Source organism: Bombina bombina, chromosome 10 (assembly GCF_027579735.1).
Source record: "Bombina bombina isolate aBomBom1 chromosome 10, aBomBom1.pri, whole genome shotgun sequence".
Lineage (NCBI taxonomy): Eukaryota > Metazoa > Chordata > Amphibia > Anura > Bombinatoridae > Bombina > Bombina bombina.
Window position 1 is genome coordinate 96,819,283 of NC_069508.1, and position 132,772 is coordinate 96,952,054.

The following is a 132,772-nucleotide window of genomic DNA, read 5'->3' on the forward strand; positions in this document are numbered from 1 at the left end:
TTATTACTACTTGAAAGTAAAAGTTTTGTGCACGAGTGATTTGAATTAAGTAGAAAGGAGAAAGATAAATATTTACATAGAGAAGTGAAAATAAAAACGTCAAAAAATTTGAAGCAGATGAGTGTAAAAATACAATATATAAAAAAATCATAGGGCTAGATTACAAGTGGCGTGCTATTTAGCACTCCTGCTCGAGCATCAGCACCGCTAAACATAATATTGTTATGCGCATGGGTAAGCATACTTATTACTACTTGAAAGTAAAAGTTTTGTGCACGAGTGAAACCCGCCACTTCAGCACATCAGATATCACCACTAGACTTTTTCATCCCATAGATTTTAATGGAGAGCGCTAAAGAAGAAAAAACTAACACTTATCACTCACATGCTCATCCGACAGGAGTTAATCATATTTCACATTACAATATTTTTAACATACAAGAAAATTTTATTTTTATTTTAAATACAGAATTATATATATATTTATATATGAGGAGTGAGGGTCCCAGATTGCAGCGCTCATAGAAGGGAGGGAACATAAACAGAAAATAATTTATGGTGCAGTATGAATATACTAGTATACAGTGCTACACTGTATACTAGTATATTCATACTGCACCATAAATTGTTTTCTGTAAAATAAAAGCAAAATAAACATTTGCAATCTTATCACTCCTTCCTTTATTTATATATATATATATATATATATATATATATATATATATATATATATATATATATATTAAGGTCTTAACCCCCTATTACGTCCTACGTAGTGTAGCATAAACCTGAATAAATAAGACAACACACCATGTTGGGAGAGAAAGACCGGTCACGGTCACGTTTATTAAAATAAACAGATAACTAGTGCCTAAGGTGTTATCCAATTATCTTAGGCACTTTAACTCTTAATAATGGCGGCATCTTTCCCTAACCTAGCCGCTTAAAGCAGATGGTCAAGGCCCCTTTCGGTGTTTGCAGCGTGACACCCGGCTGTTCACGCCCAATGGCACTGAGAGAGAGTTGTGATGGTTTAGAGGTATTCGGTCTTATTCGCAAGGGAGAGGACCCCCAGGCTGGCGCCTGGCGGGCGTAACCCCTCCCCAATTTTAGACCGTCACTCTTCCCTTCCGCTCCCCAGGGCCCTGACCACCCGCCACAAGAGCCAAGCGTTCTCTTGCCGCCACACACAAAACCGACAGGCACCTATACATAGCATAACATGTCAAAACTGTACAATTAACTTCAATAACAATTAACAATTAAACTTTTTTTTTTTTTTTTTTAAACTAAATTACTCTTAACAAAGCGCTCCTAATGTCTTTTAGGAATATGTCCAACCCAACATCCGTCAGGTGTACCCCATCGGGTCAAAACAGGTCCTTTTTGTCAGCCGTTATTCCATTGTGACGAATCACAAAGCCCCCCAGGGCTGTGACCGCTCTCCCCAACTCTCTATTGACCTTCTTACACACGTTATAAGCTGCTTTCTGGGTCACAATGTGCCTCCAATGCAGCCGAGCAACCACATTGGACCACACTATTTTGACCTCCTTCAACCACGTGTGGACCCACTTAATATCGGCTGTCATCCTTTTAATAAGGTCCAAAGCCGGCAATGACCCTAAGTCATTTCCTCCCAAGTGCAGCACTATCACGTTAGGCTGCCCCCACCTTTTATGTGCCTCCTGCAACAATGCTGGCAAATCGTCCCAAACAAGGCCCCTGCGTCCTAACCACCGGAAGTTGGCCCTGGACGTTTGGAATCCAAGCTGTTGCCCTTCTGGTGTCCGCAGCTCCCTGATGGATGCCCAATGGATAAAGGAGTGGCCTATTATCCATACTCGAACCGTGGGTGAACTTCCTAATGTACCTGGTGAAACAGATGACACCCTATTAGCCGGTCAAAGCTCTCACCCATAACACCACCCCACCGTTCAATCCCTTGCCAGCTACCGCCCCCACCCACACCAACCTGCCACCCTTGGGGTACCCCTTCGGGACCCCGCATATAACCACTAATGGTCCTGATCCACATCCGCCTTAGGAATGCGTTCCTGGTGTGGGCCTAATATACACTTTATACTGTGCTGACCTCCACCTCCCCAGTCGCTTTATCTCCGCTGAGGAGTCCCCCTTCTCTGCCGCACTAGTCGCTGCCCCAATCCTGAACGAATGGGCAGCGATTCTTTTGGGATCCAAGCCCGCCATCTCCGCTGTTTTTGCGAGCACCCTATGAAACTGAAATACCTACAATGCTGACCCATCCTCGTGTATGAGAAACTGGTCACACTGCCCGGGACGGAGTTTTGAAAACTCCTCTACACAGCGCACTGGACAGCATAACGCTTCCTCCTGGCTGGCCAGGGGTAGCCAAGTCCCGCTACCCTCTTGATCCGTCTTGGACCTTGGGACAAATAATAGCACCCTTCCTTGTGCCAACCGCACGTGCTTCGCCAGGACCCCCCCTGTACCCTTCCTTTTGGATGATGAAACTAACTCACTCACCCGAAGGGCCCCGGCAAATGCTATTGCAAAAGCCGTTTGAAAGAGCAATCTCTCATAATCAGACTTACACACCTCTTGTAAACCGAGCGCCAACTGCCTCAGTCTACTGGCTGTAATAGGTTCCCTGGGGTCCTTAACCCTGGGAACCATTCTCCCCCAGCCCTTCAGAACTTTCTGCTCCAGAAAAATCCTAGAGTGGTCCCCGAAACCGAGTGCCCTGTTAAAGAATGCAACTGCTGACAGCCTACCCGCAGCTCCAGCCTTGCTAACTCCATCCCTTCTCAGCCCTGCCAGCCATTCCAACACATGCACCCTAGTGGCCCCTTGTACCTGTACGCCTTTCTGATGACAGAAAGCCTCCCATCTCTTCCAGTGGCCCAGGTAAGTGGCCCAGGTCTTCAGAGCCAAGGACGCCTTAACTAAACCGAGGATGCCTTCCCAGCCTTCATCAGCTGCCAAAGATAAGATGGGCACGTTAGACCCTCCTTCGCCGCCCTGGGTGCTGCTTTCCTAAACTGCCCCCAATTGAATCGAGAGAGAGCATCAGCGATCACGTTCTGCACTCCCGGGACGTGTTTGGCGGTGAAACAGATGTTGAGCTGCAAGCAGCGCAACACCAGGTGCCTCAGATAGCATACAACATTAGGTGAAGCAGCAGACAACCTATTAATGGCGTACACCACACTCAGGTTATCTGTCCAGAATACCACAGACCTGTTCGCTAACTTATCCCCCCATATTTCCACCGCTACAATTATCGGAAACAGCTCCAATAGCGTCAAGTTCCTGACACACCCAGCCTCTATCCACTCGCTGGGCCACGGAGCCGCACCCCATTCCCCCTCCAGGTATGCTCCATAACCAGAGCTCCCTGCCGCATCCGTGAAGAGGTGCAGGATTTGATTGGAAACTGGTGGGTGCCTCCAAAGGCAAACCCCGTTGAAGTTTACCAGGAAGCTTTCCCAAACCCCCAAATCCTCCTTTATCTCCGCTGTTACGCGTGCCCATTTCGCTCGCCCAGAAGGACCTTTCAATTGGCCTTCCAAGCGGCAATTGAAAACCCTACCCATGGGGATCACCCACCCCGCAAAGTTCAGGAGGCCCAGCAATGACTGGACCTCCCTAATGGGAACCTTCTCGCTCCCCCTGACTGACCTGACCGTCTGCAACTTGTCCTCAGGCAATCTGCAGACCGCCTGCACTGTGTCAATTTCAATCCCCAGAAATGTTATACACGTACAGGGACCCTGCGTCTTATCGTCCGCCAGTGGTACCCCAAAACATGCCATCATGTCTACCATGACTTTCATGAGTTGTTCGCACTCAGCGCCACCAGCTCCCCCCCACCAAAAGGAAGTCGTCGAGGTAATGGGCAACCGCCCCACCCCTAGACGCCGTCTCGACTACCCAGTGCAGAAATGTACTGAAACACTCGAATAGCGAGCAGGACAAGGAACACCCCATTGGGAGGCACCTGTCCACGTAGTAATAACTCTCAAACTTCATCCCCATAAGCCTGAATGCTGAAGGATGAAGCGGCAACAGCCTAAATGCGGACTCAATGTCCAGCTTTGCCATCATCGCCCCAGGGCCACATGCCCTGACCACCTCTAGAGCATTATCAAAAGATTAATAATGCACCGAGCTGAGTTCGGGGTCGATTGCGTCATTGACCGATCCCCCTTTTGGGAAAGACAGGTGATGAATCAGTCTGAACTTCCCCGGCTCCTTTTTTGGCACCACCCCCAGAGGAGAGACCACCAGGTCTTCAATCGGGGGCTCAGCGAACGGGCCGGACACCCTTCCCATTGCCACCTCCTTCTCCAATTTCTCTCTCACCACGTGAGGGAATTCGTAAGCCGTTTTTAAATTCTTGTGCCCTTTTGTCCCCAGGACATCTCTTGTAACTGGTATCTCAAAACCCCATTCCAGACCAGCCTGAAGCAGCTCTGCCACTCCCCGGTCTGGGTAATTAGCTAGCCATGCTAGCATTGGTGACAGCTTAAGCGGGGTTGGGGCCCTTGACCGCAACTCCTGGTTTCTGAGCTGGTTTAAGCTGCCCTTGCTCCTTGCGTTTAACGCAATCAGTCCCTGAGTGGGGGCCCCCGCAGTATCTACAGATGTGCCAAAAGGAACAACCGCTCCCCCTGTCGCACAATTTGTCCTGGAATTTACAGCACTCGCGCCCCCGCCTACTCACCCTTGCGCCCGGCCGGGGCAACCCCTGCCGTGCCTGGGCGGGTGGCGTGGTACCCCCTTCCAGCCCTAATTTCGACCACAAGTGCATGTCCTGTGTGCCGAAATGCAGTAAGGCATTCCCCACCATTTTCCTCCTGAAGGCCATGTCATACTCTCTCCATGCCCCCTCTTTAAATCTAGCGTGGATATCCTCAATAGTATCCTGGTACTTAAAGAGGTTGTGGCCCTGCAGCGGCCACCTATCCACGTAACAGGCCGCCAGCACCCTGAAACATTTAAGCCATTCTTCATATGTTTCCGGCCTGCGCACCCTTTTAGGCCCAGACCCATCCAGGGCTCTCTCTTTCACCCGAAATGCATCCAGGGAGAGGTCGAAATATTCACATATCGACCCTCCTGTATCTTTTTTACTACTTTTGTCTTTAGATGCCCGTACAATGAATGGACTAGGCATGGGTATGTGTGCCCTTGCGCGGCCACTTTACGCAGCACAGCGACCCCGGGCATGCTGCCCCCAGGCCCGCTAGGCCCGTGCTCCTCCTCCGCAGGCCCCGGTCCCTTAGCCCTATCCTTCGCATGCCCCGCCGAAATTTTCTTGATCCATCTAAACATCCTACGCTGCCCTTCCCCAACCAGCCCCAGGTCCTCCCCACTCTCTGAACCTGACCCACTAGTTGAAGACCCTGTGTCAGCGTGTAATGTTTGATGTGCATAGTACTCACGATTCCCAGGGCGGTCTGCGTCGACGGGTGCCTGTGCCGATGTTCCTGGATGAACCGACTGTTCCCTGCTTGGAGCCGCCACAACCAGTGCACTGGAAGCCTCCGATGCCATCGTCGACGTAGTTCTATTGTGCACCTGGGGAGACAAAATAACTTGGGGAGTACTCTGGCAGACAGGTGGTGTGTCAAAGGAACTATCCCTCCCTTCCGCCCTCTGCTCCACCCCAGTATTCATCCCCAGAGCTGTCAAAACAGCTCGCCTTATTATGGCCTCTTGACAAGGCCCCTCCAGGGCGTGGGCACTCAACCCTTGGGGGGCCTGTTGCCTAGCCACCTCACGCAGCGCAGCCTCAACTGCCTTCTTTATAATTTCCTCCTGCACCAAACCACTGTGCCCTTGGGCATCATTCGCAACACACATGGGCAAAACCTGCCTCCTATCACACTGCTCCCTGTTCGCATATACCAAACATCTGTGCCCCCCATGTAATGCATCAACACTCCTGTCACACTGTGCCCTATCCTCACTAGCATGCGTTATCCCCGCATGCGGCCACCCTCTGCCCATAGTGGCATGACCCACAATCGTCCCCCTATTAGCATCCACAACTCCCCCCCTGTGCACTCACAGCAGACCCAGCCATACCAATGAGGCCACTAGCGCCACCATGCAAGCCTGCCTGCGCCCCAGACTGAGGTCCCACCACTCTTGAGCCAGCCTCCCGACTCACACTTGGCCCATCTCTACCAGCCAAACCTGTTCAACTCCGTAGGCCGCAAGCGCCAATACCCATGCGCACATGCGCAGTAGTGCAAGGACCTCTGATCGCCACGCGTGCATGCTAGTACTGGGCCCTTCTCCTCCACTGCCTCTCGGTGTCTCCGCCTCACCAGCAGCCCTGGCCGCCCCCGGTAAGTGCGCCCGCTGCCCTCCTAAGCCACCCGTTGGCCCACCACCCGCAACCGGAAGCCTCCCCAAGTTACCTGGGCCACTCCGGTCGCGCGTGGTGTCTCCTCTTCTACTGGCCCTCCCTCCAAGATGGCGGCCGAGATCCTCCTCCTCAGATGAACTGGAGGAGTACAACTCGCGCGATCTGCCATCTGAGAGGGCGGGTCCCGCTGCGCACTCTGCAATTCCTTGTGCATGAGGCCCCAAACACCCGGCCTCAGCACCTGCCCCACCACCGGCAGCCTGGGCTGCGATCCGGCTCTGCCCATGCCCAGGGGGGGACATAGCCGCAGATAAAGATTGGGCTAAGGCCAAGACCGCCGCCATGGCTGCCGGTGCGAGTGCAGATAATTGCCCTGCCACCTCGCCCTCTACCAGTGCCCCCAGGCCACTGATAGGAGTCCCTGACACCAAAGGCCCTCCCTGAACCCCACTAGGCCTGGGCATAGCTTCACCCCGGCCTACTCCAGACCGAGATTGGCCCTCCCCAGCAGGGGCTATACTAGCTACTCTAGCATTGGGCCCTGAGCCCCCTCTCCCACCCTTGGCAGGCCCCTTTCCTTTGTTAAAACTCCTCTGAGGCCTATCTTTCTGGGGGGTGGGGGGTACCAACTCATCAGACTCATGCTCCTCCATCTGTCTTGCAGGTTCTTTCTTTCTAAACGCCATTTCCACGACCTCCCTGTATCTCTTAGGTGGCAGAGATTTCCTCCTGGATCTATCCATTTCCAACTATTCCTTCAGGGACACAGCAGAAAACTTTCTCCTTGAAGTCTGGAACCGAAAAGAGGCCGGACACCCTGCTGCAGGAACCTATAAAGGTAAGCACAAACACCTCCTACTTTCCTGCAACATTGTAACAAACACACTCTACCATCCTCCAGACTTCAAGTTGGTAATCCCTTAACGTTGTTACAGGCCCACTAGAGGGCCCTCCACTCTCAATATATATATATATATATATATATATATATATACAGGGAGTGCAGAATTATTAGGCAAATGAGTATTTTGACCACATCATCCTCTTTATGCATGTTGTCTTACTCCAAGCTGTATAGGCTCGAAAGCCTACTACCAATTAAGCATATTAGGTGATGTGCATCTCTGTAATGAGAAGGTGTGTGGTCTAATGACATCAACGCCCTATATCAGGTGTGCATAATTATTAGGCAACTTCCTTTCCTTTGGCAAAATCGGTCAAAAGAAGGACTTGACAGGCTCAGAAAAGTCAAAAATAGTGAGATATCTTGCAGAGGGATGCAGCACTCTTAAAATTGCAAAGCTTCTGAAGCGTGATCATCGAACAATCAAGCGTTTCATTCAAAATAGTCAACAGGGTCGCAAGAAGCGTGTGGAAAAACCAAGGCGCAAAATCACTGCCCATGAACTGAGAAAAGTCAAGCGTGCAGCTGCCAAGATGCCACTTGCCACCAGTTTGGCCATATTTTAGAGCTGCAACATCACTGGAGTGCCCAAAAGCACAAGGTGTGCAATACTCAGAGACATGGCCAAGGTAAGAAAGGCTGAAAGACGACCACCACTGAACAAGACACACAAGCTGAAACATCAAGACTGGGCCAAGAAATATCTCAAGACTGATTTTTCTAAGGTTTTATGGACTGATGAAATGAGAGCGAGTCTTGATGGGCCAGATGGATGGGCCCGTGGCTGGATTGGTAAAGGGAAGAGAGCTCCAGTCCGACTCAGACGCCAGCAAGGTGGAGGTGGAGTACTGGTTTGGGCTGGTATCATCAAAGATGAGCTTGTGGGGCCTTTTCGGGTTGAGGATGGAGTCAAGCTCAACTCCCAGTCCTACTGCCAGTTTCTGGAAGACACCTTCTTCAAGCAGTGGTACAGGAAGAAGTCTGCATCCTTCAAGAAAAACATGATTTTCATGCAGGACAATGCTCCATCACACGCGTCCAAGTACTCCACAGCGTGGCTGGCAAGAAAGGGTACAAAAGAAGAAAATCTAATGACATGGCCTCCTTGTTCACCTGATCTGAACCCCATTGAGAACCTGTGGTCCATCATCAAATGTGAGATTTACAAGGAGGGAAAACAGTACACCTCTCTGAACAGTGTCTGGGAGGCTGTGGTTGCTGCTGCATGCAATGTTGATGGTGAACAGATCAAAACACTGACAGAATCCATGGATGACAGGCTTTTGAGTGTCCTTGCAAAGAAAGGTGGCTATATTGGTCACTGATTTGTTTTTGTTTTGTTTTTGAATGTCAGAAATGTATATTTGTGAATGTTGAGATGTTATATTGGTTTCACTGGTAAAAATAAATAATTGAAATGGGTATATATTTGTTTTTTGTTTAGTTGCCTAATAATTATGCACAGTAATAGTCACCTGCACACACAGATATCCCCCTAAAATAGCTAAAACTAAAAACAAACTAAAAACTACTTCCAAAAATATTCAGCTTTGATATTAATGAGTTTTTTGGGTTCATTGAGAACATGGTTGTTGTTCAATAATAAAATTAATCCTCAAAAATAAAGGATGTCAGGGACAAGATTGTAGACCTACACACGACTGGAATGGGCTACAAGACCATCGCCAAGCAGCTTGGTGAGAAGGTGACAGTTGGTGCGATCATTCACAAATGGAAGAAACACAAATTAAGTGTCAATCTCCCTGGGTCAGGTGCTCCATGCAAGATCTCACCTTGTGGAGTTTCAATGATCATGAGAATGGTGAGGAATCAACCCAGGATCTTGTCAATGATCTCAAGGCAGCTGAGACCATAGTCACCAAGAAAATAATTGGTAACACACTACACCATGAAGGACTGAAATCCTGGAGTGCCCACAAAGTCCTTCTGCTCAAGAAAGCAGATGTACAGGCCTATCTGAAGTTTACCAGTGAACATCTGAATGATTCAGAGGAGAACTTGGTGAAAGTATTGTGTTAAGATGAGACTCAACTCAGTCATGTTTTGCAAAGGGGTCAAATACTTATTTCACTCATTAAAATGCAAATCAATTTATAACTTTTTTGAAATGTGTTTTTCTAGATTTTTTTGTTACTATTCTGTCTCTCACTGTTCAAATAAACCTACCATTAAAATTAAAATTATCATTTCATTTCTTTGTCAGTGGGCAAACGTACAAAATCAGCAGGGGATCAAATATTTTATTCCCTCACTATATGAATAATATTTATTAGAGTGTTTATATGAGTGTAACAGTATTTTTATTTATTTATGTTGTGTGTAGTGCAGATTTTATGTTATCCTTAACCCCTTACTCAAGGTCTTCAGTCACGCTAACCAAAAGCGCATTAAATTTGATTGCGCACAAGGAAACGTGTTTTTTATATTCTTATATAGATTGCACGCAAACATTAGTACGCCACTTGAAATCCAGCCCATAGACTTTTAACTATTTTTTGACTGCAGACTTTTAGCTATCTTTCACCTAGATTACAAGTTTTTGCATTATGATGCAGTACGGCTATACCGCTTAAAAATTGGCCATTGCGTGTGGAATGGCAAGTCTCTCGTTTTACAAGTCGCGGCGATATAGCTATACCGCAAGCATTTTAGCATGTAACGCACAATCCACTCCCCACTCAAAAAGTGCGGGATTTTCCATTGTGGCATATTACAGGTTGTGCGTTCTGGCTAAAATGCTTGCATTATAGCCTATACCAAAACGATTCTTTCCGCAATCTGAGACCAGTAGTTATGAATTTTGCAAAACAAAAATGTGTCACAAAATTCATAACTAAACTGTTACAAAGTACACTAACACCCATAATCTACCGATTAACCTCTAAACCGCCACCCTCCCAGATTGCAAATACTATATTAAATTTATTAACCCCTAATCCACCCCCCACCCACATTGTGACTATTAAATATAAATATTAGCCTATTAACCCCTAATCCGCCACCCACCCACATCGCCAATACTATATAAGCCTATTAACCCCTAAACCTCCGGCCCCCCACATCGCCAATACTATAAAAAAAGTATTAACCCCTAAACCACCAGCCCCCGCATCGCAACTAATAAAATAAACCAATTAACCCCTAGACCTTCAGCCCCCCATATCGCAACAAATAAACTAAACCTATTATCCCCTAAACTGCCATCCCCCCTCCACATTGCGAAACACTAAAATAAACTATTAACCCCTAAACCTAACACCCCCTAACTTTAAATTAAACTTACAATATAACTATCTTTAAATAAATAAAAACTTACCTGTGAAATAAAAAAAACTAAGATTAAACTATAAATTAACCTAACAACTATTCTAAAAAAATAAAATAAACTACAAATTAAAAATCCTATATTACATGATTAAAAAAAAATAAATAAATAAAAAACGAAATTATCCAAAATAATAAAAATTACACCTAATCTAATAGCCCTAAAAAAAGAAAAAAACACCACAAAATAAAAAAATACCCCCTAACCTAACAATAAATTACCTTAAAAGGTGCTTTTGTAGGGCATTGCTATAGGTTAAACAGCTCATTTATCTAAAAAATTATTGTCTTCCTAACAGTAAACCCCCTTCCCAACCAACCCCACAAAATAAAAAAACCTAAGTTTAGAGAAAAAAACTAAGCTACCTATTGCCCCTAAAGGGGCATTTGTATGAGCATTGCCCTTAACACTAACACTTAACACTAACCCCAGAAAATCTACTCACAGTTCCTGAAGTCCAGACATCCATCTTCATCTAGGCGGCCAGAAGTCTTCACCCAGGCGGCGACATCAACATCCATCGCAGGGGCATCTTCTTTCTTCATCCCGGGGGCACGAAGTGGTGGAGGTACGGCGCTGTGGAGGCGTGGAGCATCTTTGCCGGCGGCGCAGATATCCAGCGTGGAGGATCCTCTTCATACGATTACCGCCGTTCACTGAAGCTTGAATGCAAGGCACCCATTTAAATATGGGGTACCTTGCATTCCTATTTGTTGACATTTTCAAATCAGCCAATAGGATGAAAGCTACTGAAATCCTATTGGCTGATTTGAACATGGATGTCCGGAACTGTGAGTAGATATCCTGGGGTTAGTGTTAGGTTTTTGTTTATTTTTTGGGTGGGTTTTATTTTTAAATTTAGGTTTTTGGGCAGTAAAAGACCTTATAAGGTCAATGCCCATTAAATGGATAACTTAGGGTTTTTTTAGACTTAGGTTGCTTTATTTTGGGGGATTGGTTTGGTGGGGGGATTTACTGTTAGGGGGACTTAATAATTTTTTTAGGTAAAAGAGCTGTTTAACTTAGGGCAATGCCATACAAAAGGCCCTTTTAAGGGCTATTGGTAGTTTATTGTTAGGTTATGGGGTATTTTTATTTTGGGGTGGCATTCTGTTTTTATAGGGTTATTAGATTTGGTTTAATTTTAATTATTTTGGATAATTTCTTTGTTGTTAGATTTTTTTAATTTTTTCGTAGTTAGGTTTATTTAAATTTGTAATTTAGGATTTTTAATTCGTAGTTTATTTTATTTTATTAGAATAGTTATGTTAGTTTAATTTATAGTTTAATCTTAGTTTTTTTTATATCACAGGTAAGTGTTTATTTATTTTAAAATATTTATATTGTACTTTTAATTTAGCGAGGGGTGTTAGGTTTAGGGGTTAATAGTTTAATTTAGTTTTTTTGTGATGTGGGAGGTTGGCGTTTTATGGGGTTAATAGGTTTAGTTTATTCGTTGCGATGTGGGGGGCCGGCGGTTTAGAGTTAATAGGTTTAGTTTATTTGTTGTGATGTGAGGGACTGGCGGTTTAAGGGTTAAAAGGTTTATATAGTGTTGATGGTGTGGGGGATTGCGGTTTAGAGGTTATTAGTTTTATTTATTGTCGCAATGTCGGAGGGTGGTGGATTAGGGGTTAATAACTTTATTTAGTGTTGGCAATGTTGGGGGGCAGTGGACTAGGGGTATTTAGACTAGGGGTTTATGTTAGGGTGTTAGGTTTAAACGTAACTATTTTCCCCATAGGCATCAATGAGGATTGCGTTACGGCGATCGCCATTCCGCAAATCGCAGGTGTTAGTTTTTTTTCTAACACTTTCTCCCCATTGATGTCTATGGGGAAAAGCGTGCACAAGCACTTAAACTCAACCCTTGGCTTTTGTGTGGTAAGGAGCTTAACGCACCATAATGCACAGCACAAGGAGGTTTTTCAGCAACTTGTAATGGCAGCGTTATGGAAAGTGCAATACCGCAAAACTCGTAATCTTGGTGTTTGTTATTGAGTGGACTAGTAACTTTAACTCTCATGTATAGTAACAGTTTTCCAGATTAATAAACATTAACAACAGTCTCCAGTTCTGCGTATGTATAATTATTTTCAACCATTAAAGGACCAGTCAACACATTATATTTGCATAATCAACAAATGCAAGATAACAAGACAATGCAATAGCACTTAGTCTGAACTTCAAATGAGTAGTAGATTTTTTTTATAACAAATTTCAAAGTTATGTATATTTCCACTCCCCTTGTACCATGTGATAGCAATCAGCCAATCACAAATGCATATACGTGTAGTCTGTGAATTCTTGCACATGCTCAGTAGGATCTGGTGACTCAAAAAGTGTAAATATAAAAGACTGTGCACATTTTTTTTAATGGAAGTAAATTGGAAAGTTGTTTAAAATGACATGCTGTATCTGAATCATGAAAATTTAATTTAACCTGAGTGTCCCTTTAAATGACTAAAAAAATTGGAAATGCAATACTAATGACAGTACAGATAGCAATATCCCTTTATGAGGACTTTTTGTAATCTCCAATTACTGATTAAGGTTAGATTACAAGTGGGGAGCTAAATTATCAGTGACAGCAATGAATGATCTCCTCTGCAGGACATGGCATGATGAGAGTAAGCTAATGGAAGTAAAAATGTTTTGTACACTACTGAGCTGGAGTCTGTAGAAATCAAAGTGGATGTAGATGACTTTCTTGCTTACAGCACAATGGTTTTTAACCTGCTAACCCCCAAGAGTAAGATCTGTTCACTCTAGTCAGCAGATCCCTAAAAGGAGATGAATAGATAATTAAGGAGCAGTTCAAAGACAACTATAAATATGACCACCTCACCTGTAGTTTGCTGCAACAGCAGATACATTCAGTGTGCTCTAGACATGTGTTCCGTTTCTTTCCAAATCGAAATTCGGACGAATTTGCCAAATTCGGAGATTCGAAACGATTCAAATTTCCGAATTATCCTAGCAATGAAAATAAACTAATCCGAATGCATTTGTAACGAATAAATCCAAATTAGTTCGGATTTATTTGTTACATTCGAATGGCCATGAACTAATCATAATTCAGTATAAAAATTAAATTTAGTGAGATTTAGGGGCATATTTATCAATGTGCGAGCGGACATGATACGAAGTAGCGTATCATGTCCGCTGCACATCGATAAATGTAGATAGCATACGCTGTCAGCATTTATCATTGCACCAGCAATTCTTGTGAACTGCTAATGCAATGCCGCCCCCTGCAGATTTGCAGCCAATTGGCTGCTATCAGGGGGTGTCAATCAACACGATCGTATTCGTTTTCAGATCAGGTGGACAAGTTATGGAGCAGTGGTTTTTAGACCACTGCTTCATAACTTCTGTTTCTGGCAAGCCTGATAAATATGCCCCTTAGTGAGATAGAACAGTGAAATAAATCAGTTTGTGTAACTTGGAACCATCTGAATCAACATAACACATACCAAACTTCCGAATTTATTAATCGAATCTGAAACGAATACATCCGAAATTATTCAAATCCAAATGAATCTGAAACGAATACATTTGAATGTATCTGAATTTGAATCAATACAAAACGAAATTTGAAAAATCTGAATCGGTCCAAAACAAACCGAAACTAATTTCTCCGCTGGGCACATGTCTAATGTGCTCTCTATAAATGAAGAAATGACGAGAGACTGGCACACAGCTGCACAAGTAAGGGGACTTGAAAAAGGACAATGTATATAATAGAAGAAAAGGAAAGAAGCATTATGAGGCACACGTATATTGAATAGAGAGGTGGTAACAGGCAATCATATAGCAGGAATAGGGCGTTAAAATAAAACTTAACATTTAATAAAGAATATTAAAAATATTAGTATAAAGTATATTAAAATAGCATATATACAAGCCTGCCCCCCTGCATATACCGACCATGTCACACTAATAGAGGGTGGAGACCGCCTACTATACACACTAATTTTTCATGTGCACTAACCCAACACACTCAAAATGTTACGCATACTTTACATTCCTAGATTCTTCACATAGAATTTTTTTTTATTTATTATTATTAAATATATATGTTTAATGTGAAATATTTACAGTAAAAACACAGTTAAACACATTATTAAATATTATTTTAGAAATATTATTTAGACACGTATACACTCACCAGCCACTTTATTAGGTACACCTTGCTAGTACAGGGTTGGACCCCCTTTTACCATCAGAACTGCATTAATTTTTTTGTGGTCCTAACACAATGTCTTCAGTTATGCTAACCCAATGCGTATTAAATTTGATTGCGCATGAGCAAACGTGTTTCTTATATTCTTATATAGCTTGCACACAAACAATAGTACGCCACTTGAAATCCAGCCCATAGACTTTTAACTATTTTTTGAGTGCATACTTTTAGCCATCTTTGTTATTGAGTGGACTAACAACTTTAACTCTCCTGTATAGTAACCACTGCCACTATGATTTCCCCACCAACCAGGAAGAAAGTTTTCCCACTGAACTAGCTGAAAATACACATTCACATGTGCTGCAGCGGGGAAATTAATGTGTATTGCCAGCAACATTGGTGTGCAGAATAGAACACTGCTTGTGAGTATTGATTATCAGCACTATTGTTAGAAGTGCTTATAACTGACACCCAGAGGCTGGAGTTTTTTTAATTTTATATTCCATCTTAAGTTTTTCTGTAGTGTACTGGTCCCCCACCTCCCCCTCTCAGCGATCATTACATAGGGCACCCCTACCCCCTATTCCACCCCTTTTCTGTAGTGCAGCGCCCCTCTCCCTTCAATTTCTTTTTCTGCAGTGTAAAGCCCATCCCCCTCCCTCCATGGCCCACCCACCTCAGACTTTCCCTTCCACACCTCCTGTCTGCAACAGCAGATAATCATTATAGATGGTGACAAACACAGTGTCACTGTCTGTAACAATCTGGTCTCTTCTTGTATGGTACCGGAGCAACAATCATACTCCATTACCATATGAAGACAGATGCCTGCAGTTCAGGAATAGCAGCTCTCGGATTTCCCAATGTATATCTACGTTACCTGGCTTTAAACCGAAAGGCATAGATCTACATCATATTGGCTTCAGGAGTTTAAAAAAAAACATTACACAAAACCTTGTACTAGAACTAATGTAGCCTAAGAAATAAATTGGCTGATTTTTCAATTCAAATTCAAGTCAGACAATAGAATGAAAGCTTTTTTCTATTGGCTGATTTGAATTTGAATTAAAAAATCATTCAATATAAATGCAAGGAAACCCCTATAAAAGGGAGAAACCTGCATTCAAACTTCAGTAGTCTCTGGGGACAGCATAAAGATGGGTCAGTTGGAAAAAAAAGAAGAATACTGCAGGAGAGGAATAACCCAGAGGACCATTATGAACCTCTGCCACCATGGAAGAAGAGGACCACTGCTCACTGCTGCCATAGAAGAAGAGGACTGCCACAGCCATGAACCACCTGGTGCTGTGGACCTGCCACTGCCCCCCCCCCCCTAAGGAGCAGGATTCAAGAGGGTTAAAACTTGGGGTTATAGGTCTTGAGGGATTAGCTGTTAGGAAGTTCATAAGGTAGGGGTTAATTACAATATGGATTGTTGTGGTTTAGGGATTATTAGAGTAGGGAATTAATTGCAATGGTGGTTGTGGTGATTTAGAGGTTAAGTAGTATAGAGGGTTAATTGTGATGTGGGATGTGGCAGTTTAGGGGTTAATAGAGTATGGGGTTAATTGCAATGGGGTTGTGGCAGTTTATAGGGTTAAGTGTGTGTCAGGGTTTTTTCCCTGTTGTTTGCTATGTGCTGCTGGCAGCCATTTTACTCACCTCTCTTCCTGACTATGGTGCATTGTGGGGGATGCTGCTCATTTCCTACACTTCTTTTTATGGCCAGACTGGTGTGCATCATCCATGTGAGACAGGATGCAGTCTCAGAATTGTGATGTCATCACTTATTATTTAAAGGGCCTCTGTTCAGTATGCTTTGCCTTTGCGTTGTCTCAGACCTGTTTGTGAGAGTTCCTGTGTTTTACCTGGCTGCCTGACGTTCTTCCTTGTTCCTGATCCCTGGCTTGTTCCTGACTCTGCTGTTTTCCTTGTTCCTGATTCCGGCTCATCTGACTATTCGCTTTGGCTCCTGACTCGGCTCGTCTGACTACCAGCTCTGGTTTTGACTCCTGGCTTGTTATTTGACTTGTGGACTTTTTATTATTTTTTGCTATGAATAAAGGTGTGATTATTTTTGCACTTCTGTCCCAGTCTGATTCCTGGCACCCTGACATTAGGCAAAGGCCATGAATCCTGATGGTGCTAATAATCCACCTTTACCTGCTATCATTTCCAGGATGGATGAAAAGGATCACCGCTTGGATCAATTTGCACTAGCCCTGCAAACCCTGCTGACTCGCACTGCTCATTTGGACCAAAGTGTCCCGCAAGTTATGGCTGCTCCTGTTTCCGCTGCTGCGCCTATTCCTACCAGGAGCATGTCCAGTTCTGCACCTCTACCTCAGCGATATGGAGGCGATCCTATTCAGTGCAGAGGGTTTTTGAACCAGGTGGGCATTTACTTTGAGATGTTACCTCAGGCGTTTCCCTCTGACAGAGCTAAGGTGGGATTTCTCATCTTGTTACTCTCTGACACAGCTCTTGCTGGGCTAATCCTTTGTGGGAGACTAATAAACCTGTGATTTCAAATTACCCTGAATTTGTGGCCTCCTTTTCAAGGGTATTTGATGTTCCGGCTCGCTCCTCCTCTGCTGCTAAACAACTCATGTCCATTCAGCAAGGTACAAGATATGTTGCTCAGTATGCTATTGAGTTCTGTATGCTTGCTGCAGAGGAAGGTTGGAACAATGAATCCCTTGTTGCCGCCTTCTTTCATGGGCTCTCTGATGCGAAAAGACAAAGTTGCTGTCAGAGATTTACCAGAAGATCTCGAGGCATTGGTGTCTTTTTTGATCCTAATTGACATCAGACTCAGAGAGAGGCCCTCTTTCAAGGAGCGCTTGCGGAAGCCTCCTATTCCGTTGTCTCCTACGTGTTCGTTCCCACCCATGCCTCCCTCTCCTCCCATGCCTCCTGGTCCCAAGTCACCAGGTACTGCTGAGCCAATGCAGTTGGGATTCACGCGTCTCTCCACAGCAGAGAGGGTCTTTAGGAGGAGGGAGGGGCTCTGCCTCTATTGTGGGTTACAGGGCCACCTTTGGAAGTCTTGTCCTACATGGCCGGGAAACGCTCACACCTAAGGTCCTGTCGGGGGCAGACCTTGGGTGGTTTATCCTTGTCCCCAGAACCGCTTAAGGAGAAACCTTTGGTCATGGTTGTCCTTTCCTGGGTAAACTCCTCCATAGTCACCCAGGCTCTTGTTGACTCCGGTGCTGCTGGCTATTTCATTGACAGTGCTTTTGTATCAAGCACTCCATTCCTGTTTTGCCTCGGTCCGTTCCGTTTGCTATTGAGGCCATTGATGGCAGGCCCCTTCAGCCTGCACTCATTACTCACAAAACTGCTCCATTGTCCATGACTGTTGGGGCTCTCCATTTTGAAACCCTCCAGTTCCAGGTGATAAACTCTCTGCATTTTCCGGTTGTTCTGGGTTATCCCTGGCTCCAAAAGTACAATCCCAGTCTCGACTGGCGCAGGTCCGAAATTTTGTAGTGGTCCCCGCAATGTATTTCCACTTGTCTTCGAAAACCAGTTAAAGTCTTGTGAACTTCTTCGGTATCTCAATTGCCAGAGGAGTACCGAGAGTTCCAAAATGTGTATGACAAGGTGTGTGCCGGTACGTTGCCATAGACCTGCAACCCGGAGCCATTCCTCCTCGGGGCTGGATGTACCCTCTATCTGTTGCAGAGAATTGTGCTATGGAGGAGTATGTTGCTGATGCTCTGTCGCGGGGAATCATCCGCAAATCCTGCTCTCCTGCAGGGGCTGGCTTCTTCTTTGTGAAGAAAAAGGGTGGCGAGTTAAGACCATGTATCGATTATAGGGGTCTTAATCGGCTTACCATTAATAATGCTTACGCTATTCCACTCATTACGGAACTCTTTGACCGCCTCAAGGGAGCTACGGTCTTTACTAAACTTGATTTGAGAGGAGCGTACAATCTCGTTAGGATTAAGGAGGTTCACAAATGGAAAACAGCATTTAACACCAGGAGCGGGCATTATGAGTATCTTGTAATGCCCTTTGGCCTATGTAATGCTCCTGCTGTTTTTCAGGAATTTATTAATGATGTCCTACGAGATATGTTGCAACAGTGTGTTGTGGTGTTCTTAGACGACATCCTCATACACTCACCCACTCTTGAGGCTCATCGTTCTGATGTTACACAGGTTCTTCAGAGACTTCGTGAGAACGGCCTGTTTTGTAAACTCGAGAAATGTGAGTTCTATCAGACTCAAGTAACCTTCCTAGGTTATGTTATCTCCGTTGCAGGGTTCTCCGTGGATCCTGACAAGTGACAAGTTATCTGCAGTTCTGCAGTGGCCTCGCCCAGTTGGTCTTCGGTCTATTCAACGTTTTTTGGGGTTCGCCAATTACTATAGAAAGTTTATTAAAAACTTTTCTTCCTTGGTCAAACCTATCACAGATATGACCCATACGCCTGACGGTTCCTTGCATCCGTGTGGTTTCTTCTCTAAGAAATTGTCTCCAGCGGAGTGCAATTATGAAATTGGCGAAAGGGAATTACTAGTCATAATTTTGCACTCAAGGAATGGAGGCATGTTCTCGAGGGTACTAGCGTGCCAGTGCTCATTCTTACTGACCACAAGAATTTAACTTATCTATCTGAAGCAAAACGTTTGTCGCCCCGACAGGCCAGATGGGCGCTATTTTTGTCTCGGTTTAATTATGTGGTCTCCTACCTGCCTGGTAGTAAGAATGTTAGGGCTGATGCCCTCTCTCGACAATTTTCACCTCTGTCCAAGGAGGAGTCTGTACCTACTCCTGTTATACCTCCTGACCATATTTTGGCTACCATACATACTAATTTGACTTCTCCCTTGGGGGAGGAGATCCTGGCTGCACAAACCAATGCACCTCCTGAGAAACCTAGTGGTAAGTGTTTTGTTCCTGAGAATCTTCAAACTAAACTTTTGCACACTTACCACTATCCTAAAGCCACAGGTCACCCAGGCAAGAACCAAATGATTTGGTCTGTCACTCGACAATTCTGGTGGCCAGGTCTTCGTTCTGATATTGCTGCGTATGTTGCCTCCTGCTCAGTTTGTGCAAAGAATAAGACTCCTCGACGTTTTCCTGTGGGTCTTCTTCAACCTATTGCTAATGGTGAGCGTCCATGGACACATCTTTCCATGGACTTTGTTGTCGAGCTCCATGTTTCCAATGGCAATACTGTTATCCTTATGGTGGTTGACCATTTTTCTAAAATGTCACATTGCATTCCCTTGATGAAGCTCCCTACCGCTCAGGAGCTTGCTTCGATTTTTGCCCGGGAGGTCTTCCGTTTACATGGGTTACCCAAGGAGATAGTGTCGGACCGGGGTAGCCAGTTTGTCTCCAGATTTTGGTGTTCCTTTTGTGCTCAAATGGGGATCCAGCTTTCCTTCTCCTCGGCATATCACCCTCAATCCAATGGGGCTGCGTAATGGTCTAATCAAGCTCTGGAACAGTTCCTCCGTTGCTATGTCTCAGATGACCACAATAATTGGTCTGAACTGTTACCTTGGGCAGAGTTTGCTCGTAATAGTGCTATTAATGCTTCCTCCAAGTTATCCCCGTTCATGGCGAATAATGGGTTTCAACCATCCTTGTTGCCCGATTAATGTCTCAGGGTATTCTGGCTTTGGAGGAGCATCTCCAACAACTCCGTTTCACGTGGGTGCAGATTCAGGATTGCCTTCATGGTTCTATGCAGTGCCTAAAGTTCCAGGCTGATCATAAGCGTCTGCCCGCAACTTCCTACCAGGTTAGTGAGAGAGTTTGGCTGTCCTCCCGCAACTTGAAGCTTCGTGTGCCTTCTAATAAATTGGCTCCCTGTTATGTTGGTCCTTTTCGAATACTCCAACTGGTTAATCCTGTGGCCTACGCTCTTGACCTTCCTCCTGCTATGCGCATCTCCAATGTTTTTCATGTCTCCCTCTTGAAACCATTGGTTTGTAATCGGTTTACCACTGTGTTGCCTCGTCCCCATCCTATATTTGTTGACAACCATGAGGAGTATGAGGTCAGCAGCATTATTGACTCTTGTATGTCCAGGGGCTGTGTACAGTATTTGGTTCACTGGAGGGGCTATGGTCCAGAGGAGCGTTCTTGGGTTCCCTCCTCTGATGTTCATGCTCCCGCCCTCCTCCGTGCCTTCCATGCCCATTTCCCCAATAAGCCTTTTGTCCTCCCGTGGGGGAGGGTTCGTTGAGGGGAGGGTACTGTCAGGGTTTTTTCCCTGTTGTTTACCATGTGCTGCTGGCAGCCATTTTACTCACCTTTCTTCCTGACTATGGTGCATTGTGGGGGATGCTGCTCATTTCCTACACTTCCTTTTATGGCCAGACTGGTGTGCATCATCCATGTGAGACAGGATGCAGTCTCACAATTGTGATGTCATCACTTATTATTTAAAGGGCCTCTGTTCAGTATTGCTTTGCCTTTGCGTTGTCTCAGACCTGTTTGTGAGAGTTCCTGTGTTTTACCTGGCTGCCTGACGTCCTTCCTGATTCCTGATCCCTGGCTTGTTCCTGACTCTGCTGTTTTCCTTGTTCCTGATTCTGGCTCGTCTGACTATTCGCTTTGGCTCCTGACTCGGCTTGTCTAACTACCAGCTCTGGTTTTGACTCCTGGCTTGTTATTTGACTTGTGGACTTTTTATTATTTTTTGCTATGAATAAAGGTGTGATTATTTTTGCACTTCTCATCTCAGTCTGATTCCTGGCACCCTGACAGTAGGGAAGCGGGTTAGTTTCAATGGGTGGTTGTGGCAGTGTAGGGTTCAGAAGTGTAGCAGGGGTTTTGCAATGAGGCCACGGCAGTTTATGGGGTTAATAGAGTAGGGGTCTATTTTGATGGGGGGTTAGTGCGCAAGTGTAGGTGTTAGTTTTCTTCTTTCATTCGCAGCTCTATTGAAGTCTATAGGGCAAATGCCATATCGCAATATCTGAAGTCTAGTTTTTTGCATACGTCGGGTTTTGCAAGAACACAAAATTTTTACTTTCGACTTCTAAAAAGCCACACGTGCAAAGAGCTAACTTCTAGCTGTGTTTATGCTTGAATTAATATTTAATACTTTAAAGTTAATAATGTATATACAATACGATAGTTTAACTCTCTGCTGTATGGTTAATTATCTCTACAGCTTCAAAGACATTCCAATAATACACAGTAGCCATTTAAAAATGTAATGAATGCTAATAAAAAATAGAGCATTCCATTAAGAAATAATTAGAAAATGAGCATAAATGGCCACAAAATAAACTGGATTAAACAATTGGAATAAACATTATAACATGATAAAAACTGCTGACTTTTTGATCTGTTATTTCTTTACTCAATCTTTTGGAATGACTGGTAAAAAGATAAAATTCTAAAGTATCCAGTCATCCTGACCTGAACAAAGTTACCATGACCTAATAGTTGGCCAACAATTGTTAATCCTGTTGTTGATTTCCAGTATAAAAAATATATATTAATTAATGTTTTAATATATTTACTATCATTAAGACAAATTGTATAATGTTAAATTACTTTTGTTTAATAATTAATTAATTTTTTTAAACTTATTGTAAATCGATCATTTAAAAAAAAAAAAACATTGGGTAATAATTGATTATTAACCAAACTTCAACTTTTCTTGGCATCACATGCTCCTGATTTCTCTAGTATAAATAGAGCATTTTGATCTTGGGTCTACATTCACCATCAAAATGAGGGGAATCATCCTAGCTGTTCTGCTCACCTTAGCGGGTATGTGACCACCAGCCTGAAAATTAAAAAAAAAATATGAAATATAAATATATATATATATATTTGTTAATTGTTTTTCTAATAAATATATTTATTTTTTCCTTACAGTGAGCGAGAAGTCTAAAATTGGTAAGCATATTTTATTTTAAATATAATTAATTTAATAGAAAATATATATAAAAATATAAGACAAATGTAAATTTAGATTATCTTAATTATTCTAGTATTAACAAATATATTTGAAACAATTATTTATTCAATACCTATGTTTGTATGTATAAACAAAATACTGCATTTCAATAAATAATGAAAATAAATAGTTTATGGGATATTTTATAATACGTATATTTTGTATAATAAAAATACACACACCACATATATGTATGAGAAGCCATCTTCTTTTGTTGACTACAAAATAATTTGAAAGATAATTTACAGTGGTAGCAGAATATTGTAACTAATTCATATCTTACAATGAATTACAGAACCATACTTTAGTGAGAGCAAGACGTATGTGTACAATTATGAAGGAATTATTCTGACTGGATTCCCAGAGAATGGTTTGGCTAAGGCTGGTATTAAACTGAACTGTAAAGCTGAAATCAGAGGCTATGCACAGAGGTCCTACATTCTCAAGGTAATAAAAGCTAAATGTATATTTCAGATTGGTCTACAGCTAATTTTATTAACATAATTAAATATTTTCTGTATAACATTAATTTTCTTCAAAAATTGCTGTGACAGGTCACAAAAAATATATTTTGAATTTACAATAACTATTATTTTAAAAGATATTTTTTAATAAAAAAAAATGTAAATAACAAAGACTATAGATAAAAAGCTAATTTCTGTCTATGGAGTGTCTTTGCTTACTAAGCTTTCACTATGCAGTCTTCGACTAAAACTCACTTATAATTTAATTCTTTAATGAATGGATTCCAATGAATGATACTAAACTATTAATATTAGAATTGGAGTTCTAGTCTTAATGAATCTATGAGACATAATTTAGTTTGTCCAATGTGATATGTTTTTATATTTAATATTATCAAGTATCATTAAAAACAGACAGAAAGAAATTTGTATTAATAATAATAATCTTATATTAGCCCCCAACAGCTCTATTTCAGCCACATGACCTATAATGTACATCAGCAATAGCTCAAAAAGGAGTGGTTATAGACCTTAAAGATTATGGGTGCTAGCAACATTTGCTGTAAGGGTGAAAGATATTATACTTTTTTTCCTATATAAATCAACATTTCTCCAATTTTCCTCTCTATGTGCCCGGGAGAGAGAAAATAAAATGCACAAAACTAGATTATCTTGCAAAATTAAGGTTAGTGATACCTTTGAAATTTAGTGGTGTCCCAACAGTGTGGCATTACATAGCTCTCCCAACCACCCACTAGAACTGCTAATGAGAACAAATTTATACATTAAACTATTGTGTAATGTTTCTATTTCCACATTCTTTTTTTAGATCCAATCTCCAGAAATAAAGGAGTACAACGGAATATGGCCAAAAGATCCATTCACTCGATCCTCTAAGCTGACCCAGGTTCTGGCTGAACAACTAACAAAACCTGTGAGGTTTCAGTACTCCAATGGCCGTGTGGGAGAGATCTTTGCTCATGCTGATGTTTCAGAGACTGTGGTCAATATTCACAGGGGAATCCTAAACATGCTTCAAGTTACAATCAAGAAATCTCAAGATGTGTATGACCTGCAAGAGGTTTGTGTTATATTTAGCAAAATCCTAGATATAAAACCAAAATATAATTATTTATTTTTCAAACAGATGTAATACATTCATTTCTATGAATATTTTCTCATCTGTTTCTCAGAATGGTGTTACCGGAGTGTGTCACACAAAATATGTGATCCAGGAAGATAGAAGGCAAGAGAGATATATTGTAACTAAATCCACAGATCTCAACAACTGTGAAGACAAAGTAGTAAAGAACATCGGAATGGTCTACTTGGAAACCTGCAAAGCATGCCAACAGGTAACTGTGAAAACTATCATTTTTAATAATGGCTATGTATAATTTCAATATCCTCTGAATTCATTATATTCTATTTCTCTATACAGAAATCAAAGCACTTACGAGGATCAGCTACCTACACATACAAACTAAAGGAGAAGGAACAGGGTGCCCTCATTGTAGAAGCTACAGCCCAGCAAGTCTATCAGTTCTCTCCATTTTATGAACTTTATGGAGCTGCGGTAATGAAAGCAAGGTATAGTCTTATCAAATAACTTTTATGTATAGCCAAATAATAAATAATGTATACACTAGAGCAGGGCAACTCAGACTACAGTCAGCAGGCAGCATCTTGGCCTCCATCATTTTTTGGTTAGTTGGCACTAAACAGAAAACAGACGTTTGTAAATTTGTATTGAAGATGCAGTTAAGCTCATCTCATTAGGTAATTAAGCAAGTATATTTGTCTTAAAGTTTGCAAATTAGAGTAGTAAATACAATCAAATGATATTTATTAATAATAACTATTGTTCTATAATTTTTATAAACTATTTTCATTTGGAAGCATTACCTTTAGCATAAGTGTGAGCTGAATGTAATATGGTTCCTGGCCAATCATATCATTAATGAACAGCCCTCCATGTGAAAAAAAAGTTTAGGCATCGCTGAAGTTATTAAGTTTTTTCATACTGTATTTATAAAATACCATCTATTGAGCCTTCTATCTTCTGTTTGCCCTCAGATACCAGCACTCTTATTTCACTTTGTTCATTCATATATCATTGAGGGCTTTAAAATGTTTTGCATTTATGTATTTATACCTTTATTTATACTGTAAACTGGTGGTGGACCATATTTTCAATGGCTTTTTTTTTGTATTCCCTTTATCTTTATTTAAAGGAACATGAAACCCAATTTTTTTTCTTTCATGATTTAGATAGAGAATACAATTTTAAACAACTTTCTAATTTACTTCTATATATATATATGCAGCTACCAATCAACAGCTAGAACCTAGGTTCTCTGTTGCTCCTGAGCTTGCCTAGATAAACCTTCCAGCAAAGGATAACAAGAGAAGGAAGCAAATTAAACAATAGAAGTAAATTGGAAAGTTGTTTAAAATTGTATTCTCTATCTGAATCATGAAATAAACTTTTTGGGTTTCATGTCCCTTTAACTGCTCCCTATTTGTGTCACACTTTTATGTGTAAAGCAGTGGTAACAAAAATAAAAAATAACAAAAAGGAATTGCCTAGCAAATTCAGAACACTTTTGAGGTTGAGGCTGCTTTCCTCAGCATGATTACTAAATGAAACCAGTAATATAGATTAGGATAAACATGTTTGAGCAGTAATTGGGATACAAACATTACACGCTATTGCTGGATATAGTCATTTCATTTTCTTGAAAATGGCATATTAAAAGACAAGCATTGCAAGGATCCATTTCTTTGTGATCTCTTATGGCAATTAATTGGATTTTCTCTTTCAGACAAGTACTAACATGGGTGGAAACTAAAGCTAGCCGAAGCAGTGATGCACAGCTGCAGTTGGAAAATCGTGGTGGTCTTAACTACCAATTTGGTGCCGAAGTCCATCAGATGCCATTTCAGTTATTGAAGACCAAGAACCCAGAATCCCAGGTATGGCTTATCACAATAAAACTAGGGTTTCCCACATACTTAATAACATTATTTTAAACAGTATTAAATATTTCTATGTTACAAAAATATACATTTTAGCCCATTTTCATGAATATATTTAATAAAGCAGCAACCGCACACAGACAGTTAGTAAAATTATGCAAATAAATAAGACAGTCGTTAATCCATCTTGTGGTTTCTGCTACAAAGTGCAGGACAGGTTGATTACTAGAACATAGCTATATAACTGCAGGTTAAATGGGGATATATTTAATTGCTTATTTATATGTATGTTTTGTAATGTATCAGTAGTATGTGTTTATTTAATTTGCTATAAGACTTTATACATAACACACATACATTGATTAAACGTTTTGCTTTTAATATTTCCTTTGTTTTATTAGATTGTAGAAACACTTCAGAACTTGGTGCAGAATAACCAACAACAAGTTCAATCACAAGCTCCAGACAAATACCTGCAACTGATTCAGCTTCTGAGAGCAGCAAGTGCTGAAAGCCTTCAGACTATTTGGAAGCAGTATGCAGACCGACCTCAGTACAGGTAATGTCTATGTAAATATGCTTAAAGGGATACTGAACCCAAATTTTTTTTCTTTCGTGATTCAGATAGAGCATGCAATTTTAAACAACTTTCTAAGTTACTCCTATTATAACTTTTTCTTCATTCTCTTGCTATCTTTATTTTAAAAAATAAAGTTCAGAACCTTGAACAGCACTTCTTTATTGGTGGATAAATGTATCCACCAATCAGGAAGGACAACCCAGGTTGTTCATCAAAAATGGGCCGGCATCTAAACTTACATTCTTGCTTTTCAAATAAAAATACCAAGAGAATGAAGAACATTTGATAATAGGAGTAAATGAGAAAGTTGCTTAAAATTGCAACATCTATCTGAATCACAAAAGAAAAAATTTGGGTTCAGTGTCCTTTTAAAAAAGTATTTAAGTTTCATCATTTTTATATGACCGTTTCTTCAGTATAGTTATCCTTATAAAACATTCATTGTATGAAGAATTCTTCAACACGCAAAAGCAGTATTATAGATATTAGGCTTATTGTATAGAAAAAAACTAAATTTCATATAAAAGCAGCAATTATGAATATGATTAAATATATGTTTGCTTAAATTGACAATTAAGTCAACATTACATATTTTGTAATTCATATACAGCCAGAGATTTTAAACAACTTTCTAATTTACTTCTGTTTTAAAATTTTAAGCTCCGAGGCGTAAATGACTCTGGAACACTATATGGCAGCAGTTTTGCAAGAATGTTATCCATTTGATAGATAGATAGATAGATAGATAGATAGATAGATAGATAGATAGATAGATAGATAGATAGTTAAATGCACGTCGCTGGGAGATGGGAACCATGGCTAGGTTCCCAGAGGTGGTTGCGGCACCCGAGGCTCTGATTAGAACAGAGCACTCTAGAGCGTATCTGCCCTCGGCCGACGTCGGAACACAGTCTCTCGGACATATGTCTGTCGGACAAATGTACTTCGGCATTCTGTCCATCAGCATTTTGTCTGAGCACCGGTTAAAGCATGTCACTCTGACTATAATGGCCCTTTAACTTATTTTTACTCAAAAATATTTTATAACTGCTGCTTCTTCATAACATGATAGAAAAAAATTAAGAAAATGTTGTTTGACTCAAGAGATGCTTATCACAGAATTTAGTGATTATCTATAAAATCAGCTTTTACTTCTCTTTGAGGCTTCTTACTGAAAAAGTGATAACTTTTACCATACAGCAAATTTGCATATAAGAAACATGCATTAAAGGGACATGAAACTAATTTTTTTCTTTTGGATAGAACGCACAGTAAATTTGATAATAGAACAAAAATGGAAAGCTGTTTTTTTTTAAATAAATTGTACACTCTATTTTAATTATAAATGAAAAACAATTGGGTCCCATGTCCATTTAAGGTAATATTAATATCAAATTGGCTTCTCAGGAGAATTGCCTTATATTTATGCTATAGTGTACTGTATCTGTAACCATTATACATGTGTATTTATATAGGCACTGGTTGATACATGCTATCCCACTGATTGGATCTACTGATTCTCTGAAGTTCATCAAGCAGAATATAGATAACCAAAATCTGAACAAACAGGAAGCTGCCTTGTGCATCAGTATGGCTATGCTGCATTCACGTGCAAGTCAACGTACATTGCAAGAAGCTTCTGTAAGACCTATAATAAATTCCTATTATCTTATTGATTTCTATTCATTATTGAATGAAATTATGAACCCTTGTTAAAAAAATTAAATATGTATCTAAAAACAGAAATCCACTGAAAAATGTATTATGTTATGGCAAGACTAGCAATAAAATATACTACTATTAAGAGCAATACAACTGCTGACATTTTTTTCAATAGTCAGTTTCCTTTTAACAATATTGTTGTACTATTACTAATATTATTATTTATTAACCTGTATTTCATTATCTGGGTGAAAGTTTTCTATAATCTTTTTAACAATTAATATTTATTACTATTTAAAAATGGTGGTTTGCTTCAAGAATCTGTGCACTCCTAATGCCAGAAGAGAAGATTAAAAAATACATATTGTTAAAGTGAAAGACATATAAATGTTTTCCTAAGAAAGGAACAATACATAGTAAACCACCAAACTGCCATATGGCAAGAACACATTATAGCTGTAAATTTATCTGGTAGTAACAAATCATTATCAACTTCAAAGGAAGAAAACTTGATTTTTTTTATTATTTACTTCCAAAACTAAAAGTATTTTTGTAAATGAATGTATAATGTACATTTTGCTTGTTTACCAATATATTGATTTCATTTGTGGGATAAAGATAGATTATTCAGTTTTTTATAAGGACTTCCTGATTACTATTATTTGTGTTAAGCCCTTTAAAGGTCCTTTTTAGATCAAGTAATGGTTTAACATTGTCTATGAACAGTTACTTCTGTGGACTGTAAATAATGTTTACTTCTCTCAGATTGACACAGGCATAACTAACTGGTTTAAATGGTTTACAGGACTTGGTAATGGATTCTAAGATACAGAACAAGCCTTTCCTCTACAAGACTGCAATACTGGCCTATGGTTCCATGGTCTACAAATATTGTGCCACAACCTCATCTTGCCCAGAAGCGGCTCTCCAAGTACGTACTAATTATGTACAACTTATGTATCTCAGTAAGTTCAGAGACCTCACACTTTACTGATATTATGCTCCTATCTATCTTCTATAGCCTCTTCATGATTTAGCTGCTGAGGCTGCTAGCAAGGGCAGAGAAGAAGACATCTCTCTTGCATTAAAGGCAATGGGAAATGCGGGACAACCTCAAAGTATCAAACGTATTCAGAAATTCCTGCCAGGATTCTCCTCTGGTGCTTCCCAACTCCCTATCAGAATTCAGACTGATGCTGTGATGGCTCTAAGAAACATTGCCCAACAAGACCAACGAAAAGTAAATGAGTATACTGATAATATTCCAATTAGCAACACGTATTAGAACTTTGGTAAAAACATTTATACAATATACAAAATAAAGTAAGGTGATTGCTGTATTGAAGGATTGCAGCTCCAGAATTTGTGAAAATACAATTAGAATACCAGTAAATTAGATGAAAAAACATTACATAGTGTTCATGACATCAATTACGGTTCTTGACCTTGCTTATATTTTTATGATAATAAGAGTTTTCCTCAACAATAATTTACAGTCTATACATCTGTCACATTTGTATAGCTTTGTTTAAAAATGTTTTGAAAGTGTTATATTTATAATATTGTTTTGTTTTTAGGTTCAGGAAATTCTGCTCCAGATCTTTATGGACCGTAACGTCCATTCTGAGGTGCGCATGGTATCTTGTATTGCTCTGTTCGAGACCAAACCAGGAGTCGCCATAGTAACAACTGTAGCTCAAACAGTAATGAAGGAAAGCAAAGTTAACTTGCAGCTTGCAAGTTTCACATACTCTCATATGAAGGCATTGACCAAGAGCAGACTGCCAGAGCTTCATTCATTGTAAGTCATAATAAGCATCAATAACAAAATCATTTTCACAAAAGTACAAATGTCACACTTTATGTTAACATTCTCTATATTTACAGGGCTGCAGCTTGCAGTATTGCTTTAAAAATGCTAAATCCAGCTCTTGACAAGCTTGGCTTCCGTTACAGCAAAGCCCTTCATATAGATACCTTTAAATGTGAGTAACAAATACCTGGTACGTCATAAAACAATTATATGTGCAACCTACACATGAGACATTGTTAGATTGCAAATATTTGTAACTCATCAATGGCAATAGAGATAAGACTTGTCTTCAAGCACCACCAACAGACCATAACACAACTTCACATGCAGTTCATTTGTAAGTCATGTACAATTAGTCACCTATGTTCATGTCATATTGTAATGTCTTGGTCTGTTGGTTTTCCCTTATTCAAATTTTTGAACAACTGGAATCAATGACATATATAAAATGTTTCCATCAATTATCTAGGAAGCCCATCTGGTAGCCATGGGCCATATATGGTCCTCTGTACTAGTATTTTCAGCCCTTAGGAAAAGCAGAATTAAGAATATCTGCCACAGTTTTTGTGGCCCGAGGAAAAAGCAAAACTTAAAAATGTGTGCGTTCCAGATTTCTGTTGAGTGGGCAACTCTAAAGAATTCTCTGGAGGACAAAACAGCAGATAGAGGTTACCCTGGTTCATTACCTAAATCCGGCACTGTGCCACTGGCCTTTTTAGACCAGCAGGTCCTCAGCAGCTGTGCAGGTCCTCAGTAGTACTTCTATTGTGCGCTTAACCCTTTTTAGGGGGTTAAAGACACATTAGTGCAGGGTCGAAAGTCTTAAAATGACACGCAATAATGAATCAGAGCAGGTCATTTTTTTACCTATTATGGCCCTTTAATCTGTTAATTGGTAGTAATATTTCTTGCATTTTCTTTCTGTAGACAATGTGATGACTGGAGCTGCTGTAAATGTTTACATTATAAACAGCCCAAAAACAATGTTCCCAACCTTTATACTCATTAAACTCCGAGGAATTGCGGCTGGTGCTGAGACTGACCTTGTAGAGGTATTTTATTTCTTCAACAAATAAGTGACAATATGTATATATTATATGTCTATGTATAACTTATTTATTACCCCTTTGTTAAATATAATCTTATTTTACACTAAATTTCTTGTTAACTTTTTTATAGGTTGCTGTTCGGGCAGAAGGACTCCAGGACACTTTAAGAAAACAGAATATTCCATTTGCAGATTATCCCATGCGCAAAAAGATCATGCGTGTAGTGAAAACTGTAAGTGCTATAATAAATCTAATTCTTATTGTTGCTTTAAAACAATACACACATCTATTATATATAAGAGAACATTATGTATATATATATATATATAGTCTTATCAACAGAGGGGAAAAGTTACATTATGCTTTTGATTGGTTGAGACAACTAGCTTATTCTTGTGGCTTATTAAACATCATATGGAGCCTCAGTTGTAATATTTGGGATATGTTTTAAATGCATTACCTCAAAGTTAAAGGGACATAATCACCATGAGAGACCTTCTTTATTTTACCACCTTTTGCTATAATGACAGTGGCTAACCTTGTCTACACCAGTAACAAGCTCATTTTGGCTTGTTACTGGTATTAGGATGTTATCAGTTAAAGGCACTTAGTGTATGTAGCATCGTTAGCCTTGATAAGTCAGCAGTTTCTGAAAATTAGAAAATCCACAAATTTCCAAGCTATATTACATGAAAATTAAGCAAAATAAATAATTAAGTATGTTGCAAAGTTTTTTTTACTACACATAGCTAAATAGTTTATATTTAAATATGTTTACTCTTTAATTTATTGCAAAGCTACAGAAAAGTCTTGTAACTACAAGGTGTGTTTTTTTATTGTTTTAAAGTCATATTTTTACTTTAATTATTTTATGAAATATAATCATGAGTATAATTTTAAAAGCCTGTCTATATATCACTACACAATTTTCCTAAGGCGAGTGTGTTTCACAACTTTAATATATAAGCCATCATTCTTCTATATTTCAGTATGAATCTTGTTTTAATTGTAACAAAAGAATCTGTTAATATTTTACGATTAAATGCCTTTAAAATATTAATTTTAACCATCTTATTATTTGGTTTATTTCATAGCTTACTGGCTGGAAATCACTGCCTTCTGATGAGCCCCTTATCTCAGCTAACTTCAAGGTGCTTGGTCAAGAGATGCAATTCGCTCAAATCAGCAAAGAAACCATCCAAGAAATAATGCGGGTAACTTTTTTTATCCAATCCCCAGTTGTGCATAACCAACACAGTTATATTAATATAATTTTCACCTCTGTGATTACCTTGTATCTAAGGGGCATATCTATCACGCTCCATATAGCGCTTAAAGCCCTGTGTTTCTGGCGAGCCTTCAGACTCACCAGAAACACCAGTTATGAAGCAGCGGTCTAAAGACCCCTGCTCCATAACCTGTCCGACTGCTCTGAGGAGGAGGACAGAGATTGCCACAATTGAACCCGATCGAATGCGATAGGATTGATTGACACCCCCTGCTAGCAGCCGATTGGCCGCGAATCTGCAGGGGGCGGTGTTGCACCAGCAGTTCACAAGAGCTGCTGGTGCAATGCTGAATGCGGAGAGCGTATTGCTCTCTGCATTCAGCGAGATCTGTCAGACATGATCCGCAATGTTGGATCATGTCCAACAGGCCTTTCATAAATAGGGGCCTAAGCCTCTGCAGACTATCCCCTTATTTCAGTTCTTTTGACAGACTTGCATTTTAGCCAATCAGTGATGACTCCTAGGTAACTCCACGGAAGTGAGCATAATGGTATCTATATGGCACAAATTAACTAGTACAGTCTACCTGTAAAAAACTGTGAAAATGCCCTGATATAAGAGATGGCCTTCAAGGGATTCGAAATTAGCATACGAGTCTACCTAGGTTTAGCTTTCAACAAAGTATACCAAGAGAACAAATCAAATTTGAAGATAAAAGTAAATTGAAAAGTTGTTTAAAATTGCATGAATCATGAAAGTTTAATTTGACTAAACTGTCCCTTTAAATACAAACTTTTTAAAGGATGGCTTTTACAATCATCTAAAAAAACAAAGCTTATAAGGAAAGACCCCAGATGAACAGAAAAAAAAAATTATGGATAGATCCAAATATATCAGGGGATTTGACAAATATAAGATCAAATATCTTAAAGGGTTTCATTAAACCCTTTTTTTCATAAAGATGGAAAACTAATAATGGGTTATGATCTGAAGTCAGAATATAGAAAGCTTAGGGTTATTTTACAGGAGTGGTGGGGTCACAACCAGTAAGCGATTGTAAGAATAACTGGTATGTGCATAAGGCTATAGGGAAGATGAACTAAGCCTAAAATTTAAATAGAAATATGGAAAATCTAAAAGGGCCTTTTTGTTCTTATGTCTGTTTTCTGTATTTCTCTAGTCTCTTTATGAACCAGCAGACAGGCATTCCGCAATTAGAAATGTGTTGAATAAACTCCTTAATGGTGTCGCTGGCCAATGGGCTCATCCATTTTTGGCTGCAGAAGTTCGACACATTATTCCCACTTGTGTTGGTCTCCCAATGGAATTCAGTGTACACACAGCTGCTGTGATTAATGCTGCTGCTAATGGTAAGATGTGTAATAATGTCCCTTATTAAATGAGAATCCGTTGTACAGTTACATGCAAAAAATATTCAGAAATAAAATACAAATTATGACTGCATGTATATACAAAATACTGAATATGATTAGAATAGAGATGTTTATGTTAGTTTTGTATGTTTCAGGTCTAATTTATCATGCAAATTACTTTCTACGTTACTATATACAATATATTTTATATATATATATATATACACTTTGCTTTCAGATATATAAAGTAAGAATATTATTATTATTATTATTATGATACCTGAAAGAGCTTGGAAAGCAGACTACTTAATAGCTAGATCATGGATCATGGAAAGTATAATTAAAGTAACATTCATTTGCAAAAGTGTCTGCCATTTAATGGGTTCCCAATGATCAATGTACCTGCTAGAGTTTATTAAAGAGTTCCATTATTTTGGATTTGAAAAAAATGCTGCTTTTGTAAGATGAAACTACCATCTATAATGAAAATGTCAGCATTACAGGCCATAGAAAAGCTATGTATAAAAGAGGCAGTTATCAACCTCCCAGCAGGCGGGTGAAATTCAGAAAGAGAGCTCAGCCCATTTGAAAGGATGTTTCTTAAGCAAATTTAAATACAAATAATGCTTATCAGCTCTTTACTGGATATATTGTACTTTTAAGCAACTATATTTAAATATATATATTTTTAAAATTAACATTACCTTGTTTCTCTAGAATGTTACTAAATACACTATTTGTATTTTATAGTTAATATGAAAGTTTCACCATCACCAACTAAAGACTTAAGTGTAGCTCAGCTGCTGGAATCTAACATACAACTTCAAGCTGACATTGCTCCAAGGTGAGAAAATATATCTGATACTGGTACTAAGCAAAATACAATATTTGGTGTAAGAATCTGCACATAATTAGTAGATTTTTTTTCTACCTATTAATAATATCAATTTATAATATGCGCATTAAGAATTTTATATGATTTTTTGTCATTTAGTAAGTAACATGAAAAAAAGATATTCTAACAATTAATAACACATTAATGAACGTTCTAATAATGGTGTGAACACTCCTAATTTCATTTTAATTGTAGTGTGTCAGTTCATGCTGTGGCGACGATGGGAGTGAACACTCACCTTATACAGAGCGGTATTGAATTTCACGGTAAAGTACGGACATTTACCCCAGCTAAATTTACAGCAAAGATAGACACAAAGGACAGAAATTTCAAGATTGAGTCTGCTCCATGCCAACAAGAAGAGGAACTACTGCTGACAAGGTAGGTTTTTTTCTACAGCTGATTAAATACAGTAATAGACCCAAGACAGTGGCGCACACAGAAACTAGATCTACATTTGTTTAATGACAGTGATTCTTCCCAGAGCAACCTGGTACAACAATTACAACTAACTATAGCATAAAAAGGAGCAATTTTCATTATTTTTACAGATTTAAATTATTGTTTTCCCTAAAAGACTTGAATTAATAACAAATTGCAAATATCCATGTGGTTTCAACACAAAGACAAAAGCTTTAATAAGGTTTTCATATACATAGTGTTGAGTTTTCTAGTGCTGTATAAAGACGCCCATTACAGGTTGTGTTGATTGGCTGCATTTATTTCAAATGAGCAGTGTAATATGTGTATGTCTTGAACGGTGAGCACTCGCAGCAGATCTTTTGAATTTGTTGAAGTATTACTAAAGTCAAAATTAAACTTACTTGATTCTTACAGAGCATGATATTTTAAACAACTTTTCAATTTAGTTCCATTATTAAAATGTGCTCAGTCTTTTTATATTCACACTTTCTGAGGCACCAGCTGCTACTGAGCATGTACAAGAATTCACAGTATATATGTGTATGAATTTTGTCATTGGATGATGACTGTCACATGGCTAGGAAGTTTTAAAATATTGATTGCTCATTTGATATTCAGAGTAAGTGCTTTTGCATTCTTTTTTATTGAACATGTAATGGCCCTTTAATCTATTGATCATTGTTTTATTGTGAGAGAAGATCTGATCTACTGATTTACTTTCATCATGATGAGATAGCACTGACTAAGTGTATATTTTATTAACAAATAAGATCACAGTTTGACACTAAGGGGCCGCTTTATCATAGTCCGAATGCGGCCAAATACAGCTGTTCCCGAGCGAACATTCAGGCTCGCCGGAAACAAGAGTTAAGAAGCAGCAGTCTTAAGACCGCAGCTCCATAATCGTACGCCTCCTCTGAGGCGCCGGACAGCAATCCGCCCGATCGCAGACGATCGGGTTGATTGACAACCCTGCAAATCTGTAGGGGCGGCATTGCACAAGCAGTTCACCAGAACTGCTTGTGCAATGATAAATGCTGACAGCATATGCTGTTGGCATTTATCGATGTCTGGCGGACATGATCGCTACAGCGGATCATGTCCGCCAGACAAATGATAAATCAAACCCTTAGTATGCATCATAGAGACATTATTGTTTTCCAACATTAGGAAAGTAAGTAAAAAAATGAAAATATAGTCTTTAACAATGTCTGATTAATAACTAATTTTTCTTGGTAGATCTCAAGTGTTTGTTGTGTCAAGAAATGTGGAAGAGCTGGAAGCAACAAAGAAAACACCAATCTTACCCAGAGGAGCCGTACAACACATTCTTAAGAAACACTTTGAGACTACCGGAAGGAATTCTGAAGAAGCGGCCAGCATGATGGTAATTAGGATTCTGTATGATGATGTATTTATATATATGAATTGGTGTGTCTGATATTGCATACTTCATAATAGACTTGTGCAACTTAATACACACTGAGAGGTCAGTAGTTAATATTGTCTTCAATAAACTGGGCACTCCAATTTAGAAAGTGGACAGTATTTATTAGGTTTAATAAACATTAGAGTCCAAAAATATATTTATCATGCATATGAAAGAGCTGAAAAACATTTTTTGTATGAAAAAGGTAAAGTTGAAGCTAATTATTTTAATTCTGGACCTTGCATGTTTGATACCAACTAATGTATAATCTCCAGCTGCTTTTTGGCTGATAAAAAAAGTACCACACTCTAGTGGTAAAATGAGAAAAATCTGCTTCAGCACAAAAAGAAAAAACATTGGAACAAACTTATTTACAACAACAACAAAAAAGTAATTAAACCTGCAACAAATTTAAGAAAAGTGATTTTATACTTAAGGTAGGAAGAAGAGTAAGGTTATAGGTGTTTAGTCATTTTAAGGCAACCTTATTAAACTGATGGTTGGGCATGTAGGTGCCTTAAGACAGTCTATGGGGCATATTTATCAAAGTGCGAGCGGACATGATACAATGTAGCGTATAATCTCCACTGCACATCGATAAATGCCGACAACATTTATCATTGCACAAGCATTTTACGATTGGATTGATTTCTGTCCACGGCCACAGAGCAGATGGACAAATTAGGGAGCAGCGGTCTTTAGACCGCTGCTTCATAACTACTTTTTTCCGCGATCCTTCAGGCTCGCCGGAAACAAGGGGAATCAAGCTCCATTCGGAGCTTGATAATTCGTCCGCCTAGACTTGAAGGAAATTAAAATTGATGCACCTGTATATGCTTTGTTTTTCAAATCAGAAGTGTTTGTGGTGTTTAGCTGCTGAAAAGAAACGATAGTTATAGCCCTCAAAGCAAATGGTAATGGATGAGAGAGATAAACCATAACTTGTCAGCCAATGCTAAGTTTGAGAGATAAGGGAAATTGATCTAAAGATAAAGCTCACTAAACCTCTGCATGAAATAAAAAATAATTGCTAAATACTTTTGTTGTAGGATGTGTCTTCAGAAATGGTGAGCAAGAAATGGGCCTACTCTGCAGAAGTAACAGAACACCAATACTCATCATCTAGGAACACTGATGACTATCGGTACTGTGCTAAAGCCCCTAAATTTGGCTTCCAAGTCTGTCTTGAAACCAAATATCAAAATGCCGGATTCCTCAGACAGACCCCACTATATCGAGCAGTTGGAGAACAGGAAATCAGAGTCACAATAAAACCAGGTATAGCTCTATTTTTAAATGCCTTTTCTTAATATGTAAATATGATTGATACACAGTGTAACCTTTTTTTTACATTTATATTGCACAGCTCAAAGTGATGCACCAATTGAAAAACTTCAGTTGGAAATCACAGCTGGAACTAAAGCAGCTTCCAAGATCATTGCCATGGTAACTGATGAGGATAAACAAGGTGAACAGCTTGAAGAGTCCGAGGTTCATCTGAGACTCAAAAAGATTCTTGGAATAGAAGATATTGAATATAGAGTAAGTTGGAATGATATATATATTTATTTATTTTTAAATAAAAGTTTATTGCTTTGTCATTAAGTTAGAATATTTAGTAATATTAGCTTTCCTGTTCTTGGAATTTTTATAATTTATGTATATACAACATTTATATCATGTATGGTTTTTTTTTGTAAAATACTATTTTTATTACGTATAAATAATATGTCTTTCATTTAAAATATATTTAGATTTTTTTTTCTTTCATGACACATTGCAGGCCAGAAATGAAAGTTTACGTCAAAATAAAAAAGGCAACAAAAAGAGCAAAAACGCTAAAACCCCAGAGACAGACGTTGTTGAAGCCAGAAACAAAAAGCCACAATCCTCATCCTCTTCCAGTTCTTCCAGTTCATCTAAATCATCTAGTTCTTCAAGTTCATCTAATTCACCTAGTTCTTCTAGTTCATCTAGTTCTTCATCAAACTCTTCTCCTTCATCTTCATCAAGTTCATCTCAGCAATCTAGGCGCCAAAGGCAACATCATGGACAAAAGAATGAAAAAGATATTGTACCTTCAGACAATTATCGCCAGCAGTCACAGAGAGACAGACAAACAGCTAAAGGGCATCAGCAGCAGAGTAGTAGCAGCAGCAGCCGCAGCAAAAAAAGCAGCAGTTCCAGCAGCAGCAGTAAAAAGAGTAGCAGCAGTAGCAGCAGCAGTTCCAGCGGTCAAAACAGCAGAGCCCAAAATAAGCATCATCAAAACCATGGACAGCACACTCAGCGCAGTCATGAACAGCAGAACCGTCATAACAAACATCTGAGGGATTCTGACCTCCCTCAGGTATTGTAATAGAAAGCTGGGCTAGAATATGACGCACTGTGTTTACTGGGATCTGGGAATCTTAATTGTAAATGTTAGTACAGTTTTAATTTATTAACTAGATTGATTTAACTTAGCAACTCTTCATAAATGAAGCAGGAAAACTTATAAAGATGCATTTTTATGTAAAAAGTTTTTACTCTTGAACGTATACTATTTTTTTTCTACAAGAAAACGAATATTTTTCTAGTAACTATGTACATTTCCTTATTCATCTAGGTTCAGCGTGAACTCTATAAATTACGATTTAACCCAGTACGCAGACAAGTAAGTGTATATATAATTATACCTAAAGATATTTAATATTATTATTTATTATATTCTCTATATATTAAATATCTTTCACACACTGTAAAATTCTCACTTCTGTAGAAGTAAGGCTCTCAGATAATACAACAACTAATCCCAGAGGATATAATTATGTGTTATTAATAGTTAAAGGGACATGAAACCCACATTTTTTCTTTCGTGGTTTAGAAAGAGCATGTCATTTTAAACAACTTTCTAATTTACTTCTATTATCTCATTAGCTTCATTCTCTTGATATCACTTGCTGAAAAGCATATCTAGATATGCTCAGTAGCTGCTGATTGGTTGCTGCACATAGAGGCCTTGTGTGATTGGCTCACACATGTGCATTGCTATTTCTTTAACAAAGGATATCTAAAGAATTGAGCAAATTAGATAATAGAAGTAAATTGGAAAGTTGTTTAAAATTCCATGCCCTATCTGAATCATGAAAGTTTAATTTTGACTAGACTGTCCCTTTAAGCATGTGATAACAGTAATCTCAGGATTTAATGTTTCCTATATTTATTTCCCAGAGGACATCAGGGCAGGCACAGTCCTCACAATCCAGCTCATCAAGCAGTAGCTCATCAAGTAGTAGCTCATCAAGCAGACAAAGTGGTGGAAGACAATCACATCGCGTAAGTCACAAAGTATTCTGCATTTTCTATTCTACATAGGACAATTTTCTTTTAACTTCTGCTTAAGTAGTTAAAAAGAGACTTAAAGGCACATTGTACTATAAAATCGGTAGCTGCAGAGGATTGCAATATAGGGGAGAAATGCTCCTTTAAGTTTGTGTTTGTGTATGAAATAACTGTTTTTGCTCAATGAAGTCTCAATTCATTGTTCACAAGAACATGCCCATGAAAATGGGATAAGTCTGCATAAATAGCAGACCACCTGATTTTATATATTTCTCTATACTCAAAGGCCTCCTTAGCTTACACAATGGCCAATACTTAGAGAGGTAGCAATTGAAAAGGATCATTAAAATAAATATCTGTTCCACTCTACACTCAGAACTTGATCGATGCTTGCTTTATCTTGTTTACATAACTTTTCTAAACAGAATACCGCAGAATTCATATTTTTAGTATAGGCGATGCCTTCAGCTGGAAAAAACACCTATTTTAAATGACAAAATAAAGATAAAAACAAAAAAATGGCTTTTCTAATAAGATTAGATGATTTTGTGTTGTTATCATTAAAAATGTATTAACACTTGGCTGTATTTTTAGGGAAGATACCTGGGAGACAAAGCACCCCCTCAGGTTGTTATCACTGCTCAGGCCCTAAGAAATGACAACAAAAAACAAGGATACCAAGTCATTGTGTTTGCAGAGGAACACTCCTCTAAACCCAGGTTACAAGCCTATGTGGTGGACATCAGTAGAGAAAGCAGGTGGAAAATGTGTGCTGATGCATCCGTTCAGAGTCCTCATGAAGCTCAGGTATGTATGTGCATATGTCAAATTTCATCAGCAAAGTAGCTGAATACAAGATACATACAAAAACCTTAACCCTAAGTTAGAACACTAGATTGTTTTTTTATAACAGAATACTTCCTCCGAAATATTGTAGTGCCATTAGCTTTGCTTCATTTATGTATGTGTGTATATATATATATATATTTATATATATATTAACATGAACATTACAGCTTTAAGATCTATGATTATCACCCAGTATAGCATAAATAGGTTTGAGGATATAGCAGAAGGTTCTCTTTTGATGTGCCTCCGAGCACAGTAATGCAGTCAGAATTTACTGCCCTGCTCTGAATTTCTGATACACCCTCTGATAAATATATCTTGAAAAATGTAACTTGTGTTGTTAGATACTGAATACTGATGCAGATGTAGAATACAGGGCATCCTGTACGTGTACCTGTCTGGATCTGTAGCTATATCAGTGTCTAGAATGGCAGGTCGGTTTTGTCACATATACAAACCATCTATAAATGATAATCTGAAATGTGTTTTTATATAAACACATCACTATAAATTATTTATTTTTTATTTTTACATTAAGTTTACCCAGGAACTACACAGCTTTGTGGTTGCCAATTCACTTTAACAATATCTGTCCATATTTTATGCACAAATCCATTGTGCTGGTAACATTTATGGTATAAAAATGTTAATATTGTCAAAAAGGTGCAAAGAAAAACTGACATGAGCTGTGTTAATTAATGCAAAAAAAACAACATGTGAATTATATTTTAGGCTGAATTTAGATGGGGCCAGCGGTGTCAGCAATACAAGGTAGCCATCCAGGCACAGACCGGACGTTTAGGCAATCAGCCAGCATTCAGATTGAAAGTGGATTTACCTCGTATTCCATCTAAAGTGAAGAAAGTAGCAGAATTGTAAGTGATATATAATCATATAGATCTAGCACTGTACTATTCTAAAAATATACTCACTTATACAGAAAGATTTACTTTATTCAGTGTAGTAAAAAGAGAGATAAGCTATGAGAATTGATAAAACAAATAGTTTTTACTAGCAAGAAATTTGAGGTTATTTATTCAAATAAATTAATATATATTTGTATCTAATTACTATTTTTTCAGTGAAAACTCATCCTTAAAAGGACATGAAACATACATTTTTTCTTTCATGATGCAGATATGTGATTTTAAACAGCTTTCCAATTTTCTTTCTGTTATCTAATTTGTTCTGTTGTCTTGGTAACCGTTGTTGAAAAGAATACCTAGGTAGCCTCAGGGGCTGCTGATTGGTGGCTGCACATAAATGCCTCATGTTATTGGTTCACCTAGTGCTTAGCTCCCAGTAGTGATTTTTCAAGAATACCAAAAGAATGAGACAAATTAGGTAATAGAAGTAAACGTAAAAGTTGTATAAAATGTTATCCTCATCAAAATCAAGAAATAAACATTTTGAGTTTCATGTTTCTTTAATGATTTCAAAGGGCATTTAGCTTCCTCTAGATAGTGAAAATGTAAGTTAAATAATTAAATCTGTATTGTCCGATAAATAAAAGTTTATTTAATTTATATTTTACAGTGTTTTCAAAGGTCATTTTTTATAGTTTAACAAATAAATTAAAAATATATATTTATAAGGTCAGTATAAGGTAGATTAGAAAACAAATAATATCTCAAACTCATTTATTAAATAATATTTAAAAAAAGATGAAGAAAATTTACTTAATTGATTTTGGGGGGGGGGAATTAATTTCGAATGGTCAATATTTATTCTTACCAGACACTTGTGCTTTTTATCCCAGGGCCAAATCCCCAGTGTAAAATATTTGTTTATTAAAAATAAACTGAGGCCTGGTTTCCATAACTGTTGTAAAATGTATAAACTGTTGGTAACAACAGGAATTATCTCTGTCTATGGAGAAGGTTTATGTTACTAGTAGTTTATGACAGTAATGGGAACTACGGCCTATTGAAATATTTTTTATCAAAATTTTGTGACCAGTCAAACATTTTTAGTTTGTCCAAGATCTAATTTCATTTGAAAAATATAATTATAAAAAATTCCAAATTTCAAATTTCTCATTTAAAGATTCAGTAATTATCCTTTTTTTTTTTTTTTCATTTAATTGACTACTTGGCTTCATTGTTAATTTTATGATTGTATTTCAGTATGGCTGAGTACGTTCCAGGAGCAGCAATGATGTTAGGATTTTATGAAAAATTCCAGAGAAATCCCTCAAAACAGATTAAATTAGTCCTTGCTCTTAGCTCCCCAAGAGCTATGAATGTTGTCCTTCAAGTACCAAAGGTAAATGTAAATATTTTAATCATTTTTATTCACAACAAATTACACAAATATTTATAGACCGGAAGCTCTTCTGAACTGGTTTGTGTTTTGGTGGTGAAATAACATTTTATTAATGTTATTTTGAACATGACTTGTCCAACTAACATATCATCCTTGTGTTCCAGATGACCCTGGTTTATCAAGCATTACAACTTCCACTGGCTGTAACTGCAGGTTGGCACGTACAGCCTGCTGATATTCAGGTGCCTACATGGAATATCTTTGCTGATGCTCCACAGATGCTGATGAATAGACTTCAAGGTCAGCACATCATATTACATATCAAATACATAGGGGCCGATTTCTCGTGCCCCGTATGCACCTGTTTCCGCACGAGCCTTCAGGACCACTGCTCCTTAACTCGTCTGACACCTCTGAGGCGACGGACAGCATTCTGCCCGATTGGATACGATCGGGTTGATTGACACCCCCTGAATGTGCAGAGGCCGGCATTGCACAAGCATTTCACTAGAAATGCTTGTGCAACGATAAATGCAGAGAGCGTATGCTGTCGGCATTTATCGATGTGCGGCGGACATGATCTGCTACAGCGGATCATGTCCGCTCGCACTATGGTAAATCGGCCTCATACTCTTAGGTTTTTGAAAACTTATTCTATATCAATATTAAAAAAAAAAATATTTCTTAAAATAATATGAAACCCAAACTTTTTATTTTGGGATTCAGACAGAGCATACAATTAAAAAAGATCTAATTAACTTCTGTTATCAAATTTGCTTTGGTATCATGGTATTTTTTGTTGAAGAGATACCTAGGTCGGTATCTAAATTAGAAAATTATTTAAAATTGCATGCTCTAGTCTATGTGAATCATGAAATATTTTTTGTGTGTGTGTTGTATGTCCCTTTAATAATTTCATTATCTAAAATGTAATCTGTTCCCATTTTATTTTATAGGACAATGTGTAATGACCAGTAACAGTATAACAACCTTCAATGAAGTTAACTTTAACTACTCAATGCCTGGAAACTGCTTCCATATATTGGTTCAGGACGCCAGTTCTGATATGAAATTTTTGGTGATGATTAGGAATTCTCCACAATCTACAGAGTATAAAGATATCAATGTCAAACTTGGCAGCTTGTAAGTAACACAGTATAGTTTTGTATTGAACTTAAGAGAGTTCTCTTAAAAGCTGATATACGAAGTTAATGTCACACAGATTCTGAAAACTCAAAGACACTTTTGCTCATTATGGAAACAAACTGATCACATAGATATTCCATTTTTGTAAAAACTGTAGAGAAAATAGATTGAATTGAAGTTCCAGTCTCACTTATGTCTGCATAGACTAAAAGGATCAGTTAAGCCTTTGTTAAATATGCAGCAAATAAATGATCAGTTATACCCTGTATTGCAAAAGACCTGCATACAAGATCATTATTATAAAAACTTTATAATCTGTCATATTGACCTGAGCTGCATTGGTTTGCAGTCTATAGATGCTTCTTGTGTATGTTTATATTGATACCTTTTCTGCAGCCTATTAGGAAGGGAAGTTAATGAACTCCTACACTGCTTAAAGGAACGTGAAACCCATTTTTTTTTCTTTCCTGATTCAGACAGAGAATACCATTTAAAAAAAAGTTTTCAATTCACTTCTATTTAAAATTTGCTTTGTTCTCATATTATTCTTTGTTGAAGAGATATCTAGATAGGTAGCGTGCACATGTCTAGGGCACTACATGACAGGAAATAGTGCTGTCATCTAGTGCTGTTACCAGGGCTGGCTCAACCATGGGACCAAGTAGGTCCAATGGACCCAGGCAGCACTTGACAAGGGGCAGCACTTCAGTGACTGAGTCAGATCCAGACCAGTCCCGTGTCTTTGTGGGAAAATTCACAGGCTCCCAGCAGCATAAACTCTTCATGCACAAAGACACAAAACTGGTCAGGGTTTGACATTTAAGGTAAGACAAGTGCATCTCTTTCCTAACTTCCTTCCAACTTATTGCCCAATTGTGCATAAGCATTGGTTGCATGCAGGTAGGCAGGCTTAGTAAGGTTAGCAGCTAGGCTAGTAGGTTAATATAGTAATCAGTAATATTATTACTGGGGGTGGGGGGGGCATCGTTGCATTCTCGGACCCAGGCAGCACAATTTCTTGGGCCAGCCCTGGCTGTTGCTAATGTATAACATTGTTACAAAACTGCTGCCATCTAGTTCTGCAAACACGTGCACGCTCCTGAACTTACCTTCCTGCTTTTCAACAAAGGATAACAAGAAAACTAAGAAAATATGATAATAGAAGTTCATTAGAAAGTTGTTTGTTCAATCTGAATCACCATTTTGTTTTTGAGATTTGACGTCCCTTTAAGCAAACACTGGGAACATTATTTGGGTCAGGGTTCTCGATCATGTAGTACGTACATTAGTCTTCCTAGGGACTGTGAAAAGAACCCAACAACAATAAATAATGAAACACCAATAAAAAAGTTTTTTAGTTACTGCACATGAGTAAATATTTTTATGGTGAGTTACATTTCTGTCCCTTGAGTATGGTTATCTTATCTCCTTTGCTGTGGTTAATAAGAGACAGATGTAAATGAGGTCCTGAACCAGTATAGAATCCATTTAAAGAGATATCAAACCACATTTTTTTTCTTTTGTTATTCAGATGGAGCATGTGACTTTAAACAACTTTCCAATTTACTTCTATTATTTCATTTATTTATTTTCTCTTGATTTACTTTGGTGAAAAGGATACCTAGGTAGGCTCAGGAGCTGCTGATTGGTGGCTGCACATATGTGCCTCATGTGATTGGCTCAGCCAATGCTCTCAACTAGCTCCCAGCAGTGCATTGTTGCTCCTTCAACAAAGGATACCAAGAGAATGAAGGAAATTATATAATAAAAATAAGTTGAAGAATTTAAAATGGTATTCACTATCTGAATCATGAAAGAAAAAGTTTGGAATGTATGTCCCTTTAAGTGTTCAGTACATTACTATTTACAATAAAAAAACAACAACATATTTTTGGAAATACACAATGTAACTTGTATGTACTGTTTTCTTGTTCTAGTGATGTGGATATGTATTCCTTGTCTGGAGAACAGAAGCTTAAGGTTAATGGAATTGTGGTGCCAAAGCAGAGTTTGCCATACCAGCCTTCCTCTTGTAAGTGAAAACTAATGTTTATTTTACAGTATTGCAAAATCAAGCTGTATAGTTTACTTTTTATCCCATCAGGTACAAATACATTGATTGACTTTCATTTGCTCTTAAAGCAGTCTGGTAACTTTCCCAAAATTGCTTGACTGCTAGTGCTGAAAATCTGTTCCCTTAAAGGGACATTAAACACTAAATACATGCTAGATAGAATGATGCATTCAAAGAAAAGATTTAGTCCATAACATGTAGATGTATTTTTTAAAGTTTCATTAGTTGTTTAAAAAGTGACAAAATAAGTGTAAAGTTTTAGTGTCTATAAAACACTGGGAGCTGCCATGTTGTAACTTGTGTTACCTTCTCTACTGTGGCCAATTAGGGTCAGTTTTAAATAGGTCACTAGAGTGTGCAGCCAATGGTTGTGCTGGATTTAACAGTGTTCTGTACTTCCATTTCTAACAGGAACTGAAAAGCTCACAATTTCAGAATGGAATTACAGGCAAAGAGGACAAAATAAATAATGAAAGTATATTGCAGAGTTGTTTTATTATATACAATTTATAATTTTATATTACCATCTCAAAGTGTTTAATGTCCCTTTAATACACCTGCTGTCGGCATTTATCATTGCACCAGCAGTTCTTGTCAACTGTTGGTGCAATACCACTCTCTGCAGATTCGCGGCCAAACGGCCGCTAGCAGGGGGTGTCAATCAACCCGATCGTATCTGATCGGGTTGATTTCTGTCCGCCGCCTCAGAGCAGGAGGACAGGTTATGGAGCAGTGTTTCTGGCGAGTCTGAAGGCTCGCCAGAAACACAGGGCATCAAGCTCCGTTCGGAGCTTGATAAAAAGACCCCTAAGAGCCAGATTACAAGTGGAGCGCTAAATATCGATTTGAAGAATGCAATATTTGCCCTCCACTTTGTAATACCATCGCAGGCTAATGAGCTCACGTTCGCATTGTTGGGAAGCATTGCACTCACAAGAGCGCGCTTCCAAAGGCTCTAAAGAGAGCCTCGTTCTTATGTCATCAGAGACGGCAGTGCAGCAAAGGGGGTAAGAAGTGCAGCGATTGCAGCATTTGCAAATATATATGTAAATGCTGATATACATATGTACACATATTAACACATAAATATATATGTAAATGCTGATATACATATGTACACATATTAACACATAAATATATATGTAAATGCTGATATACATATGTACACATATTAACACATAAATATATATGTAAATGCTGATATACATATGTACACATATTAACACATAAATATATATGGAAATGCTGATATACATATGTACACATATTAACACATAAATATATATGGAAATGCTGATATACATATGTACACATATTAACACATAAATATATACAGTATGTATATAACCATATACATATATATTTACAGGGAACACACAGTTCACATAGACCGCAATATAAAGGCACTTTTCAGTGCCGTTTATTTTCACACCCCACTCCCACCAACTTTAGACCCCAAAGGGTAACTGTATATATCTACTTCTAGCAATGGAAACATATCCACTTGTTAAAATAGCAGTATTAAAGTAAAATTATAAATTGTATATATAAATATATATATCTATTAAAAAAACTCTGCAATATACTTTCATTTTATTTATTTTGTCCTCTTTTCCTGAGCTTTTCATTTTCTGCTAGAAATATAAGTGCAGAACACTGTTATATTCCACACAGCCATCAACACTGTTATATTCCACAAAGTTATAGGCTGCAAACTCTAGGGAGCTATATATAACTGTCTCTAATTGGCCACAGCTGAAAAGGTAACCTAAGTTACAACATGGCAGCTCCTATTGTTTTATAGACACTAAAACTTTACACTTATTTGGTCAATATTTAAACAGCTAATGACCCTTTAAAAATACATCTACCTGTTATTCTCAGGCTAATCTTTTCTTCGAATTGATCATTCTGTCTAGCATTTATTTAGTGTTTAATCTCCCTTTATGCATTTTCTTTTTCTTTCTCAGTTTGATGTAAAAAAAAAGTCATAAAAACAAAAAATTATAACTCTGTGTTTAATTTCATTTCAGCTCCATTGATAACCATACAGAATGAAGGTGAAGGCTTTTCACTTTCAGCTCCAGACTTCGGAATTGATAAACTTTATTACGATGGAAAATTAAGCAAGGTACAAGCTGATCACGCATTCTAAAATGACCATTATTCTTAACGGATATTGTTGTTTTAAGAATTTTTTTAAAAAATCTAATGTTATGTAATGCAAAAATGTGATATGTAGATATGAAGATAAGTCCAAAATGATGACTCCTGTGTACTTTGATACATATTAGTGTTGTCAGCATAGAAAATTGCACTAATTCCTCATATGTCTACAGGTTAGAACCACCTTATGGATGAAGGGAAGAACCTGTGGAATATGTGGTCATTCTGATAGTGAGAACTTACAGGAGTTCCAGATGCCAGATGGTAATGTTGCCAGAGATGAAGCAAGCTTTCTGCATTCTTGGATTCCAGCCGAAGAAGCTTGTTCTGGAGGTAATGGCAGAGAAGTCACCTACCTGAAAGCAACACTGGGGCCCATGGGCTGGTATTTCTGTACAGGGGCATGGTTGGGAGGTTGTGTGTAGGCATGGGTAGGTAGTTCATGGGAGGAGTCAGGAGGTTTCTGGGAGGGATCTAGATATCCCTAAAAAACAGGACATTGACAAAGGGGGCATTTAAAAAGAGCTCCCAAATGTAACCATCCTAAAAAAAATGCTGTATGCTTGGGGGCTATGTATATGCTGGACTATAAAGTAAATAACTAACAATGGTATTGATGTGTTTGTTTTTGTTTTTTTTTGCAGCCTGTAAACTGCAGCGCACAATGGTGAAACTTGAGAAATCAGTTGATATTGATGAATATGAATCTAAATGTTATTCAGTCCAACCAGTTCTGCGATGTATAAAAGGATGTTCACCAGTTAGTACGACTCCGGTATCAGTTGGCTTCCACTGTCTGCCTGCAGGTAAAGATCTAGTACAGAGAATAGTGAAAAATTAGTAAAGTGAACTCATTGGGAAGCATTGACTGACGGGCTAAATTAAAGGGTGTGATAGACACAGTAAAATGATGATTGGTTAGGAAGAAAAGCAAATATATAAAGGGACATTGTAGTAACATTTTCCCAAGGATCCATTTTACCCATGAATGCACCACTTATAATGGAACTTTCAATACTGGAGTATTGGCTATATAAAATATATGTAAACATAAGGTAGAACAGAAAACAACCTCCCAGTGGGATTGGGAGAGACAAAACAGCTCATTTGAAAAGTTGTTCTTGCAACAACTTTGAATACAATTAATCCTTCCAAGATGCTTACTGAAGAATATTTTGGCTGTTGCCAATAAAGCCTGTTGTAGGGAATCAGGATTGGTGAAGCCTGCACATTTGAGGGGTAATTTGATCACATAATGTTTCCTACTTGTATGGTCTTCAAAAATTATATCTATTTATTAATTTATTTATCAATCAATTAAACCTAGTTGTATAAAGGGGGTGCAAGACCCTTAGTACATCTCTGGCGTTCGGTGGGGAGAAATATATGAGACACAAAAAAGAGCAACATAATTGGGGTGGGGTTCATGGGCAGAATATTTCCTGGGGCCTAGGACAGGAAAAAAGCTAAATACACCACTGCTGAGTACACCATCCCTTTAAGCTTAATATAGTACATTTGTACTTATGACTTATTCAGATTGTGATAATTACTTGTAACATTATCATCAGATTAAAACAGTCTAGTTCTGATTATACAATTGACAAGATTGTAAAGAGGCTCGTGCAATTTTGCTCTCAAAAATATAATTTTTGAGACTTTGCAGAAGTTTATATTTATTACAAATTGTCCAGTTCTTGATCATTTGACAACAAACGTTGAAAACATCATAACTATTACCTACAGAAAATCTCATAAACAGAAAAAGAAAACTAATACCATTTTCCATAGATTATATTATTTAGTCTATTAATGTCTATCTAAAATGAAGGTTCACTTGCCCTATTCAGTACACTGAGGTTGTCCTCCTATACATTGCAATGTGTTATGAGAACTAATGCGTTCATCTGTATTCTAGCAGGAACCTTGAGTATACCCAATCCAAGACAACATTGCAGTTTGTCTTGTCCTCTCCAAATCATAGCTACATCAGATTGTGGTTGTTCAAGGGACATTAAAAAATTAATTAGGGGGAATTAATGTAAAATAAGTAGAATAGTCAGTAAATTAGAATGCACTTAGAGAAACAGCCTATAGATAACAGGCAATATACCTCCTGCTGTGTAATGAATATAATTTTCTTCTATGTGTTATCATATTAAAGTGATATTAGACTACTTTTGATATGTGTATATTAGTATGTTTCAGCAATAATGCACTGAAATGAAAAAGGGCTGAATTTAAAATAATAAATTGTTTGACACAAGTGAAACCCAGTTCCACCCATCGTAAACTCTTTTATTTTATTTACAGATGCTTCCACAGACTTTCTTGAAGGCCAAACAAAGATAGACAAGCCTGAAGATCTATTTGAGACAGTAGATGCTCATACAGAATGCTCCTGTGAATCTCTTAAGTGTAACTAATAATCTGCCCCATGAATAAGAGCACACAATGTTCATATAAATTAACAATGTCACCTAACTAATGAATGAGACTCACACCAGAAATTGTATAATACAATGTTGTAGATATGTTAATTTCCAATAAATATTTGCATCCATATAGTTTCTTTTGTTATTTATTTGCATTTTATTAATGTATGGTAATTTAAGCATGGACTTTTTATATGACTAGGCAAACCAAATTAGTTACAAAGTTTAGACTAGGTAGGCATGTAATGCAGGACAAATAGGGAAAACAAGAAGAGATAGATTTAACAACAGTCAAGCGGACATGATTCGCTGTAGCTAAATGTTCGACCTCGCTAAATGCTGACATCATACACTGTCGGCATTTAACATTGCACAAGCATTTCACCAGACTGTTGTTAAATCCCCTGCTTACTGGCAGCCAATCGTCCGCTAGCAGGGGCTGCTTCTTAACTTCCGTTTCAGGCAGACCTGAAATGATGGGACTCCGAAGCAGCATGCGCTGCTTCATAAATGGAGCCCAAAATATGTATGATGGAGAGGATTAGTGTCCAACTGATTTAAATGAAAGACCATGATTGATCATATTTCAGATCCAGTATGAGTGAAGAAACAAACTAAAAATTGGACTAGCTGAAACAAAAATATGCTTCAGTATAAACACATTTCAGGGAGAGTGAGAGGGGAAGTGAGAGAAAGTTAGATGTTAAATTGTGGGAAAGACAAACAAACTGGGGGTGGGCAGAGCTATGCCAGAAAAAGGCTGCATAATGGAATAAATGTTATGATGAGGAAAATTAACAATAGAAGAATGGAGGCAAGATAGGATAGTTGTAGCAGGTAAAGAGAATAAATAGAGTTAAGGAATGCAGACATAACCCTGTCTAGTATTTGAAATATGCTCAACCAATCAAGCACACAGCTGAGAGAGGGCAAATTCAAGCATGGATTTGCAGAGTATACATAAATGAAAGGGGTCTATGTAATAGGAAGATCTGACCTAAACCCTGTTTAAAATGAAAACATTATTAAACAATGCTTCAACATCACCTCAAAGTTGTTGTTTTAACATATCAAAAGCTTATTTTAAAGGAGTCATGAAGGGGAACCAGACTGACAATTTCCTCGCCTACCTTCACACCTCTTCACCATCAAATTAATTCACCAAAAAGAAACAGTGGATGTTTCATTCTGATTGGCTACCTTTAGGGCCCAGAATAGATTTAGGCAGCTCTTCTAATGTAAACACAATAAAAATTACTGATTAATAACAAAAGAAGGTGACATAAAATAGGTTTTTATTATCTATAATCTTAAAACAGAGACCTACATGGGGGGGGCAACCAAAAATTACAAATTTATACATGATATAATATGATATACTAGATGGGTTAAAAAAAAACATGAAATAAAAAATATTGCTAGACTTTTACAGACCATGAGCTGCCTTGTAAAGAACTAAATAGGGGAATAAAACACATTGACAATCCCCACCTCCGCACCTCTCAACCACCAAAACAATTCTCCTCCGTAGTCGTGTCGCTCTGCAAGGCTAATGCCATCTACTAATTTGACTTTTTTTTATACAAATGCTTATAATTAAACTTATTGTTTGATAAAAAAAATGTGGTTGACTAAAGGAAGATGAATACAATAGCTTATAATCCTAAATGATTTATTAACCCTTTGAGTGCTAATGACGGCTCTGAGCTGTCACAGAGTTTCTCACTCTGGTGCTCATGACGGCTCAGAGCCGTCATGAGCACTCTCCCACCTTGAGGGAGATCTGGGGGCTCCTAATGGCTCCTATCCCGGCGATCGTGCCTGTAGAGTGACAGGCATTGCCGGGTCTTCACGTGATGCGCGGTGATGTCACAGGCATCTAAGCAGCTACAGATGCCCAAGACCCACTGTTGGAGAGGTAATCACCTAACCATTCCAACAGTGTAAGTCTTGGGGGTCTGTAGGAAACATTAAGTTAAAAAAAAAAAAAAAAAAAAAAAAAACCTTAGAAAATATTAGCGCCCTGGTGGGAAAGAGCTTAGCACTCAAAGGGTTAAAAACCCATATACCAAAGATCCATACCAAGGAAAAGCAAATGTGTAACTCTGCTTTGTTACCATTAAGGCCTGTAAAACTTCAGGAAGTTCTCTTTATAAAACAAATTACCGAAACATACTAGGGGATAAGAAAAAAACATTTAAAAAAACAGGTAAATAAAACAGCTACTTGTCTCGTCCAGTTTGAGGACAGGAGGAACAATTCTATTTAAGCTTTTTTTTTTTATTGACTTTAAGAAAAAGGCAGTGTATCTAACCACAACATTTTAATGGAAAATGTCAAATAAACAAATCTAAGAAGATCTAACAAAACTAAACAGAGAGCTAACATGAAATAGAAAAATCTAAATAAAATAACACATATTAAGCTACCTCCATTTTAAATATCTGATTAAAATAAAAGGGTTAATTCAACTATGCTTTTATATTACCTATTAGACACAGTTTTAAAGGAACAGTCTACACCAGAATTTGTATTGCTTTAAAGATAGATAATCTCTTTATTACCCATTCCCTAGTTTTGCATAACCAACACAGTTACAGTAGTACACTTTTTACGTCTGTGATTATCTTTCATCTAAGCGTCTGCAAACTGCCCCCTTATTTCAGTTCCTTTGACACTTGCATTTTAGCCAATCAGTGCTGACTCCTAGGTAACTACACTTGTGTGAGCACAGTGTTATCTATATGACACACGTGAACTAACATCCTCTAGTGGTGAAAAACTGTCAAAATGCATTCAAAAAAGAGGCAGCCTTCAATGTGTAAGAAATTAGCATATAACCTCCTAGCTTTAGCTTTCAACTAAGAATACCAAGCGAACAAAGCACAATTGGTGATAAAAGAGAATTGGAAAGCTGTTTAAAATGACATGCCCTATCTGAATAATGAAAGTTTATTTTGGACTAGACTGTCCCTTTAACATATGACAAGCTGTCTTCTTATAAAACCTCAAAAGGGAAAAAAATAAGAGTGACAATCCCCTTCTCTTCATCTACCTCCTTATCTATACACCACCAATGGAGTTTCCCTCACAGGAGGAGACGATGTGTAGCTCTGCTTGATTACAATTAAGACCTTTAGATATCTAGGAAGTTCTCATAATATAGGCGCTTACAATTAAATATAAAAAATGATAAAAATGATTAGACAAAAAATAGGTAAATAATATAACTCACCCTTTTCTCAAATTTCAGGATATAATGAACAATTCTATTTAAAACGTTGTTAAAATTTGACTTAAAGTGATGGTAAACCTTAACTAATCAAATACCATATATTTAAACTTTCCCATTAAAAAAGTATATGTGTACCTAAGGGATTAAATGCCTTTCAGTTGTTACCAGCAGAGAGGCTTAACTTAATTTAACATTTTATTTATAACTTAACATAATAAATAAAAGACACAGAAACTGAGTGTGGGTAAAATTTTTGACCGTCAAGGGTCAAAATATTTATTTAACTGAAACATCAGAAAATACTGAACTGACAGGCAAGATGGCGGCAAGCACTTATCCCTAAAAACATAACCCAGCCCTGCTGGAGGTAAGCGGCCCAAAACAGAAACTGCAGCGGAGAGGCTCTCTGCTCAAGGAAACGCTACTGAGGGGTGTCGAGCTCTTCTGACCCACCCGCAAGGGGAAGGAGGGGCACCCCACGTGCACTTGGGGACGTCCGCCCCACCCACTTTTAGACTGGTCATCGCTCATGGCGAATTATGGGTTTCAACCATCCTTGTTGCCCGATTCATTCATGTCTCAGGGTATTCTGGCTTTGGAGGAGCATCTCCGGCAACTCCGTTTCACGCGGGTGCAGATCCAGGATTGCCTTCATCGTTCTATGCAGCGCCAAAAGTTCCAGGCTGATTGTAAGCGTCTGCCCGCACCTTCCTACCAGGTTGGTGAGAGAGTTTGGCTGTCCTCCCGCAACTTGAACCTTCATGTGCCTTCCAATAAATTGGCTCCCTGTGATGTTGGTCCTTTTCGAATACTGCAACGGGTTAATCCTGTGGCCTACGCTCTTGACCTTCCTCCTGCTATGCGCATCTCCAATGTTTTTCATGTCTCCCTCTTGAAACCATTGGTTTGTAATCAGTTTACCACTGTGTTGCCTCATCCCCATCCTATCTTTGTTGACAACAATGAGGAGTATGAGGTCAGCAGCATTATTGACTCTCGTATGTCCAGGAGCTGTGTACAGTATTTGGTTCACTGGAGGGGCTACGGTCCGGAGGGGCGTTCTTGGGTTCCCTCCTCTGATGTTCATGCTCCCTCCCTCCTCCGTGCCTTCCATTCCCGTTTCCCCAATTAGCCTTTTGTCCTCCCGTGGGGGAAGGGTCATTGAGGGGAGGGTACTGTCAGGGTTTTTTCTCTGTTGTTTGCCATGTGCTGCTGGCAGCCATTTTACTCACCTCTCTTCCTGACTATGGTGCATTGTGGGGGATGCTGCTCATTTCCTACACTTCCTTTCATGGCCAGACTGGTGTGCATCATCCATGTGAGACAGGATGCAGTCTCAGCATTGTGATGTCATCACTTATTATTTAAAGGGCCTCTGTTCAGTATGCTTTGCCTTTGCGTTGTCTCAGACCTGTTTGTGAGAGTTCCTGTGTTTTAAATAAGGAGAGAAGAGGTAAGGAAACCTCAGTTAAAGCAGGTGGTTTAAGCTAGCACTCATTCCTGTCAAACGTTAATTAAAAAGCAAAACTTTAATAAGTAATTTAAAATACCGGCCTAAATACCACAGTGTACCAATCTTTAAAACTAAGTCTCAATTGTCCCCCTGTTTCCTGGCCGATAGCAGCTCCCTCGGCTTCAGGTGACAGGGACAATGGACTACTAAGTTTAAAAACAACAATCACCAACATGCAACTAAGTGCAAAAAAAATGAGCAGCAAACTAGTTTCGACTGTGCTTATCAGCCTTTCTCAATGCTATGGACAAACCGAGGCCCGGGTGCCACCCCTTTAAATAGCACTAAGCTTAAACCTTAGACCAATCAGCGATTCATGTGAGAACACTCCTACTTCTAATCCAATCCCTGTCTATTGCGGGATTGTGACGTACACTCGCTAAACAATTATTCATATATATATATGTTTTGGTAGTTACTAGTGCAATCTCATGTACTGAGTGTTACTCGGTCTGTTCCTTCACCTCCCATATAGTCAGTCATTTATTAGAGGACACATATATACAGTATATGTGTATGTTTACATATAGTTGTAATCGGTTGTGATACTGAGAACGTAATATTGTTGGTAAAATGTAGATCTTATCCCTTACACAAGATACGATTATAATATGGGACATAAATGCCTTTTGTTTTCTAAATAATCAGTAGCGTTGGTGCAGTTAGGAGCGGCACGTAAATGAGCGATTTCTATTGGTCCCTTGAAACACACCCACATCTAGCGCAATCCAATCAGACATTCGTCTTTGTATTTGTAGACAACTTAGTGTCACATTGGAATATTATGAAATATTTAAGAATACCTCTTAAAGTCTGCTTCAAATCATTATGTTATAAAAATCATTAGTGTTGTAACTAATTATTACCCCTTCACCAAGAAAACTTATATTTGGGGTTGTATAAAGTTGTATCTCGATTTGACACATGATTAGGGATTACCATTGGTCCAATTTACACACACACCTTAGGTATTATCCATTCCAAGCGCCATGTATGCATATGGGGAATAGATTACCACAGTAATGTTCCTGTTCACATATTACTCTTTATAATCTTTTATTTTTATATTGTTTCCAGATTATAAGTAAACATAGAACGTTCTAAAAAGTGTGTGAATTTGGTGACAAAGTGTCACTGGAAACCGGGAATCACTTTCAGCAGTGAGATGTTCATATTAAAGTGACATGATCTAATCTTCTTGTGTGTTGTCTTCCTATGGTTAGGATTACTAGATTACTGCCTAAGGGTAATAGTTTATTAGGTTTCGAAAAAAATACTTTTTATTTCTCAATAAATAGTGCCCATCTCTACAGTATTAATCTACCTCATATTTGATTCAGTATTTCAACTATAGGAAGTATCTCAACTATAGGTAATGAATAAAGACTTGAATTCTAATATTAAATATGGCTAAACATATAAAATGCATAGTATTTCTAACATTACATTGCCTATAATTACATTCATTATACTTTCTTAGTGTGAAAACACATATTGGTATTATGTAGTACTAGGCTGATGTCGTTCTCATACTATACACTTTTCTGGTAATTATTCTCTATAATTAAGCCAAAAAATTATATATAACTTGCACATAGAGTTATTAGGATATGGGAAGAAATTGGTTAAATGTATGAGAAGTGCTATGGGCGGCCACTATACACCTTAAAAATTTGTTAGCGATTAAAATGAACTAATATGATATTCTGTGATTAATGTATACCTGTTGTCTGAGGGTCCCACTCTCTCTCTCATTTAAGGTTCCTGTTTCTAAAGGAATTCAGGTTAAACCTGTGAGTATCATTTGTACTAAAGAGGAGGTCGCTAGTCAGATCAATATTTGGTATAATTCAGTAATCATAATATATTAGTGTTCATTTATTATAATGGAAGAAAAAGTAATCGAATAAAATACAATAAAATAGATTGATGGATAATACCTGTCTCATGTATTAGAATGTGTGTGATTCATGATACTTATTAGTAGATATGTTAGAAAAACTATATATATATATATCTATATATATATATATCTATCTATCTATCTATCTATCTATCTATCTATATATATATATATATATATATATATATATATATAGTTAGTAATATGACAAAGTATGATGATAGTCATGTTTTTTCATATTATCAAAATTCAGTAAATATAGTTTTTAAAGAAATACCCAAAAGTTGTTAGCCTCATTCATCCCATTGGGTATAATTGTATTGAGTCTGAAAATCCAACTCGTTTCTTTTTGTAGCAGGATTTTTTCGCAGTTACCCCCTCTGATTCCAGGTTTGATTTGTACCAGACCCCAACATTTGAAAGAGGCAGTTTTGCCTGAGTGAGACTGTAGAAAATGTTTTGCCACGCTAGTTATTTGTTTGCCCTTTTCTAAGTCTTTCTGTGCATTGCGGATGTTACTAAGATGTTCTGTCATTCTAATGTTCAACTTGCGGGTAGTCATACCTGTGTAAAATATGTCACATGATCATGATAGACAGTAAATGACATTCTCGCTTTGACAATTGATGTGGCTTTTAATTTTCCAAGTTTTTTACCTGGCTGCCTGATGTCCTTCCTGGTTCCTGTTCCCTGGCTTGTTCCTGACTCTGCTGTTTTCCTTGTTCCTGATTCCGGCTCATCTGACTATTCGCTTTGGCTCCTGACTCGGCTCGTCTGACTACCAGCTCTGGTTTTGACTCCTGGCTTGTTATTTGACTTGTGGACTTTTTATTATTTTTTGCTATGAATAAAAGTGTGATTATTTTTGCACTTCTCGTCTCAGTCTGATTCCTGGCACCCTGACATTACGCAAAGGCCATGAATCCTGATGGTGCTAATAATCCACCTTTACCTGCCATCATTTCCAGGATGGATGAACAGGATCACCGCTTGGATCTATTTGCACTAGCCCTGCAAACCCTGCTGATTGTGGACTTTTTATCATTTTTTGCTATGAATAAAAGTGTGATTATTTTTGCACTTCTCATCTCAGTCTGATTCCTGGCACCCTGACAGTAGGGAAGCGAGTTAATTTCAATGGGCGTTTGTGGCAGTGTAGGGTTCAGAAGTGTACCAGGGGTTTTGCAATGAGGCCACGGCATTTTATGGGGTTAATAGAGTAGGGGGTCTATTTTGATGGGGGTTAGCACGCGAGTATAGGTGTTAGTTTTCTTCTTTCATTCGCAGATCTATTGAAGTCTATAGGGCGAATGCCATATCGTAATATCTGAAGTCTAGTTTTTTGCATACGTCGGGTTTTGCAAGAACACAAAGTTTTTACTTTCGACTTCTAAAACGCTACACGTGCAAAAAGCTAACTTCTAGCTGTGTTAATGCTTGAATTAATATTTAATACTTTAAAGTTAATAATGTATATACAATACAATAGTTTAAATCTTTGCTGTATGGTTACTTATCTCTACAGCATCAGAGACATTCCAATAATACACAGTAGCCATTTAAAAATGTAATGAATGCTAATAAAAAATAGAGCATTCCATTAAGAAATAATTAGAAAATGAGCATAAATGGCCAGAAAATAAACTGAATTAAACAATTGGAATAAACATTATAACATGATAAAAACTGCTGACTTTTTGATCTGTCATTTCTTTAGTCAATCTTTTGGAATGACTGGTAAAATAAAAAGGTACAATTCTGAGGTATCCAGTCATCCTGACCTGAACAAAGTTACCATGACCTAATAGTTGGCCAACAATTGTTAATCCTGTTGTTGATTTCCAGTATAAAACATATACATGAATTAATGTTTTAATATATTTACTATCATTAAGACAAATTGTATAATGTTAAATTACTTTTGTTTAATAATTAATTACATTTTTTAAACTTATTGTAAATTGATCATTTAAAAAAAAAAATCATTGGGTAATAATTGATTATTAACTAGGGATGCACCGATACCGATACTAGTATCGGTATTGGTACCGATACCAAGTATTTGCATGAGTACTTGTACTCGTGCAAATGCACCGATACTTAAACCGATACCTCCACTTCCTACCCATATGCTATCTTGTGGCGTTTTTTCAAACTGCATGTTCTCATTTCATTTTAAACTGGAGTGGAGACTAAACTAAAAATTGTTTACTACTGTTCTGCCAATACAAATTGCTGTTATTTGTATTATTGTAGGAGAGATCACTGTACCTCGTTCAGACAAACCCCTGAAGTACTGGGCAGTTAATAAACAGATTTCCAGGTCTGGCTAAAATGGCCCAAAAATATCTTTCTGCCCCATGCAGTAGTGTGGAAAGTGAAAGACTGTTCAACTTAGAGTCGAACCTCCATACAAATGTCAGATTGATGTTATATAACAGCCCTACAACCCAATTGCATCACCCCTTTAAATGTAATATTTTATTGTAATATTTTTTATTTATAAACATGTTTAGTGAACTTTTTTATTATTTCATAATGTCTTTTGAATTACAGTCCTTTATAATTATAAAGAAGGAATCTTAACTAATTAGTCTGTATTGTGCTTGGTAAACTGTCACATGACATAAAGAAAAAGTATCGGTAATTGGTATCGGCGAGTATTTGAAAACAAGTATCGGTACTTGTACTCAGTCATACAAAAATGGTATCGGTGCAACCCTATTATTAACCAAACTTCCCCTTTTGTTGGCATCACATGCTCCTGATTTCTCTTGTATAAATAGAGCATTTTGATCTTGGGTCTACATTCACCATCAAAATGAGGGGAATCATCCTAGCTCTTCTGCTCACCTTAGCGGGTATGTGACCACCAGCCTGAAAATTTAAAAAAAAACATGAAATATAAATATATATATATTTGTTAATTGTTTTTCTAATAAATATATTTCTTTTTTCCTTACAGTGAGCGAGAAGTCTAAAATTGGTAAGCATATTTTATTTTAAATATAATTAATTTAATAGAAAATATATATAAAAATGTAAGACAAATGTAAATTTAGATTATCTTAATTATTCTAGTATTAACAAATATTTTTGATACAATTATTTATTCAATACCTATTTTTGTATGCATAAACAAAATACTGCATTTCAATATATAATGAAAATAAATAGTTTATGGGATATTTTATAATACGTATATTTTGTATAATAAAAATACACACACCACATATATGTATGAGAAGCCTTCTTCTTTTGTTGACTACAAAATAATTTGAAAGATAATTTACAGTGGTAGCAGAATATTGTAACTAATTCATATCTTACAATGAATTACAGAACCATACTTTAGTGAGAGCAAGACGTATGTGTACAATTATGAAGGAATTATTCTGACTGGATTCCCAGAGAATGGTTTGGCTAAGGCTGGTATTAAACTGAACTGTAAAGCTGAAATCAGAGGCTATGCACAGAGGTCCTACATTCTCAAGGAATAAAAGCTAAATGTATATTTCACATTGGTCTACAGCTAATTTTATTAACATAATTGAATATTTTCTGTATAAAATTAATTTTCTTCAGAAATTGCTGTGACAGGTCACAAAAAATATATTTTGTATTTACAATAACTATTATTTTAAAAGATATTTTTTAATTAAAAAAATGTAAATAACAAAGACTATAGATAAAAAGCTAATTTCTGTCTATGGGGTGTTTTTGCTTACTAAGCTCTCACTATGCAGTCTTCGACTAAAACTCACTTATAATTTAATTCTTTAATGAATGGATTCCAATGAATAATACAAAACTATTAATATTAGAATGGGAGTTCTAGTCTTAATGAATCTAGGAGACATAATTTAGTTTGTCCAATGTGATATGCTTTTATATTTAATATTATCAAGTATCATTAAAAACAGACAGAAAGAAATTTGTATTAATAATAATAATCTTATATTTGCCCCCAACAGCTCTAGTTCAGCCACATGACCTATAATGTACATCAGCAATAGCTCAAAAAGGAGTGGTTATAGACCTTAAAGATTATGGGTGCTAGCAACATTTGCTGTAAAATATCCTATCAAGGGTGAAAGGTATTATACTTTTTTTCCTATATAAATCAACATTTCTCCAATTTTCCTCTCTATGTGCCTGAGAGAGAGAAAATAAAATGCACAAAACTAGATTATCTTGCAAAATTAAGGTTAGTGATACCTTTGAAATTTAGTGGTGTCCCAACAGTGTGGCATTACATAGCTCTCCCAACCACCCACTAGAACTGCTAATGAGAACAAATTTATACATTAAACTATTGTGTAATGTTTCTATTTCCACATTCTTTTCTAAGATCCAATCTCCAGAAATAAAGGAGTACAACGGAATATGGCCAAAAGATCCATTCACTCGATCCTCTAAGCTGACCCAGGTTCTGGCTGAACAACTAACAAAACCTGTGAGGTTTCAGTACTCCAATGGCCGTGTGGGAGAGATCTTTGCTCATGCTGATGTTTCAGAGACTGTGGTCAATATTCACAGGGGAATCCTAAACATGCTTCAAGTTACAATCAAGAAATCTCAAGATGTGTATGACCTGCAAGAGGTTTGTGTTATATTTAGCTAAATCCTAGATATAAAACCAAAATATAATTATTTATTTTTCAAACAGATGTAATACATTCTATGAATATTTTCTAATCTGTTTCTCAGAATGGTGTTACCGGAGTGTGTCACACAAAATATGTGATCCAGGAAGATAGAAGGCAAGAGAGATATATTGTAACTAAATCCACAGATCTCAACAACTGTGAAGACAAAGTAGTAAAGAACATCGGAATGGTCTACTTGGAAACCTGCAAAGCATGCCAACAGGTAACTGTGAAAACTATCATTTTTAATAATGGCTATGTATAATTTCAATATCCTCTGAATTCATTATGTTCTATTTCTCTATACAGAAATCAAAGCACTTACGAGGATCAGCTACCTACACATACAAACTAAAGGAGAAGGAACAGGGTGCCCTCATTGTAGAAGCTACAGCCCAGCAAGTCTATCAGTTCTCTCCATTTTATGAACTTTATGGAGCTGCGGTAATGAAAGCAAGGTATAGTTTTATCAAAGAACTTTTATGTATAGCCAAATAATAAATAATGTATACACTAGAGCAGGGCAACTCAGACTACAGTCAGCAGGCAGCATCTTGGCCTCCATCATTTTTTGGTTAGTTGGCACTAAACAGAAAACAGACGTTTGTAAATTTGTATTGAAGATGCAGTTAAGCTCATCTCATTAGGTAATTAAGCAAGTATATTTGTCTTAAAGTTTGCAAATTAGAGTAGTAAATACAATCAAATGATATTTATTAATAATAACTATTGTTCGATAATTTTTATAAACTATTTTCATTTGGAAGCATTACCTTTAGCATAAGTGTGAGCTGAATGTAATATGGTTCCTGGCCAATCATATCATTAATGAACAGCCCTCCATGTGAAAAAAAAGTTTAGGCATCGCTGAAGTTATTAATTTTTTTCATACTGTATTTATAAAATACCATCTATTGAGCCTTCTATCTTCTGTTTGCCCTCAGATACCAGCAATCTTATTTCACTTTGTTCATTCATATATCATTGAGGGCTTTAAAATGTTTTGCATTTATGTATTTATACCTTTATTTATACTGTAAACTGGTGGTGGACCATATTTTCAATGGCTTTTTTTTTTTGTATTCCCTTTATCTTTATTTAAAGGAACATGAAACCCAATTTTTTTTCTTTCATGATTTAGATAGAGAATACAATTTTAAACAACTTTCTAATTTACTTCTATTATCTAATTTGTATCATTCTCTTGGTATCATTTGTTGAAGGAGCAGCAATGCACTAATGGTTTCTAACTGAACACATGGGTGAGCCAATCACAATCGATATATATATATATATATATATATATATATATGCAGCTACCAATCAACAGCTAGAACCTAGGTTCTCTGTTGCTCCTGAGCTTGCCTAGATAAACCTTCCAACAAAGGATAACAAGAGAAGGAAGCAAATTAAATTATAGAAGTAAATTGGAAAGTTGTTTAAAATTGTATTCTCTATCTGAATCATGAAATAAACTTTTTGGGTTTCATGTCCCTTTAACTGCTCCCTATTTGTGTCACACTTTTATGTGTAAAGCAGTGGTAACAAAAATAAAAAATAACAAAAAGGAATTGCCTAGCAAATTCAGAACACTTTTGAGGTTGAGGCTGCTTTCCTCAGCATGATTACTAAATAAACCAGTAATATAGATTAGGATAAACATGTTTGAGCAGTAACTGGGATACAAACATTACACGCTATTGCTGGATATAGTCATTTCCTTCTCTTGAAAATGGCATATTTAAAGACAAGCATTGCAAGGATCCATTTCTTTGTGATCTCTTATAGCAATTAATTGGATTTTCTCTTTCAGACAAGTACTAACATGGGTGGAAACTAAAGCTAGCCGAAGCAGTGATGCACAGCTGCAGTTGGAAAATCGTGGTGGTCTTAACTACCAATTTGGTGCCGAAGTCCATCAGATGCCATTTCAGTTATTGAAGACCAAGAACCCAGAATCACAGGTATGGCTTATCACAATAAAACTAGGGTTTCCCACATACTTAATAACATTATTTTAAACAGTATTAAATATTTCTATGTTACAAAAATATACATTTTAGCCCATTTTCATGAATATATTTAATAAAGCAGCAACCGCACACAGACAGTTAGTAAAATTATGCAAATAAATAAGACAGTCGTTAATCCGTCTTGTGGTTTCTGCTACAAAGTGCAGGACAGGTTGATTACTAGAACATAGCTATATAACTTCAGGTTAAATGGGGATATTTTTAATTGCTTATTTATATGTATGTTTTCTAATGTATCAGTAGTATCATGGTATGTGTTTATTTGATTTGCTATAAGACTTTATACATAACACACATACATTGATTAAACTTTTTGCTTTTAATATTTCCTTTGTTTTATTAGATTGTAGAAACACTTCAGAACTTGGTGCAGAATAACCAACAACAAGTTCAATCACAAGCTCCAGACAAATACCTGCAACTGATTCAGCTTCTGAGAGCAGCAAGTGCTGAAAGCCTTCAGACTATTTGGAAGCAGTATGCAGACCGACCTCAGTACAGGTAATGTCTATGTAAATATGCTTAAAGGGATACTGAACCCAAATTTTTTTTCTTTCGTGATTCAGATAGAGCATGCAATTTTAAGCAACTTTCTAAGTTACTCCTATTATAACTTTTTCTTCATTCTCTTGCTATCTTTATTTTAAAAAAGAAAGTTCAGAACCTTGGACAGCACTTCTTTATTGGTGGATAAATGTATCCACCAATCAGGAAGGACAACCCAGGTTGTTCATAAAAAATGGGCCGGCATCTAAACTTACATTCTTGCTTTTCAAATAAAAATACCAAGAGAATGAAGAACATTTGATAATAGGAGTAAATGAGACAGTTGCTTAAAATTGCAAGATCTATCTGAATCACAAAAGAAAAAATTTGGGTTCAGTGTCCTTTTAAAAAAGTATTTAAGTTTCATCATTTTTATATGACCCTTTCTTCAGTATAGTTATCCTTATAAAACATTCATTGTATGAAGAATTCTTCAACACGCAAAAGCAGTATTATAGATATTAGGCTTATTGTATAGAATAAAACTAAATTTCATATAAAAGCAGCAATTATGAATATGATTAAATATATGTTTGCTTAAATTGACAATTAAGTCAACATTACATATTTTGTAATTCATATACAGCCAGCGATTTTAAACAACTTTCTAATTTACTTCTGTTTTAAAATTTTAAGCTCCGAGGCGTAAATGACTCTGGAACACTATATGGCAGCAGTTTTGCAAGAATGTTATCCATTTGATAGATAGATAGATAGATAGATAGATAGATCGTTAAAAGCACATCACTGGGAGATGGGAACCATGGCTAGGTTCCCAGAGGTGGTTGCCGCACCCGAGGCTCTGATTAGAACAGAGTACTCTAGAGCGAATCTGCCCTCGGCCTACGTTGGAACACAGTCTCTCAGACATATGTCTGATGGACCAATGTACTTCGGCATTCTGTCCATCAGCATTTTGTCTGAGCACCGGTTAAAGCATGTCACTCTACGACTATAATGGCCCTTTAACTTATTTTTACTCAAAAATATTTTAGAACTGCTGCTCCTTCATAACATGATAGAAAAAAATTAAGAAAATGTTGTTTGACTAAAGAGATGCTTATCACAGAATTTAGTGATTATCTATAAAATCAGCTTTTACTTCTCTTTGAGGCTTCTTACTGAAAAAGTGATAACTTTTACCATACACAAATTTGCATATAAGAAACATGCATTAAAGGGACATGAAACTAATTTTTTTCTTTTGGATAGAACGCACAGTAAATTTGATAATAGAACAAAAATGGAAAGCTGTTTTTTTTTTTAAATAAATTGTACACTCTATTTTAATTATAAATGAAAAACAATTGGGTCCCATGTCCATTTAAGGTAATTTTAACATCAAATTGGCTTCTCAGGAGAATTGCCTTATATTTATGCTATAGTGTACTGTATCTGTAACCATTATACATGTGTATTTATATAGGCACTGGTTGATACATGCTATCCCACTGATTGGATCTACTGATTCTCTGAAGTTCATCAAGCAGAATATAGATAACCAAAATCTGAACAAACAGGAAGCTGCCTTGTGCATCAGTATGGCTATGCTGCATTCACGTGCAAGTCAACGTACATTGCAAGAAGCTTCTGTAAGACCAATAATAAATTCCTATTATCTTATTGATTTCTATTCATTATTGAATGAAATTATGAACCCTTCTTAAAAAAATTAAATATGTATCTAAAAACAGAAATCCGCTGAAAAATGTATTATGTTATGGCAAGACTAGCAATAAAATATACTACTATTAAGAGCAATACAACTGTTGAATTTTTTTCAATAGTCAGTTTCCTTTTAACAATATTGTTGTACTATTACTAATATTATTATTTATTAACCTGTATTTCATTATCTGGGTGAAAGTTTCCTATAAACTTTTTAACAATTAATATTTATTACTATTTAAAAATGGTGATTTGCTTTAAGAATCTGTGCACTCCTAATGCCAGAAGAGAAGATTAAAAAATACATATTGTTAAAGGGAAAGGATATAAATGTTTTGCTAAGAAAGGAACAATACATAGTAAACCACCAAACTGCCATATGGCCAGAACACATTATAGCTGTAAATTTAGCTGGTAGTAACAAATTATTATCAACTTCAAAGGAAGAAAACATGATTTTTTTTATTATTTACTTCCAAAACGAAAAGTATTTTTGTAAATGAATGTATAATGTACATGTTGCTTGTTTACCAATATATTGATTTCATTTATGGGATAAAGATAGATTATTTAGTTTTTTATAAGGACTTCCTGATTACTATTATTTGTGTTAAGCCCTTTAAAGGTCCTTTTTAGATCAAGTAATGGTTTAACATTGTCTATGAACAGTTACTTCTGTGGACTGTAAATAATGTTTACTTCTCTCAGATTGACACAGGCATAACTAACTGGTTTAAATGGTTTATAGGACTTGGTAATGGATTCTAAGATACAGAACAAGCCTTTCCTCTACAAGACTGCAATACTGGCCTATGGTTCCATGGTCTACAAATATTGTGCCACAACCTCATCTTGCCCAGAAGCGGCTCTCCAAGTACGTACTAATTATGTACAACGTATGTATCTCAGTAAGTTCAGAGACCTCACACTTTACTGATATTATGCTCCTATCTATCTTCTATAGCCTCTTCATGATTTAGCTGCTGAGGCTGCTAGCAAGGGCAGAGTAGAAGACATCTCTCTTGCATTAAAGGCAATGGGAAATGCGGGACAACCTCAAAGTATCAAACGTATTCAGAAATTCCTGCCAGGATTCTCCTCCGGTGCTTCCCAACTCCCTATCAGAATTCAGACTGATGCTGTGATGGCTCTAAGAAACATTGCCCAACAAGACCAACGAAAAGTAAATGAGTATATTGATAATATTCCAATTAGCAACACGTATTAGAACTTTGGTAAAAACATTTATACAATATACAATATAAAGTAAGGTGATTGCTGTATTGAAGGATTGCAGCTCCAGAATTTGTGAAAATACAATTAGAATACCAGTAAATTAGATGAAAAAACATTACATAGTGTTCATGACATCAATTACGGTTCTTGACCTTGCTTATTTTTGTATGATATTAAGAGTTTCCCTCAACAATAATTTACAGTCTATACATCTGTCACATTTGTATAGCTTTGTTTAAAAATGTTTTGAAAGTGTTATATTTATAATATTGTTTTGTTTTTAGGTTCAGGAAATTCTGCTCCAGATCTTTATGGACCGTAACGTCCATTCTGAGGTGCGCATGGTATCTTGTATTGCTCTGTTCGAAACCAAACCAGGAGTCGCCATAGTAACAACTGTAGCTCAAACAGTAATGAAGGAAAGCAAAGTTAACTTGCAGCTTGCAAGTTTCACATACTCTCATATGAAGGCATTGACCAAGAGCAGACTGCCAGAGCTTCATTCATTGTAAGTCATAATAAGCATCAATAACAAAATAATTTTCACAAAAGTAGAAATGTCACACTTTATGTTAACATTCTCTATATTTACAGGGCTGCAGCTTGCAGTATTGCTTTAAAAATGCTAAATCCAGCTCTTGACAAGCTTGGCTTCCGTTACAGCAAAGCCCTTCATATAGATACCTTTAAATGTGAGTAACAAATACCTGGTACGTCATAAAACAATTATATGTGCAACCTACACATGAGACATTGTTAGATTGCAAATATTTGTAACTCATCAATGGCAATAGAGATAAGACTTGTCTTCAAGCACCACCAACAGACCATAACACAACTTCACATGTAGTTCATTTGTAAGTCATGTACAATTAGTCACCTATGTTCATGTCATATTGTAATGTCTTGGTCTGTTGGTTTTCCCTTATTCAACTTTTTGAACAACTGGAATCAATGACATATATAAAATGTTTCCATCAATTATCTAGGAAGCCCATCTAGTAGCCATGGGCCATATATAGTCCTCTGCACTAGTATTTTCAGCCCTTAGGAAAAGCAGAATTAAGAATATCTGCCACAGTTTTTGTGGCCCGAGGAAAAAGCCAAACTTAAAAATGTGTGCGTTCCAGATTTCTGTTGAGTGGGCAACTCTAAAGAATTCTCTGGAGGACAAAACAGCAGATAGAGGTTACCCTGGTTCATTACCTAAATCCGGCACTGTGCCACTGGCCTTTTTAGACCAGCAGGTCCTCAGCAGCTGTGCAGGTCCTCAGTAGTACTTCTATTGTGCGCTTAACCCTTTTTAGGGGGTTAAAGAGTGCAGGGTCGAAAGTCTTAAAATGACATGCAATAATGAATCAGAGCAGGTCATTTTTTTACCTATTATGGCCCTTTAATCTGTTAATTGGTAGTAATATTTCTTGCATTTTCTTTCTGTAGACAATGTGATGACTGGAGCTGCTGTAAATGTTTACATTATAAACAGCCCAAAAACAATGTTCCCAACCTTTATACTCATTAAACTCCGAGGAATTGCGGCTGGTGCTGAGACTGACCTTGTAGAGGTATTTTATTTCTTCAACAAATAAGTGACAATATGTATATATTATATGTCTATGTATAACGTATTTATTACCCCTTTGTTAAATATAATCTTATTTTACACTAAATTTCTTGGTAACTTTTTTATAGGTTGCTGTTCGGGCAGAAGGACTCCAGGAAACTTTAAGAAAACAGAATATTCCATTTGCAGATTATCCCATGCGCAAAAAGATCATGCGTGTAGTGAAAACTGTAAGTGCTATAATAAATCTAATTATTATTGTTGCTTTAAAACAATGCACACATCTATTATATATAAGAGAACATTATATATATATATATAGTCTTATCAACAGAGGGGAAAAGTTACATTATGCTTTTGATTAGTTGAGACAACTAGCTTATTCTTGTGGCTTATTAAACAGCATATGGAGCCTCAGTTGTAATATTTGGGATATGTTTTAAGTGCATTACCTCAAAGTTAAAGGGGCATAATCACCATGAGAGACCTTCTTTATTTTACCACCTTTTGCTATAATGACAGTGGCTAACCTTGTCTACACCAGTAACAAGCTCATTTTGGCTTGTTACTGGTATTAGGATGTTATCAGTTAAAGGCACTTAGGGTATGTAGCATCGTTAGCCTTGATAAGTCAGCAGTTTCTGAAATTAAAAAATCCACACATTTCCAAGCTATATTACATGAAAATTAAGCAAAATAAATAATTAAGTATGTTGCAAAGTTTTTTTACTACACATAGCTAAATAGTTTATATTAAAATATCAATGTGTTTAATCTCTCTTTAATTTATTGCAAAGCTACAGAAAAGTCTTGTAACTACAAGGTGTGTTTTTTTATTGTTTTAAAGTCATATTTTTACTTTAATTATTTTATGAAATATAATCATGAGTATAATTTTAAAAGCCTGTCTATATATCACTACACAATTTTCCTAAGGCGAGTGTGTTTCACAACTTTAATATATAAGCCATCATTCTTCTATATTTCAGTATGAATCTTGTTTTAATTGTAACAAAAGAATCTGTTAATATTTTACGATTAAATGCCTTTAAAATATTAATTTTAACCATCTTATTATTTGGTTTATTTCATAGCTTACTGGCTGGAAATCACTGCCTTCTGATGAGCCCCTTATCTCAGCTAACTTCAAGGTGCTTGGTCAAGAGATGCAATTCGCTCAAATCAGCAAAGAAACCATCCAAGAAATAATGCGGGTAACTTTTTTTATCCAATCCCCAGTTGTGCATAACCAACACAGTTATATTAATATAATTTTCACCTCTGTGATTACCTTGTATCTAAGGGGCATATCTATCACGCTCCATATAGAGCTTAAAGCCCCGTGTTTCTGGCGAGCCTTCAGACTCACCAGAAACACCAGTTATGAAGCAGCGGTCTAAAGACCCCTGCTCCATAACCTGTCCGACTGCTCTGAGGAGGAGGACAGAGATTGCCACAATTGAACCCGATCGAATGCGATAGGATTGATTGACACCCCCTGCTAGCAGCCGATTGGCCGCGAATCTGCAGGGGGCGGTGTTGCACCAGCAGTTCACAAGAGCTGCTGGTGCAATGCTGAATGCGGAGAGCGTATTGCTCTCTGCATTCAGCGAGATCTGTCAGACATGATCCGCAATGTTGGATCATGTCCAACAGGCCTTTCATAAATAGGGGCCTAAGCCTCTGCAGACTATCCCCTTATTTCAGTTCTTTTGACAGACTTGCATTTTAGCCAATCAGTGATGACTCCTAGGTAACTCCACGGAAGTGAGCATAATGGTATCTATATGGCACAAATTAACTAGTACAGTCTACCTGTAAAAAACTGTGAAAATGCCCTGATATAAGAGATGGCCTTCAAGGGATTAGAAATTAGCATACGAGTCTACCTAGGTTTAGCTTTCAACAAAGTATACCAAGAGAACAAATCAAATTTGAAGATAAAAGTAAATTGAAAAGTTGTTTAAAATTGCATGAATCATGAAAGTTTAATTTGACTAAACTGTCCCTTTAAATACAAACTTTTAAAGGATGGCTTTTACAATCATCTAAAAAAACAAAGCTTATAAGGAAAGACCCCAGATGAACAGAAAAAATTTTTTATGGATAGATCCAAATATATCAGGGGATTTGACAAATATAAGATCAAATATCTTAAAGGGTTTCATTAAACCCTTTTTTTCATAAAGATGGAAAACTAATAATGGGTCATGATCTGAAGTCAGAATATAGAAAGCTTAGGGTTATTTTACAGGAGTGGTGGGGTCACAACCAGTAAGCGATTTTAAGAATAACTGGTATGTGCATAAGGCTATAGGGAAGATGAACTAAGCCTAAAATTTAAATAGAAATATGGACAATCTAAAAGGGCCTTTTTGTTCTTATGTCTGTTTTCTGTATTTCTCTAGTCTCTTTATGAACCAGCAGACAGGCATTCCGCAATTAGAAATGTGTTGAATAAACTCCTTAATGGTGTCGCTGGCCAATGGGCTCATCCATTTTTGGCTGCAGAAGTTCGACACATTATTCCCACTTGTGTTGGTCTCCCAATGGAATTCAGTGTACACACAGCTGCTGTGATTAATGCTGCTGCTAATGGTAAGATGCGTAATAATGTCCCTTATTAAATGAGAATCCGTTGTACAGTTACATGCAAAAAATATTCAGAAATAAAATACAAATTATGACTGCATGTATATACAAAATACTGAATATGATTAGAATAGAGATGTTTATGTTAGTTTTGTATGTTTCAGGTCTAATTTATCATGCAAATTACTTTCTACGTTACTATATACAATATATTTTATATATATATATATATATACACTTTGCTTTCAGATATATAAAGTAAGAATATTATTATTATTATTATTATTATGATACCTGAAAGAGCTTGGAAAGCAGACTACTTAATAGCTAGATCATGGATCATGGAAAGTATAATTAAAGTAACATTCATTTGCAAAAGTGTCTGCCATTTAATGGGTTCCCAATGATCAATGTACCTGCTAGAGTTTATTAAAGAGTTCCATTATTTTGGATTTGAAAAAAATGCTGCTTTTGTAAGATGAAACTACCATCTATAATGAAAATGTCAGCATTACAGGCCATAGAAAAGCTATGTATAAAAGAGGCAGTTATCAACCTCCCAGCAGGCGGGTGAAATTCAGAAAGAGAGCTCAGCCCATTTGAAAGGATGTTTCTTAAGCAAATTTAAATACAAATAATGCTTATCAGCTCTTTACTGGATATATTGTACTTTTAAGCAACTATATTTAAATATATATATTTTTAAAATTAACATTACCTTGTTTCTCTAGAATGTTACTAAATACACTATTTGTATTTTATAGTTAATATGAAAGTTTCACCATCACCAACTAAAGACTTAAGTGTAGCTCAGCTGCTGGAATCTAACATACAACTTCAAGCTGACATCGCTCCAAGGTGAGAAAATATATCTGATACTGGTACTAAGCAAAATACAATATTTGGTGTAAGAATCTGCACATAATTAGTAGATTTTTTTTCTACCTATTAATAATATCAATTTATAATATGCGCATTAAGAATTTTATATGATTTTTTGTCATTTAGTAAGTAACATGAAAAAAAAATATTCTAACAATTAATAACACATTAATGAACGTTCTAATAATGGTGTGAACACTCCTAATTTCATTTTAATTGTAGTGTGTCAGTTCATGCTGTGGCGACGATGGGAGTGAACACTCACCTTATACAGAGCGGTATTGAATTTCACGGTAAAGTACGGACATTTACCCCAGCTAAATTTACAGCAAAGATAGACACAAAGGACAGAAATTTCAAGATTGAGTCTGCTCCATGCCAACAAGAAGAGGAACTACTGCTGACAAGGTAGGTTTTTTTCTACAGCTGATTAAATACAGTAATAGACCCAAGACAGTGGCGCACACAGAAACTAGATCTACATTTGTTTAATGACAGTGATTCTTCCCAGAGCAACCTGGTACAACAATTACAACTAACTATAGCATAAAAAGGAGCAATTTTCATTATTTTTACAGATTTAAATTATTGTTTTCCCTAAAAGACTTGAATTAATAACAAATTGCAAATATCCATGTGGTTTCAACACAAAGACAAAAGCTTTAATAAGGTTTTCATATACATAGTGTTGAGTTTTCTAGTGCTGTATAAAGACGCCCATTACAGGTTGTGTTGATTGGCTGCATTTATTTCAAAGAGCATTGTAATATGTGTATGTCTTGAACGGTGAGCACTCGCAGCAGATCTTTTGAATTTGTTGAAGTATTACTAAAGTCAAAATTAAACTTACTTGATTCTTACAGAGCATGATATTTTAAACAACTTTTCAATTTAGTTCCATTATTAAAATGTGCTCAGTCTTTTTATATTCACACTTTCTGAGGCACCAGCTGCTACTGAGCATGTACAAGAATTCACAGTCTATATGTGTATGAATTTTGTCATTGGATGATGACTGTCACATGGCTAGGAAGTTTTAAAATATTGATTGCTCATTTGATATTCAGAGTAAGTGCTTTTGCATTCTTTTTTATTGAACATGTAATGGCCCTTTAATCTATTGATCATTGTTTTATTGTGAGAGAAGATCTGATCTACTGATTTACTTTCATCATGATGAGATAGCACTGACTAAGTGTATATTTTATTAACAAATAAGATCACAGTTTGACACTAAGGGGCCGCTTTATCATAGTCCGAATGCGGCCAAATACAGCTGTTCCCGAGCGAACATTCAGGCTCGCCGGAAACAAGAGTTAAGAAGCAGCAGTCTTAAGACCGCAGCTCCATAATCGTACGCCTCCTCTGAGGCGCCGGACAGCAATCCGCCCGATCGCAGACGATCGGGTTGATTGACAACCCTGCAAATCTGTAGGGGCGGCATTGCACAAGCAGTTCACCAGAACTGCTTGTGCAATGATAAATGCTGACAGCATATGCTGTTGGCATTTATCGATGTCTGGCGGACATGATCGCTACAGCGGATCATGTCCGCCAGACAAATGATAAATCAAACCCTTAGTATGCATCATAGAGACATTATTGTTTTCCAACATTAGGAAAGTAAGTAAAAAAATGAAAATATAGTCTTTAACAATGTCTGATTAATAACTAATTTTTCTTGGTAGATCTCAAGTGTTTGTTGTGTCAAGAAATGTGGAAGAGCTGGAAGCAACAAAGAAAACACCAATCTTACCCAGAGGAGCCGTACAACACATTCTTAAGAAACACTTTGAGACTACCGGAAGGAATTCTGAAGAAGCGGCCAGCATGATGGTAATTAGGATTCTGTATGATGATGTATTTATATATATGAATTGGTGTGTCTGATATTGCATACTTCATAATAGACTTGTGCAACTTAATACACACTGAGAGGTCAGTAGTTAATATTGTCTTCAATAAACTGGGCACTCCAATTTAGAAAGTGGACAGTATTTATTAGGTTTAATAAACATTAGAGTCCAAAAATATATTTATCATGCATATGAAAGAGCTGAAAAACATTTTTTGTATGAAAAAGGTAAAGTTGAAGCTAATTATTTTAATTCTGGACCTTGCATGTTTGATACCAACTAATGTATAATTTCCAGCTGCTTTTTGGCTGATAAAAAAAGTACCACACTCTAGTGGTAAAATGAGAAAAATCTGCTTCAGCACAAAAAGAAAAAACATTGGAACAAACTTATTTACAACAACAACAAAAAAGTAATTAAACCTGCAACAAATTTAAGAAAAGTGATTTTATACTTAAGGTAGGAAGAAGAGTAAGGTTATAGGTGTTTAGTCATTTTAAGGCAACCTTATTAAACTGATGGTTGGGCATGTAGGTGCCTTAAGACAGTCTATGGGGCATATTTATCAAAGTGCGAGCGGACATGATACAATGTAGCGTATAATCTCCACTGCACATCGATAAATGCCGACAACATTTATCATTGCACAAGCATTTTACGATTGGATTGATTTCTGTCCACGGCCACAGAGCAGATGGACAAATTAGGGAGCAGCGGTCTTTAGACCGCTGCTTCATAACTACTTTTTTCCGCGATCCTTCAGGCTCGCCGGAAACAAGGGGAATCAAGCTCCATTCGGAGCTTGATAATTCGTCCGCCTAGACTTGAAGGAAATTAAAATTGATGCACCTGTATATGCTTTGTTTTTCAAATCAGAAGTGTTTGTGGTGTTTAGCTGCTGAAAAGAAACGATAGTTATAGCCCTCAAAGCAAATGGTAATGGATGAGAGAGATAAACCATAACTTGTCAGCCAATGCTAAGTTTGAGAGATAAGGGCAATTGATCTAAAGATAAAGCTCACTAAACCTCTGCATGAAATAAAAAATAATTGCTAAATACTTTTGTTGTAGGATGTGTCTTCAGAAATGGTGAGCAAGAAATGGGCCTACTCTGCAGAAGTAACAGAACACCAATACTCATCATCTAGGAACACTGATGACTATCGGTACTGTGCTAAAGCCCCTAAATTTGGCTTCCAAGTCTGTCTTGAAACCAAATATCAAAAATGCCGGATTCCTCAGACAGACCCCACTATATCGAGCAGTTGGAGAACAGGAAATCAGAGTCACAATAAAACCAGGTATAGCTCTATTTTTAAATGCCTTTGCTTAATATGTAAATATGATTGATACACAGTGTAACCTTTTTTTTACATTTGTATTGCACAGCTCAAAGTGATGCACCAATTGAAAAACTTCAGTTGGAAATCACAGCTGGAACTAAAGCAGCTTCCAAGATCATTGCCATGGTAACTGATGAGGATAAACAAGGTGAACAGCTTGAAGAGTCCGAGGTTCATCTGAGACTCAAAAAGATTCTTGGAATAGAAGATATTGAATATAGAGTAAGTTGGAATGATATATATATTTATTTATTTTTAAATAAAAGTTTATTGCTTTGTCATTAAGTTAGAATATTTAGTAATATTAGCTTTCCTGTTCTTGGAATTTTTATAATTTATGTATATACAACATTTATATCATGTATGTGTTTTTTTTGTAAAATACTATTTTTATTACGTATAAATAATATGTCTTTCATTTTAATATATTTAGATTTTTTTTTCTTTCATGACACATTGCAGGCCAGAAATGAAAGTTTACGTCAAAATAAAAAAGGCAACAAAAAGAGCAAAAACGCTAAAACCCCAGAGACAGACGTTGTTGAAGCCAGAAACAAAAAGCCACAATCCTCATCCTCTTCCAGTTCTTCCAGTTCATCTAAATCATCTAGTTCTTCAAGTTCATCTAATTCACCTAGTTCTTCTAGTTCATCTAGTTCTTCATCAAACTCTTCTCCTTCATCTTCATCAAGTTCATCTCAGCAATCTAGGCGCCAAAGGCAACATCATGGACAAAAGAATGAAAAAGATATTGTACCTTCAGACAATTATCGCCAGCAGTCACAGAGAGACAGACAAACAGCTAAAGGGCGTCAGCAGCAGAGTAGTAGCAGCAGCAGCCGCAGCAAAAAAAGCAGCAGTTCCAGCAGCAGCAGCAGTAAAAAGAGTAGCAGCAGTAGCAGCAGCAGTTCCAGCGGTCAAAAACAGCAGAGCCCAAAATAAGCATCATCAAAACCATGGACAGCACACTCAGCGCAGTCATGAACAGCAGAACCGTCATAACAAACATCTGAGGGATTCTGACCTCCCTCAGGTATTGTAATAGAAAGCTGGGCTAGAATATGACGCACTGTGTTTACTGGGATCTGGGAATCTTAATTGTAAATGTTAGTACAGTTTTAATTTATTAACTAGATTGATTTAACTTAGCAACTCTTCATAAATGAAGCAGGAAAACTTATAAAGATGCATTTTTATGTAAAAAGTTTTTACTCTTGAACGTATACTATTTTTTTTCTACAAGAAAACGAATATTTTTCTAGTAACTATGTACATTTCCTTATTCATCTAGGTTCAGCGTGAACTCTATAAATTACGATTTAACCCAGTACGCAGACAAGTAAGTGTATATATAATTATTCCTAAAGATATTTAATATTATTATTTATTATATTCTCTATATATTAAATATCTTTCACACACTGTAAAAATTCTCACTTCTGTAGAAGTAAGGCTCTCAGATAATACAACAACTAATCCCAGAGGATATAATTATGTGTTATTAATAGTTAAGCATGTGATAACAGTAATCTCAGGATTTAATGTTTCCTATATTTATTTCCCAGAGGACATCAGGGCAGGCACAGTCCTCACAATCCAGCTCATCAAGCAGTAGCTCATCAAGTAGTAGCTCATCAAGCAGACAAAGTGGTGGAAGACAATCACATCGCGGTAAGTCACAAAGTATTCTGCATTTTCTATTCTACATAGGACAATTTTCTTTTAACTTCTGCTTAAGTAGTTAAAAAGAGACTTAAAGGCACATTGTACTATAAAATCGGTAGCTGCAGAGGATTGCAATATAGGGGAGAAATGCTCCTTTAAGTTTGTGTTTGTGTATGAAATAACTGTTTTTGCTCAATGAAGTCTCAATTCATTGTTCACAAGAACATGCCCATGAAAATGGGATAAGTCTGCATAAATAGCAGACCACCTGATTTTATATATTTCTCTATACTCAAAGGCCTCCTTAGCTTACACAATGGCCAATACTTTAGTATAGGCGATGCCTTCAGCTGGAAAAAACACCTATTTTAAATGACAAAATAAAGATAAAAACAAAAAAAATGGCTTTTCTAATAAGAATAGATGCTTTTGTGTTGTTATCATTAAAAATGTATTAACACTTGGCTGTATTTTAGGGAAGATACCTGGGAGACAAAGCACCCCCTCAGGTTGTTATCACTGCTCAGGCCCTAAGAAATGACAACAAAAAACAAGGATACCAAGTCATTGTGTTTGCAGAGGAACACTCCTCTAAACCCAGGTTACAAGCCTATGTGGTGGACATCAGTAGAGAAAGCAGGTGGAAAATGTGTGCTGATGCATCCGTTCAGAGTCCTCATGAAGCTCAGGTATGTATGTGCATATGTCAAATTTCATCAGCAAAGTAGCTGAATACAAGATACATACAAAAACCTTAACCCTAAGTTAGAACACTAGATTGTTTTTTTATAACAGAATACTTCCTCCGAAATATTGTAGTGCCATTAGCTTTGCTTCATTTATGTATGTGTGTATATATATATATATATTTATATATATATTAACATGAACATTACAGCTTTAAGATCTATGATTATCACCCAGTATAGCATAAATAGGTTTGAGGATATAGCAGAAGGTTCTCTTTTGATGTGCCTCCGAGCACAGTAATGCAGTCAGAATTTACTGCCCTGCTCTGAATTTCTGATACACCCTCTGATAAATATATCTTGAAAAATGTAACTTGTGTTGTTAGATACTGAATACTGATGCAGATGTAGAATACAGGGCATCCTGTACGTGTACCTGTCTGGATCTGTAGCTATATCAGTGTCTAGAATGGCAGGTCGGTTTTGTCACATATACAAACCATCTATAAATGATAATCTGAAATGTGTTTTTATATAAACACATCACTATAAATTATTTATTTTTTATTTTTACATTAAGTTTACCCAGGAACTACACAGCTTTGTGGTTGCCAATTCACTTTAACAATATCTGTCCATATTTTATGCACAAATCCATTGTGCTGGTAACATTTATGGTATAAAAATGTTAATATTGTCAAAAAGGTGCAAAGAAAAACTGACATGAGCTGTGTTAATTAATGCAAAAAAAAACAACATGTGAATTATATTTTAGGCTGAATTTAGATGGGGCCAGCGGTGTCAGCAATACAAGGTAGCCATCCAGGCACAGACCGGACGTTTAGGCAATCAGCCAGCATTCAGATTGAAAGTGGATTTACCTCGTATTCCATCTAAAGTGAAGAAAGTAGCAGAATTGTAAGTGATATATAATCATATAGATCTAGCACTGTACTATTCTAAAAATATACTCACTTATACAGAAAGATTTACTTTATTCAGTGTAGTAAAAAGAGAGATAAGCTATGAGAATTGATAAAACAAATAGTTTTTACTAGCAAGAAATTTGAGGTTATTTATTCAAATATATTAATATATATTTGTATCTAATTACTATTTTTTCAGTGAAAACTCATCCTTAAAAGGACATGAAACATACATTTTTTCTTTCATGATGCAGATATGTGATTTTAAACAGCTTTCCAATTTTCTTTCTGTTATCTAATTTGTTCTGTTGTCTTGGTAACCGTTGTTGAAAAGAATACCTAGGTAGCCTCAGGGGCTGCTGATTGGTGGCTGCACATAAATGCCTCATGTTATTGGTTCACCTAGTGCTTAGCTCCCAGTAGTGATTTTTCAAGAATACCAAAAGAATGAGACAAATTAGGTAATAGAAGTAAACGTAAAAGTTGTATAAAATGTTATCCTCATCAAAATCAAGAAATAAACATTTTGAGTTTCATGTTTCTTTAATGATTTCAAAGGGCATTTAGCTTCCTCTAGATAGTGAAAATGTAAGTTAAATAATTAAATCTGTATTAGTCCGATAAATAAAAGTTTATTTAATTTATATTTTACAGTGTTTTCAAAGGTCATTTTTTATAGTTTAACAAATAAATTAAAAATATATATTTATAAGGTCAGTATAAGGTAGATTAGAAAACAAATAATATCTCAAACTCATTTATTAAATAATATTTAAAAAAGATGAAGAAAATTTACTTAATTGATTTTGGGGGGGGGGAATTAATTTCGAATGGTCAATATTTATTCTTACCAGACACTTGTGCTTTTTATCCCAGGGCCAAATCCCCAGTGTAAAATATTTGTTTATTAAAAATAAACTGAGGCCTGGTTTCCATAACTGTTGTAAAATGTATAAACTGTTGGTAACAACAGGAATTATCTCTGTCTATGGAGAAGGTTTATGTTACTAGTAGTTTATGACAGTAATGGGAACTACGGCCTATTGAAATATTTTTTATCAAAATTTTGTGACCAGTTAAACATTTTTTAGTTTGTCCAAGATCTAATTTCATTTGAAAAATATAATTATAAAAAATTCCAAATTTCAAATTTCTCATTTAAAGATTCAGTAATTATCCTTTTTTTTTTTTTTTTCCATTTAATTGACTACTTGGCTTCATTGTTAATTTTATGATTGTATTTCAGTATGGCTGAGTACGTTCCAGGAGCAGCAATGATGTTAGGATTTTATGAAAAATTCCAGAGAAATCCCTCAAAACAGATTAAATTAGTCCTTGCTCTTAGCTCCCCAAGAGCTATGAATGTTGTCCTTCAAGTACCAAAGGTAAATGTAAATATTTTAATCATTTTTCTTCACAACAAATTACACAAATATTTATAGACCGGAAGCTCTTCTGAACTGGTTTGTGTTTTGGTGGTGAAATAACATTTTATTAATGTTATTTTGAACATGACTTGTCCAACTAACATATCATCCTTGTGTTCCAGATGACCCTGGTTTATCAAGCATTACAACTTCCACTGGCTGTAACTGCAGGTTGGCACGTACAGCCTGCTGATATTCAGGTGCCTACATGGAATATCTTTGCTGATGCTCCACAGATGCTGATGAATAGACTTCAAGGTCAGCACATCATATTACATATCAAATACATAGGGGCCGATTTCTCGTGCCCCGTATGCACCTGTTTCCGCACGAGCCTTCAGGACCACTGCTCCTTAACTCGTCTGACACCTCTGAGGCGACGGACAGCATTCTGCCCGATTGGATACGATCGGGTTGATTGACACCCCCTGAATGTGCAGAGGCCGGCATTGCACAAGCATTTCACTAGAAATGCTTGTGCAACGATAAATGCAGAGAGCGTATGCTGTCGGCATTTATCGATGTGCGGCGGACATGATCTGCTACAGCGGATCATGTCCGCTCGCACTATGGTAAATCGGCCTCATACTCTTAGGTTTTTGAAAACTTATTCTATATCAATATTAAAAAAAAAAATATTTCTTAAAATAATATGAAACCCAAACTTTTTATTTTGGGATTCAGACAGAGCATACAATTAAAAAAGATCTAATTAACTTCTGTTATCAAATTTGCTTTGGTATCATGGTATTTTTTGTTGAAGAGATACCTAGGTCGGTATCTAAATTAGAAAATTATTTAAAATTGCATGCTCTAGTCTATGTGAATCATGAAATATTTTTTGTGTGTGTGTTGTATGTCCCTTTAATAATTTCATTATCTAAAATGTAATCTGTTCCCATTTTATTTTATAGGACAATGTGTAATGACCAGTAACAGTATAACAACCTTCAATGAAGTTAACTTTAACTACTCAATGCCTGGAAACTGCTTCCATATATTGGTTCAGGACGCCAGTTCTGATATGAAATTTTTGGTGATGATTAGGAATTCTCCACAATCTACAGAGTATAAAGATATCAATGTCAAACTTGGCAGCTTGTAAGTAACACAGTATAGTTTTGTATTGAACTTAAGAGAGTTCTCTTAAAAGCTGATATACGAAGTTAATGTCACACAGATTCTGAAAACTCAAGACACTTTTGCTCATTATGGAAACAAACTGATCACATAGATATTCCATTTTTGTAAAAACTGTAGAGAAAATAGATTGAATTGAAGTTCCAGTCTCACTTATGTCTGCATAGACTAAAAGGATCAGTTAAGCCTTTGTTAAATATGCAGCAAATAAATGATCAGTTATACCCTGTATTGCAAAAGACCTGCATACAAGATCATTATTATAAAAACTTTATAATCTGTCATATTGACCTGAGCTGCATTGGTTTGCAGTCTATAGATGCTTCTTGTGTATGTTTATATTGATACCTTTTCTGCAGCCTATTAGGAAGGGAAGTTAATGAACTCCTACACTGCTTAAAGGAACGTGAAACCCATTTTTTTTTCTTTCCTGATTCAGACAGAGAATACCATTTAAAAAAAAGTTTTCAATTCACTTCTATTTAAAATTTGCTTTGTTCTCATATTATTCTTTGTTGAAGAGATATCTAGATAGGTAGCGTGCACATGTCTAGGGCACTACATGACAGGAAATAGTGCTGTCATCTAGTGCTGTTACCAGGGCTGGCTCAACCATGGGACCAAGTAGGTCCAATGGACCCAGGCAGCACTTGACAAGGGGCAGCACTTCAGTGACTGAGTCAGATCCAGACCAGTCCCGTGTCTTTGTGGGAAAATTCACAGGCTCCCAGCAGCATAAACTCTTCATGCACAAAGACACAAAACTGGTCAGGGTTTGACATTTAAGGTAAGACAAGTGCATCTCTTTCCTAACTTCCTTCCAACTTATTGCCCAATTGTGCATAAGCATTGGTTGCATGCAGGTAGGCAGGCTTAGTAAGGTTAGCAGCTAGGGCTAGTAGGTTAATATAGTAATCAGTAATATTATTACTGGGGGTGGGGGGGGGCATCGTTGCATTCTCGGACCCAGGCAGCACAATTTCTTGGGCCAGCCCTGGCTGTTGCTAATGTATAACATTGTTACAAAACTGCTGCCATCTAGTTCTGCAAACACGTGCACGCTCCTGAACTTACCTTCCTGCTTTTCAACAAAGGATAACAAGAAAACTAAGAAAATATGATAATAGAAGTTCATTAGAAAGTTGTTTGTTCAATCTGAATCACCATTTTGTTTTTGAGATTTGACGTCCCTTTAAGCAAACACTGGGAACATTATTTGGGTCAGGGTTCTCGATCATGTAGTACGTACATTAGTCTTCCTAGGGACTGTGAAAAGAACCCAACAACAATAAATAATGAAACACCAATAAAAAAGTTTTTTAGTTACTGCACATGAGTAAATATTTTTATGGTGAGTTACATTTCTGTCCCTTGAGTATGGTTATCTTATCTCCTTTGCTGTGGTTAATAAGAGACAGATGTAAATGAGGTCCTGAACCAGTATAGAATCCATTTAAAGAGATATCAAACCACATTTTTTTTCTTTTGTTATTCAGATGGAGCATGTGACTTTAAACAACTTTCCAATTTACTTCTATTATTTCATTTATTTATTTTCTCTTGATTTACTTTGGTGAAAAGGATACCTAGGTAGGCTCAGGAGCTGCTGATTGGTGGCTGCACATATGTGCCTCATGTGATTGGCTCAGCCAATGCTCTCAACTAGCTCCCAGCAGTGCATTGTTGCTCCTTCAACAAAGGATACCAAGAGAATGAAGGAAATTATATAATAAAAATAAGTTGAAGAATTTAAAATGGTATTCACTATCTGAATCATGAAAGAAAAAGTTTGGAATGTATGTCCCTTTAAGTGTTCAGTACATTACTATTTACAATAAAAAAACAACAACATATTTTTGGAAATACACAATGTAACTTGTATGTACTGTTTTCTTGTTCTAGTGATGTGGATATGTATTCCTTGTCTGGAGAACAGAAGCTTAAGGTTAATGGAATTGTGGTGCCAAAGCAGAGTTTGCCATACCAGCCTTCCTCTTGTAAGTGAAAACTAATGTTTATTTTACAGTATTGCAAAATCAAGCTGTATAGTTTACTTTTTATCCCATCAGGTACAAATACATTGATTGACTTTCATTTGCTCTTAAAGCAGTCTGGTAACTTTCCCAAAATTGCTTGACTGCTAGTGCTGAAAATCTGTTCCCTTAAAGGGACATTAAACACTAAATACATGCTAGATAGAATGATGCATTCAAAGAAAAGATTTAGTCCATAACATGTAGATGTATTTTTTAAAGTTTCATTAGTTGTTTAAAAAGTGACAAAATAAGTGTAAAGTTTTAGTGTCTATAAAACACTGGGAGCTGCCATGTTGTAACTTGTGTTACCTTCTCTACTGTGGCCAATTAGGGTCAGTTTTAAATAGGTCACTAGAGTGTGCAGCCAATGGTTGTGCTGGATTTAACAGTGTTCTGTACTTCCATTTCTAACAGGAACTGAAAAGCTCACAATTTCAGAATGGAATTACAGGCAAAGAGGACAAAATAAATAATGAAAGTATATTGCAGAGTTGTTTTTATTATATACAATTTATAATTTTATATTACCATCTCAAAGTGTTTAATGTCCCTTTAATACACCTGCTGTCGGCATTTATCATTGCACCAGCAGTTCTTGTCAACTGTTGGTGCAATACCACTCTCTGCAGATTCGCGGCCAAACGGCCGCTAGCAGGGGGGTGTCAATCAACCCGATCGTATCTGATCGGGTTGATTTCTGTCCGCCGCCTCAGAGCAGGAGGACAGGTTATGGAGCAGTGTTTCTGGCGAGTCTGAAGGCTCGCCAGAAACACAGGGCATCAAGCTCCGTTCGGAGCTTGATAAAAAGACCCCTAAGAGCCAGATTACAAGTGGAGCGCTAAATATCGATTTGAAGAATGCAATATTTGCCCTCCACTTTGTAATACCATCGCAGGCTAATGAGCTCACGTTCGCATTGTTGGGAAGCATTGCACTCACAAGAGCGCGCTTCCAAAGGCTCTAAAGAGAGCCTCGTTCTTATGTCATCAGAGACGGCAGTGCAGCAAAGGGGGTAAGAAGTGCAGCGATTGCAGCATTTGCAAATATATATGTAAATGCTGATATACATATGTACACATATTAACACATAAATATATATGTAAATGCTGATATACATATGTACACATATTAACACATAAATATATATGTAAATGCTGATATACATATGTACACATATTAACACATAAATATATATGTAAATGCTGATATACATATGTACACATATTAACACATAAATATATATGGAAATGCTGATATACATATGTACACTATTAACACATAAATATATATGGAAATGCTGATATACATATGTACACATATTAACACATAAATATATACAGTATGTATATAACCATATACATATATATTTACAGGGAACACACAGTTCACATAGACCGCAATATAAAGGCACTTTTCAGTGCCGTTTATTTTCACACCCCACTCCCACCAACTTTAGACCCCAAAGGGTAACTGTATATATCTACTTCTAGCAATGGAAACATATCCACTTGTTAAAATAGCAGTATTAAAGTAAAATTATAAATTGTATATATAAATATATATATCTATTAAAAAAACTCTGCAATATACTTTCATTTTATTTATTTTGTCCTCTTTTCCTGAGCTTTTCATTTTCTGCTAGAAATATAAGTGCAGAACACTGTTATATTCCACACAGCCATCAACACTGTTATATTCCACAAAGTTATAGGCTGCAAACTCTAGGGAGCTATATATAACTGTCTCTAATTGGCCACAGCTGAAAAGGTAACCTAAGTTACAACATGGCAGCTCCTATTGTTTTATAGACACTAAAACTTTACACTTATTTGGTCAATATTTAAACAGCTAATGACCCTTTAAAATACATCTACCTGTTATTCTCAGGCTAATCTTTTCTTCGAATTGATCATTCTGTCTAGCATTTATTTAGTGTTTAATCTCCCTTTATGCATTTTCTTTTTCTTTCTCAGTTTGATGTAAAAAAAAAGTCATAAAAACAAAAAATTATAACTCTGTGTTTAATTTCATTTCAGCTCCATTGATAACCATACAGAATGAAGGTGAAGGCTTTTCACTTTCAGCTCCAGACTTCGGAATTGATAAACTTTATTACGATGGAAAATTAAGCAAGGTACAAGCTGATCACGCATTCTAAAATGACCATTATTCTTAACGGATATTGTTGTTTTAAGAATTTTTTTAAAAAATCTAATGTTATGTAATGCAAAAATGTGATATGTAGATATGAAGATAAGTCCAAAATGATGACTCCTGTGTACTTTGATACATATTAGTGTTGTCAGCATAGAAAATTGCACTAATTCCTCATATGTCTACAGGTTAGAACCACCTTATGGATGAAGGGAAGAACCTGTGGAATATGTGGTCATTCTGATAGTGAGAACTTACAGGAGTTCCAGATGCCAGATGGTAATGTTGCCAGAGATGAAGCAAGCTTTCTGCATTCTTGGATTCCAGCCGAAGAAGCTTGTTCTGGAGGTAATGGCAGAGAAGTCACCTACCTGAAAGCAACACTGGGGCCCATGGGCTGGTATTTCTGTACAGGGGCATGGTTGGGAGGTTGTGTGTAGGCATGGGTAGGTAGTTCATGGGAGGAGTCAGGAGGTTTCTGGGAGGGATCTAGATATCCCTAAAAAACAGGACATTGACAAAGGGGGCATTTAAAAAGAGCTCCCAAATGTAACCATCCTAAAAAAAATGCTGTATGCTTGGGGGCTATGTATATGCTGGACTATAAAGTAAATAACTAACAATGGTATTGATGTGTTTGTTTTTGTTTTTTTTGCAGCCTGTAAACTGCAGCGCACAATGGTGAAACTTGAGAAATCAGTTGATATTGATGAATATGAATCTAAATGTTATTCAGTCCAACCAGTTCTGCGATGTATAAAAGGATGTTCACCAGTTAGTACGACTCCGGTATCAGTTGGCTTCCACTGTCTGCCTGCAGGTAAAGATCTAGTACAGAGAATAGTGAAAAATTAGTAAAGTGAACTCATTGGGAAGCATTGACTGACGGGCTAAATTAAAGGGTGTGATAGACACAGTAAAATGATGATTGGTTAGGAAGAAAAGCAAATATATAAAGGGACATTGTAGTAACATTTTCCCAAGGATCCATTTTACCCATGAATGCACCACTTATAATGGAACTTTCAATACTGGAGTATTGGCTATATAAAATATATGTAAACATAAGGTAGAACAGAAAACAACCTCCCAGTGGGATTGGGAGAGACAAAACAGCTCATTTGAAAAGTTGTTCTTGCAACAACTTTGAATACAATTAATCCTTCCAAGATGCTTACTGAAGAATATTTTGGCTGTTGCCAATAAAGCCTGTTGTAGGGAATCAGGATTGGTGAAGCCTGCAACATTTGAGGGGGTAATTTGATCACATAATGTTTCCTACTTGTATGGTCTTCAAAAATTATATCTATTTATTAATTTATTTATCAATCAATTAAACCTAGTTGTATAAAGGGGGTGCAAGACCCTTAGTACATCTCTGGCGTTCGGTGGGGAGAAATATATGAGACACAAAAAAGAGCAACATAATTGGGGTGGGGTTCATGGGCAGAATATTTCCTGGGGGCCTAGGACAGGAAAAAAGCTAAATACACCACTGCTGAGTACACCATCCTTTAAGCTTAATATAGTACATTTGTACTTATGACTTATTCAGATTGTGATAATTACTTGTAACATTATCATCAGATTAAAACAGTCTAGTTCTGATTATACAATTGACAAGATTGTAAAGAGGCTCGTGCAATTTTGCTCTCAAAAATATAATTTTTGAGACTTTGCAGAAGTTTATATTTATTACAAATTGTCCAGTTCTTGATCATTTGACAACAAACGTTGAAAACATCATAACTATTACCTACAGAAAATCTCATAAACAGAAAAAGAAAACTAATACCATTTTTCCATAGATTATATTATTTAGTCTATTAATGTCTATCTAAAATGAAGGTTCACTTGCCCTATTCAGTACACTGAGGTTGTCCTCCTATACATTGCAATGTGTTATGAGAACTAATGCGTTCATCTGTATTCTAGCAGGAACCTTGAGTATACCCAATCCAAGACAACATTGCAGTTTGTCTTGTCCTCTCCAAATCATAGCTACATCAGATTGTGGTTGTTCAAGGGACATTAAAAAATTAATTAGGGGGAATTAATGTAAAATAAGTAGAATAGTCAGTAAATTAGAATGCACTTAGAGAAACAGCCTATAGATAACAGGCAATATACCTCCTGCTGTGTAATGAATATAATTTTCTTCTATGTGTTATCATATTAAAGTGATATTAGACTACTTTTGATATGTGTATATTAGTATGTTTCAGCAATAATGCACTGAAATGAAAAAGGGCTGAATTTAAAATAATAAATTGTTTGACACAAGTGAAACCCAGTTCCACCCATCGTAAACTCTTTTATTTTATTTACAGATGCTTCCACAGACTTTCTTGAAGGCCAAACAAAGATAGACAAGCCTGAAGATCTATTTGAGACAGTAGATGCTCATACAGAATGCTCCTGTGAATCTCTTAAGTGTAACTAATAATCTGCCCCATGAATAAGAGCACACAATGTTCATATAAATTAACAATGTCACCTAACTAATGAATGAGACTCACACCAGAAATTGTATAATACAATGTTGTAGATATGTTAATTTCCAATAAATATTTGCATCCATATAGTTTCTTTTGTTATTTATTTGCATTTTATTAATGTATGGTAATTTAAGCATGGACTTTTTATATGACTAGGCAAACCAAATTAGTTACAAAGTTTAGACTAGGTAGGCATGTAATGCAGGACAAATAGGGAAAACAAGAAGAGATAGATTTTAACAACAGTCAAGCGGACATGATTCGCTGTAGCTAAATGTTCGACCTCGCTAAATGCTGACATCATACACTGTCGGCATTTAACATTGCACAAGCATTTCACCAGACTGTTGTTAAATCCCCTGCTTACTGGCAGCCAATCGTCCGCTAGCAGGGGCTGCTTCTTAACTTCCGTTTCAGGCAGACCTGAAATGATGGGACTCCGAAGCAGCATGCGCTGCTTCATAAATGGAGCCCAAAATATGTATGATGGAGAGGATTAGTGTCCAACTGATTTAAATGAAAGACCATGATTGATCATATTTCAGATCCAGTATGAGTGAAGAAACAAACTAAAAATTGGACTAGCTGAAACAAAAATATGCTTCAGTATAAACCACATTTCAGGGAGAGTGAGAGGGGAAGTGAGAGAAAGTTAGATGTTAAATTGTGGGAAAGACAAACAAACTGGGGGTGGGCAGAGCTATGCCAGAAAAAGGCTGCATAATGGAATAAATGTTATGATGAGGAAAATTAACAATAGAAGAATGGAGGCAAGATAGGATAGTTGTAGCAGGTAAAGAGAATAAATAGAGTTAAGGAATGCAGACATAACCCTGTCTAGTATTTGAAATATGCTCAACCAATCAAGCACACAGCTGAGAGAGGGCAAATTCAAGCATGGATTTGCAGAGTATACATAAATGAAAGGGGTCTATGTAATAGGAAGATCTGACCTAAACCCTGTTTAAAATGAAAACATTATTAAACAATGCTTCAACATCACCTCAAAGTTGTTGTTTTAACATATCAAAAGCTTATTTTAAAGGAGTCATGAAGGGGAACCAGACTGACAATTTCCTCGCCTACCTTCACACCTCTTCACCATCAAATTAATTCACCAAAAAGAAACAGTGGATGTTTCATTCTGATTGGCTACCTTTAGGGCCCAGAATAGATTTAGGCAGCTCTTCTAATGTAAACACAATAAAAATTACTGATTAATAACAAAAGAAGGTGACATAAAATAGGTTTTTATTATCTATAATCTTAAAACAGAGACCTACATGGGGGGGGCAACCAAAAATTACAAATTTATACATGATATAATATGATATACTAGATGGGTTAAAAAAAAACATGAAATAAAAAATATTGCTAGACTTTTACAGACCATGAGCTGCCTTGTAAAGAACTAAATAGGGGAATAAAACACATTGACAATCCCCACCTCCGCACCTCTCAACCACCAAAACAATTCTCCTCCGTAGTCGTGTCGCTCTGCAAGGCTAATGCCATCTACTAATTTGACTTTTTTTTATACAAATGCTTATAATTAAACTTATTGTTTGATAAAAAAAATGTGGTTGACTAAAGGAAGATGAATACAATAGCTTATAATCCTAAATGATTTATTAACCCTTTGAGTGCTAATGACGGCTCTGAGCTGTCACAGAGTTTCTCACTCTGGTGCTCATGACGGCTCAGAGCCGTCATGAGCACTCTCCCACCTTGAGGGAGATCTGGGGGCTCCTAATGGCTCCTATCCCGGCGATCGTGCCTGTAGAGTGACAGGCATTGCCGGGTCTTCACGTGATGCGCGGTGATGTCACAGGCATCTAAGCAGCTACAGATGCCCAAGACCCACTGTTGGAGAGGTAATCACCTAACCATTCCAACAGTGTAAGTCTTGGGGGTCTGTAGGAAACATTAAGTTAAAAAAAAAAAAAAAAAAAAAAAAACCTTAGAAAATATTAGCGCCCTGGTGGGAAAGAGCTTAGCACTCAAAGGGTTAAAAACCCATATACCAAAGATCCATACCAAGGAAAAGCAAATGTGTAACTCTGCTTTGTTACCATTAAGGCCTGTAAAACTTCAGGAAGTTCTCTTTATAAAACAAATTACCGAAACATACTAGGGGATAAGAAAAAAACATTTAAAAAAACAGGTAAATAAAACAGCTACTTGTCTCGTCCAGTTTGAGGACAGGAGGAACAATTCTATTTAAGCTTTTTTTTTTTATTGACTTTAAGAAAAAGGCAGTGTATCTAACCACAACATTTTAATGGAAAATGTCAAATAAACAAATCTAAGAAGATCTAACAAAACTAAACAGAGAGCTAACATGAAATAGAAAAATCTAAATAAAATAACACATATTAAGCTACCTCCATTTTAAATATCTGATTAAATAAAAGGGTTAATTCAACTATGCTTTTATATTACCTATTAGACACAGTTTTAAAGGAACAGTCTACACCAGAATTTGTATTGCTTTAAAGATAGATAATCTCTTTATTACCCATTCCCTAGTTTTGCATAACCAACACAGTTACAGTAGTACACTTTTTACGTCTGTGATTATCTTTCATCTAAGCGTCTGCAAACTGCCCCCTTATTTCAGTTCCTTTGACACTTGCATTTTAGCCAATCAGTGCTGACTCCTAGGTAACTACACTTGTGTGAGCACAGTGTTATCTATATGACACACGTGAACTAACATCCTCTAGTGGTGAAAACTGTCAAAATGCATTCAAAAAAGAGGCAGCCTTCAATGTGTAAGAAATTAGCATATAACCTCCTAGCTTTAGCTTTCAACTAAGAATACCAAGCGAACAAAGCACAATTGGTGATAAAAGAGAATTGGAAAGCTGTTTAAAATGACATGCCCTATCTGAATAATGAAAGTTTATTTTGGACTAGACTGTCCCTTTAACATATGACAAGCTGTCTTCTTATAAAACCTCAAAAGGGAAAAAAATAAGAGTGACAATCCCCTTCTCTTCATCTACCTCCTTATCTATACACCACCAATGGAGTTTCCCTCACAGGAGGAGACGATGTGTAGCTCTGCTTGATTACAATTAAGACCTTTAGATATCTAGGAAGTTCTCATAATATAGGCGCTTACAATTAAATATAAAAAATGATAAAAATGATTAGACAAAAAATAGGTAAATAATATAACTCACCCTTTTCTCAAATTTCAGGATATAATGAACAATTCTATTTAAAACGTTGTTAAAATTTGACTTAAAGTGATGGTAAACCTTAACTAATCAAATACCATATATTTAAACTTTCCCATTAAAAAAGTATATGTGTACCTAAGGGATTAAATGCCTTTCAGTTGTTACCAGCAGAGAGGCTTAACTTAATTTAACATTTTATTTATAACTTAACATAATAAATAAAAGACACAGAAACTGAGTGTGGGTAAAATTTTTGACCGTCAAGGGTCAAAATATTTATTTAACTGAAACATCAGAAAATACTGAACTGACAGGCAAGATGGCGGCAAGCACTTATCCCTAAAAACATAACCCAGCCCTGCTGGAGGTAAGCGGCCCAAAACAGAAACTGCAGCGGAGAGGCTCTCTGCTCAAGGAAACGCTACTGAGGGGTGTCGAGCTCTTCTGACCCACCCGCAAGGGGAAGGAGGGGCACCCCACGTGCACTTGGGGACGTCCGCCCCACCCACTTTTAGACTGGTCATCGCTCATGGCGAATTATGGGTTTCAACCATCCTTGTTGCCCGATTCATTCATGTCTCAGGGTATTCTGGCTTTGGAGGAGCATCTCCGGCAACTCCGTTTCACGCGGGTGCAGATCCAGGATTGCCTTCATCGTTCTATGCAGCGCCAAAAGTTCCAGGCTGATTGTAAGCGTCTGCCCGCACCTTCCTACCAGGTTGGTGAGAGAGTTTGGCTGTCCTCCCGCAACTTGAACCTTCATGTGCCTTCCAATAAATTGGCTCCCTGTGATGTTGGTCCTTTTCGAATACTGCAACGGGTTAATCCTGTGGCCTACGCTCTTGACCTTCCTCCTGCTATGCGCATCTCCAATGTTTTTCATGTCTCCCTCTTGAAACCATTGGTTTGTAATCAGTTTACCACTGTGTTGCCTCATCCCCATCCTATCTTTGTTGACAACAATGAGGAGTATGAGGTCAGCAGCATTATTGACTCTCGTATGTCCAGGAGCTGTGTACAGTATTTGGTTCACTGGAGGGGCTACGGTCCGGAGGGGCGTTCTTGGGTTCCCTCCTCTGATGTTCATGCTCCCTCCCTCCTCCGTGCCTTCCATTCCCGTTTCCCCAATTAGCCTTTTGTCCTCCCGTGGGGGAAGGGTCATTGAGGGGAGGGTACTGTCAGGGTTTTTTTCTCTGTTGTTTGCCATGTGCTGCTGGCAGCCATTTTACTCACCTCTCTTCCTGACTATGGTGCATTGTGGGGGATGCTGCTCATTTCCTACACTTCCTTTCATGGCCAGACTGGTGTGCATCATCCATGTGAGACAGGATGCAGTCTCAGCATTGTGATGTCATCACTTATTATTTAAAGGGCCTCTGTTCAGTATGCTTTGCCTTTGCGTTGTCTCAGACCTGTTTGTGAGAGTTCCTGTGTTTTAAATAAGGAGAGAAGAGGTAAGGAAACCTCAGTTAAAGCAGGTGGTTTAAGCTAGCACTCATTCCTGTCAAACGTTAATTAAAAAGCAAAACTTTAATAAGTAATTTAAAATACCGGCCTAAATACCACAGTGTACCAATCTTTAAAACTAAGTCTCAATTGTCCCCCTGTTTCCTGGCCGATAGCAGCTCCCTCGGCTTCAGGTGACAGGGACAATGGACTACTAAGTTTAAAAACAACAATCACCAACATGCAACTAAGTGCAAAAAAAATGAGCAGCAAACTAGTTTCGACTGTGCTTATCAGCCTTTCTCAATGCTATGGACAAACCGAGGCCCGGGTGCCACCCCTTTAAATAGCACTAAGCTTAAACCTTAGACCAATCAGCGATTCATGTGAGAACACTCCTACTTCTAATCCAATCCCTGTCTATTGCGGGATTGTGACGTACACTCGCTAAACAATTATTCATATATATATATGTTTTGGTAGTTACTAGTGCAATCTCATGTACTGAGTGTTACTCGGTCTGTTCCTTCACCTCCCATATAGTCAGTCATTTATTAGAGGACACATATATACAGTATATGTGTATGTTTACATATAGTTGTAATCGGTTGTGATACTGAGAACGTAATATTGTTGGTAAAATGTAGATCTTATCCCTTACACAAGATACGATTATAATATGGGACATAAATGCCTTTTGTTTTCTAAATAATCAGTAGCGTTGGTGCAGTTAGGAGCGGCACGTAAATGAGCGATTTCTATTGGTCCCTTGAAACACACCCACATCTAGCGCAATCCAATCAGACATTCGTCTTTGTATTTGTAGACAACTTAGTGTCACATTGGAATATTATGAAATATTTAAGAATACCTCTTAAAGTCTGCTTCAAATCATTATGTTATAAAAATCATTAGTGTTGTAACTAATTATTACCCCTTCACCAAGAAAACTTATATTTGGGGTTGTATAAAGTTGTATCTCGATTTGACACATGATTAGGGATTACCATTGGTCCAATTTACACACACACCTTAGGTATTATCCATTCCAAGCGCCATGTATGCATATGGGGAATAGATTACCACAGTAATGTTCCTGTTCACATATTACTCTTTATAATCTTTTATTTTTATATTGTTTCCAGATTATAAGTAAACATAGAACGTTCTAAAAAGTGTGTGAATTTGGTGACAAAGTGTCACTGGAAACCGGGAATCACTTTCAGCAGTGAGATGTTCATATTAAAGTGACATGATCTAATCTTCTTGTGTGTTGTCTTCCTATGGTTAGGATTACTAGATTACTGCCTAAGGGTAATAGTTTATTAGGTTTCGAAAAAAATACTTTTTATTTCTCAATAAATAGTGCCCATCTCTACAGTATTAATCTACCTCATATTTGATTCAGTATTTCAACTATAGGAAGTATCTCAACTATAGGTAATGAATAAAGACTTGAATTCTAATATTAAATATGGCTAAACATATAAAATGCATAGTATTTCTAACATTACATTGCCTATAATTACATTCATTATACTTTCTTAGTGTGAAAACACATATTGGTATTATGTAGTACTAGGCTGATGTCGTTCTCATACTATACACTTTTCTGGTAATTATTCTCTATAATTAAGCCAAAAAATTATATATAACTTGCACATAGAGTTATTAGGATATGGGAAGAAATTGGTTAAATGTATGAGAAGTGCTATGGGCGGCCACTATACACCTTAAAAATTTGTTAGCGATTAAAATGAACTAATATGATATTCTGTGATTAATGTATACCTGTTGTCTGAGGGTCCCACTCTCTCTCTCATTAAGGTTCCTGTTTCTAAAGGAATTCAGGTTAAACCTGTGAGTATCATTTGTACTAAAGAGGAGGTCGCTAGTCAGATCAATATTTGGTATAATTCAGTAATCATAATATATTAGTGTTCATTTATTATAATGGAAGAAAAAGTAATCGAATAAAATACAATAAAATAGATTGATGGATAATACCTGTCTCATGTATTAGAATGTGTGTGATTCATGATACTTATTAGTAGATATGTTAGAAAAACTATATATATATATATCTATATATATATATATCTATCTATCTATCTATCTATCTATCTATCTATATATATATATATATATATATATATATATATAGTTAGTAATATGACAAAGTATGATGATAGTCATGTTTTTTCATATTATCAAAATTCAGTAAATATAGTTTTTAAAGAAATACCCAAAAGTTGTTAGCCTCATTCATCCCATTGGGTATAATTGTATTGAGTCTGAAAATCCAACTCGTTTCTTTTTGTAGCAGGATTTTTTCGCAGTTACCCCCTCTGATTCCAGGTTTGATTTGTACCAGACCCCAACATTTGAAAGAGGCAGTTTTGCCTGAGTGAGACTGTAGAAAATGTTTTGCCACGCTAGTTATTTGTTTGCCCTTTTCTAAGTCTTTCTGTGCATTGCGGATGTTACTAAGATGTTCTGTCATTCTAATGTTCAACTTGCGGGTAGTCATACCTGTGTAAAATATGTCACATGATCATGATAGACAGTAAATGACATTCTCGCTTTGACAATTGATGTGGCTTTTAATTTTCCAAGTTTTTTACCTGGCTGCCTGATGTCCTTCCTGGTTCCTGTTCCCTGGCTTGTTCCTGACTCTGCTGTTTTCCTTGTTCCTGATTCCGGCTCATCTGACTATTCGCTTTGGCTCCTGACTCGGCTCGTCTGACTACCAGCTCTGGTTTTGACTCCTGGCTTGTTATTTGACTTGTGGACTTTTTATTATTTTTTGCTATGAATAAAAGTGTGATTATTTTTGCACTTCTCGTCTCAGTCTGATTCCTGGCACCCTGACATTACGCAAAGGCCATGAATCCTGATGGTGCTAATAATCCACCTTTACCTGCCATCATTTCCAGGATGGATGAACAGGATCACCGCTTGGATCTATTTGCACTAGCCCTGCAAACCCTGCTGATTGTGGACTTTTTATCATTTTTTGCTATGAATAAAAGTGTGATTATTTTTGCACTTCTCATCTCAGTCTGATTCCTGGCACCCTGACAGTAGGGAAGCGAGTTAATTTCAATGGGCGTTTGTGGCAGTGTAGGGTTCAGAAGTGTACCAGGGGTTTTGCAATGAGGCCACGGCATTTTATGGGGTTAATAGAGTAGGGGGTCTATTTTGATGGGGGTTAGCACGCGAGTATAGGTGTTAGTTTTCTTCTTTCATTCGCAGATCTATTGAAGTCTATAGGGCGAATGCCATATCGTAATATCTGAAGTCTAGTTTTTTGCATACGTCGGGTTTTGCAAGAACACAAAGTTTTTACTTTCGACTTCTAAAACGCTACACGTGCAAAAAGCTAACTTCTAGCTGTGTTAATGCTTGAATTAATATTTAATACTTTAAAGTTAATAATGTATATACAATACAATAGTTTAAATCTTTGCTGTATGGTTACTTATCTCTACAGCATCAGAGACATTCCAATAATACACAGTAGCCATTTAAAAATGTAATGAATGCTAATAAAAAATAGAGCATTCCATTAAGAAATAATTAGAAAATGAGCATAAATGGCCAGAAAATAAACTGAATTAAACAATTGGAATAAACATTATAACATGATAAAAACTGCTGACTTTTTGATCTGTCATTTCTTTAGTCAATCTTTTGGAATGACTGGTAAAATAAAAAGGTACAATTCTGAGGTATCCAGTCATCCTGACCTGAACAAAGTTACCATGACCTAATAGTTGGCCAACAATTGTTAATCCTGTTGTTGATTTCCAGTATAAAACATATACATGAATTAATGTTTTAATATATTTACTATCATTAAGACAAATTGTATAATGTTAAATTACTTTTGTTTAATAATTAATTACATTTTTTAAACTTATTGTAAATTGATCATTTAAAAAAAAAAAATCATTGGGTAATAATTGATTATTAACTAGGGATGCACCGATACCGATACTAGTATCGGTATTGGTACCGATACCAAGTATTTGCATGAGTACTTGTACTCGTGCAAATGCACCGATACTTAAACCGATACCTCCACTTCCTACCCATATGCTATCTTGTGGCGTTTTTTCAAACTGCATGTTCTCATTTCATTTTAAACTGGAGTGGAGACTAAACTAAAAATTGTTTACTACTGTTCTGCCAATACAAATTGCTGTTATTTGTATTATTGTAGGAGAGATCACTGTACCTCGTTCAGACAAACCCCTGAAGTACTGGGCAGTTAATAAACAGATTTCCAGGTCTGGCTAAAATGGCCCAAAAATATCTTTCTGCCCCATGCAGTAGTGTGGAAAGTGAAAGACTGTTCAACTTAGAGTCGAACCTCCATACAAATGTCAGATTGATGTTATATAACAGCCCTACAACCCAATTGCATCACCCCTTTAAATGTAATATTTTATTGTAATATTTTTTATTTATAAACATGTTTAGTGAACTTTTTTATTATTTCATAATGTCTTTTGAATTACAGTCCTTTATAATTATAAAGAAGGAATCTTAACTAATTAGTCTGTATTGTGCTTGGTAAACTGTCACATGACATAAAGAAAAAGTATCGGTAATTGGTATCGGCGAGTATTTGAAAACAAGTATCGGTACTTGTACTCAGTCATACAAAAATGGTATCGGTGCAACCCTATTATTAACCAAACTTCCCCTTTTGTTGGCATCACATGCTCCTGATTTCTCTTGTATAAATAGAGCATTTTGATCTTGGGTCTACATTCACCATCAAAATGAGGGGAATCATCCTAGCTCTTCTGCTCACCTTAGCGGGTATGTGACCACCAGCCTGAAAATTTAAAAAAAAACATGAAATATAAATATATATATATTTGTTAATTGTTTTTCTAATAAATATATTTCTTTTTTCCTTACAGTGAGCGAGAAGTCTAAAATTGGTAAGCATATTTTATTTTAAATATAATTAATTTAATAGAAAATATATATAAAAATGTAAGACAAATGTAAATTTAGATTATCTTAATTATTCTAGTATTAACAAATATTTTTGATACAATTATTTATTCAATACCTATTTTTGTATGCATAAACAAAATACTGCATTTCAATATATAATGAAAATAAATAGTTTATGGGATATTTTATAATACGTATATTTTGTATAATAAAAATACACACACCACATATATGTATGAGAAGCCTTCTTCTTTTGTTGACTACAAAATAATTTGAAAGATAATTTACAGTGGTAGCAGAATATTGTAACTAATTCATATCTTACAATGAATTACAGAACCATACTTTAGTGAGAGCAAGACGTATGTGTACAATTATGAAGGAATTATTCTGACTGGATTCCCAGAGAATGGTTTGGCTAAGGCTGGTATTAAACTGAACTGTAAAGCTGAAATCAGAGGCTATGCACAGAGGTCCTACATTCTCAAGGAATAAAAGCTAAATGTATATTTCACATTGGTCTACAGCTAATTTTATTAACATAATTGAATATTTTCTGTATAAAATTAATTTTCTTCAGAAATTGCTGTGACAGGTCACAAAAAATATATTTTGTATTTACAATAACTATTATTTTAAAAGATATTTTTTAATTAAAAAAATGTAAATAACAAAGACTATAGATAAAAAGCTAATTTCTGTCTATGGGGTGTTTTTGCTTACTAAGCTCTCACTATGCAGTCTTCGACTAAAACTCACTTATAATTTAATTCTTTAATGAATGGATTCCAATGAATAATACAAAACTATTAATATTAGAATGGGAGTTCTAGTCTTAATGAATCTAGGAGACATAATTTAGTTTGTCCAATGTGATATGCTTTTATATTTAATATTATCAAGTATCATTAAAAACAGACAGAAAGAAATTTGTATTAATAATAATAATCTTATATTTGCCCCCAACAGCTCTAGTTCAGCCACATGACCTATAATGTACATCAGCAATAGCTCAAAAAGGAGTGGTTATAGACCTTAAAGATTATGGGTGCTAGCAACATTTGCTGTAAAATATCCTATCAAGGGTGAAAGGTATTATACTTTTTTTCCTATATAAATCAACATTTCTCCAATTTTCCTCTCTATGTGCCTGAGAGAGAGAAAATAAAATGCACAAAACTAGATTATCTTGCAAAATTAAGGTTAGTGATACCTTTGAAATTTAGTGGTGTCCCAACAGTGTGGCATTACATAGCTCTCCCAACCACCCACTAGAACTGCTAATGAGAACAAATTTATACATTAAACTATTGTGTAATGTTTCTATTTCCACATTCTTTTCTAAGATCCAATCTCCAGAAATAAAGGAGTACAACGGAATATGGCCAAAAGATCCATTCACTCGATCCTCTAAGCTGACCCAGGTTCTGGCTGAACAACTAACAAAACCTGTGAGGTTTCAGTACTCCAATGGCCGTGTGGGAGAGATCTTTGCTCATGCTGATGTTTCAGAGACTGTGGTCAATATTCACAGGGGAATCCTAAACATGCTTCAAGTTACAATCAAGAAATCTCAAGATGTGTATGACCTGCAAGAGGTTTGTGTTATATTTAGCTAAATCCTAGATATAAAACCAAAATATAATTATTTATTTTTCAAACAGATGTAATACATTCTATGAATATTTTCTAATCTGTTTCTCAGAATGGTGTTACCGGAGTGTGTCACACAAAATATGTGATCCAGGAAGATAGAAGGCAAGAGAGATATATTGTAACTAAATCCACAGATCTCAACAACTGTGAAGACAAAGTAGTAAAGAACATCGGAATGGTCTACTTGGAAACCTGCAAAGCATGCCAACAGGTAACTGTGAAAACTATCATTTTTAATAATGGCTATGTATAATTTCAATATCCTCTGAATTCATTATGTTCTATTTCTCTATACAGAAATCAAAGCACTTACGAGGATCAGCTACCTACACATACAAACTAAAGGAGAAGGAACAGGGTGCCCTCATTGTAGAAGCTACAGCCCAGCAAGTCTATCAGTTCTCTCCATTTTATGAACTTTATGGAGCTGCGGTAATGAAAGCAAGGTATAGTTTTATCAAAGAACTTTTATGTATAGCCAAATAATAAATAATGTATACACTAGAGCAGGGCAACTCAGACTACAGTCAGCAGGCAGCATCTTGGCCTCCATCATTTTTTGGTTAGTTGGCACTAAACAGAAAACAGACGTTTGTAAATTTGTATTGAAGATGCAGTTAAGCTCATCTCATTAGGTAATTAAGCAAGTATATTTGTCTTAAAGTTTGCAAATTAGAGTAGTAAATACAATCAAATGATATTTATTAATAATAACTATTGTTCGATAATTTTTATAAACTATTTTCATTTGGAAGCATTACCTTTAGCATAAGTGTGAGCTGAATGTAATATGGTTCCTGGCCAATCATATCATTAATGAACAGCCCTCCATGTGAAAAAAAAGTTTAGGCATCGCTGAAGTTATTAATTTTTTTCATACTGTATTTATAAAATACCATCTATTGAGCCTTCTATCTTCTGTTTGCCCTCAGATACCAGCAATCTTATTTCACTTTGTTCATTCATATATCATTGAGGGCTTTAAAATGTTTTGCATTTATGTATTTATACCTTTATTTATACTGTAAACTGGTGGTGGACCATATTTTCAATGGCTTTTTTTTTTGTATTCCCTTTATCTTTATTTAAAGGAACATGAAACCCAATTTTTTTTCTTTCATGATTTAGATAGAGAATACAATTTTAAACAACTTTCTAATTTACTTCTATTATCTAATTTGTATCATTCTCTTGGTATCATTTGTTGAAGGAGCAGCAATGCACTAATGGTTTCTAACTGAACACATGGGTGAGCCAATCACAATCGATATATATATATATATATATATATATATGCAGCTACCAATCAACAGCTAGAACCTAGGTTCTCTGTTGCTCCTGAGCTTGCCTAGATAAACCTTCCAGCAAAGGATAACAAGAGAAGGAAGCAAATTAAACAATAGAAGTAAATTGGAAAGTTGTTTAAAATTGTATTCTCTATCTGAATCATGAAATAAACTTTTTGGGTTTCATGTCCCTTTAACTGCTCCCTATTTGTGTCACACTTTTATGTGTAAAGCAGTGGTAACAAAAATAAAAAATAACAAAAAGGAATTGCCTAGCAAATTCAGAACACTTTTGAGGTTGAGGCTGCTTTCCTCAGCATGATTACTAAATGAAACCAGTAATATAGATTAGGATAAACATGTTTGAGCAGTAATTGGGATACAAACATTACACGCTATTGCTGGATATAGTCATTTCATTTTCTTGAAAATGGCATATTAAAAGACAAGCATTGCAAGGATCCATTTCTTTGTGATCTCTTATGGCAATTAATTGGATTTTCTCTTTCAGACAAGTACTAACATGGGTGGAAACTAAAGCTAGCCGAAGCAGTGATGCACAGCTGCAGTTGGAAAATCGTGGTGGTCTTAACTACCAATTTGGTGCCGAAGTCCATCAGATGCCATTTCAGTTATTGAAGACCAAGAACCCAGAATCACAGGTATGGCTTATCACAATAAAACTAGGGTTTCCCACATACTTAATAACATTATTTTAAACAGTATTAAATATTTCTATGTTACAAAAATATACATTTTAGCCCATTTTCATGAATATATTTAATAAAGCAGCAACCGCACACAGACAGTTAGTAAAATTATGCAAATAAATAAGACAGTCGTTAATCCGTCTTGTGGTTTCTGCTACAAAGTGCAGGACAGGTTGATTACTAGAACATAGCTATATAACTTCAGGTTAAATGGGGATATTTTTAATTGCTTATTTATATGTATGTTTTCTAATGTATCAGTAGTATCATGGTATGTGTTTATTTGATTTGCTATAAGACTTTATACATAACACACATACATTGATTAAACTTTTTGCTTTTAATATTTCCTTTGTTTTATTAGATTGTAGAAACACTTCAGAACTTGGTGCAGAATAACCAACAACAAGTTCAATCACAAGCTCCAGACAAATACCTGCAACTGATTCAGCTTCTGAGAGCAGCAAGTGCTGAAAGCCTTCAGACTATTTGGAAGCAGTATGCAGACCGACCTCAGTACAGGTAATGTCTATGTAAATATGCTTAAAGGGATACTGAACCCAAATTTTTTTTCTTTCGTGATTCAGATAGAGCATGCAATTTTAAGCAACTTTCTAAGTTACTCCTATTATAACTTTTTCTTCATTCTCTTGCTATCTTTATTTTAAAAAAGAAAGTTCAGAACCTTGGACAGCACTTCTTTATTGGTGGATAAATGTATCCACCAATCAGGAAGGACAACCCAGGTTGTTCATAAAAAATGGGCCGGCATCTAAACTTACATTCTTGCTTTTCAAATAAAAATACCAAGAGAATGAAGAACATTTGATAATAGGAGTAAATGAGAAAGTTGCTTAAAATTGCAAGATCTATCTGAATCACAAAAGAAAAAATTTGGGTTCAGTGTCCTTTTAAAAAAGTATTTAAGTTTCATCATTTTTATATGACCCTTTCTTCAGTATAGTTATCCTTATAAAACATTCATTGTATGAAGAATTCTTCAACACGCAAAAGCAGTATTATAGATATTAGGCTTATTGTATAGAATAAAACTAAATTTCATATAAAAGCAGCAATTATGAATATGATTAAATATATGTTTGCTTAAATTGACAATTAAGTCAACATTACATATTTTGTAATTCATATACAGCCAGCGATTTTAAACAACTTTCTAATTTACTTCTGTTTTAAAATTTTAAGCTCCGAGGCGTAAATGACTCTGGAACACTATATGGCAGCAGTTTTGCAAGAATGTTATCCATTTGATAGATAGATAGATAGATAGATAGACAGATAGTTAAATGCACGTCGCTGGGAGATGGGAACCATGGCTAGGTTCCCAGAGGTGGTTGCGGCACCCGAGGCTCTGATTAGAACAGAGCACTCTAGAGCGTATCTGCCCTCGGCCGACGTCGGAACACAGTCTCTCGGACATATGTCTGACGGACAAATGTACTTCGGCATTCTGTCCATCAGCATTTTGTCTGAGCACCGGTTAAAGCATGTCACTCTACGACTATAATGGCCCTTTAACTTATTTTTACTCAAAAATATTTTAGAACTGCTGCTCCTTCATAACATGATAGAAAAAAATTAAGAAAATGTTGTTTGACTAAAGAGATGCTTATCACAGAATTTAGTGATTATCTATAAAATCAGCTTTTACTTCTCTTTGAGGCTTCTTACTGAAAAAGTGATAACTTTTACCATACACAAATTTGCATATAAGAAACATGCATTAAAGGGACATGAAACTAATTTTTTTCTTTTGGATAGAACGCACAGTAAATTTGATAATAGAACAAAAATGGAAAGCTGTTTTTTTTTTTAAATAAATTGTACACTCTATTTTAATTATAAATGAAAAACAATTGGGTCCCATGTCCATTTAAGGTAATTTTAACATCAAATTGGCTTCTCAGGAGAATTGCCTTATATTTATGCTATAGTGTACTGTATCTGTAACCATTATACATGTGTATTTATATAGGCACTGGTTGATACATGCTATCCCACTGATTGGATCTACTGATTCTCTGAAGTTCATCAAGCAGAATATAGATAACCAAAATCTGAACAAACAGGAAGCTGCCTTGTGCATCAGTATGGCTATGCTGCATTCACGTGCAAGTCAACGTACATTGCAAGAAGCTTCTGTAAGACCAATAATAAATTCCTATTATCTTATTGATTTCTATTCATTATTGAATGAAATTATGAACCCTTCTTAAAAAAATTAAATATGTATCTAAAAACAGAAATCCGCTGAAAAATGTATTATGTTATGGCAAGACTAGCAATAAAATATACTACTATTAAGAGCAATACAACTGTTGAATTTTTTTCAATAGTCAGTTTCCTTTTAACAATATTGTTGTACTATTACTAATATTATTATTTATTAACCTGTATTTCATTATCTGGGTGAAAGTTTCCTATAAACTTTTTAACAATTAATATTTATTACTATTTAAAAATGGTGATTTGCTTTAAGAATCTGTGCACTCCTAATGCCAGAAGAGAAGATTAAAAAATACATATTGTTAAAGGGAAAGGATATAAATGTTTTGCTAAGAAAGGAACAATACATAGTAAACCACCAAACTGCCATATGGCCAGAACACATTATAGCTGTAAATTTAGCTGGTAGTAACAAATTATTATCAACTTCAAAGGAAGAAAACATGATTTTTTTTATTATTTACTTCCAAAACGAAAAGTATTTTTGTAAATGAATGTATAATGTACATGTTGCTTGTTTACCAATATATTGATTTCATTTATGGGATAAAGATAGATTATTTAGTTTTTTATAAGGACTTCCTGATTACTATTATTTGTGTTAAGCCCTTTAAAGGTCCTTTTTAGATCAAGTAATGGTTTAACATTGTCTATGAACAGTTACTTCTGTGGACTGTAAATAATGTTTACTTCTCTCAGATTGACACAGGCATAACTAACTGGTTTAAATGGTTTATAGGACTTGGTAATGGATTCTAAGATACAGAACAAGCCTTTCCTCTACAAGACTGCAATACTGGCCTATGGTTCCATGGTCTACAAATATTGTGCCACAACCTCATCTTGCCCAGAAGCGGCTCTCCAAGTACGTACTAATTATGTACAACGTATGTATCTCAGTAAGTTCAGAGACCTCACACTTTACTGATATTATGCTCCTATCTATCTTCTATAGCCTCTTCATGATTTAGCTGCTGAGGCTGCTAGCAAGGGCAGAGTAGAAGACATCTCTCTTGCATTAAAGGCAATGGGAAATGCGGGACAACCTCAAAGTATCAAACGTATTCAGAAATTCCTGCCAGGATTCTCCTCCGGTGCTTCCCAACTCCCTATCAGAATTCAGACTGATGCTGTGATGGCTCTAAGAAACATTGCCCAACAAGACCAACGAAAAGTAAATGAGTATATTGATAATATTCCAATTAGCAACACGTATTAGAACTTTGGTAAAAACATTTATACAATATACAATATAAAGTAAGGTGATTGCTGTATTGAAGGATTGCAGCTCCAGAATTTGTGAAAATACAATTAGAATACCAGTAAATTAGATGAAAAAACATTACATAGTGTTCATGACATCAATTACGGTTCTTGACCTTGCTTATTTTTGTATGATATTAAGAGTTTCCCTCAACAATAATTTACAGTCTATACATCTGTCACATTTGTATAGCTTTGTTTAAAAATGTTTTGAAAGTGTTATATTTATAATATTGTTTTGTTTTTAGGTTCAGGAAATTCTGCTCCAGATCTTTATGGACCGTAACGTCCATTCTGAGGTGCGCATGGTATCTTGTATTGCTCTGTTCGAAACCAAACCAGGAGTCGCCATAGTAACAACTGTAGCTCAAACAGTAATGAAGGAAAGCAAAGTTAACTTGCAGCTTGCAAGTTTCACATACTCTCATATGAAGGCATTGACCAAGAGCAGACTGCCAGAGCTTCATTCATTGTAAGTCATAATAAGCATCAATAACAAAATAATTTTCACAAAAGTAGAAATGTCACACTTTATGTTAACATTCTCTATATTTACAGGGCTGCAGCTTGCAGTATTGCTTTAAAAATGCTAAATCCAGCTCTTGACAAGCTTGGCTTCCGTTACAGCAAAGCCCTTCATATAGATACCTTTAAATGTGAGTAACAAATACCTGGTACGTCATAAAACAATTATATGTGCAACCTACACATGAGACATTGTTAGATTGCAAATATTTGTAACTCATCAATGGCAATAGAGATAAGACTTGTCTTCAAGCACCACCAACAGACCATAACACAACTTCACATGTAGTTCATTTGTAAGTCATGTACAATTAGTCACCTATGTTCATGTCATATTGTAATGTCTTGGTCTGTTGGTTTTCCCTTATTCAACTTTTTGAACAACTGGAATCAATGACATATATAAAATGTTTCCATCAATTATCTAGGAAGCCCATCTAGTAGCCATGGGCCATATATAGTCCTCTGCACTAGTATTTTCAGCCCTTAGGAAAAGCAGAATTAAGAATATCTGCCACAGTTTTTGTGGCCCGAGGAAAAAGCCAAACTTAAAAATGTGTGCGTTCCAGATTTCTGTTGAGTGGGCAACTCTAAAGAATTCTCTGGAGGACAAAACAGCAGATAGAGGTTACCCTGGTTCATTACCTAAATCCGGCACTGTGCCACTGGCCTTTTTAGACCAGCAGGTCCTCAGCAGCTGTGCAGGTCCTCAGTAGTACTTCTATTGTGCGCTTAACCCTTTTTAGGGGGTTAAAGAGTGCAGGGTCGAAAGTCTTAAAATGACATGCAATAATGAATCAGAGCAGGTCATTTTTTTACCTATTATGGCCCTTTAATCTGTTAATTGGTAGTAATATTTCTTGCATTTTCTTTCTGTAGACAATGTGATGACTGGAGCTGCTGTAAATGTTTACATTATAAACAGCCCAAAAACAATGTTCCCAACCTTTATACTCATTAAACTCCGAGGAATTGCGGCTGGTGCTGAGACTGACCTTGTAGAGGTATTTTATTTCTTCAACAAATAAGTGACAATATGTATATATTATATGTCTATGTATAACGTATTTATTACCCCTTTGTTAAATATAATCTTATTTTACACTAAATTTCTTGGTAACTTTTTTATAGGTTGCTGTTCGGGCAGAAGGACTCCAGGAAACTTTAAGAAAACAGAATATTCCATTTGCAGATTATCCCATGCGCAAAAAGATCATGCGTGTAGTGAAAACTGTAAGTGCTATAATAAATCTAATTATTATTGTTGCTTTAAAACAATGCACACATCTATTATATATAAGAGAACATTATATATATATATATAGTCTTATCAACAGAGGGGAAAAGTTACATTATGCTTTTGATTAGTTGAGACAACTAGCTTATTCTTGTGGCTTATTAAACAGCATATGGAGCCTCAGTTGTAATATTTGGGATATGTTTTAAGTGCATTACCTCAAAGTTAAAGGGGCATAATCACCATGAGAGACCTTCTTTATTTTACCACCTTTTGCTATAATGACAGTGGCTAACCTTGTCTACACCAGTAACAAGCTCATTTTGGCTTGTTACTGGTATTAGGATGTTATCAGTTAAAGGCACTTAGGGTATGTAGCATCGTTAGCCTTGATAAGTCAGCAGTTTCTGAAAATTAAAAAATCCACACATTTCCAAGCTATATTACATGAAAATTAAGCAAAATAAATAATTAAGTATGTTGCAAAGTTTTTTTACTACACATAGCTAAATAGTTTATATTAAAATATCAATGTGTTTAATCTCTCTTTAATTTATTGCAAAGCTACAGAAAAGTCTTGTAACTACAAGGTGTGTTTTTTTATTGTTTTAAAGTCATATTTTTACTTTAATTATTTTATGAAATATAATCATGAGTATAATTTTAAAAGCCTGTCTATATATCACTACACAATTTTCCTAAGGCGAGTGTGTTTCACAACTTTAATATATAAGCCATCATTCTTCTATATTTCAGTATGAATCTTGTTTTAATTGTAACAAAAGAATCTGTTAATATTTTACGATTAAATGCCTTTAAAATATTAATTTTAACCATCTTATTATTTGGTTTATTTCATAGCTTACTGGCTGGAAATCACTGCCTTCTGATGAGCCCCTTATCTCAGCTAACTTCAAGGTGCTTGGTCAAGAGATGCAATTCGCTCAAATCAGCAAAGAAACCATCCAAGAAATAATGCGGGTAACTTTTTTTATCCAATCCCCAGTTGTGCATAACCAACACAGTTATATTAATATAATTTTCACCTCTGTGATTACCTTGTATCTAAGGGGCATATCTATCACGCTCCATATAGAGCTTAAAGCCCCGTGTTTCTGGCGAGCCTTCAGACTCACCAGAAACACCAGTTATGAAGCAGCGGTCTAAAGACCCCTGCTCCATAACCTGTCCGACTGCTCTGAGGAGGAGGACAGAGATTGCCACAATTGAACCCGATCGAATGCGATAGGATTGATTGACACCCCCTGCTAGCAGCCGATTGGCCGCGAATCTGCAGGGGGCGGTGTTGCACCAGCAGTTCACAAGAGCTGCTGGTGCAATGCTGAATGCGGAGAGCGTATTGCTCTCTGCATTCAGCGAGATCTGTCAGACATGATCCGCAATGTTGGATCATGTCCAACAGGCCTTTCATAAATAGGGGCCTAAGCCTCTGCAGACTATCCCCTTATTTCAGTTCTTTTGACAGACTTGCATTTTAGCCAATCAGTGATGACTCCTAGGTAACTCCACGGAAGTGAGCATAATGGTATCTATATGGCACAAATTAACTAGTACAGTCTACCTGTAAAAAACTGTGAAAATGCCCTGATATAAGAGATGGCCTTCAAGGGATTAGAAATTAGCATACGAGTCTACCTAGGTTTAGCTTTCAACAAAGTATACCAAGAGAACAAATCAAATTTGAAGATAAAAGTAAATTGAAAAGTTGTTTAAAATTGCATGAATCATGAAAGTTTAATTTGACTAAACTGTCCCTTTAAATACAAACTTTTTAAAGGATGGCTTTTACAATCATCTAAAAAAACAAAGCTTATAAGGAAAGACCCCAGATGAACAGAAAAAATTTTTTATGGATAGATCCAAATATATCAGGGGATTTGACAAATATAAGATCAAATATCTTAAAGGGTTTCATTAAACCCTTTTTTTCATAAAGATGGAAAACTAATAATGGGTCATGATCTGAAGTCAGAATATAGAAAGCTTAGGGTTATTTTACAGGAGTGGTGGGGTCACAACCAGTAAGCGATTTTAAGAATAACTGGTATGTGCATAAGGCTATAGGGAAGATGAACTAAGCCTAAAATTTAAATAGAAATATGGACAATCTAAAAGGGCCTTTTTGTTCTTATGTCTGTTTTCTGTATTTCTCTAGTCTCTTTATGAACCAGCAGACAGGCATTCCGCAATTAGAAATGTGTTGAATAAACTCCTTAATGGTGTCGCTGGCCAATGGGCTCATCCATTTTTGGCTGCAGAAGTTCGACACATTATTCCCACTTGTGTTGGTCTCCCAATGGAATTCAGTGTACACACAGCTGCTGTGATTAATGCTGCTGCTAATGGTAAGATGCGTAATAATGTCCCTTATTAAATGAGAATCCGTTGTACAGTTACATGCAAAAAATATTCAGAAATAAAATACAAATTATGACTGCATGTATATACAAAATACTGAATATGATTAGAATAGAGATGTTTATGTTAGTTTTGTATGTTTCAGGTCTAATTTATCATGCAAATTACTTTCTACGTTACTATATACAATATATTTTATATATATATATATATATACACTTTGCTTTCAGATATATAAAGTAAGAATATTATTATTATTATTATTATTATGATACCTGAAAGAGCTTGGAAAGCAGACTACTTAATAGCTAGATCATGGATCATGGAAAGTATAATTAAAGTAACATTCATTTGCAAAAGTGTCTGCCATTTAATGGGTTCCCAATGATCAATGTACCTGCTAGAGTTTATTAAAGAGTTCCATTATTTTGGATTTGAAAAAAATGCTGCTTTTGTAAGATGAAACTACCATCTATAATGAAAATGTCAGCATTACAGGCCATAGAAAAGCTATGTATAAAAGAGGCAGTTATCAACCTCCCAGCAGGCGGGTGAAATTCAGAAAGAGAGCTCAGCCCATTTGAAAGGATGTTTCTTAAGCAAATTTAAATACAAATAATGCTTATCAGCTCTTTACTGGATATATTGTACTTTTAAGCAACTATATTTAAATATATATATTTTTAAAATTAACATTACCTTGTTTCTCTAGAATGTTACTAAATACACTATTTGTATTTTATAGTTAATATGAAAGTTTCACCATCACCAACTAAAGACTTAAGTGTAGCTCAGCTGCTGGAATCTAACATACAACTTCAAGCTGACATCGCTCCAAGGTGAGAAAATATATCTGATACTGGTACTAAGCAAAATACAATATTTGGTGTAAGAATCTGCACATAATTAGTAGATTTTTTTTCTACCTATTAATAATATCAATTTATAATATGCGCATTAAGAATTTTATATGATTTTTTGTCATTTAGTAAGTAACATGAAAAAAAAATATTCTAACAATTAATAACACATTAATGAACGTTCTAATAATGGTGTGAACACTCCTAATTTCATTTTAATTGTAGTGTGTCAGTTCATGCTGTGGCGACGATGGGAGTGAACACTCACCTTATACAGAGCGGTATTGAATTTCACGGTAAAGTACGGACATTTACCCCAGCTAAATTTACAGCAAAGATAGACACAAAGGACAGAAATTTCAAGATTGAGTCTGCTCCATGCCAACAAGAAGAGGAACTACTGCTGACAAGGTAGGTTTTTTTCTACAGCTGATTAAATACAGTAATAGACCCAAGACAGTGGCGCACACAGAAACTAGATCTACATTTGTTTAATGACAGTGATTCTTCCCAGAGCAACCTGGTACAACAATTACAACTAACTATAGCATAAAAAGGAGCAATTTTCATTATTTTTACAGATTTAAATTATTGTTTTCCCTAAAAGACTTGAATTAATAACAAATTGCAAATATCCATGTGGTTTCAACACAAAGACAAAAGCTTTAATAAGGTTTTCATATACATAGTGTTGAGTTTTCTAGTGCTGTATAAAGACGCCCATTACAGGTTGTGTTGATTGGCTGCATTTATTTCAAAGAGCATTGTAATATGTGTATGTCTTGAACGGTGAGCACTCGCAGCAGATCTTTTGAATTTGTTGAAGTATTACTAAAGTCAAAATTAAACTTACTTGATTCTTACAGAGCATGATATTTTAAACAACTTTTCAATTTAGTTCCATTATTAAAATGTGCTCAGTCTTTTTATATTCACACTTTCTGAGGCACCAGCTGCTACTGAGCATGTACAAGAATTCACAGTCTATATGTGTATGAATTTTGTCATTGGATGATGACTGTCACATGGCTAGGAAGTTTTAAAATATTGATTGCTCATTTGATATTCAGAGTAAGTGCTTTTGCATTCTTTTTTATTGAACATGTAATGGCCCTTTAATCTATTGATCATTGTTTTATTGTGAGAGAAGATCTGATCTACTGATTTACTTTCATCATGATGAGATAGCACTGACTAAGTGTATATTTTATTAACAAATAAGATCACAGTTTGACACTAAGGGGCCGCTTTATCATAGTCCGAATGCGGCCAAATACAGCTGTTCCCGAGCGAACATTCAGGCTCGCCGGAAACAAGAGTTAAGAAGCAGCAGTCTTAAGACCGCAGCTCCATAATCGTACGCCTCCTCTGAGGCGCCGGACAGCAATCCGCCCGATCGCAGACGATCGGGTTGATTGACAACCCTGCAAATCTGTAGGGGCGGCATTGCACAAGCAGTTCACCAGAACTGCTTGTGCAATGATAAATGCTGACAGCATATGCTGTTGGCATTTATCGATGTCTGGCGGACATGATCGCTACAGCGGATCATGTCCGCCAGACAAATGATAAATCAAACCCTTAGTATGCATCATAGAGACATTATTGTTTTCCAACATTAGGAAAGTAAGTAAAAAAATGAAAATATAGTCTTTAACAATGTCTGATTAATAACTAATTTTTCTTGGTAGATCTCAAGTGTTTGTTGTGTCAAGAAATGTGGAAGAGCTGGAAGCAACAAAGAAAACACCAATCTTACCCAGAGGAGCCGTACAACACATTCTTAAGAAACACTTTGAGACTACCGGAAGGAATTCTGAAGAAGCGGCCAGCATGATGGTAATTAGGATTCTGTATGATGATGTATTTATATATATGAATTGGTGTGTCTGATATTGCATACTTCATAATAGACTTGTGCAACTTAATACACACTGAGAGGTCAGTAGTTAATATTGTCTTCAATAAACTGGGCACTCCAATTTAGAAAGTGGACAGTATTTATTAGGTTTAATAAACATTAGAGTCCAAAAATATATTTATCATGCATATGAAAGAGCTGAAAAACATTTTTTGTATGAAAAAGGTAAAGTTGAAGCTAATTATTTTAATTCTGGACCTTGCATGTTTGATACCAACTAATGTATAATTTCCAGCTGCTTTTTGGCTGATAAAAAAAGTACCACACTCTAGTGGTAAAATGAGAAAAATCTGCTTCAGCACAAAAAGAAAAAACATTGGAACAAACTTATTTACAACAACAACAAAAAAGTAATTAAACCTGCAACAAATTTAAGAAAAGTGATTTTATACTTAAGGTAGGAAGAAGAGTAAGGTTATAGGTGTTTAGTCATTTTAAGGCAACCTTATTAAACTGATGGTTGGGCATGTAGGTGCCTTAAGACAGTCTATGGGGCATATTTATCAAAGTGCGAGCGGACATGATACAATGTAGCGTATAATCTCCACTGCACATCGATAAATGCCGACAACATTTATCATTGCACAAGCATTTTACGATTGGATTGATTTCTGTCCACGGCCACAGAGCAGATGGACAAATTAGGGAGCAGCGGTCTTTAGACCGCTGCTTCATAACTACTTTTTTCCGCGATCCTTCAGGCTCGCCGGAAACAAGGGGAATCAAGCTCCATTCGGAGCTTGATAATTCGTCCGCCTAGACTTGAAGGAAATTAAAATTGATGCACCTGTATATGCTTTGTTTTTCAAATCAGAAGTGTTTGTGGTGTTTAGCTGCTGAAAAGAAACGATAGTTATAGCCCTCAAAGCAAATGGTAATGGATGAGAGAGATAAACCATAACTTGTCAGCCAATGCTAAGTTTGAGAGATAAGGGCAATTGATCTAAAGATAAAGCTCACTAAACCTCTGCATGAAATAAAAAATAATTGCTAAATACTTTTGTTGTAGGATGTGTCTTCAGAAATGGTGAGCAAGAAATGGGCCTACTCTGCAGAAGTAACAGAACACCAATACTCATCATCTAGGAACACTGATGACTATCGGTACTGTGCTAAAGCCCCTAAATTTGGCTTCCAAGTCTGTCTTGAAACCAAATATCAAAATGCCGGATTCCTCAGACAGACCCCACTATATCGAGCAGTTGGAGAACAGGAAATCAGAGTCACAATAAAACCAGGTATAGCTCTATTTTTAAATGCCTTTGCTTAATATGTAAATATGATTGATACACAGTGTAACCTTTTTTTTACATTTGTATTGCACAGCTCAAAGTGATGCACCAATTGAAAAACTTCAGTTGGAAATCACAGCTGGAACTAAAGCAGCTTCCAAGATCATTGCCATGGTAACTGATGAGGATAAACAAGGTGAACAGCTTGAAGAGTCCGAGGTTCATCTGAGACTCAAAAAGATTCTTGGAATAGAAGATATTGAATATAGAGTAAGTTGGAATGATATATATATTTATTTATTTTTAAATAAAAGTTTATTGCTTTGTCATTAAGTTAGAATATTTAGTAATATTAGCTTTCCTGTTCTTGGAATTTTTATAATTTATGTATATACAACATTTATATCATGTATGTGTTTTTTTTGTAAAATACTATTTTTATTACGTATAAATAATATGTCTTTCATTTTAATATATTTAGATTTTTTTTTCTTTCATGACACATTGCAGGCCAGAAATGAAAGTTTACGTCAAAATAAAAAAGGCAACAAAAAGAGCAAAAACGCTAAAACCCCAGAGACAGACGTTGTTGAAGCCAGAAACAAAAAGCCACAATCCTCATCCTCTTCCAGTTCTTCCAGTTCATCTAAATCATCTAGTTCTTCAAGTTCATCTAATTCACCTAGTTCTTCTAGTTCATCTAGTTCTTCATCAAACTCTTCTCCTTCATCTTCATCAAGTTCATCTCAGCAATCTAGGCGCCAAAGGCAACATCATGGACAAAAGAATGAAAAAGATATTGTACCTTCAGACAATTATCGCCAGCAGTCACAGAGAGACAGACAAACAGCTAAAGGGCGTCAGCAGCAGAGTAGTAGCAGCAGCAGCCGCAGCAAAAAAAGCAGCAGTTCCAGCAGCAGCAGCAGCAGTAAAAAGAGTAGCAGCAGTAGCAGCAGCAGTTCCAGCGGTCAAAACAGCAGAGCCCAAAATAAGCATCATCAAAACCATGGACAGCACACTCAGCGCAGTCATGAACAGCAGAACCGTCATAACAAACATCTGAGGGATTCTGACCTCCCTCAGGTATTGTAATAGAAAGCTGGGCTAGAATATGACGCACTGTGTTTACTGGGATCTGGGAATCTTAATTGTAAATGTTAGTACAGTTTTAATTTATTAACTAGATTGATTTAACTTAGCAACTCTTCATAAATGAAGCAGGAAAACTTATAAAGATGCATTTTTATGTAAAAAGTTTTTACTCTTGAACGTATACTATTTTTTTTCTACAAGAAAACGAATATTTTTCTAGTAACTATGTACATTTCCTTATTCATCTAGGTTCAGCGTGAACTCTATAAATTACGATTTAACCCAGTACGCAGACAAGTAAGTGTATATATAATTATTCCTAAAGATATTTAATATTATTATTTATTATATTCTCTATATATTAAATATCTTTCACACACTGTAAAATTCTCACTTCTGTAGAAGTAAGGCTCTCAGATAATACAACAACTAATCCCAGAGGATATAATTATGTGTTATTAATAGTTAAGCATGTGATAACAGTAATCTCAGGATTTAATGTTTCCTATATTTATTTCCCAGAGGACATCAGGGCAGGCACAGTCCTCACAATCCAGCTCATCAAGCAGTAGCTCATCAAGTAGTAGCTCATCAAGCAGACAAAGTGGTGGAAGACAATCACATCGCGTAAGTCACAAAGTATTCTGCATTTTCTATTCTACATAGGACAATTTTCTTTTAACTTCTGCTTAAGTAGTTAAAAAGAGACTTAAAGGCACATTGTACTATAAAATCGGTAGCTGCAGAGGATTGCAATATAGGGGAGAAATGCTCCTTTAAGTTTGTGTTTGTGTATGAAATAACTGTTTTTGCTCAATGAAGTCTCAATTCATTGTTCACAAGAACATGCCCATGAAAATGGGATAAGTCTGCATAAATAGCAGACCACCTGATTTTATATATTTCTCTATACTCAAAGGCCTCCTTAGCTTACACAATGGCCAATACTTTAGTATAGGCGATGCCTTCAGCTGGAAAAAACACCTATTTTAAATGACAAAATAAAGATAAAAACAAAAAAAATGGCTTTTCTAATAAGATTAGATGCTTTTGTGTTGTTATCATTAAAAATGTATTAACACTTGGCTGTATTTTTAGGGAAGATACCTGGGAGACAAAGCACCCCCTCAGGTTGTTATCACTGCTCAGGCCCTAAGAAATGACAACAAAAAACAAGGATACCAAGTCATTGTGTTTGCAGAGGAACACTCCTCTAAACCCAGGTTACAAGCCTATGTGGTGGACATCAGTAGAGAAAGCAGGTGGAAAATGTGTGCTGATGCATCCGTTCAGAGTCCTCATGAAGCTCAGGTATGTATGTGCATATGTCAAATTTCATCAGCAAAGTAGCTGAATACAAGATACATACAAAAACCTTAACCCTAAGTTAGAACACTAGATTGTTTTTTTATAACAGAATACTTCCTCCGAAATATTGTAGTGCCATTAGCTTTGCTTCATTTATGTATGTGTGTATATATATATATATATTTATATATATATTAACATGAACATTACAGCTTTAAGATCTATGATTATCACCCAGTATAGCATAAATAGGTTTGAGGATATAGCAGAAGGTTCTCTTTTGATGTGCCTCCGAGCACAGTAATGCAGTCAGAATTTACTGCCCTGCTCTGAATTTCTGATACACCCTCTGATAAATATATCTTGAAAAATGTAACTTGTGTTGTTAGATACTGAATACTGATGCAGATGTAGAATACAGGGCATCCTGTACGTGTACCTGTCTGGATCTGTAGCTATATCAGTGTCTAGAATGGCAGGTCGGTTTTGTCACATATACAAACCATCTATAAATGATAATGTGAAATGTGTTTTTATATAAACACATCACTATAAATTATTTATTTTTTATTTTTACATTAAGTTTACCCAGGAACTACACAGCTTTGTGGTTGCCAATTCACTTTAACAATATCTGTCCATATTTTATGCACAAATCCATTGTGCTGGTAACATTTATGGTATAAAAATGTTAATATTGTCAAAAAGGTGCAAAGAAAAACTGACATGAGCTGTGTTAATTAATGCAAAAAAAACAACATGTGAATTATATTTTAGGCTGAATTTAGATGGGGCCAGCGGTGTCAGCAATACAAGGTAGCCATCCAGGCACAGACCGGACGTTTAGGCAATCAGCCAGCATTCAGATTGAAAGTGGATTTACCTCGTATTCCATCTAAAGTGAAGAAAGTAGCAGAATTGTAAGTGATATATAATCATATAGATCTAGCACTGTACTATTCTAAAAATATACTCACTTATACAGAAAGATTTACTTTATTCAGTGTAGTAAAAAGAGAGATAAGCTATGAGAATTGATAAAACAAATAGTTTTTACTAGCAAGAAATTTGAGGTTATTTATTCAAATATATTAATATATATTTGTATCTAATTACTATTTTTTCAGTGAAAACTCATCCTTAAAAGGACATGAAACATACATTTTTTCTTTCATGATGCAGATATGTGATTTTAAACAGCTTTCCAATTTTCTTTCTGTTATCTAATTTGTTCTGTTGTCTTGGTAACCGTTGTTGAAAAGAATACCTAGGTAGCCTCAGGGGCTGCTGATTGGTGGCTGCACATAAATGCCTCATGTTATTGGTTCACCTAGTGCTTAGCTCCCAGTAGTGATTTTTCAAGAATACCAAAAGAATGAGACAAATTAGGTAATAGAAGTAAACGTAAAAGTTGTATAAAATGTTATCCTCATCAAAATCAAGAAAGAAACATTTTGAGTTTCATGTTTCTTTAATGATTTCAAAGGGCATTTAGCTTCCTCTAGATAGTGAAAATGTAAGTTAAATAATTAAATCTGTATTATCCGATAAATAAAAGTTTATTTAATTTATATTTTACAGTATTTTCAAAGGTCATTTTTTATAGTTTAACAAATAAATTAAAAATATATATTTATAAGGTCAGTATAAGGTAGATTAGAAAACAAATAATATCTCAAACTCATTTATTAAATAATATTTAAAAAAGATGAAGAAAATTTACTTAATTGATTTTGGGGGGGGGGAATTAATTTCGAATGGTCAATATTTATTCTTACCAGACACTTGTGCTTTTTATCCCAGGGCCAAATCCCCAGTGTAAAATATTTGTTTATTAAAAATAAACTGAGGCCTGGTTTCCATAACTGTTGTAAAATGTATAAACTGTTGGTAACAACAGGAATTATCTCTGTCTATGGAGAAGGTTTATGTTACTAGTAGTTTATGACAGTAATGGGAACTACGGCCTATTGAAATATTTTTTATCAAAATTTTGTGACCAGTTAAACATTTTTAGTTTGTCCAAGATCTAATTTCATTTGAAAAATATAATTATAAAAAATTCCAAATTTCAAATTTCTCATTTAAAGATTCAGTAATTATCCTTTTTTTTTTTTTTTTTTCCATTTAATTGACTACTTGGCTTCATTGTTAATTTTATGATTGTATTTCAGTATGGCTGAGTACGTTCCAGGAGCAGCAATGATGTTAGGATTTTATGAAAAATTCCAGAGAAATCCCTCAAAACAGATTAAATTAGTCCTTGCTCTTAGCTCCCCAAGAGCTATGAATGTTGTCCTTCAAGTACCAAAGGTAAATGTAAATATTTTAATCATTTTTCTTCACAACAAATTACACAAATATTTATAGACCGGAAGCTCTTCTGAACTGGTTTGTGTTTTGGTGGTGAAATAACATTTTATTAATGTTATTTTGAACATGACTTGTCCAACTAACATATCATCCTTGTGTTCCAGATGACCCTGGTTTATCAAGCATTACAACTTCCACTGGCTGTAACTGCAGGTTGGCACGTACAGCCTGCTGATATTCAGGTGCCTACATGGAATATCTTTGCTGATGCTCCACAGATGCTGATGAATAGACTTCAAGGTCAGCACATCATATTACATATCAAATACATAGGGGCCGATTTCTCGTGCCCCGTATGCACCTGTTTCCGCACGAGCCTTCAGGACCACTGCTCCTTAACTCGTCTGACACCTCTGAGGCGACGGACAGCATTCTGCCCGATTGGATACGATCGGGTTGATTGACACCCCCTGAATGTGCAGAGGCCGGCATTGCACAAGCATTTCACTAGAAATGCTTGTGCAACGATAAATGCAGAGAGCGTATGCTGTCGGCATTTATCGATGTGCGGCGGACATGATCTGCTACAGCGGATCATGTCCGCTCGCACTATGGTAAATCGGCCTCATACTCTTACGTTTTTGAAAACTTATTCTATATCAATATTAAAAAAAAAAATATTTCTTAAAATAATATGAAACCCAAACTTTTTATTTTGGGATTCAGACAGAGCATACAATTAAAAAAGATCTAATTAACTTCTGTTATCAAATTTGCTTTGGTATCATGGTATTTTTTGTTGAAGAGATACCTAGGTCGGTATCTAAATTAGAAAATTATTTAAAATTGCATGCTCTAGTCTATGTGAATCATGAAATATTTTTTGTGTGTGTGTTGTATGTCCCTTTAATAATTTCATTATCTAAAATGTAATCTGTTCCCATTTTATTTTATAGGACAATGTGTAATGACCAGTAACAGTATAACAACCTTCAATGAAGTTAACTTTAACTACTCAATGCCTGGAAACTGCTTCCATATATTGGTTCAGGACGCCAGTTCTGATATGAAATTTTTGGTGATGATTAGGAATTCTCCACAATCTACAGAGTATAAAGATATCAATGTCAAACTTGGCAGCTTGTAAGTAACACAGTATAGTTTTGTATTGAACTTAAGAGAGTTCTCTTAAAAGCTGATATACGAAGTTAATGTCACACAGATTCTGAAAACTCAGACACTTTTGCTCATTATGGAAACAAACTGATCACATAGATATTCCATTTTTGTAAAAACTGTAGAGAAAATAGATTGAATTGAAGTTCCAGTCTCACTTATGTCTGCATAGACTAAAAGGATCAGTTAAGCCTTTGTTAAATATGCAGCAAATAAATGATCAGTTATACCCTGTATTGCAAAAGACCTGCATACAAGATCATTATTATAAAAACTTTATAATCTGTCATATTGACCTGAGCTGCATTGGTTTGCAGTCTATAGATGCTTCTTGTGTATGTTTATATTGATACCTTTTCTGCAGCCTATTAGGAAGGGAAGTTAATGAACTCCTACACTGCTTAAAGGAACGTGAAACCCATTTTTTTTTCTTTCCTGATTCAGACAGAGAATACCATTTAAAAAAAAGTTTTCAATTCACTTCTATTTAAAATTTGCTTTGTTCTCATATTATTCTTTGTTGAAGAGATATCTAGATAGGTAGCGTGCACATGTCTAGGGCACTACATGACAGGAAATAGTGCTGTCATCTAGTGCTGTTACCAGGGCTGGCTCAACCATGGGACCAAGTAGGTCCAATGGACCCAGGCAGCACTTGACAAGGGGCAGCACTTCAGTGACTGAGTCAGATCCAGACCAGTCCCGTGTCTTTGTGGGAAAATTCACAGGCTCCCAGCAGCATAAACTCTTCATGCACAAAGACACAAAACTGGTCAGGGTTTGACATTTAAGGTAAGACAAGTGCATCTCTTTCCTAACTTCCTTCCAACTTATTGCCCAATTGTGCATAAGCATTGGTTGCATGCAGGTAGGCAGGCTTAGTAAGGTTAGCAGCTAGGCTAGTAGGTTAATATAGTAATCAGTAATATTATTACTGGGGGTGGGGGGGGCATCGTTGCATTCTCGGACCCAGGCAGCACAATTTCTTGGGCCAGCCCTGGCTGTTGCTAATGTATAACATTGTTACAAAACTGCTGCCATCTAGTTCTGCAAACACGTGCACGCTCCTGAACTTACCTTCCTGCTTTTCAACAAAGGATAACAAGAAAACTAAGAAAATATGATAATAGAAGTTCATTAGAAAGTTGTTTGTTCAATCTGAATCACCATTTTGTTTTTGAGATTTGACGTCCCTTTAAGCAAACACTGGGAACATTATTTGGGTCAGGGTTCTCGATCATGTAGTACGTACATTAGTCTTCCTAGGGACTGTGAAAAGAACCCAACAACAATAAATAATGAAACACCAATAAAAAAGTTTTTTAGTTACTGCACATGAGTAAATATTTTTATGGTGAGTTACGTTTCTGTCCCTTGAGTATGGTTATCTTATCTCCTTTGCTGTGGTTAATAAGAGACAGATGTAAATGAGGTCCTGAACCAGTATAGAATCCATTTAAAGAGATATCAAACCACATTTTTTTTCTTTTGTTATTCAGATGGAGCATGTGACTTTAAACAACTTTCCAATTTACTTCTATTATTTCATTTATTTATTTTCTCTTGATTTACTTTGGTGAAAAGGATACCTAGGTAGGCTCAGGAGCTGCTGATTGGTGGCTGCACATATGTGCCTCATGTGATTGGCTCAGCCAATGCTCTCAACTAGCTCCCAGCAGTGCATTGTTGCTCCTTCAACAAAGGATACCAAGAGAATGAAGGAAATTATATAATAAAAATAAGTTGAAGAATTTAAAATGGTATTCACTATCTGAATCATGAAAGAAAAAGTTTGGAATGTATGTCCCTTTAAGTGTTCAGTACATTACTATTTACAATAAAAAAACAACAACATATTTTTGGAAATACACAATGTAACTTGTATGTACTGTTTTCTTGTTCTAGTGATGTGGATATGTATTCCTTGTCTGGAGAACAGAAGCTTAAGGTTAATGGAATTGTGGTGCCAAAGCAGAGTTTGCCATACCAGCCTTCCTCTTGTAAGTGAAAACTAATGTTTATTTTACAGTATTGCAAAATCAAGCTGTATAGTTTACTTTTTATCCCATCAGGTACAAATACATTGATTGACTTTCATTTGCTCTTAAAGCAGTCTGGTAACTTTCCCAAAATTGCTTGACTGCTAGTGCTGAAAATCTGTTCCCTTAAAGGGACATTAAACACTAAATACATGCTAGATATAATGATGCATTCAAAGAAAAGATTTAGTCCATAACATGTAGATGTATTTTTTAAAGTTTCATTAGTTGTTTAAAAAGTGACAAAATAAGTGTAAAGTTTTAGTGTCTATAAAACACTGGGAGCTGCCATGTTGTAACTTGTGTTACCTTCTCTACTGTGGCCAATTAGGGTCAGTTTTAAATAGGTCACTAGAGTGTGCAGCCAATGGTTGTGCTGGATTTAACAGTGTTCTGTACTTCCATTTCTAACAGGAACTGAAAAGCTCACAATTTCAGAATGGAATTACAGGCAAAGAGGACAAAATAAATAATGAAAGTATATTGCAGAGTTGTTTTATTATATACAATTTATAATTTTATATTACCATCTCAAAGTGTTTAATGTCCCTTTAATACACCTGCTGTCGGCATTTATCATTGCACCAGCAGTTCTTGTCAACTGTTGGTGCAATACCACTCTCTGCAGATTCGCGGCCAAACGGCCGCTAGCAGGGGGTGTCAATCAACCCAATCGTATCTGATCGGGTTGATTTCTGTCCGCCGCCTCAGAGCAGGAGGACAGGTTATGGAGCAGTGTTTCTGGCGAGTCTGAAGGCTCGCCAGAAACACAGGGCATCAAGCTCCGTTCGGAGCTTGATAAAAAGACCCCTAAGAGCCAGATTACAAGTGGAGCGCTAAATATCGATTTGAAGAATGCAATATTTGCCCTCCACTTTGTAATACCATCGCAGGCTAATGAGCTCACGTTCGCATTGTTGGGAAGCATTGCACTCACAAGAGCGCGCTTCCAAAGGCTCTAAAGAGAGCCTCGTTCTTATGTCATCAGAGACGGCATCAGAACCTAAGTGCAGCAAAGGGGGTAAGAAGTGCAGCGATTGCAGCATTTGCAAATATATATGTAAATGCTGATATACATATGTACACATATTAACACATAAATATATATGTAAATGCTGATATACATATGTACACATATTAACACATAAATATATATGTAAATGCTGATATACATATGTACACATATTAACACATAAATATATATGGAAATGCTGATATACATATGTACACATATTAACACATAAATATATATGGAAATGCTGATATACATATGTACACATATTAACACATAAATATATATGGAAATGCTGATATACATATGTACACATATTAACACATAAATATATACAGTATGTATATAACCATATACATATATATTTACAGGGAACACACAGTTCACATAGACCGCAATATAAAGGCACTTTTCAGTGCCGTTTATTTTCACACCCCACTCCCACCAACTTTAGACCCCAAAGGGTAACTGTATATATCTACTTCTAGCAATGGAAACATATCCACTTGTTAAAATAGCAGTATTAAAGTAAAATTATAAATTGTATATATAAATATATATATCTATTAAAAAAACTCTGCAATATACTTTCATTTTATTTATTTTGTCCTCTTTTCCTGAGCTTTTCATTTTCTGCTAGAAATATAAGTGCAGAACACTGCTATATTCCACACAGCCATCAACACTGTTATATTCCACAAAGTTATAGGCTGCAAACTCTAGGGAGCTATATATAACTGTCTCTAATTGGCCACAGCTGAAAAGGTAACCTAAGTTACAACATGGCAGCTCCTATTGTTTTATAGACACTAAAACTTTACACTTATTTGGTCAATATTTAAACAGCTAATGACCCTTTAAAAATACATCTACCTGTTATTCTCAGGCTAATCTTTTCTTCGAATTGATCATTCTGTCTAGCATTTATTTAGTGTTTAATCTCCCTTTATGCATTTTCTTTTTCTTTCTCAGTTTGATGTAAAAAAAAAGTCATAAAAACAAAAAATTATAACTCTGTGTTTAATTTCATTTCAGCTCCATTGATAACCATACAGAATGAAGGTGAAGGCTTTTCACTTTCAGCTCCAGACTTCGGAATTGATAAACTTTATTACGATGGAAAATTAAGCAAGGTACAAGCTGATCACGCATTCTAAAATGACCATTATTCTTAACGGATATTGTTGTTTTAAGAATTTTTTTAAAAAATCTAATGTTATGTAATGCAAAAATGTGATATGTAGATATGAAGATAAGTCCAAAATGATGACTCCTGTGTACTTTGATACATATTAGTGTTGTCAGCATAGAAAATTGCACTAATTCCTCATATGTCTACAGGTTAGAACCACCTTATGGATGAAGGGAAGAACCTGTGGAATATGTGGTCATTCTGATAGTGAGAACTTACAGGAGTTCCAGATGCCAGATGGTAATGTTGCCAGAGATGAAGCAAGCTTTCTGCATTCTTGGATTCCAGCCGAAGAAGCTTGTTCTGGAGGTAATGGCAGAGAAGTCACCTACCTGAAAGCAACACTGGGGCCCATGGGCTGGTATTTCTGTACAGGGGCATGGTTGGGAGGTTGTGTGTAGGCATGGGTAGGTAGTTCATGGGAGGAGTCAGGAGGTTTCTGGGAGGGATCTAGATATCCCTAAAAAACAGGACATTGACAAAGGGGGCATTTAAAAAGAGCTCCCAAATGTAACCATCCTAAAAAAAATGCTGTATGCTTGGGGGCTATGTATATGCTGGACTATAAAGTAAATAACTAACAATGGTATTGATGTGTTTGTTTTTTTTTTTTTTTGCAGCCTGTAAACTGCAGCGCACAATGGTGAAACTTGAGAAATCAGTTGATATTGATGAATATGAATCTAAATGTTATTCAGTCCAACCAGTTCTGCGATGTATAAAAGGATGTTCACCAGTTAGTACGACTCCGGTATCAGTTGGCTTCCACTGTCTGCCTGCAGGTAAAGATCTAGTACAGAGAATAGTGAAAAATTAGTAAAGTGAACTCATTGGGAAGCATTGACTGACGGGCTAAATTAAAGGGTGTGATAGACACAGTAAAATGATGATTGGTTAGGAAGAAAAGCAAATATATAAAGGGACATTGTAGTAACATTTTCCCAAGGATCCATTTTACCCATGAATGCACCACTTATAATGGAACTTTCAATACTGGAGTATTGGCTATATAAAATATATGTAAACATAAGGTAGAACAGAAAACAACCTCCCAGTGGGATTGGGAGAGACAAAACAGCTCATTTGAAAAGTTGTTCTTGCAACAACTTTGAATACAATTAATCCTTCCAAGATGCTTACTGAAGAATATTTTGGCTGTTGCCAATGAAGCCTGTTGTAGGGAATCAGGATTGGTGAAGCCTGCACATTTGAGGGGTAATTTGATCACATAATGTTTCCTACTTGTATGGTCTTCAAAAATTATATCTATTTATTAATTTATTTATCAATCAATTAAACCTAGTTGTATAAAGGGGGTGCAAGACCCTTAGTACATCTCTGGCGTTCGGTGGGGAGAAATATATGAGACACAAAAAAGAGCAACATAATTGGGGTGGGGGTTCATGGGCAGAATATTTCCTGGGGCCTAGGACAGGAAAAAAGCTAAATACACCACTGCTGAGTACACCATCCCTTTAAGCTTAATATAGTACATTTGTACTTATGACTTATTCAGATTGTGATAATTACTTGTAACATTATCATCAGATTAAAACAGTCTAGTTCTGATTATACAATTGACAAGATTGTAAAGAGGCTCGTGCAATTTTGCTCTCAAAAATATAATTTTTGAGACTTTGCAGAAGTTTATATTTATTACAAATTGTCCAGTTCTTGATCATTTGACAACAAACGTTGAAAACATCATAACAATTACCTACAGAAAATCTCATAAACAGAAAAAGAAAACTAATACCATTTTCCATAGATTATATTATTTAGTCTATTAATGTCTATCTAAAATGAAGGTTCACTTGCCCTATTCAGTACACTGAGGTTGTCCTCCTATACATTGCAATGTGTTATGAGAACTAATGCGTTCATCTGTATTCTAGCAGGAACCTTGAGTATACCCAATCCAAGACAACATTGCAGTTTGTCTTGTCCTCTCCAAATCATAGCTACATCAGATTGTGGTTGTTCAAGGGACATTAAAAAATTAATTAGGGGGAATTAATGTAAAATAAGTAGAATAGTCAGTAAATTAGAATGCACTTAGAGAAACAGCCTATAGATAACAGGCAATATACCTCCTGCTGTGTAATGAATATAATTTTCTTCTATGTGTTATCATATTAAAGTGATATTAGACTACTTTTGATATGTGTATATTAGTATGTTTCAGCAATAATGCACTGAAATGAAAAAGGGCTGAATTTAAAATAATAAATTGTTTGACACAAGTGAAACCCAGTTCCACCCATCGTAAACTCTTTTATTTTATTTACAGATGCTTCCACAGACTTTCTTGAAGGCCAAACAAAGATAGACAAGCCTGAAGATCTATTTGAGACAGTAGATGCTCATACAGAATGCTCCTGTGAATCTCTTAAGTGTAACTAATAATCTGCCCCATGAATAAGAGCACACAATGTTCATATAAATTAACAATGTCACCTAACTAATGAATGAGACTCACACCAGAAATTGTATAATACAATGTTGTAGATATGTTAATTTCCAATAAATATTTGCATCCATATAGTTTCTTTTGTTATTTATTTGCATTTTATTAATGTATGGTAATTTAAGCATGGACTTTTTATTTGACTAGGCAAACCAAATTAGTTACAAAGTTTAGACTAGGTAGGCATGTAATGCAGGACAAATAGGGAAAACAAGAAGAGATAGATTTAACAACAGTCAAGCGGACATGATTCGCTGTAGCTAAATGTTCGACCTCGCTAAATGCTGACATCATACACTGTCGGCATTTAACATTGCACAAGCATTTCACCAGACTGTTGTTAAATCCCCTGCTTACTGGCAGCCAATCGTCCGCTAGCAGGGGCTGCTTCTTAACTTCCGTTTCAGGCAGACCTGAAATAATGGGACTCCGAAGCAGCATGCGCTGCTTCATAAATGGAGCCCAAAATATGTATGATGGAGAGGATTAGTGTCCAACTGATTTAAATGAAAGACCATGATTGATCATATTTCAGATCCAGTATGAGTGAAGAAACAAACTAAAAATTGGACTAGCTGAAACAAAAATATGCTTCAGTATAAACACATTTCAGGGAGAGTGAGAGGGGAAGTGAGAGAAAGTTAGATGTTAAATTGTGGGAAAGACAAACAAACTGGGGGTGGGCAGAGCTATGCCAGAAAAAGGCTGCATAATGGAATAAATGTTATGATGAGGAAAATTAACAATAGAAGAATGGAGGCAAGATAGGATAGTTGTAGCAGGTAAAGAGAATAAATAGAGTTAAGGAATGCAGACATAACCCTGTCTAGTATTTGAAATATGCTCAACCAATCAAGCACACAGCTGAGAGAGGGCAAATTCAAGCATGGATTTGCAGAGTATACATAAATGAAAGGGGTCTATGTAATAGGAAGATCTGACCTAAACCCTGTTTAAAATGAAAACATTATTAAACAATGCTTCAACATCACCTCAAAGTTGTTGTTTTAACATATCAAAAGCTTATTTTAAAGGAGTCATGAAGGGGAACCAGACTGACAATTTCCTCGCCTACCTTCACACCTCTTCACCATCAAATTAATTCACCAAAAAGAAACAGTGGATGTTTCATTCTGATTGGCTACCTTTAGGGCCCAGAATAGATTTAGGCAGCTCTTCTAATGTAAACACAATAAAAATTACTGATTAATAACAAAAGAAGGTGACATAAAATAGGTTTTTATTATCTATAATCTTAAAACAGAGACCTACATGGGGGGGGCAACCAAAAATTACAAATTTATACATGATATAATATGATATACTAGATGGGTTAAAAAAAACATGAAATAAAAAATATTGCTAGACTTTTACAGACCATGAGCTGCCTTGTAAAGAACTAAATAGGGGAATAAAACACATTGACAATCCCCACCTCCGCACCTCTCAACCACCAAAACAATTCTCCTCCGTAGTCGTGTCGCTCTGCAAGGCTAATGCCATCTACTAATTTGACTTTTTTTTATACAAATGCTTATAATTAAACTTATTGTTTGATAAAAAAAATGTGGTTGACTAAAGGAAGATGAATACAATAGCTTATAATCCTAAATGATTTATTAACCCTTTGAGTGCTAATGACGGCTCTGAGCTGTCACAGAGTTTCTCACTCTGGTGCTCATGACGGCTCAGAGCCGTCATGAGCACTCTCCCACCTTGAGGGAGATCTGGGGGCTCCTAATGGCTCCTATCCCGGCGATCGTGCCTGTAGAGTGACAGGCATTGCCGGGTCTTCACGTGATGCGCGGTGATGTCACAGGCATCTAAGCAGCTACAGATGCCCAAGACCCACTGTTGGAGAGGTAATCACCTAACCATTCCAACAGTGTAAGTCTTGGGGGTCTGTAGGAAACATTAAGTTAAAAAAAAAAAAAAAAAAAAAAAAACCTTAGAAAATATTAGCGCCCTGGTGGGAAAGAGCTTAGCACTCAAAGGGTTAAAAACCCATATACCAAAGATCCATACCAAGGAAAAGCAAATGTGTAACTCTGCTTTGTTACCATTAAGGCCTGTAAAACTTCAGGAAGTTCTCTTTATAAAACAAATTACCGAAACATACTAGGGGATAAGAAAAAAACATTTAAAAAACAGGTAAATAAAACAGCTACTTGTCTCGTCCAGTTTGAGGACAGGAGGAACAATTCTATTTAAGCTTTTTTTTTATTGACTGTAAGAAAAAGGCAGTGTATCTAACCACAACATTTTAATGAAAAATGTCAAATAAACAAATCTAAGAAGATCTAACAAAACTAAACAGAGAGCTAACATGAAATAGAAAAATCTAAATAAAATAACACATATTAAGCTACCTCCATTTTAAATATCTGATTAAAATAAAAGGGTTAATTCAACTATGCTTTTATATTACCTATTAGACACAGTTTTAAAGGAACAGTCTACACCAGAATTTGTATTGCTTTAAAGATAGATAATCTCTTTATTACCCATTCCCTAGTTTTGCATAACCAACACAGTTACAGTAATACACTTTTTACGTCTGTGATTATCTTTCATCTAAGCGTCTGCAAACTGCCCCCTTATTTCAGTTCCTTTGACACTTGCATTTTAGCCAATCAGTGCTGACTCCTAGGTAACTACACTTGTGTGAGCACAGTGTTATCTATATGACACACGTGAACTAACATCCTCTAGTGGTGAAAAACTGTCAAAATGCATTCAAAAAAGAGGCAGCCTTCAATGTGTAAGAAATTAGCATATAACCTCCTAGCTTTAGCTTTCAACTAAGAATACCAAGCACAATTGGTGATAAAAGAGAATTGGAAAGCTGTTTAAAATGACATGCCCTATCTGAATAATGAAAGTTTATTTTGGACTAGACTGTCCCTTTAACATATGACAAGCTGTCTTCTTATAAAACCTCAAAAGGGAAAAAAATAAGAGTGACAATCCCCTTCTCTTCATCTACCTCCTTATCTATACACCACCAATGGAGTTTCCTTCACAGGAGGAGACGATGTGTAGCTCTGCTTGATTACAATTAAGACCTTTAGATATCTAGGAAGTTCTCATAATATAGGCGCTTACAATTAAATATAAAAAATGATAAAAATGATTAGACAAAAAATAGGTAAATAATATAACTCACCCTTTTCTCAAATTTCAGGATATAATGAACAATTCTATTTAAAACGTTGTTAAAATTTGACTTAAAGTGATGGTAAACCTTAACTAATCAAATACCATATATTTAAACTTTCCCATTAAAAAAGTATATGTGTACCTAAGGGATTAAATGCCTTTCAGTTGTTACCAGCAGAGAGGCTTAACTTAATTTAACATTTTATTTATAACTTAACATAATAAATAAAAGACACAGAAACTGAGTGTGGGTAAAATTTTTGACCGTCAAGGGTCAAAATATTTATTTAACTGAAACATCAGAAAATACTGAACTGACAGGCAAGATGGCGGCAAGCACTTATCCCTAAAAACATAACCCAGCCCTGCTGGAGGTAAGCGGCCCAAAACAGAAACTGCAGCGGAGAGGCTCTCTGCTCAAGGAAACGCTACTGAGGGGTGTCGAGCTCTTCTGACCCACCCGCAAGGGGAAGGAGGGGCACCCCACGTGCACTTGGGGACGTCCGCCCCACCCACTTTTAGACTGGTCATCGCTCATGGCGAATTATGGGTTTCAACCATCCTTGTTGCCCGATTCATTCATGTCTCAGGGTATTCTGGCTTTGGAGGAGCATCTCCGGCAACTCCGTTTCACGCGGGTGCAGATCCAGGATTGCCTTCATCGTTCTATGCAGCGCCAAAAGTTCCAGGCTGATTGTAAGCGTCTGCCCGCACCTTCCTACCAGGTTGGTGAGAGAGTTTGGCTGTCCTCCCGCAACTTGAACCTTCATGTGCCTTCCAATAAATTGGCTCCCTGTGATGTTGGTCCTTTTCGAATACTGCAACGGGTTAATCCTGTGGCCTACGCTCTTGACCTTCCTCCTGCTATGCGCATCTCCAATGTTTTTCATGTCTCCCTCTTGAAACCATTGGTTTGTAATCAGTTTACCACTGTGTTGCCTCATCCCCATCCTATCTTTGTTGACAACAATGAGGAGTATGAGGTCAGCAGCATTATTGACTCTCGTATGTCCAGGAGCTGTGTACAGTATTTGGTTCACTGGAGGGGCTACGGTCCGGAGGAGCGTTCTTGGGTTCCCTCCTCTGATGTTCATGCTCCCTCCCTCCTCCGTGCCTTCCATTCCCGTTTCCCCAATTAGCCTTTTGTCCTCCCGTGGGGGAAGGGTCATTGAGGGGAGGGTACTGTCAGGGTTTTTTCTCTGTTGTTTGCCATGTGCTGCTGGCAGCCATTTTACTCACCTCTCTTCCTGACTATGGTGCATTGTGGGGGATGCTGCTCATTTCCTACACTTCCTTTCATGGCCAGACTGGTGTGCATCATCCATGTGAGACAGGATGCAGTCTCAGCATTGTGATGTCATCACTTATTATTTAAAGGGCCTCTGTTCAGTATGCTTTGCCTTTGCGTTGTCTCAGACCTGTTTGTGAGAGTTCCTGTGTTTTAAATAAGGAGAGAAGAGGTAAGGAAACCTCAGTTAAAGCAGGTGGTTTAAGCTAGCACTCATTCCTGTCAAACGTTAATTAAAAAGCAAAACTTTAATAAGTAATTTAAAATACCGGCCTAAATACCACAGTGTACCAATCTTTAAAACTAAGTCTCAATTGTCCCCCTGTTTCCTGGCCGATAGCAGCTCCCTCGGCTTCAGGTGACAGGGACAATGGACTACTAAGTTTAAAAACAACAATCACCAACATGCAACTAAGTGCAAAAAAAATGAGCAGCAAACTAGTTTCGGCTGTGCTTATCAGCCTTTCTCAATGCTATGGACAAACCGAGGCCCGGGTGCCACCCCTTTAAATAGCACTAAGCTTAAACCTTAGACCAATCAGCGATTCATGTGAGAACACTCCTACTTCTAATCCAATCCCTGTCTATTGCGGGATTGTGACGTACACTCGCTAAACAATTATTCATATATATATATATGTTTTGGTAGTTACTAGTGCAATCTCATGTACTGAGTGTTACTCGGTCTGTTCCTTCACCTCCCATATAGTCAGTCATTTATTAGAGGACACATATATACAGTATATGTGTATGTTTACATATAGTTGTAATCGGTTGTGATACTGAGAACGTAATATTGTTGGTAAAATGTAGATCTTATCCCTTACACAATATACGATTATAATATGGGACATAAATGCCTTTTGTTTTCTAAATAATCAGTAGCGTTGGTGCAGTTAGGAGCGGCACGTAAATGAGCGATTTCTATTGGTCCCTTGAAACACACCCACATCTAGCGCAATCCAATCAGACATTCGTCTTTGTATTTGTAGACAACTTAGTGTCACATTGGAATATTATGAAATATTTAAGAATACCTCTTAAAGTCTGCTTCAAATCATTATGTTATAAAAATCATTAGTGTTGTAACTAATTATTACCCCTTCCCCAAGAAAACTTATATTTGGGGTTGTATAAAGTTGTATCTCGATTTGACACATGATTAGGGATTACCATTGGTCCAATTTACACACACACCTTAGGTATTATCCATTCCAAGCGCCATGTATGCATATGGCGAATAGATTACCACAGTAATGTTCCTGTTCACATATTACTCTTTATAATCTTTTATTTTTATATTGTTTCCAGATTATAAGTAAACATAGAACGTTCTAAAAAGTGTGTGAATTTGATGACAAAGTGTCACTGGAAACCGGGAATCACTTTCAGCAGTGAGATGTTCATATTAAAGTGACATGATCTAATCTTCTTGTGTGTTGTCTTCCTATGGTTAGGATTACTAGATTACTGCCTAAGGGTAATAGTTTATTAGGTTTCGAAAAAAATACTTTTTATTTCTCAATAAATAGTGCCCATCTCTACAGTATTAATCTACCTCATATTTGATTCAGTATTTCAACTATAGGAAGTATCTCAACTATAGGTAATGAATAAAGACTTGAATTCTAATATTAAATATGGCTAAACATATAAAATGCATAGTATTTCTAACATTACATTGCCTATAATTACATTCATTATACTTTCTTAGTGTGAAAACACATATTGGTATTATGTAGTACTAGGCTGATGTCGTTCTCATACTATACACTTTTCTGGTAATTATTCTCTATAATTAAGCCAAAAAATTATATATAACTTGCACATAGAGTTATTAGGATATGGGAAGAAATTGGTTAAATGTATGAGAAGTGCTATGGGCGGCCACTATACACCTTAAAAATTTGTTAGCGATTAAAATGAACTAATATGATATTCTGTGATTAATGTATACCTGTTGTCTGAGGGTCCCACTCTCTCTCTCATTTAAGGTTCCTGTTTCTAAAGGAATTCAGGTTAAACCTGTGAGTATCATTTGTACTAAAGAGGAGGTCGCTAGTCAGATCAATATTTGGTATAATTCAGTAATCATAATATATTAGTGTTCATTTATTATAATGGAAGAAAAAGTAATCGAATAAAATACAATAAAATAGATTGATGGATAATACCTGTCTCATGTATTAGAATGTGTGTGATTCATGATACTTATTAGTAGATATGTTAGAAAAACTATATATATATATATCTATATATCTATCTATCTATCTATCTATCTATATATATATATATATATATATATATATATAGTTAGTAATATGACAAAGTATGATGATAGTCATGTTTT

The 132,772-nt window shown here is 36.4% G+C and overlaps 2 protein-coding genes and 1 pseudogene across 2 annotated transcripts; all 3 read left to right on the forward strand.

Annotated features, from left to right (window-relative positions):
* Positions 1 to 22,509: 22,509 nt before the first annotated feature.
* Positions 22,510 to 51,028, forward strand: LOC128640828 (vitellogenin-A2). Its single transcript, XM_053693252.1, has 35 exons — positions 22,510 to 22,555; positions 22,664 to 22,684; positions 23,041 to 23,192; positions 24,039 to 24,290; positions 24,403 to 24,564; positions 24,651 to 24,799; positions 26,035 to 26,185; positions 26,590 to 26,747; positions 28,244 to 28,409; positions 29,236 to 29,361; positions 29,452 to 29,670; positions 30,008 to 30,231; positions 30,318 to 30,415; positions 31,171 to 31,295; positions 31,423 to 31,524; positions 32,387 to 32,506; positions 33,702 to 33,891; positions 34,645 to 34,738; positions 34,985 to 35,170; positions 36,452 to 36,599; positions 37,691 to 37,919; positions 38,008 to 38,183; positions 38,425 to 38,991; positions 39,250 to 39,297; positions 39,855 to 39,959; positions 40,560 to 40,772; positions 41,547 to 41,689; positions 42,941 to 43,079; positions 43,244 to 43,379; positions 44,036 to 44,222; positions 46,163 to 46,257; positions 48,333 to 48,430; positions 48,639 to 48,798; positions 49,110 to 49,271; positions 50,779 to 51,028. Exons 1-35 carry the CDS (start codon positions 22,516 to 22,518, stop codon positions 50,889 to 50,891), a joined length of 5,454 nt encoding a protein of 1,817 aa, XP_053549227.1. The 5' UTR covers positions 22,510 to 22,515; the 3' UTR covers positions 50,892 to 51,028.
* Positions 51,029 to 60,372: 9,344 nt separating this feature from the next.
* On the forward strand, positions 60,373 to 88,537 carry LOC128640829 (vitellogenin-A2-like; annotated as a pseudogene).
* Positions 88,538 to 99,346: 10,809 nt separating this feature from the next.
* LOC128640737 (vitellogenin-A2) lies at positions 99,347 to 126,048 on the forward strand. The gene is made up of 32 exons (XM_053693164.1): positions 99,347 to 99,661; positions 99,769 to 99,930; positions 100,017 to 100,165; positions 101,517 to 101,667; positions 102,080 to 102,237; positions 103,709 to 103,874; positions 104,699 to 104,824; positions 104,915 to 105,133; positions 105,471 to 105,694; positions 105,781 to 105,878; positions 106,627 to 106,751; positions 106,879 to 106,980; positions 107,846 to 107,965; positions 109,161 to 109,350; positions 110,109 to 110,202; positions 110,449 to 110,634; positions 111,915 to 112,062; positions 113,154 to 113,382; positions 113,471 to 113,646; positions 113,887 to 114,459; positions 114,718 to 114,765; positions 114,991 to 115,095; positions 115,567 to 115,779; positions 116,554 to 116,696; positions 117,951 to 118,089; positions 118,254 to 118,389; positions 119,046 to 119,232; positions 121,171 to 121,265; positions 123,352 to 123,449; positions 123,658 to 123,817; positions 124,129 to 124,290; positions 125,799 to 126,048. The coding sequence occupies exons 1-32, from the start codon at positions 99,347 to 99,349 to the stop codon at positions 125,909 to 125,911; spliced, it is 5,310 nt and encodes a 1,769-aa protein (XP_053549139.1). The 3' UTR covers positions 125,912 to 126,048.
* Positions 126,049 to 132,772: the final 6,724 nt, after the last annotated feature.

Coding starts and splice junctions, on each gene's coding strand:
- LOC128640828 (XM_053693252.1), top strand. CDS start 22,516: ATGAGGGGAATCATCCTAGCTGTTCTGCTCACCTTAGCGG. Junction 29,671..30,007: donor CCCAACAAGACCAACGAAAA/GTAAATGAGTAT, acceptor TTTTGTTTTTAG/GTTCAGGAAATTCTGCTCCA. Junction 48,799..49,109: donor CGAAGAAGCTTGTTCTGGAG/GTAATGGCAGAG, acceptor TTTTTTTTGCAG/CCTGTAAACTGCAGCGCACA.
- LOC128640737 (XM_053693164.1), top strand. CDS start 99,347: ATGAGAACAAATTTATACATTAAACTATTGTGTAATGTTTCTATTTCC. Junction 99,931..100,016: donor CCTGCAAAGCATGCCAACAG/GTAACTGTGAAA, acceptor TTCTCTATACAG/AAATCAAAGCACTTACGAGG. Junction 105,879..106,626: donor TCATATAGATACCTTTAAAT/GTGAGTAACAAA, acceptor TTCTTTCTGTAG/ACAATGTGATGACTGGAGCT.